General features: G+C 46.2%; 1 protein-coding gene and 1 long non-coding RNA gene across 2 annotated transcripts; both read right to left on the bottom strand.

Moving 5' to 3' along the window:
- Positions 1–14881: 14881 nt before the first annotated feature.
- On the bottom strand, positions 14882–97588 carry WNK2 (WNK lysine deficient protein kinase 2). Its single transcript, XM_029964657.1, is given in 29 exon segments — positions 14882–16047; positions 32869–33122; positions 34611–34655; positions 40104–40202; positions 41102–41317; positions 43561–43775; positions 45246–45931; positions 46012–46067; positions 47908–47950; positions 49513–50621; positions 51040–51156; positions 52341–52386; positions 52603–52770; positions 52926–53042; positions 53123–53288; positions 55270–55319; positions 58119–58433; positions 61265–61504; positions 61506–61811; positions 62845–63039; positions 67344–67490; positions 71324–71520; positions 74917–75205; positions 77678–77897; positions 78732–78820; positions 88572–88729; positions 93293–93513; positions 94489–94661; positions 97469–97588. Coding segments are annotated over 29 exon segments (6165 nt in total). The 3' UTR covers positions 14882–15939.
- Positions 21849–23811, bottom strand: LOC108641734. Its single transcript, XR_001922232.1, has 2 exons — positions 23317–23811; positions 21849–22540 (listed from the first exon to the last, which is right to left on the bottom strand). It is a non-coding gene; the product is annotated as an uncharacterized LOC108641734 (long non-coding RNA).
- Positions 97589–107733: the final 10145 nt, after the last annotated feature.

Genomic DNA, 107733 nt, shown 5'->3' with positions numbered 1-107733 from the left:
AGCAGCTCATCACCTGCAAAGGACTTGTCAGAGGACAGCTGATGTGTTGGTGGACCAAATTCCACAATTTCACTGCAGAAGAGCTTTAATTCTGACTGTAACATGAATATAGACAGATTCCTCAGCCTGCTCCAGTCTACAAACTGCAGATAAATATGTAGGTTGTTTGGTCCTGGTTACAAAACCCACCGCTGCCCTTTGCCTTTACCCTTCCCCTTCCCTGGAATTTGAGGAAGTTTGCTTGTAAAGGGCAATAAAATGTTCAGCTGCTGCAGGTCCCCCTAAGCCCACCAGCTTTTTTGCTTTTGTTTAATTTGCTACATGTGATTAATTCCAGTGAGTTTCTGCCAGGCAGAATCTGCAACTAAAAATACCCTGAGTACACGTAGTGTGCTGCAACACTGCCGGGAAGTAAACACAACCATAGTCCTCATAATCACTGTTTTCCCAAAGAACTGCTGCTCCCAGCAGACAGCCTATTTCAGGCTGTAAATAGAAATCAGAAAATGAGATTTTCTTTCCCTGGTAGTTCTTCTCCTGGGAATTTTAGTGCTTTCCTCTGTGCACCTGCTTTGGGTGTTGGTGGCAGCCTATTTGTAATACCTGTCTCTCAGAGGACTGGGCACTAGAGCCTGCTCTGAAACACTGAAACACCAGTGGACAAGGGACATCATTCCCACTAGTACCAACATGTTTTCTGATATAAAATCACGTGTAAGATCAAAACCAGATCAGGATAGCCTGATTTACTCCATGATTCCAGTGACAGTTCATTCCAAATTCAGATTTGCAAGGTAAGTAAAGGTATTTCCCAGCTCCTTGCACTTCCTGTTCCAATAGTGGCAATACATTTGCCACTCTCAGTTTTGCAGACTGCCTGTTACCTGCTGTGGATTATCCAAGTCCAGTCATGAGCACAGACACTCCTGTCAATACCAGGGATGTCTGGCCTTGCCTCCAGTTCACAGCTCAGACACTGTCATCTAAATCCATATCATGGATCTAATGCAAGATCTTTGCACAGCCTTTAAATCTGAGAAGTTCTAATTATCATTCTTCTATCATCAATTCTTCTATCATCAGTTTTATCATTCTTCATGTATTATACTTTTTTTTTTTTTCCTGGAAAAAGCTTTGCATTTTTAGGAATTCAAGAAATTGGGTTTTGGTACAGCAACATGCAGATCTCAGGACTTGGGAACAAATCTTTAATGTCAGATGCATTTTTCTGTTACTTCTAATGGTATTGAGAAGGATTTTTTGTGCTAGGAAATACCTTCATTATTTCATGGCATGGGTGATATTTAGGCCTGTATCCCCTCATTTGATTGAATGCTACTCACAGGCATCCTTTGACCTGCTGAGTAGCCAGTAGTTTATTTTAGTCAACTGTAGTAGTACTGAGAAGCACTCTCTTCCTGCCTATAGAAATAAAAAAAATTAACCTTGGAAAAACATGATTCATGCTGTTTTCTTCACTGAAGGAAAAGGAGTGGTTTTTTTTGGGTACAAACCTATTCAGTGAAAGATACCTTAGTCAAGAGGGGTCAGCTTGAGAGCAGCACTGCGAGCAGACAAAAGATTTTCAGAGAATATGTGAAAAAAACAGTTGGCTTTAACTGAATGAATAGTAACCCCACTTTGTGTTGTACCACCTTGTGTGGTAAACCTGACATTTCAGCTTGTTGTCATAGTCATCCTCTGTCATTCTCTCAGCTTTGTCATTTACAGCATTCATGTGCTTGACTTCAAGAAGCCTGATGCTGTTCACTTGTTGCTTGGTTTGACCTTAAAAATATCATTCAAATTGCAAAAGCATTTAGAAAGTTGGAGAACTATTATCCAGAAAAAATTCTCGGGGCACAATGAAAGATGTAAACTCTTGGATTTGCTTTGAAAAGGTAAAAGAAGCAGTCCCCCTCTGCCTCTCCTTGCCCACCACCAGCTGCAGTTGCCCTTGCTGACACTGCTTCCTCTGCACTTTTTCATGGAGGCTCCCTTCCTTTTACAGGATCTTCATCCTCATCCCTGTCTAGTCCTTCAGAAACAGCAGGAGACTCAGCTACTACCTGTGCCCACTTTCTTGCTTTGTCACCAACTGATAACATTTTTAACTATTAATGGTAATTACTTACCTGGGCATGTTTCGTCTCCGTCCTTTAATCCCACAGTTTTCTCTGTAAAGCTCCTTGTCCCAGCACTCCCTTCTCCTTGAATCACTATGGCTCCTCAAAATTAGAGGAGAAATTAGATGATGCAGCTCATTAGCAATGCAGCATACCCTGGAACATGGTTATCCATCACCAGAGCTGTGCTGACCTGGAAGCCTTTTCTCCAGAGACCCCTTGGTCTCTTCACGTGCTGAGAAGTGGGAAGTGGGGTGTTTCCCTTCCCTTTGCTTGTCACTTCATGCCATAGAGAACATTATAGTTGCAGTCCTAGGGATGTCTACGACCCTGTACTTGCATTTTCTAAGTCCTTATTACCCTCTCCTTACTTAGAGGGTGGGGAGGCCCTGGCACAGGTTGCCCAGAGAAGCTGTGGCTGCCCCATCCCTGGAAGTGTCCAAGGCCAGGTTGGACAGGACTTGGAGCAATCTGGGCTAGTGGAAGGTGTTCCTGCCCACCACAGGGGGTGGAACTGCATGAGCTTTGAGGTCCCTTCCAACCCAAACCATTCTGTGATTCTATGATTCCTCACCTCTGATGCTGCAGACTTAACCTGCTTTGCCTCCCCCAGTCACAGCCCTTCAGCTTCCAGTTCCACAACTTTCCCTGTGTCATTCCCCACCAGGAGCCTGGTCAGGAGAGCTGGGGCTGCTCCGGGCTTGGCTGCTCAATGCCTGCTGCTAAGCCATATCCCACAGCCAAGTTACCTGCTGATGGGATACTGAGCACACGGGCTCAGGGGTGCCTCAAAGAGAGGGCTTAACTCAGTAACTGGAAGGGCTTTTTATCCTGGAAGCTGAACTCACGCAATATTCACCTAATGTACATAAAGTGGAGGTTTTCCCCCATGAAAGGGGTCATTGAAGTCCTGAAAGGTAGAACTGAAAGCCAAAACACACAGCTTCATAGGCAGGTCAAATTGTTTGTAAACTAGCACTACTTTTTATCCCCAGCTCTGAAAAATCCATTGGAGGAAAGAGGAGTGGGGAGTACCATCCCTGCTTTGGTCAATTTATATAATTTCCATTGAAATAAAGGGAGAGACACAAAAGAAAACAGGAAATAATCCCTTTGCTAGAAAAATTGAGCAGTTCAATTGATCCAAAAGGCTTATTCTTACTGATGAAAATTGCATGAGGGAAAGAAAAAGCAGCATTTGAGAAAAACAGGTCTATAGGAAGCTACCAAGGTCAAGGGTGAGGAGTTTCATTTTCACATGAAGGACAAATATAAAACAGTTTCTTTGGGAGTAAAGTGCAGGCAACAGGCTGGGGCTTTGCAAAATCAAGCAGTGGCCTTGTGGGATCTGTCATGGTCAGAACTATAAAATCACAGTATTTCATAAAGGGATTGCCAAGAGGTTTTTAAGTGAAAGTGGTGGAGTTTTACAGGTACACAGAACACATTTGCCTTTGAATTCATATGAAACAGAAGCTCACCTGAGCACATGTTAGAGGAGCAGGACTTGTAGGAGAGCACAAGCTCAGCAAGCCTAAAGAGGTGAGCCAGGAGGAGGCTGAGCACCCCAAACCTTGGCTGGGCACAGCTGGACTGGTGTTGGGCCTGTGCTGTGCTGCTCCTGCCTGCCCTGTGCTTACAGCACCGAGCTCTGAGGACACACAGCTCTCAGCCAGCAACATCCTGACCTACAACAGAGTCCATGAGTCCAGTAACCACTGAAACTTGGCAAAGTTTGCCTAAAGGGCAGCAATTGCATGCCCATCTCTGTATTTACAGCAACCTTTGGGTGTTTGATTCCACTGACTACCCTATGGGCCACCAAGGAGAACTTCTATCAGGGTATGTATCAGAAAAGCAGCTTTTCTCAGCATAGAAGCCAGGATCAGTAGGCAGAAGCCCTCACTGCCTAAATAAGACCCACATCCAAATGACAAGTTGACTAATCTATCTGCCAGTCTTCTCCAGCCAGAGTTGTGCTGCTTGAACAAGGAATACTCTGGTTTTGCTAATAATGTTTACTCGTATTTCCCCATATGGAGGGTCCTGGTGCCTGGTACTGTGCAGGCACAAAGGAACAGGTTATTCTTGTCCAGGATATCCACAGCACTAAATCAGGTATCTTCATCTCCTGCTTTCCTAGCCTTCAACTAGAGGTTATTTTTCACCACTAACCTACAAGGTAGCAAAAGGACTTGGAAGAAAGCTCTGTCTTTGGTTTAAATAATTAACTACCTTGACCTGGATATTCTGAGAGGCCCCACTAATCTCAGCCTTCACAGCAGTTTCTAAAGTAAAATAAAACAGTAAAATAAGATGAAATAACATAGAATGAAATGAAATGAAATATAATAAATTAGTCAAAGTCACCATCAATTTTATGGCCAAGCTCCTCTGCCACATTCACAGCTCATACCTGGGATCACATGTGCTGCTGCTCTGTCCTGGTTGGTCTGTGCCCAAGGCATTGGCCAGACAGCAGTTTATTTCAGCTGAGAATTTGATGTCAGGCTATTTTGGGACTGAGTGAAACTTGTCCTTCATAACTACTTTAAAATGGGTGAAGAGGCTCTTTCTAGAGCATCCTGGTGTGATACAAAACATGTTTTAAATGTTCTGGGCCTGTACTGTGTAAGAGTACAGGAAGGACGAAGGACCTGGGGAATGCAGGGTGTTCACTTGAGAGGCCACAAAAGTGCTATGGCTGTGACAGAATGGGCAGAAGCAGCCATTTAACCAGCCCTGAGGTTGCTATCAAGGGACCAAGGGAATCCATAAACAAATGGGAGAGCTGGAAAGTTTATGATGTCTTGTCTCCTCTGTAGTGCCACGTGGAATTTTGTTTCTTAGGAAAATACACGTTCTATAACAAATGAAATATCAACCTGTGATTTTTATCTTCCGTGTTGCAGAAAGAAGGTGAATAGGTCATTTTTTGGGATCTCCTAGGTGTCCACACATGGCTCCCAGCGTGTTTAACCATCCCTTGGCAGGTGTGAATCCCTGTATGCTGGGGCAGTGAGGAGGACAACAGTGGTGTCACCTGGCACTGAGCACGTGTCCCAGCGCCTCCTTCAGCCACAGGTTAGGAAATCACCATTTACACAGCTGTTCTCCACGGAAAAAACAACAACCTAACCCCCACAAGTTAGATGATCTACCAACAGGAAGTTTTTCTTACTCCCACAGGTAACCATAGCAGAGGAAAAACCAGCAATCCCTTTCTTTCCAACTACAGCAGCCCACCAAATCCCTCAGGACTCACAACAAAAAGCCATTTTCTCTCTTCAGGAATTTCTACTCAGTTGTGCAGTCCTTCCATGAGCTTCTCAAATCACCTCTGCAATCTTAGGGTGCTCCAGAATTTTCATCCTCCCCTTACTATTAACTGCCTTCTAATTTCCAGCCTGCATTGCTGGAATAGGCAATGCTTTGCTCCCATGCTCACTCTTAGAATTGTAGAATCCTGGAATCATTAAGGTTGGAAAAGACCTCTGAGATCATTGAGTTCAGCCACCATCCTTCTCACATGCTGCAATACAACTCACCAGGCTGGGCTTGGACCGGGTGTCCTGCACTGACAACAAGTGGTGGGGTTAAAAATATTCCTGAAAAGCTGAAGGTCACACTTCAGAAGGAATGCCAACCAAGTCACTTTCCTTCTAAACATGCAAAATTGCAAAATTCCACGTAAATAGACTCCTCCAAAAGCAATCAGTACTGCAACTTAGGGAAACGTTTTAACAAAATCATTCAGAAACTCGACATATCTTCAAATTCCCTTTCTGTATTACAGAATTGCTTTTTAGATCACCATGCTGGAGGAACTGGTAGCATTTAAAAATATTTCTAGCTGTCCCTTAAAGAAAGGGAGTCCCTTTACTCTTGTTAAGACAGGGATTTAGTAAATTTAAAATGCTCTGTGCTAAACTTTGAAAAACTGACTTTAGGTGGCTGAGGTTACCCTGATCTTAGTTAAAGATAAGTAAAATTAAAGGCAGTAATATGCTGCTTAGTTAAATTAATTTTCAAAACAAAAGACAGCACTGGAAATTTCACACCTGAGGCATAAAATGTTTTCTATTTTCATGACAATGAACAGCCAGAAGTCAGCTCAGAGTCCAGAGACCCTGATGGCCCTTTAGGAGAGCATCTCCCAGCCCAGAATGTCTGATGGACAAAGCAGCAACCCCATGAATTCACAGCTGTGGCTGTGGCTGAGTTCCTGGTGTGAGAGAGGGAATCCATTTCTGCTGATAAACAGGAGAAGGCAGCATCTGCAGAATGAGGTGGCACTTCCCAGGTACAAGGAGTGCTGCAGGCTCTCAAAGCTGCTTTCCTAAACTAAAGTGGGAAACAGGATGGTTTTTCTTAACGTTTACCTACTACAGCCTATTTTGAAGAGCACTTCATTAAGGGCTGTCTAATTAAAGAGCTGTTGAAGGCAGCGACTGAGGCGCTCGGCGGTGGCTCGTGGCTCCCTGTGGCACAGGCACAAACACCTTGCTCTGGGCTAGACCTGGTGATTTGTGCATAATCCCCGTGCTTAGTCCAGGTCAATCCAGCTGTGCTCCTCCAGCTGCCAGCCTTGTCCTCCAGGAAAGCTGCCCTGGCACCACAATATGGACCCCTTCTCAGCTGTGCCACAGCAGAGGCCACAGCACTTCCCTGGGCATCCCAGTGGTCCCGCAGCCAATGTCAGTGTGACAGGCACCCAGCAGCTCCCAGTGTTCCCATCACCACATACTGGCCCTCCTAACAGCACCACACCTGACATCCCACCGGCAGCAGCCACTCCAGGGCCAGGGCACAGCCTTTGCTGATGGTCACAACCACACTGTGTCTCCCAGCAGAGGCTTTGGGGACCTTGTGCTCCCTCTGGTTGGGGCCACCTGCACCCAGCTCAGCTGGAGAGGGCCAGGGGAGGGGCAGGAAGCAGGGCACACCGCTGTGCAGCCAGATGTGCTGGCAGTGGCAGAGGGGTTGTGGTCACGGGGGTCCCCTCCACCAACCCCCGGGTGCACAAAAGAAATCCCTGCCTTCCAAAAGCCACGAGCACCAATGTGGAGACAGATTTTCCCTGTCCAGGTCAGCAGCCAGCACGGTTTCCTGGGCTAAGGGGGAAGGAGCCTCCATTGTTGCTGCAAACCATTGTCCTTCAAGTGCTGCCTAATTCCTTGGCAGCCTCCCAGTGCCTGCTCACACCAGCACCTCTTGGCCTCTACACCCACATGCAATGGCCCTGCTGGCCTTTTGCCCCCCAGGGGTGCAGGGTGAGCAGTTGGAGCTGTGCTGGGCTATCTTCAATTGATTCTGAAGACTGACAAGCATCACTGCAGATTCACCACCTCTCCAGGACCCACTGTCCTCAGAGTGACCCTTAGTTTTCTTTTCCAAATGTGAACAGTAATTCAAAATAAAAAAAAAACTCAAATCCTAACAGAGGAATAGGTAACAGTGCAAAATGCTGGGATAAGTCAGTTGGAGGGTGGCACAGCACGCTGCCTCTGAACCCTGAGCATCTCTACTGGGGTCCTGCTGCTCTCACACTGCAGAGAAGGTGAAGAAAAGGGATGGACCAATGGGAACAGAGGTCCATCTTTGCGAGTCCAGTTTGTCAGAAAACTGGGGAGTTTTCACCTTGTGTGGAAAAGAGAAGTTCCATGGTCCCCCGGAGGCCCCTCAGTCCCCTCATCTCAATGGGGTGTTCCCCAGGGGCCCACCACCCTCCCAGAGCAGCAGAGCCCCTTCAGCTGCCTGAGGGAAGGGGGGCAGTGGATGGACATCTGACAGTGTGGGATGCACTGGGACCCTGAGCACCCCCACTGCCCCCCCTGTGGTGGTACGGACACTGTGGTGGCCACTGCCAACAGCTCCACATGGGGCAAGGGTGCAAATTGCAGCTGCCTTTGTACCCCAAGGAGAGCCAATGGCCCTGCATCCCCAGGCTGGGATAATGGAGAGGAGGGAAGCAAATCCCACAGGAGGAGGGCGAAGGGCTGCCCTGCACATCCCTGTGCTCCCAGGACGGGGTGCCAGAGTGGGTGCATCCTCCTGGGGAGACACCACAGGAACACTCAGATGCAGATAACTGTAAGAGGACTTTTAGGGTCCCTGCCTGGTTTTACTTTGGGCTGAGCAGTGAGCAGGACACCAAGTGGGGACACCAAATCTCCCAAATCCTTTCCTGACAGAGGCCGATGCTGGCGCCGCTGTTCCCACCTCATGCAGACACAATGGGGTTCCTTTCATGGCTCCCAGGGCTCACACAGAGCCTCTGCTTATATTAAGTTTTAACAAAAAATGAGCCCGTGTGTCGCTGTGCAGCCAGCCTTCTCCTGGCCGGAGGAAACACTCTGTCCACTGGTTGCAGCTGGGCCTGTCCTTCTCCATCCTCCCGTGGTGGAGGCAGGAGTGAGGAGCTCTGCAGAAATCCTCCCCCAAGCATTTTGCCACCATTTTATTTTTTTTTTTAACCCAGCAATGAATAAACTCAGAAACTAAACACAGCGACAGAGTTCCTGCCCCGAGTAAAGCAGCAGTAAGGAATCCAGCATGGCTGCAACAGCCAGCTCCCAGCCTCATCTTAGCAGCTCAAAAGACATTTTCCAGAGACCTTTTCAATTTTGCAAGGAGGTTTCTGGGCAATTAAATAATCAGTGAACTTTGCTGGGTCTTAAGATACAAAACTCATCCCAGTCAGGTTGGATATTTTGGAGGATGGCAGGAATCAGGTCTATCTGATCTGCGTACTAGAAAAACGAGGCGCAGGGAACAGACTGCTGTTTTCAGTCGACTTAATTAGTTTATACACTGAAACTATGAATAAAGGGGCTGTGGAGCGCTTTGGCTTCAGTAGTAACCCCGCAGCCATGACAACAGGGAAGCATTGCTGATCACCATGACAAAGAGCCGAGAGGGCTGCTGCCAGGGGAAAGCCAACTCCGGCCCATCAGGAATTTGGTGTGTGTGGAAAAACCCACCCTGAAAACAGCCTGAAAAACCCACTCTGAGAAACCCACTCTGAGAAACCCACCCTGCCACCGCTGCTGTACTTAAAGCTCTGGATTTAGTCCTCTGTGAAAAGCAGTATTTGGGGACAGGTTCGGCAGCTCACACACGTCCACGTCATTTCATTAACTGTTGGGAACAGCAGTATCTCACAAAGCCAGGATGTAAGGCAGGGATTTCTTAAAAAACAGAGATTTGAACAGTTACAGGCCAGGGCTGTCTCTGCCTGTGCCCCTGCCTGCCCCATCCTGGCCTGGCACAGGGGGATGCTCCAGGCTACAGCCCTCACCCTGAGGATTTTGTCTGATCTGATTAGAAACAACATTGAAAAAATTAGATCTGATTAGATCTGATTAGATCTGATTAGATCTGATTAGAAACAACATTGAAAAAATTCCATGTTTGCTCCCAGCCCTTCCCTCTGGTTCACTTCCTGGTAAGAGACAGACCCAGCAAGGAGTTGCAGCCATGGGGATGAACCTCTCTCAGGGTGTGCAGACGTGCATCCACCACTCCAGAGCACGCTCTTCTCTGCCCTGGTGCCCCCACAGTGCAGCCCCAGCTCCCAGAGCTCCCTTGGGATGCTCTGAAGAGGGAGTGGAGGGAAGGAAAACGGAGGGGTTTTGCTTTTTCATCTGGAAAACATCATCTCAGGCTGTCCCCTGGCTATGGTCCAGCAGAGACTCCCTGGTCCAGCCGAGCCCCCAAACCCCCTCACCTCTTCCGTGGCCAGCACAGCCTCCACCTGCCCTGCATGGGGGCCATCATTCCTGGGGACATTTCATTTGTCACCAGGGCCTGAGCTCCTGACACTGAGCACAGCAAAAAGTTTACCCAGAGAGAGTAAATAAAGAAATACACGATGCTGTGGGAAAGACATGGAATTGAGGCATTTTCCCAACGGGAGCAACTCCGCACGCCTGTGAATGCGTAAAGTGCCCAGGTACAGGAGGTAACTAAAAGCTTCTCAGAGCTTATTAAAAAATTATGGAGAGCCAAGCCTGGCTCCAAGAGGGTCCCACATCTCCAGGGTGGGGGCATGGCCTCACTCCAGGCACTTCTAATTCAGTTGGAGCTGGACACAGGAAACCTGCTCATAGTGTAGGTTCCTGCTGAAATGGAGCATTTTGGGTTTGCTTTCCAGGAACTGCATTTTCCCATGGAGGAACCATCCAAGTAGGTGATATCTGAAAAGTTTTCCTTGTCTGCTTTCATAATAAGAGGCAGTAGGAAACAGCAAAAAATAATCACAGAATCACAGAATGATCTGTGTTGAAAGGGACCTTAAAGCTCTCGTTCCAACCCACTGCCATGGGCAGGGACACCTTCCCATAGGCTGAAGGAAATGGAAGGAAAATGACAAATGAAAGTCTCCAAGTGCTGAACTCTACAAGATGTGTGTCCCTTTACTTGTCTCTGCTTATCAGGAAACAGAAATATTTTTATTTCTGCATTGCTAATTGCCAGCTTCTGGAAATACCATCTCTTAACATTCAATATATATAAAATAAATACAGAAATATGCTCCTAGAATCCTACTGCAAGAACAAATGGGACACTGTCAGGGATTTTCAGGGTGTTCACCACTTCACACGTGTGAAATCAACAGGGACCATGTTGGGAGGGGGCTGTGACTTCTTCCAGCCACCTTCTCCCATCCCCTCTCCCCCTGCGTCACCAGCCAGTGCTGGGCACGAACAGAAGGTTCATTCTGCCACCAATAGGCAGCACAGCAATGCTGAGCTCCACCAATGCCAATTTATGGTTTTTTTTTAAAAAAAACAATGAATGCTCTGATTTAACAGGGATAAGAAACACGGGTTTCCTTCCAAAGTCCCCCCAGAATGAAAGGTTTAGGGCTGCAAAGCCCTGTGGAATCCCCACACCACCCCTCTCTCAAAGCACCCACAGCAGCTCACGTGCCATCAGCAAATATTGAGAGTTATTTTGTTATGTTTGACATTTTTAACTGAGTCCCTATTTTCATGACTTTGTTACCAGCCCCTGGAATCCTCATTAAACATCCAACAGCCTCAAACATCTCCCCAAGCATCAAATCAGCCTCTCATCAAATTTATTCCTCCTTTTACTTTCCAAAAATTCTACTGCTCAGAGCACTAAAACACTGAGAAACTGCACAGAGAATAAACCATTTAAACATTCTCCATAGTCTTACAGAAACTGTAGAAACCCAGAGGGGATTGGAAACCTTTCCAGTCTTTCCCCCTCCAAAATCAGCAGCCACTCAAACACGTCACTGCTTCAGCCCCTGTCACAGGGAACTAAGCTGTGTTTTCAACATTTGCAGGGATTTCCTTCTACTGCCACAAAAATTTTTTTTTTGTCAAATTAAAATGTATTTCTTTTCAAACACACATATATTTTCTAATATATCAAGTGATTTTACTTACTGCTTCTATAATAACAAGAACTCTCCTGTTCTGTGGGGAGAAAAGTAGAATTATTCCATGAACTTTAATGTTGTTTGTAATAGTTCTAGACCAGAAGAGCCCCTTTTTTCCCCATAATTTCCCCCCAATCTCCCTTTGCCAGCTGCCACAGATCCCCAGCACTCACATCCCTTCTTCTCCAGCAGGGAGGCTGGGATGCAACACTGGCATCACAGAATCCTAGAATAGTTTGGGTTGGAAGGGACCTTAAAGTTCATCTCATTCCATGCCCAGCCATGTGCAGGGACACCTTCCACTGAACCAGATTGCTCCAAATCCCATCCAACCTGGCCTTGAACACTTCCAGGGATGAGGCAGCCACAGCTCCTCTGGGATGCAGAGCCACAGCCCAGAGGGAGCACAGCTGTCCATGCACAGGGGCTCAGCCTGGCAGGAGCTGCCTCATCCTTCCACACACCAGGAGCTGTCCCAGTTCTTCCTTCAGCTCTTAAAAGTCCAAATTTTCCTAAGCATGTCCCAAACATCCCTTCTTGGCAGGGGGCTGTGGGCTGTGCTTGCAGAGCAGACACTCTGACAGACAACAGCAGCCTGAGAGCACAGAAAGGAGTTCAGGAAACTTCAGCCTGGTTCCTAAACTCCCATTAATGGTTCTAGAACAGTGCCCAGGCTGTGAAGAGTGACATCACTGTTCCAGCAGCCCCCTGTGTGCCAGGCACACCACCAACCACACCCTGGATCCGGGTAAAGCCATGTGCCTCTGCATCCAGCCTCACCTGCCTCTGGAATAACACGTTACAGAGTGACTGAGAATCCACTGAGTGGATCAGGATTCGATGGCACACAGACTAAAATCTCACCTTGCTCCGAACCCTGTCAGTGTTGGCACTGGGTCTGCGCTCAGTGGGTCCAAGCCCAAGTGTTCTATTCCCAAAAGATGGCATCCAGGGAACACTGAGTACTTGTTCTGCATTGTAGGAGAGGATCTGGGAAGGATCTGACAGATCAGCCTCATCACTGGTTTGGATTCCTCTGGCAGAGCACAGAGGTTGTTACCCATGCTTGGGCAGTCTTGGGGAAGCCTCAGTTTTCCAGTCATTCAGCCCCCAAAGCTGGGCTGTCAGGGGTTTGTGAGCCCCCAAAGCTGGGCTGTTGGAGGCTTCAGCAGCCCCCAAATCCATCTTTTGTCTCAGCTGAGAGCCAGGAAAGTGTCCTGGCAGTTACAACTGATCCTATACAGCAGGCTCACTGTGGCTTTACCAGCCATTACTGACGAGCTCTTCCTCTGGCTCCAGTAGAAGCTGGAGGGATTGATGATAATCCAAATTGTTTTTTCAGGAGGATGACACAGACTAATAGATCACAGAAAATCCTGAAGCTGAGGCCCAACCCTGAGGACATCCCCAAGGACACTTTGGAGGTATAAAGGTGCCCCAGAACAACCACCCAGAAAATCTCTATTGACAATTATCCCAAGAGTTCAGTTCCTTCACATCTACATCTTGGGGATGGAAACTTGGAAGAACCACCTCCAGGAGTCAGTCTCTAATTTAATTCTAAGCCTTGTAATCATGCTGCCAGTTTGCTGCAGGGGTTGGGATTAGATGACCTTTGAAAGGTCCCCTTCAACCCAATCCATTCTGTGACTCTTCTAAGATTATAATGTTTGTTTTTTCCCTTCAGCATTTGTTTTACATTCCAAGTAATTCCAGAATAACCAACCAACACCAAGGAGTCCCATTCCATGCCCACAGGCATGCTTGTTGCCAAACCAAATACACTGGAATTCGTAGCACCCAGCACCCAAACTGCAACGTTTTGGGTCTTTTTGAAGAGTTCTTCTCATGAGGTGGCACAGGCAGGTGTGGACCCCAGCAAGCATGTCCAGCCTCTGGGGAGAGAACTTTGATGGGAGCAGGGACCAAGCATCGCGTTTCCGAGCACGGTCAGAGCTCAGCTCTTCGCACTCCTCCTTTTCACTCCTCAGTGCTGTGTCAAACCTTGCCATGGCCACACTCTCCTGCTCAGGCTTCTGATCGTGGCCAGCAGAAAATACTCCTGATTAAACCCAAGCATGGCACCAGGCTGAGAAGAGAATATTCGTTACAGCACTGCAAGGAAGAGAGGAACTGGGGACAGCAGGGAGGGAGGAAAAGCCCCAAAGCTTGGTTCTTCCTCTGCAGAGAACCCTCAAAGCCTAAAATGGTTTGGGTTGGAAGGGACCTCAAAACTCATCTTGTTCCCATCCTGCCATGGGCAGGGACACCTTCCACTAGCCCAGGGTGCTCCAAGCCCTGTCCAACCTGGCCTTGGACACTTCCAGGGATCCAGAGGCAGCCACAGCTTCTCTGGGCAACCTGTGCCAGGGCCTCCCCACCCTCCCAGGAAAGAATTTCTTCCTCATAACCAATCTAAATCTAGTTTAAAACCATTCCCCCTCACAGAATCACAGGATGAATTAGAGGATCCCATTCAGTGGTTCACCCCAGAGGAGCTCAGGGACCCTTGGCAGCTCCAAACTGTTGAGCAAGCAGCAAACCCGTGTGTACCCCCAAAACAGAGTAGGTCTTCACAGGAGAAATTATCCAAAAACAGGTGGGGAGTGGCCCCAGCTTCCACTCCTGAGATTTAATCCTGATACTAAATCTTATATTTAACCTGAATATTAATAGAATATTTATAAAATGCTTATCTGGAGTCAGAGGCCCCTTGGCTCCCTGCAGCTGTGGAGGAGCCCGAGGATCTGCAGGAGCAGCAAAGAGGGTTGGAACAACTGATGAAGGAGGCCCACCTAGACCTCAGGAGACCCTGCAAGGGATTTCCCTGGAGAAAAATCACCTTTTGAACTTGGGAATAAAAGTCTCAGGTGAGGACAAAATGCTTTGTTTCTGTGATCACTGGAATAGTGGCTCATCCCCAGAGAAGTGACAACCCTGTCCCTGTACCCAGCATGTTGGATGTGGGACCAGATGGCAAGGAGGTGTGCAAGAGGAAAACAACCAAAAAAACAAAAAGAAAGGTACAGCACTTGGCTGGACTTCCCTTCGAGCAGAGAAGCCTGCAGCAATTCAGCCTTTACCACTTACCCAGTCCCTGCTCCTGTGCAGGTGATCCATTCCATTTCCTCAGACAAGGGCAGGGCAGGAGGCATCCCAGAGAAGCAAAAAATTAACATAAATACATATATTTTGGCCCTGGGGCTTCAAAACTCTGAATTAACCAAGTGTTTGAATGATCCTGGAGCTTCAGCAATACAAGTACCTCCACCTGCACTCTCCTCCCTCCCACTGGCGGGCAGAAGGGGCCGAGGTGGAAAGGAAATAGGGAACAACGGCATCAAAATAAGATTTATTACTCAGAACCAAGATTTGGAAGAGACAGACATGGCAGATAACAACGAAACAGAACACCAGGCTCCAGCTGTGAGGAAGGGGGGTGCCAAGGGGCTGATGGGCAGGTGGAAGTTCCTATGGCTCTGGGATCAAAAGCAAGAGTGAGAGGGTGAGAACAGCCTGGGCTGGGGCTGCCGAGGCAGCAGGGGAGGCCTGTGGGTGCACAGAGTTTGGGGCCCAGATGTAACCGCAGGAGCAGCACTTTCCCACTCCTTAGGACCGTGCTAACCCAGCTTTCTTAAAAAGAGGTGAGCAGTCCTTTGATAAATGATCACCTGTGAGATTATTGCTTCAAACTACTCTGTCCATCCCCTCGACCCAAAGTCAGTGAAACCCACCACCAGTGAACCCAGAGAAAGAAACCCCTACTGCTCATTTTAGCTCATTGAAGGCACTTTAGAGTCTTAAAAATGGCTCCAATTACCCACTGGTCTGTGGAAGGATTTTAGTCTTACAGTTAAAATCAGCAGTGACTCGAAACTGTATTTAAGTCCGGCAAGAAAAAGTGGCTGGTCTGTGAGAAAAAGAAAGAGGTAAAAAGGGAAGTGACGAGCACAGACTGACTCTCCAGTGCAGGATCTGGAGGGTTTTTTACTTGATTTAAGTGGATTTAAAATAGAGTCTCATCTCTACAAAAGAATGGTGAGACATTTAAATGGAACTGGAATTGCCTTCCTTGTATGTGTGCCTGGCTTATTGCTTGGAAAATTGCTTAAATGACAATTAATTGTGTGAAACAAAAAGCATTTGAAGGAGTGCCTCCTCCTCTTCCTCCTCCTCCCTCTTCTCCATCTGCTGCTCATGGAAACCTGGCTCACAACAGAAGGGAACAATTTGGAACAAAATCCTTTTCCCCCAAAATAATTCTCCTTTATTTTTTTTTTTTTTTGCATAACATTTTTTTTTGTATTTCCAACTATAAATAAAAAAAATGATTAGAAAGAAGTTACAAAATTGCGTCGAATGGACCAGAACAGCACAGAATTCCTCACACATGATAAATCACTTCCCATCTTCCTCTTCCTCCTCCTTAGCCGCGGCGGGGCCTCGCGCTTGGCACTGCAGCTGCGGGGGCCACGTGTCAGTCGCCGACGGTCTCATTTTCAGAATCTAAAAGAAAAAAATCCATATATGGATTTCACATCCAGGAAAACCCAAACCAAACCCAAAAAAGGGCCACGCAAGCTCATGGGCCCCAAGTGTGTGGAGGTGCTGCTGCCAGAGCACGCTACAGGTACCGCAAGGAAACAGAGAAACAGAGACCGAGATCTGTCATGCTGAGAGCTCAGAATGTGGGAATCGGGAAAAAAAAAAATTAAGTATCTCCAGGTAACCAGGAAAAAACACATGGCAGCAGCGGGTCAGCCACAACACCCTGAGCAGAGCCAGGCTCCCAGGAGGTAGAGATGGAAAGAGCCAGCAGAGACGCCCAGCACTGGGCTCAGTTTGTGGGACCCTGTCGCTGAGGGAGGAGGGGAGAGGGATGTGATGCTGTGTGGAGGTGCCAAAGGGATGGTGGGATTGCCAGGGCACGCCGTGGCACCAGCTCCCCACACCCGCAGGCTTGGCTCCCTTGTCCAACGGAAACGGAGCCAAACCTCGGATCACAGATCACAGAATGGCTTGGGTTGGAAGAGACCTCCTTCCACCTGGGCTGCAGGGATGCCATGTCCCACCCAGGCAGGGATGGGATCCATCAGCCTTCCACAGGAGGCAGACCACAGGGCAAGATGGTGGGACAGACGTGGAAGGGCACAGCAATGCCAAGGACTCGCAAGGACAGGACTGGGATAAGAGGCAGCGAGGGCGCCGAGGGCACAGCACGTGGCTGAAGAAGCAGCAGCACGAGGTGCCACCACGTGTCCCCCACCCTGCAGCACATGCCCACCACCACGCTGTGCTGGGGACATGCTCCCAGGGACATGCACCCCAGCCCCTTGCTCCACAGACACACATGCACACTGTGGGATCACAGCCACGGACAGGCCTGATGGAGCAGATGGCTTTGGGATGCCCTCAGAACACATGCAGGGTGTCCTTGGAGCAGCAGGGAGTCCTTGGAGCAGCAGGGAAGGCGGGGCATGGGTGGGGACAGCACGTGGTGCAGATGCCATCTGGGTCTGGCACAGCTCCTGCTGGGTCTCTGTGGTTTGGGCTCCGCTTTTGTTAAACGCAGCCCCAACTTTCCCGTGCTCCTTGCTCCGCCTGTTCATGGGAAGAATGGCTTTTTAGGGAAGGAAAATCAGGTCTTGATCATAATTCCTTCCTGAGCTTCTGACCAACGCCAGTTCTGAAGATCCACCTGGATCCACCCCAACACCTGCTCGCTATGGATAACCAGCATTTGGCAGAGTTCCATCCAGGAAAACAGGATAAGATGAACTATCTCCAGGTAACCAGGAAAAAAGGTCTGGCAGCCATGGGTCAGCCACAACACCCTGAGCAGAGCCAGGTCCCCAGTCACCTGGCTCCTCAAACAAACCCTCACGGGTGCCCAGCCCACAGAGAAACTCCTCACTTCTTACTACAAAGCCAAGTCTGAGCTTTCACAGGCTGGGGAGGCAACAGCGCCGGAGAGACCGGGGAATGTGACTGTACCCCACGTTTGCTCTGTGGTGGGGAAAAGGCAGTGATGGCACGTCCTGTAGCTGCTGCTGTCTAGTCTGATAGACAAACCCTGAGTGCTGAGGAAGTTTTTACTCTGCTTGCAAAGTAATTGAAAAAAAAAACAACAGAAGAGTAAATACTTTTTGGGGCAATTTTACGTCAGACCTGAAGAAGCCCCATTTGAGAATGATTATTTCTGGTTATTTCTTCTTAAACCTAATTTTTTACAAGGTGTCAGAGTCCTGAATACCCCATAAAAACTGCAACAGGCACAAAGAAGATCCCAGAAGAGTGGCTAGAGAGGCTCTCACCATGCTTGTCCTGTCACCCAAAGCTCCTTGAGAGCCACACTGCCATAGCTAGCACTCAGTGGCACCTCAATAATGAAAGACAAAGTGTGGGGATCTGCTCCTTTCTGAGGAGAAAAAACAATTCCAGCTTTTCCCTCTGCCTCACAACTACAACAACGTGACCAGTATTCACCATGCATCCATTCCGTTGCACTACATCCAAAGAAATTCATCCAAGCGCCCCTTACTCAACCAGACTTGGAAAAACCAAGACCTTGTCACAAGAATTTCACTGTTGTAACAGATACTTTATTGAATATAGGTTGTTGTGTATGAACAGCTCCTCCACAGTGACCAAGCGAGCCCTAAAGCTTCCCGAGGCTTTGCAGGTCAGACTGAAGGCTCAAACCACGCAGCCCCTAAACTCTTCATGAGAAACTTATAATCAAATATAGATCCAAGAGAATGCAGCACCAGCCTTGACAGCACACCACAACTATCCCTGGGAAGGGAGCAAAGAGCACATCACTCACAACAGCAGCCACCTCCTGCTCCAAGCCTGACTTCCAAATGAATCAAGTGTAAGTGATCTCTGTGCTGACACAGTCAACGTCAGCACTGCAGCACATCCAAACCCCTCTGAGCAACAAATTCCTTCATAAAGCAGAATTTGTAACCTGACAGCTCCTAAAATCCACCTCATTATGCTGCCCTTCTGGAGCTTGGCTGTGTTAATAAAAGCAGCAGCACGGTCAGGGCTGGAGCCTCCCTGTCCTGCTGCCTCTGCAGGGGCAGCTCCACAGCCAGACACTGCCCCTGCCAAGGGCACCAACCACACGTGTGAGTCACCACACAGCTCCCATCTGACCAACGGCTCCTTTCTGGGTACACAGACAGGAAAATGATTGTCAGGGGTAAAATAATAACAGGGATCAGCACATCAGACTCACTCCACTCGACCTGCACCGGCGCCGACTAGGACAGCCCGACCCTACAGATCCCTGAGATGGACTCAATCCATAATAAATAACTGTCCTCAAGTACTCAATCCATAATAAATAACTGTAGCCAGAAATAACACAAGATTATGGTTTTGCTGTGTTATATATTCAATCCTGTATCAGACACTCATCTATCCATGACAAGAGCGTGTGAGTTCCCTGCCCGTACACTCTGCACAGACCGTGCCCACACTTCCCCACAGACATCACCAGAAATCAGGGACAGAGGAGGGCACACGAGGAGCAGGAGAAGGCAAGGAAACCTTACTGGGACACTAGACACAGTCAGGAACTATTTCATGTGTGACTTCTGCCTCTGATACAACACCTTCAACAGCATCCATGGAAAACTTGGGGGGAACTTGCTGGCAGCAAGGCAGAAAACAAGGCAGGTTTTTGCATTAATAGCCAATATCTGATGAGTAACATCAATCTCACCCAAAAAGTCTTGAACTCTTTGCTTCATTGTGGGGGTGGGGATGACAGGGAAAGCAATGCTGAGGTCACACAATTTCAGAAGGGAGACTTCTGGTTACAACCCTCCAAAGCCAACTTCCAAGGAATGTTTGAGGACAGATGTTTTTCCTGCCCAAACATGTGCAAACTGAACGAATCCAACACGGACCTACGAAGTGTCCACGAGGCTTGTCTGGAAATATTCTGAATGTTCCCAGACCTGACAGTAATGCACTGGGATCATGAAAAATGCTTGAAGACATATCATTGACAGAGCCAAGTTAAACTAATGATTCAAAGTATTAGTGATTTCCTTCCACAAACACCAAACAGCAAAACCTGCCACTGGATGAAGAAGCTCATTTCAGGAATTACTGCCCCTGAGCACCAAGGCCCTGTTCCCCAACACGAGTATCTCTGTCTGAGCACAGTAATGGCCACGTCTCACCCTCGTCTTGCCTTTGATCTCAGCCAATGTCAAGTATTTCAGAGAAAAGTAAAGAAGTTATACAGCAGAGAGCAAGAACGGAGCACTTTGGAGACAGGTGTGAAGTGATGGTTAAGTAATCACAGAGTCACAGAATGGTTTGGGTTGGAAGGGACCTTAAAGACCATCTTGTTCCAATTCCCTGCCATGGGCAGGAACACCTTCCACTAGCCCAGGTTGCTCCAAGCCCTGTCCAACCTGGCCTGGGACACTTCCAGGGATGGGGCAGCCACAGCTGCTCTGGGCAACATTTCTTCCTTAAAGCAGCTTTTTAAATGATTTTTTTTTATTTTCTAATGGAATTCAAAAAATATTTCCTCTTTAAAGTTGTGAAACGGAGACCAGAGTTAAATACCCGAACAAACTGCGAGGGCCAATGTTACATCATTCTTTCGGGTGAAAGCTGTGCCAGGGAGGTTGAATCTGGATTTGCAAGAGAGCCTTAAAGCACTCCAGTGTTTCTCCCTGCCATCTCTAGTGCCCAGCTTTGCATCCCTGTGGCAGATGAGCAGCTCCTTCTCAGGATACCCAGTCCCACTCCAAGCAAGCCAAGGATGGGGGGGGAAAGCAGAATGTGATTATGCATTGAGATACTCCATCATGACACGAGGCAATCAGAAAGCTAAATGAATGGCACAGAGGAAAACTTCAACTACTTTCCCAACTTCCCAAATTGTGAAAACTTTGAAACTTTCCTACCAAAGTTTCAAAAACTTTCCTCCACTACTGGGTGCGTGACTCGGGGGGTTAAAACATTCCTTCGAGATTTGTATTAAGTTTCTGTAAATGAAGGATTGAAAATTGGGGGATCTGTGAGCTCCTCATCGAAACTTTGTATTTAAAGCATCTGTGCTGACTTCCCACGTGTCAGCACAGGGCTGGGAATGTTGGGTGATGGCACAGCTACAGGATATGGCAGCAGGTCAGGAACTAGGGAGGTCAGGAATTCTACCAGCAGGTTTGACCCATTTGCTGTCTATTGAAGCAATATTCAGTCAGGAATAAAATGATTTCAGCTCTGTGATCTGCAAGGGATCTTTTGTGGGCACAGATCCCTCTCTGATGGTGCAGCACAGATCCCTCAGGTCCCTCTCGCTCCTTGGCTCACCTTTTGCTCAAGGAGTCGCCCCATTTATTTAATCTCATGTCATTTGTTTAATTGCCGCTGAGGGTCAAAGCACCCCACGACACAGTTGTCACAACTCAGGGCGAAAGAACCAACAGCCAGAAGAGCTGCAGCCAAGAGGGCCCTCAGGAAGTTAAACACCACAAGTACCACAATGCCATCACCTTCTGAGCCGCTGCTTAGCCCCAGTGCTGGATAAAGGTGCAACAGGCAGGAGCTCCCCCCGGGGATGTGGAAGCTGCATCCCTGCCCTGCTGCCCCGGCCGCCCCTCGGGAGAGCAGCACATGCAAGGCAGCCACGGCGGGGACGGGCACCAGCGCGGGGCACAGAGCCCCCGACACACAGAGCACACACAGCACAGCCACGTGGGATGGGTGCACAGAGAGACAGAAGCAGGGGTGTCACCTGCACGCCCTTCCCTCATTCCTCCTGCAGCCTAACCCGATGACGGGGACTGCCAAGAGGGTGCTGGCAACGGGGCCAAGCTTCCTCACACTTAAACGATGCCAGGATCCTTTAGAGGGGCTTCCCTACTGCTTTGCAGCACAGGGGGGACGCAGTCCATGGGCTTCTTTCCCATCTGCCAAACTCAGCACCCTCACGTGCACCACCAGCAGCGCTGAGGGCACCATCTGCTCACAGGAACTCAGCCCGCTCTGCTCTGCAGCAGCCCCAACACCAGGAACACCTCCACAGGCAAGGACTCGGGGCACTGTGCCCTGCGGGGTGGCCCCACGCACCTCCTGGGGCACCGCTGCCTTTCTCCAGCTGCTGGAGGTGTTGGCTATGGGGAGAACCCAAGAACTGGCAGAGGCATCACATCTGCTCCTGCTACACAACCAAGGGACAAGAACGAGTCTGGAAAACAAAGGCAGTGTTACCCAGAGTAGCTGGGAATCGACACAGTTCTACGGTTTAGAAAAACATCGGGTTTTTCACACCATTTTCAAGCACAAAATGTTTATTTTTCTTTTTAATCTATACAATTTCTCGGGGCTTTTAGTGCCACTGACTTTGTCAGTATACAAGGGATGGACTATACAGGCAATAGCGACATAATCTGTAGGATTCAGTGCGAGCCGAAGGGAACCCGGTGTGAGAACATATTTTCCATGTTTGCTCATGAAGCATACATACATGAATCTAAAAAACTCAAACAAATTAAAGATACATGGTACAGAGAACAGAAATCTCTTACTACAGTAAGTATTTTTGCCCAGGCAGAAGACTCTGCATAATTGTCTATAAAATTCAATTCTAACTGAATTGATGGAATAATATATTCAAAGGGTACAAACAAAATAATTTAGACAGGTATAATAATGCTCGAGGTACAATAGAACTATACAATTCACAGCTTGGCAGCACAGGACATCTCTGCCCTTCAGCAGATGGTATAAAGCATCATCACCAGGGAGTGACAGTGCCTTTGGGCATGGCCACTGCTCCGGGTCCTGTGCCTGTAACGCTCCCGCAGCGCTTTCAGAGGGAAGGAGACTTACCATCGGCAAAACAGGTCTAGTGGTTACCTTGTGCCTTTAGACTGAGGTGCAGGTGGAGACTCTACGCACAGTAAAACGGGCAAAAAGCAACTTTCAAACAGGAGAGAGGTGTCCGTGCCACCTGGAGCGCAAACTTTGGTAAAAATAAAAGCAAATAAATAAATTAAAAAAAAAAAAAAAATTCCATATGAAAGGTGGTGAGACTCCAAACCTGAAGTGTCAGATATGAGAAAGAACAGCTTCATGTTCTGTTCTGTTTCAGCACGAACTCTGTCAGTGGCCAGACACCACCCCGAGCCTTGGTGGTCGAACCGGAGCCAGAGGACGTGCGAGTGCTGTACTTACACGGGTCTGACAGTCCCCTGGAGATACGTTCTCCTACGATCAAGAGTTCCACTAGTTTTCTTCACTTATGGAACATGCATGAACTTGTAATTCAACTGAATTATAAAAGCCCAGATAGGAAAAGGAAATTAAATCCAATGTGCTGCTGATCCAGAGGAAAACAGCATTTTTGCTGCCTGTTACTGCAGTAAGCCGCCGTTCACAACGACTTTACCACAGGCTGGGGAGGAGAACGGATTGCACTGCCTGAAGCTATTCCCTGTCCTTGTATGCACTTTCCTTGGATCACTCTGTAAATACTCCTACATTACAATGTGCACTTCACTACTCCTTGTACAAACACAAACAGTTTTATGATCAGTGCGTCAAACAAACGTGTCAAACAAACCTCACCTCACAATTCTTTTTTTTTTTTTTAAAAGCTTCAGAAATGAAAATTCAACCCGTGAATAAAAACGAAAGCATTTACAGCAAAATTAAGCCGATGAGGAACGTCAACTGTAAACCTGCAATATCTTTGCAAATAAAAAGAACTTCAACTGGCAAGCAGTAAATAAAATACACCTTTCAAATAATTGTACATCTCTTTCCAGCTGGGACTGGAAAGCTGAGATTCAAGGCACTGAAGTCCTGCAGGGTTAGTACAATTTGCAAGTCATCAATTCAAGTACATCAACATTAAGGATCGCAAGTGTGAAACAGAACACAAGGAATAAAGTGTCTTCAGCAATGGAACAGAAGCAGGTATTGCCATAAGCACAAAGGATCTGCTGTGACGCCGCCTCACAGTGATTGCTGACGCGGGGTATGGCTGTGCGCTCGCGGGCCCGCCCCGGCCCACACGGATCATCCACAGAGCAAACACTCCACGTGACGGCGTCAAAATCACCAGGACCCACGGCAGGATCACCCGTGGCACGGTCACCCACCGACAGGGTTACCCGTGGCAGGGTCACCCATGGCAGGGTCACCCATGTCAAGGTCACCCACGGCAAGGTCACCCCCCGGCAGGGTTACCCGTGACAGGGTGCCCATGGCGAGGTCACTCATTGCAGGGTTACCTGTGGCAGGGCCCCCACAGCCAGATCCCCCCGGCAGGATGCCCTGTGGCAGGGTCCCACGGCCAAGCGCCGGCCCGCTAGGTCATGCGCACCGCGGGCCGGGCGGCGGGCGGGCGGGCGCTGCAGCGGCACCGGGTACATCCGCAGGCAGCTCCGGCTGAGGGGCGAGAACCGCACGATGCCGGGACCCCCGACCAGCCCGGGCTGCGCCATCGGCCCCGGCCACGGCACCCCGTACACGGGGCTGGGGAAAACTCCTCCGTACTGACAGAGAGGCATCACATACGGTGTCACCGCGCCAGCAAGGGCGGGCCCTGGCACAGGCACTGGCAGGGATGGTGGAGCTCCAGGAGCTAATCCTGTGGGCATGGGGCAAGCCACCGGAACAGGGCACTTGCTCCCCAGTCCTGTCCTTACCGAATTTACCTACAAAAAGAGAAATACAAGAAGCGTCGCTACAGAGCTCCTCTTCCCCCCTGCCACGGGCAGTGACACCGAGCCCAGACACACATGTCCATGGTGGTACTGCTCCCCCACGGCATGGCACAGGCTGCCAGCTGGGGGCACAGGCACAAGGGTGTCACAGTGTCCTTGGGCCTTTATTTTGGGTTCATTTCTTTTTTTTCCTTTTATATTTTTGGTGGGGGATTGGGTTGGGTTTGTTTTGTTTTTTGAGTTTTTTTTTTTCTTTTTAAAGACATAAAATTTGGAAATTAATAGGAAAGATTGATATGGGGCAGAGGGGAAAGTTATCTGATTATAACCTCGCTCTTCAAGAAGGCAGGAAGCATCACTAAACAAGTGAGGATGAACACCATAAAAAGTCACAAACAATTTCGCATGTCCAAAGGAACTCAAGTATCTTTTATCTTGTGCATAGAAGTAAATGAACTGCACCAAGTGCAGAATTAACCCAAATCTCACACGCTTACGTGAGACAAGCCTCAGAAGAGGCTTTCTCACGCCTCAGAAGAGGCTTAAAAATCCTAGCCCATATTTCTGTACAAAACTGTTTCATCTGGCCCCAGAGAACTGAGGAAAGGAAGGAGACCTGCCAGGGTGGCAAAACCAGCGAGGGCACAGCGGGGCTGCTCTGCCTCAGGCGCTGCCACAACCAATTCCAGCCGGTTTTCTGGAATTCTATTAACACCCACTACAGTTATTCAGCTTTTGCATGCAAGGGGCAGAGAAAGAGCTCTCCCTCGACATGGGATGGCAGAGCTTTCCAGATGACACACTCCATCCTGCGCAATACCATGGGAACTGCCGTTATCCCAGACATTGACATTTCATTATGTTTTTAATGTCACAGAGTTTACAACTCCCCGTGGGGTTCCCAGCATGCCAGCACCTATTTGTGGCATAGGAAAAAGGGGTGTTACTTAATTCTGGGAATCTCCCACCAATGTGATATTTTACATTCAATTGATAAAATTGGTATGAAGGTGAAATTTCAACAGAAAAAATGAATATACGTATAAGGCTGTGTGTGGAACACTTACTCCATGCTTCTAATTTCTCAATTAACAATAAAAATGGCAATGTCCCCCTGGGATTTTCTGCTTTGGGGCATGAACCTCTGCTCCAAGAGCAATTTTAGAAAAATACAGAAGTATTTGATACCCTTCTTCACTTCCTTTCATCTGAAACCTAAATCTGATGGTGAACGTCGAACTGAAAGAGACGCCTCAGTGTGATGAATTTGACATCATTAAAGTGTAAAACCCCACCAAAATTAACAACAGACATCAAAGAACAAGAAACAGAGGAACCAGGGACATATTTTTAAGACCAGCACACTTCTTTAAGCTGTTATTAAACTCTTGTTTTAACATCCTCAAAATCATGGTTTCCACCAAGCTAAACACCTGTGAGTGATGTACCTAACCAAAATACAGATTTTGGACAATGCTCTCAGGCACGTGGTGGGATTGTTGGGGGGTGTCCTGTGCTGGGCCAGGAGTTGGACTTGATGATCTTTGATGGCCCCTTCCAACTCAGGACATTCTATGGTTCCAGGACAGCATTTCTTACACTAGCAACAGATTATTTATTCAGTGGCATTGAAAATGTGAGGTGACATTTTCAGTGGCCCTATTTAAAAATTAACTTGAAAAACATCATTTTCAGCTCTTTTAAAGTACTGAGAAATCTGACTCACCCCAATTCAAGCTTCTGAACTTTCTCCTTCTCAGCTGAATTCCTCAGCAAAGCAGCAGCTGGATTTAAGGCTGTGTATGTGCTACTGGGAACAAAATTGTGTCATGCTCCAAACCCACCATTACACATACTCATTAAACTTGATAATGTCATGACAAATGCATATTAATGACTTAAGTTTTCTTCCTCTACCTTCATCCCATGCTTCAAGGGAGCTAAATGCACACTTTAGGAGGCACAACATCTGGCTCTTGTGTCTTCCCCTGGGTAGGAGTCTCTTGGTCATGGCCTCTATTTAACCATCACCTTTTAACCAGTTCTGATGACTCAACACTGATGGAAGCCCACACAACCCATTGAGTCCTGCATGGAGATGCTGACTGAAACACCAAAATTAACATGTGCCAAAAGAGTCCTCAAAGCAGCACAAGGAGCTGTGGATTTCCCAGCTCCAGGGAAGCCAGGAGACTACAAGTCCCTTTGCTTGTACAGGTTGAAGGGACGAAGATGGACATTCAAAAGGTGATGAATGAGGTGCATTCGTCACCTACATGGGGTCAGATCTCAGCTGTGAACAGGACTAGCTCAGCATTTCAAGTCAGCCAGGTTGGTGTTTAACGAGATGCACCGAGGGAAGGCCCTGGGATTCCTGGCCAGAGCCCTGTCAGTGGTCAGAGTGGTCACCTGAGCACCAGCCTGAGAGCTGCTGGGGCTGGAGAGTCCCCAGTGCAGCTGTGAGCCTGTGGGTTCTCCCATCTCTCATCAGCTGGCCAGTTCTAGGCTGAAAGGACATGTCTGGTATCCCTGGCTCCCTGCTGGCCCAAGGCACCTCTCCCCTTGGCCACTCCCTTGTCAGTTCTGCAAGTTTGCTGGAGGCTGCCCAGGGTGGAGTCCCTGCCCCTGAAGGGATTAACAGATGTGTGGATGTGGCATTTGGGAACGTGGGTTAGTGGTGGCCTTGGCAGTGCTGGGGGAATGCCTGGACTCAGTGGTCTCAGAGGGCTTTTCCAGCCTCAGTGACTCTGTGGTTCTATGAAAGGTGCCAGTTCTGGCACAGGCTGTTGATTCTACAGGGTGCACCAGCTACACCCACTATATCCCAGGGAGCCAAGGCTTTGGCTTCCAGTGGGGCTGCTGGCTTTGGCATTCTCCCCACAGCTTGAAGACATGGCTGTGAATGGTTTCTGAAGTTATCTTGGCAATTGAAAACAAGCAGTACAATATCAGAGCACTTGAGCATCCAGCTCCAGCAACCCATGTTGAGAGACCACTGACATACAAAGATCCTTGGAGCTGTACCCACAGTCACACAGGACACAACTTTGGGGGTTATTTAGAATAAAACAACCCTCCTGAAGGAGTGGAAAGCAGAACTGGTCTTCTCCCTTTCTGATTCAACTTTAGACTCTATAACACCAGCAATGAGGAATGCCACAGATTACATGGCTTAGCCAACTATGGATGGCATGACTTCATTTTTCATGTTACAATATTCATGTCCTCCTGTTTGTTCTGCTGCGTGTTGAGGCCTAGCAGAGTCAGCTGCCCTGGCCTTAAGGAGGCTGATAAGGCCAACAGTCCCAAAACCAACAAATTTAACAACTGCTCTGCAAAATTTACACCTGACATCACCATGTAAAAAGTCTGTCTGCCAGAGATATTTAATAGGGATTTCTCTACTTTTTTTTTTTTTTTTTTAAGGAAGAAAGACTGGGTTGATGTCCTTTAGTCCTAGAATCAATCACAGAATGGTTTGGGTTGGAAGGGACCTTAAAGCTCATCTCATTCCAGACCTCCTGCCATGGGCAGGGACACCTTCCACTAGTCCAGGTTGCTCCAAGCCCCATCCAACCTGGCCTTGGACACTTCCAGGGATGGCGCAGCCACAGCTTCTCTGGGCAACCTGTGCCAGGGCTCCCCACCCTCACAGGGAAGAATCTCTTCCCAGTATCCCATCTATTCCTGCCCTCTGGCAGTGGGAAGTCATTCCCTGTGTCTTGTCCCTCCATCCCTTGTCCCCAGTCCCTCTCCAGCTCTCCTGGAGCCCCTTTAGGCACTGGAAGGGGCTCTCGGGTGTCCCTGGATCCTTCTCTTCTCCAGGTGAACCCCCCCAGCTCTCCCAGCCTGGCTCCAGAGCAGAGGGGTTCCAGCCCTTGGAGCATCTCCGTGACCTCCTCTGGACTTGCTCCAAGTCCCTCTCGTGCTGAGGCCCCAGCCCTGCACACACTCCTGGGGGATCTCAGGGGGGCAGAGTACCCTCTGTGACATGTGTAGGAAGGGAAGTTCCTCCCCTGCTCTCCCCCTCTACATATCCATTAACCTCCTCTGTAGAAGCAATAAACTTACTGAACCAACACCTAACAGGGGCACCTTTGCCCACTGCCCTCTCCCCTCTGCTCAGGCCACCTCCCCACCTGCCCTTCCCCAGCTCTGCCTGCACTGGCAAACCTCTGCCCTGTACACATCCCTGCAGGTACCAGCCACCTCTCCTTCCTGCTTCCCAACACCTGCCTTCTCCTGCCAGTCTTCCCTTTGCACCAAATAATCACACAGACTCATTTAGAAAACAAGAATAATACACACACAGAGGAGAACATACAGGAAAACACTGGCAAAAATGAAACAAACCCCACAGGACAAAGACTCAAGTAGTTTAAAAACCCCCAATCTGTTCTTTGGACTTGTTTTAATTCTCTGCCTTGTTCTTGTGCTTCACCAGGCAAGCTCCAAAGTGCCACCTCAGAGATACTCACAGCTCCTGTACTGTCAAATACACAGCCAAGATTGGGTATGACTCACGAACACCATAAATACTTCTGGGTTTATATTGGAATAGAGGAAACCAGGTAATTCTGCTGTGAAAGCTGACTGTAACTATCACAGCCCACCTAAAAAGTCAGGATTTAGAATATTTTTCTTTTGATGGCTACCCCATTAGTATTAGTGTTTTACTTCTGTATAGACCAGCTACCACTGAAACAAAACTGAGTGGCAGGGTAGAGTCACAGCTGGCTGCCAACATGAGCAGGCAAGAATGCCAATCCACCTCTTTTATCACTTTTGCCCAGTTTGCTGAAAACCTGAAGTTATTAGGTGCTCCTGAATATTTGTGTTTATGCTTTTCCAAGTTCCTGGAAAGTCATTCTGACATTCAGCCCAAGCTTCAAACACAGGTTCATTTTTCACTATTCTTCCAACCCAACAGAGACGGAGGATACAGTAAAGGTGGCACTAGTCCTCCTGCTTGGTTTTGGCACCCCTGCCCACCTCCAGCTCCCTGGCAGTCAGCCCATGGAGCCAGAGTTAGGAAATGCCAGCAGATGTGCAGATGTTACCGACGGTGTCCAAGCCCCCAGCACACGTCACCCACTGACACAGTTCTGTGTGTTCACAGAACAGCCTCACCATGCACTGGGAACATGTTTACACCTTTTTTGGGGGGGTAATATTTTTCCTTTTTAAAACCCATGGAGCTCCAGAACAGCATGAAGAATAGAAAACATTTTTGGCAAGCCCTTCATTCCCAGGTATCTTTAAATAGTGCCTGTAAGTACCCAATATTCAGTATACTTGCACAGAAGGCAGCTCACATTCCTAAGCATATTCCTTGACCAATGCCAACCAGAATTACCTGTAAAAAAGAATTATTACACCATATCTTCACACAGATGACAAAGACAGAAATCACCACTATCAGGCAGTTTGACTTCAATTCTTTCTAACATTTCCTATTACAATTCAAACTACTGCTGATGAGACTCTACCTGCATTTCCATGCTTCCTTAAAACATTTGGGAAGGAACATTTCAGTGCTCCTGTGACACAACTGGATGCCTGAAGTTCCCCCCGCCCCAAGAAAGCTTCTAACCAGGATTTGCAGCCAAACTTCCACAGAAACAAAGCAAAATATAAAGTTTTGCTTTGCATCCCAGTTATTTCATTGCTGCCTACACTTCTGATGACAAAAAATAAAATCACTTACTCTTATTAAGCACACCATCAGTCTCTCTTCTGAGCTATTTCCAGCCTTCACTTTGCTAAAAAAATCATATAAAATATTACATTCACAGCAAACAATTTGCTGCTTGTGGTAGAAGCATCTCAGGTAAATCAGAGACAACTCAGGAAAGAGAGTCTTCTGGTTCCAGGGGGAAAGAGAAGACTTGAAGACAGACACACAGCTGCCCTGCTTATTAATGACAGTGGGTGGACAGTAAAAGAAAATAATAAATTGAAAAATACATTTTTCTATTTAAATGTATAGTTAATATTTTATATATATAATTTTTTTTAAAATGTATTTTGCATCGTGGGACAACTCACTTCACTCCTACCCCTTATGAAAACCCTTCAAGGAGGCATCTCTCTGTCCAAAAACCCCCAGAGACAACGCAGAAGCAAAGGTACAAATACTGTTGCCCCCAGCCCCTCATTTCTGACCATCACACGGGACCAGCGACAGCTTTTCTCAAAACCAATCCCCCACATGAGGAGATGAGACAACCTGCCCTAACAGCTTCCTGCTATTTATTCCAGTTGAAAAAAAAAATCACAAAAGGCATAAGAATCCCCGTGTTTCCTATTTATCCAGCCTTTATTTCCAACATAAAACCTTACTATAACTTTCTCTAATGGGCTGGAAAACTGCTTAGTGCTCCTTATTCTTTTGTTGCAAAGGCATTTTTGATCAAAAGAAGTGACAAATGATGGTGTTACCAGATGGACTGAGGAAGTACAGCCTGAGCTTCCCTTTCTCCCTCTTGGAAAGCTATTTTTCCCCATCCTTTATGTTATTTCCCAAGTTCTTTTTGTCCTTGCAGTGGACACAGCTGTGATTCAGCAGAGGTGTAACATCTCATGGGGCTCATGCCTCCGACCACTGACACACAGGTCACTTGTCTGGTTGTGTCACACTATTCCCTTCCTCCTCTTTTGGCCACTTCTCTCCCAACACCACACAGCCCTCTCCTCCCTCAACTTCAATTTCCCCTTTAGGTTGGAATTCAAAGGGTACAAATAGCAGAACGATGCTCAACTCCCAAACCAACTCTTGTCAAAGCCCTTTATATCATCCTACTGCCCCATTTTCTGTCACTCACAGCATTCTGTGCCATCTTCATGGCCAAAACACCCAATAAAACCCACACCAGGAATGTTTGCCATCTGCCCTTGCATCTCTGTTGCAGCCACCCTGGTCCTTACGGGGACTTCATGCCCCAAACCATCCCAGGCATCACCCACACCAGGGCTCCAAGCAACTCCTCCAAGCAACAAGGAATGATGTGAAATGAAGAGCAGGGAATCCCAACCTCTCCATGCTCTTGGCAAATCACCTCCAAAAGACTTCAGTCAGCCCTGTGGATTCCCTGGAACAACTGCTGTGGTTGAGAAGGACATAAACCCTCTAAGATCAGTGTCCTGAGAGAGGGACGTTCCTGCTGCTCTCTCTGTGATATTCTGCCTTCCCCACAGGCTTTGAGACAGAGACACCAAGACTGCAGGAGGTAAAATTAACTCTAAATTGATACTAATGAGTGATTTAAATAAGAAAAACAACCACTCACTTTTCCACAGTTACAAGAGGGCAAAACACCCACATCGAATACTTCAAACTGCTGCAGGAGTCTCGGGGGAAAGACACCAAAACACCACGAAAAGCACATCAGAAGAAGGTAAGAAGTGACTTCACAGAGCAAAATCTGTGCCCTCACCATCACTCTCTATAAATCTTCAAGTATATGTAACTCTGGAGCCAGCTAAACCATTACTACGTAGAAGGATTATTTACTTTTCGCCCAGTTTGGCAACTAAGAATTGAAATTAAATTGCTTAATAAATTTGCACAAACGTTTTTCCCTGTGCAGTCAGTGACCCAGTCGACTCAGGAACGTGCAGGTCCCAAAGCAGAGGCACTGGAGCAGTTCCTCCTTGGCACATCTCACCTCACGAACAACTACAGAGCTACCAGTGCTACACGGGTTTTTTTCCTTCTACATGCCAAAAAAGACAATGGTTTACTACCCAGATCTAGTTCTCTTGCTTCTAAGGGATTACAAAGCAGCTCCTCACTGTTATTTTCCTCTACTTTGGCTCAATTTTTCATTTTTCAAAAAAAATGAAGCCAGCAAAACTTATTAGTCAAACAACCCCCAGTTGTGAGGAGAAGGAAGACATCTGGAAACCCAGGCCAGGGTGGGACAGAATGGTAAACTGGGGTTCTGGATGTGCACTCATCCCTTTTTTTGCCTCCCTCTGTATCACCCCTCAGCCATGAAAACCAGCACTGAACACACACACATTGCAATGGCTTTGTCCTGCTACTGAACATACAAGGGGAGGAAAAGGTGCCTGTTTGCTGTAGGATACTTTCACAGCATTTCTGAGGGTGGTATTGTCACGGTGCCCGGTACAACAAGCAAGGGTCAGCACACACATCCAGCTGGCCCCTCTCTCAGCCCAGTACTCACTCCAATTCCACTCAAACAACGGCTCACAATCCCCAAGCCACCAGCTACTGTTCTGTTGAAGGAAGGTTAATATTAAACATCGAAAAGAAGAAAACTTTTAGTAAGTTGAAACTGAAGTCGAGCAACAGGTGGTAATGATATGAGTATTGCTGTGTATCATTGTTAATAAGCAGTTTGGAATTAAAAAATATATATTTTATATATATATATGTATATATATATATATACTGCAGCCCACGTATCCCTTAAGATTATTCCAAAAGACGATTTTAAAAAAAAATCGGATTAGTACTGAATGAAAAGAGCTGGACATTTATAGGAAGCATCTATCTGGAGTAATTTTAGTCTATGTCCTCCTCCACATTTGAGTTCTGAAAAGGCTGTCAGACACATAGCAAAAGGTATGTCCTTCAAGGAGGGCCACTTACTCCACATGTCTCATTCTGTGTTTGCATGGGGTTAGCCTTTGGCTCCATGTCTTGCCTTTTTTGGTTCTGCTTCAGTTGGTTTAGAGAAGGTTTTGTCTGTGCAGCTCCAACAGTTTTGCTCGTCCACTGGTCCACCAGCTTGTGCAGGTCATCTGTGAACGTCCCTTTCTTGTTGTTACTGTTGTTGGCCTGAACCTGCAGCGTCGACTGCGGGAGGGGCTCAGGACACGTCACCAGGCTGTTGGTCGAGGATCCTGGAAAATCACACAGAGAGAACTGACAATGACATCTCTGCCTCAGCTCTGCAGCTCAAACACCTTCTCATCTACTGCCACTCCAATGGTGGCTTTTCAGACTTTTAACCCTCCCCCTCCTGGCTACAGAACTCCTTTGCTTAAAGAAATGGTCCAAGTCCAATGGGTCTGTATTTTCTATCACATCATGTTACCTTGGCCACTAACGTCTCTCTGGGGAAATTAAGGACAGGGAGAGAAGCCAGGAATGCAGCCCAGTAAAGCTGCCATCCTGAGGCAGACAACACCTTATCAGAGACTACCACGAGAAAGTGGGAGGTGGGATGTATTGCTAGAACTGCAGGCATTCATAAAATTGATTTACCATTTATTTTGCTTGCATAAGTTTACTGTCCTCCTGGAAAAATGTAATTGTTGCAGAGGTTACAGGTAGGACTGGCTCCTGTGCCTCAAAGGCTCTGGGAACCCACCATCTCTCTCGATGACGTCGGGACCATTTATTTGGCCACCTGCATATTTTTGGGGAAAAAAACCCCATCGGGACCACGAATGTATAGAAGACAAAGGAGAGAGAACATAGTGGGGGGTGAATTTTTGAGACAAAGATAAAGAACTTTTGGTATAGATAAAAGCAGTCAGGAAGAGTATTGACAGAGGTTTTAAGTTTATATGTTCACTAGGGAAGAAAATTTTCTGTGCTTGTCCTGTGTTGGTAACTACAACTCTGACACAGCAAGCTCAGCAGGGAACTGTGACTGAAGGAGCCTGATCTGACCTAAGCAGGAAATGTAAAGTAACTTTTCAGCTAACATATTTGAGATAGCTAAAGATTGGAAATAAAGACCATCTCTCCAAGCAAAAAGTTCACAGAACTGTAGTATAATGATTATATAAGCAAACATGAACATTCAGTCTTCTTTTCTCTGTTAATCAGTTACCAGCCAATGAAACCGAGTCCACTAATTAGTCCTACGCTTATATAGAATACGTTAATAACCTTTAAATGATCATGCATTCAACCTGCAACGTCACTTCTGAGTGAATACTGCTCAATCCCTTTTCCTTTACTTGGGGGAAAGTGAGAAAAATAAGGCTTTTGAGAGAAAAGCTCTTCAATTGGTGTTTAATATTTCATGCAGCTCAAGGGGGCCGGGATGGTTTTAAGCTATCAATTCCTCCAGCAGAGAACTGCAGTCATATAAAGGTGTGTATTTCAGAGACAAACACTGAACCCAGTTTCCTGGCCGCATGCGTGCACGTCTCACACACACACAGAACACCACGACTCTCTTGCAGCATGCGAGGTTCCCAAGACATCACAGCACATGCATTAGTCTCAAAAGTACCACAATTTAGATTTCTCGTATAAGTGCATCAGCTCTAGTTATTAAAAACAACTAGCTTTTAGTAAAAAATAATAATATAAAAAAAGCAAAGAACATCCCATGCCATGAAGGAAATACTGAGAAACAAAAATGGGATAGTTACTACTACTGTGATCTTTGCCTAGACATAGTCGTTTCAAGGTGGACCCTACAAGGTAAAACAATACAAGACACACAGAATTAGGTAAGACTAAACACAACGAATTGGACGGACAAGCTTCTGTACTTTTAAGCAATCAAAAAGTAGTTATTATGCAAGAAAGGACAGACAAAGTCAGCAGTTCAGGTGAGTAAAGGAAGCCTAAATAACTGGACAGCTCAAACCTTTCTTAATGTGCAGCCATTCAGAAGCTTTGGAAAGTACCACAGCATGCCAAAAGCAAGGGCTCGTGACTTAAAGATGCATTTGTTTGGGTTTTGGTTCTTTTTTTTTTTTTTTTGGTGTTTTGGTTGTTTGTTTGTTTTTTTCTTTTCCTTTTTTTTTTTTTTTTTCCAAATCACCTTGGCTTCCTAATAGGAGGTTTTGATTCGTTAGCTATTAATGCAGGAAATGATGTCAATTCAGTTTGTGATTGGAGGCCAAAAATGCTTTCAGGAACAAGTCAAGCTAGTCTGGCTGCAAAGACAAACCATAAAACAACCCTAAAACTGCTGTTTTACAAGTCCAAAAAGATACATTGTTCTGCAGGTCTGAGGCCAATTGTTTCCAAATATTTTATTCGGTAGGATTTGTGTCTAAATGTGAGATTCTGAACTTCAATTGAACGGAACTGTGAATGAGTTTCCCTTATGCCTTGTCCAAGTGCAGAAAAATAATCCAGCAGAGTAGCTGAGTTTTAATTTATCTTAACTATGTGTTTTTTTCATTATTATCTCGTTCCATCCTTCATTGTGATTTTACATAGTCTTTTGACAGATAGCAGAGTGCCAAAGTATGCCGAGACCCCGACTCGACTGTCAGATCTTGCCAGACATCGGCACCGTTGCTATTTGGGTGCCAAATTTCCTGAAAGGTATTTTGGACTTGGTAAGAAAAATATTGTTATGGCATGGGAGGAGATGAGTGTCTGACATGGGCTATGGAGAGTTCGTTGGGAAGAAGCACTTGAAAACATGAGCAAAATCAGAGTGGGGTAAAAAAGTAAGGTAGAGGATGGATGTGCTTTTTCTCTAGAGTAAACAGTGGAGGTATTTGATGTTACTGTGCCAGAAATAAAGATTTAAACTCAGAGATTGCAGGTCCAGGCTGACACAGGCCCTGAATGAGTCTTCAGAGGAGAAAGAAGAGATGTCAGTCAGAGACTGAGGAAGAGAAAGTAAAGAAACAACGGAGGAAGTAAGGAAGAAGAGATGTTTGTGCTTGGATATGGGTGGCATGAGGAGGAACAGAGGATTGCTTTGAAAGAATTTCTTATTATTTCATATAGTTCATATAGGTTTCTATCCTGGGAAAATCAGAAGGACAAGACTACAGCAATGCAAGCATGACCATGTTTAGTTCTCATCTCAAAGCCCAGATAACAAACACAGTCACATTCACAACTCAACCATCTGTGTTGTATTCTTAAATCTTTTCCCCTCTTTTCCCTCAGATATACCTTACCTTGCCTATCCCAAAGTTAGCTACCAACTCCCATTATGGAAAGAACTCCCATGATGGAACTGGCCGTGGCAGCAATCCTAGGAGGTTATTTCCTGCAGCAAAGGCAGTACTTACACAATATGAATGCGAATGGAAAGCAACTGCCTGCGAGAAATAAAAGCAGGCAGCTGACTGCAGAACGTGCTCAAATGCATGTAAAAATGTTTTAATCACCAGCCCCTCCACTTCCTGCACACCCAGGCACAGGTTTCCCTGCACCTCAGGTGCCAAATCTGCCCCAGGGCCTCCAGGCTTGCGGGGAAGTGACGGAGAGCGGCGACACTTGACAGACTCACAAAACACTGTGTGAGGAGAGTTGGCTTCAAGGAAAATATCACAGGAGAGTCGGTCACCAAAAAGAGAGCTGCTCCTTCCAAGCAGCATCACTCCAGCATGGGGCCTGAGACGGGAAACCTTCCCTAAGTGGTGATACAGCCTGAAGCAGGGACTGACAGTCATCAGCTACAGCAGGTTTTGAATTCAAACTCAATTAAAAATTCACTTTGTAGACCTAATTCACCAGATTAATTGTATTACTGCTAAAATCAAGGTGTTTAAGAACTGTAAAGTTAGGAGATGAATCATAATTAAGACTTAATGTAAGACTGTGAAAGTTCAACAGTGTTTTACCTCCAATTCCAGATTTCTTATGTGAGGAATTAAATAGCTATTATATCATAGAGGACAGAAAAAAATCCCCTGTCCCATATTTGCACTCTAACAGCTGCCAAAAAGCTGGAAAGCTACAAAAAAATGGAAATGGCAATAAACTGCTAGGCCATTTCCATAATTGCATATGCACATACAATATATGAATTGCTACAGACCTGACAAAAACTGCTTTACACAAGATTCCAAGCCTCAGCCAAATGGAGTTTTGAAAATTCCTCTCACAATCAGCAGAAACTCTTCCCTAGGACGCCCTTGCAATTTAACCCAGGAAAGGAATTCAGGCTAAAATTATGTTGGAGCCCATCGAAAATATTTTATTTCATGAAATGTATGAAGGAGAAATCAATATTGGGCATGGGGAACAGACCAAAAGGTCCTGGAGAACACTGTAAAAGTGTTCAAGTTTGATGGATCTTATAACCAGAGCAAGACACTTGTGATACTGCCTTTAATGCATCTGAACATTTATTTTTCAAGTTGCTGCTGACTTTTCTGCTAATGCAGCAAGAGGTCTCCTGATGGAATATCCCACCTCCCCAAAGGGCTGGTTTTCCGTGTTCAAACATACAGATTCAGAGCATTTCTGAAAATCCAGCACAATCTTTCCCAACAGCTCTCAAACAAAAAATTCCCAGGGAAACCTTGATTTGTGAATAGTCCCAGGACTGCCTGGACATGCCCCTGAGCTGCTGGTGCTGGATGGCCACGTCTCAGCCCTGCACACCTGGCACAGTCACCCAGATCATGGAACTCTACCTAGAATGGGTTGGGTTGGAAGAGACCTTAAAGATCATCCCATTCCAGACTTCCTGCCGTGGGCAGGGACACCTTCCACTAGCCCAGGTTGCTCCAAGCCCCGTCCAACCTGGCCTTGGACACTTCCAGGGCATGGATGCAAACATGCTTAGTGCCCAGTCCAAGTACTTGGTTTGCCTGCCTGCTGGGTCAGCTGACATCCCTTCCAGAGAAACATGAGCCAGCTGGCATTTCCATCATTTTCATCTTCAAATAATAGAATCAAAGGATGGTTTGGGTTGGAAGGGACCTTTAAAGGCCCACCTCATTCCAACCCTGACATGGGCAGAGACATCTTCCACTAGACCAGGCTGCTCCAAGCCCCTTCCATCCTGGCCTTCCTCAAGCACTAATTTTCCTGAGGCCCCTGATCACAGCTGCTCTGGATACCAGCTCAACAGAACCACCAGCTGCACGTCCTTCCAGCCCCATCCCCATTCCTGCACACAGACACATCACCAGCCTGTTGGGCTCACTGGGAAAATAGCTGGTATAACCTCCTGCCCCACCAGAACCTGCCCACAGCTCAGCCCCGGGCCCTGTCTGGCACCCCAGGTGAGAGGCAGCACTGGAAACCAGGCTGTGCTCTCAGGATTTGAATCTGCTCAGTGGTGACTCTGGATTGACGTGCCAGGGTTAGATGCCTGAAAGGTGGTCCATCTCCTGGTGTGATTCAGGAATGGGGGAGTGCAAACCTCCTCCTGAGCACGGCGCCCAGAAGAACCCAAGAGAGCAGATGGGCTGAGAACAGAAAGCAATTAGTCATGCTGAGTTGTTTAAGCACCAGGAAACTTCACCATTTGAAGGATTTACATATTCCCTTGGTTTCATTCACAATATCCATGCACCCAAACATTTTTAATACGTTATTTTTTAATTGCCCTCTCCCAGTCTTTTTAGATCCTACTGGATAGTAATTCCGTGGAAGACTCATGAAACGACTTCTGGCAATTACATGTGCAGAGGAAGAAATTACTGTGGCTGTTGTAACACCAAATGGGAACATTTGAGAACTGAGAATTCCCCTCAGGTTCTCAGAAAAAATCCCGGAATGCAAAATTGTCTCACGACTTCACGAGTTGTTAAAAACTTACATGACAATAAATTCAGTAAATGTCATTTTTCAAGAACCTGAGTGCTTGGGCTTTCAGGGAGCTCAAACAAACAAAAAAAAAAATCAAGATTATTTTTTAGAATACTGTTTACTCGTAAAATTAGGAGGAGTGTATTTGAGTGGTCTTGTGCCTTTGATCTGAACCATTTGGAGAGTGATGAGCGATGCAGAACTCCAATATTAATGCAAACCCACAGTTATTTAACCAAACACTTCCTCAAAAACGTTATCAGCCTTTCTAAGGTTATATGTAAGTGGCCTATAGTACCTGTTCAGCACAACATATCTTTATTGTACAAGCAAAATCCGTTTGCCTAAAAAGCAGCATCTACAATTGGGTAAAAAAGTCTTAATTTTTTTAATTAAATAGCTTGATAGCATTTGGTGGAATTGCCAATTACTTTAGAAGTCAGACGAATAGGGTACAAATAGAAGGTGCACAGTTATTTGAGACAGAACTCCTGGATCCTAACAATCCATTTCCAAGTATCTAAAAATCTGATATTGCTTTTTACTTATTTATGCTTTGATGAACTGCTAATTGACTTCATCTCTGAGGTCACATAAGGTCATAAGAAAATAAACTGAGTCAAGTGCTTCAGCCAGATCAGCTTACACAAAAAGGTGATGGGACTCTCCCTTGGAGTAACCAGATCTTCTTGCTGCTATGAGTACATCAAAAATTGCTCACTTAAAGTAATTAAAGTGACATGAGGAAAAGCCCACCTAGGATAGAGATTTGGAAAGAACTAGCTGGAGCACTGTTGTCTCAGCATTTCCACATGCAAAGAGCGGGGAAAAAAAATTAAAGAAAATAGAGTGGATATAAACAGTACTGTATATTGTGTTAATACAGCCCTTGTATGGAAGTTATACCCTCCAGTGACCTTCTAGAACTGTATCAGCTTGCTACATGCATGTCTTCAGAGTCCAAACATGTGTGAAAGAGACCATTCGTCTACAGAAGGATGGATTTCGTTTTGTTGTCGCTGGAACCGGGACAGCAGACATGTATATTTGCCACATTGCAAATAAAATTACTTCAACAGAAATCACATAAAGTACAAAAGCTTTGGTAAGTCCAGGGTAAAATTTACCATCAGGCTATATATAATAAATGATGAGATCTTCCACACATGCTTTTGGTGCCCAGGCACGAGCCAAAAGCAGTGCAAAAAAAGCTTTCATATGAAAAATTAATATAAATAAGGTGTGTTCATGATGATTACTTAAAAGAAAGCGAAAAAGAAAGAAAAGATGTTTCAGAAAAAGGGGCATCCTGCCAAACATATTAGAGATATAAACCATGGAATTGGAAAAAGGGAGTAAAAGAAAGATGGACCGTGATAAAATACAAAAGAACAAATACAAACAGATGGACAAAGACACAGGTCCACTGAGGAATCTGGTACGAGGTTTGCTACTAGATTTATAGGTCACTCTCTCAGACGTTTGGTGGAAAACCGTCCAGCCTGCAAATGAATATAAAGGGAAGAAAACAAAGACACTTATAAAGTACAAGTAGCTGTGATCAGATGTCCTAAACCATCAGTCAAATCAGCTTTGTTAGTTAAACCTCCACATCTCCCCCTTAACTTTGCCAAAGAGGAGCAAGTTCACTGACCATACACAAAGGATGCAATAACAGCAGAAGAGGACAGATAGATATTTTGCAGATTAGTTTGGCAGGATGTGCAATGAGAGGAAGGTATTTTAATCATCATTAGAACTTCCCATATGCATGGCAACAAGATCAGTCAAAGCCTACAACAGGGGCAATACACAGAGATCTGAGAGGACGGGGCTGGGGAGCACAGCCAATCTACAGTCCTGCAGCTGGGACTCCAAAATCATGCACAAAGTGAACCCCTTAGAGAAAGGAAACATAATTTGGTCCCCTGGGTTTGGTTTTCTTTTAATTTTGTTTTTATTTTCCCTTGCATCCAAGACAGTTTAGTAGTTTATAATGAGGAACTCAGGGTCTACCAGCATCAAGGGCCTAAAAAAATGAACCAAAGGAAACAGTCTTCTAGCCTTCTGTATCTTTTTTGTTTTCCTTTCATTTTCTTCTCAGGAATCTGTAAGGCAGACTCCAGAGAAGGTGCCAGTATAAAGCCACTGAAAGGTATTTCCTTCCTAAAAATCAGGAATGTCTTGGGCATGCCTTCTCGAGTGGTGGTAACACTCGGAAAGATACTTTAATTTTGCTCTTCTGACAATACTGCAATGATCTTTTTAAAGACAAGCTAGTAGTTTGGATTCTCAAAGGTTCACGTTCCTCTATCACTCCTAAAAAGTTCAAGCCTAAGGGAAGGGAACTAATTTTAGCACGTGCTGGAAGAGACACGAAACAGCCGGCAAGAAAAATCACCTTGGCCAGAGCTTGCGTTGGCGTCGGCTCCGTCGGGGCCCAGGCCGGAGCAGATGTCAGAGGACAGAGAGGCTTTGACAGAGCAGGGCTGCTGGGTCTGCACAGCCTTCCCGAAGGTGGGGGGTGTGGGGAGGGTCACCGCGGCTGCTTCAGGGGAGCCCGGCTGGGATTTACTTGTTTCTTTGTGGGGTGAGTCTTTAGAGTCTGAAAGATTACCTGAAAGAGCAAACAAACAGAACATATGCAACAGGAAACTCTAGGAAACCTCCAGACAAAAACCCCTGCCTAAAAATAATCTGTAGCTTGGCACCAAGAGGAACAGCAGTTCACCATCCTGGTGTACTGTACGGAGCACAGGCTTTGGGGACAGCCTGCCCCAGAAAATCACCTACACATCCCGTCGCTGAGCCCACTTCTCCACAGAGATCAGGGAGCAGGTGTGGGTTTTACAGTTTCTCTTCTGTGTTTCCAGGAGCCTCCCAAGGAGCACAGCTGGAATCAAGTGAGAGCTGCTGGGGTGCTGAGGAGGAGGAGGAGCGCAGGGAATGATGCAGTGGGACACAGAGGTTTGCTTTGGTGTTGCTTCTGACACCAAAGGTGAAATTAAGCAAATGGAGAGAAATAAAAAGTTGCTGCAGACATGTGGAAATTTTTATTTATAGCTCTCTGAGTACAACTGTCACTGCCACTGTTAGATGCTTCTGCTGATAAATCTACATAACACATTTATGGCATTTGTATTCTGGCATTTTTCTATGTTTTATATATTATATATTCTCTCTATATATATTTCATATGTTTTGTATATTTATATATTCTATATTTTATCCAAGGTATCTATGTGTAGATTCATATCTCTATGTAAATACTTGCATCTATACATCTATGTATTTATAATTTCACATATATCTATACATAAATATCTGTATCTATGCATCTATCTACATATTCATAGATAAATACATATCTATAGATATCTAGATAATGTTTGCATGTATACTTCTGTATCTATACTTCCATCTACAAAGATATCTTTTTAAAACCAAAATACTCTTGTAATCGTTGTTACATGGATTTATCAGCAAAAGCATCTAACAGTGGAAATTACAATAACATCAGTAATGTTATTAGAAATTGCCTGTCCTTGATCCATGAGGAAGGATTGAGGAAGGTCAAAAGAATGAGGAATCTACACTGTCCAGGGTGAGAAGACTTAGGCAGGAACACAGATTCTCAAAGGTGATGTGAACTTTAGACAGTGTCTCAAAACCTGGAAAATAACATGAAAGGAATGAACGAAGGAGAGCAAGCACCAGTGATCTGATTGAGCAGATTTCTGGGCTCTAACTCAAGGTGACAAGGATTAAAAAAAAAGAAAATTGGGACATTTAATGCAGAAATAAGCTTAAATTCTTTGGACTAGGGTAGCACACGGATATAAGCCAAGATCCAGAAGTGGAGAGAGATGTAGGTTTTTCAGACAGAGAGAGGGAAAACAGCTAGAGATAACCAAAGGACCAACTAGAAAATGAATGGCCCAAGGATAAAATTGCCATTCTGAGTATGTGACCACAGGGGAAGGAAGTGAAACCCATGGACATCAGGCAAACTGCAGCTCAAGGGCTAGAAAGCACTGAACACTGCTTCAGTCCCTGCGGGAAAGAACACTCAGACTCAAGATGGACCACAGAACTTACTGCCTCTGAATGCTATTTTTCCCTTCTCAGTTGAAATCCTTCCCTAAAAGCAAAAACCTCCTAAACACTCTATCTATAAAGATTTATGCAATGAAATTCGAAGGGGACTTTCAGTGACACTGAAAACAAAAGCCACCAGGTTTGAAACACCTGGAAATGCTCTGCTCCCCTAAAAACCAGTGTGAACTAAGCTGAAGAAAAATTATTCATACTTTAGTATGAATACATTTCACTGAAGAAATAGGTACTGGGGTATATTGACATTTCCCACCTAAATTATATTTTTATACTTTTCCAAGAGATAACAACTCAAGACTGTACTACTGTGTGAAAAATCTCACGCTACTTCAGATGGTCAAAACCTCATAGTTTTATAACTGCTTTTAACTCCCATCCTTTGGGGGAGCAAATGCAATCCCATCTCTTTTATATGGCATCTGGGAGGAAAAAGTAAACAAGAACAAGATACAGCACCTAATCAGTAGAGGATAACAGCACCTAAGAAGTGACTACAAACATCAATAAATAGCATTTGGACAAAGGAAGAGATGCAATCAGGCTGTTTTCCAAATTAAAGTGGAATATTGTTCTTCTGCCAAGTGCTGTAACTAATGCAGAGCAGGCAGGGATGGCTCAGCACTGGGAGCTGGGATAAATCTGTCCAAACCCAACAAAAATTCCATCCTTTCCTGCAGGCCATCACACAGCAGAGCCACAGCTGACACGAGCAACAGGCGTAGGGAAGCATCCCAGTGCACCTACTTGTGCTTGATGTTCCACTCCTGAGCTGCTGGACCAGAGGGTTTAAGAGTTTTCCAGCTTTCAATTTGTTTTTGCTGGTTCTTCGGCGCCGGCCGCTCGGCGGGGCAGAGTGAAGGAAGCCCAAGTTGGGAGGAAGGGGTTTCCCCAGCCGGATATAGAGTGCCTCTATCTCATTCTTCTGCTGGGTCTGGAGTTCAGCAATTTCCTTCATATGCCTACAAAAAAATAAAGAACTCTGCAAGCGATGTATTTGACAAAGCACCGTGTCTTGACAGTGTAATTGACTGTAAAACATGAAACAAAACAGTCCTTGGTTATAAGACAACCAACTGCAAGTATGTGAAGTTGTAACTGTCTACCTGTGATGACTCCCCAGCCCTGCAAATGTCCAAGGCCAGGCTGGACAGGGCTTGGAGCAACCTGGCTAGTGGAAGGTGTCCCTGCCCGTGGCAGGGAAGTGGAACAAGAGAAGCTTTAAGGTACCTTCCAACACAAATCATTCCATGATTCTATGACTGATGTCTCAAATATCCATTTATAAGACCAAATCCTAGACAACTAAAAAGACTTCCAGTATCCTCAGCCAAACCATCTGATTTTGACATTAGATCTGGCTGGAAGTTAAATAGCTCCAGAATTTCTCTCTTCAAACCAGTGACTTCAAAAAAGTGAACTCTCAGGGCAAGTACACCAGTGTGAAGAGTTCAAGATGAATTAAAACACAAGCATTTCCCATAAAAATGCCATTAGCACATGAATCACTACCTTATTTATACTGCAGATTTCATGATGCCATAATGTCAGTTTAAAGATTTGGAATAACTGTAGCTCTGCTTTAGAAAGATGCATCATCTGTATTCAGCAGAACCATTATACCCTAAGATAAAAATTAGTATTTTGGTAAAACTACCACCTAATGCTAGTTTTTACCCATCATCTGCCAGGAAAGGAAGAAAATGTTCAAATTTAAAGCAGTCAGCTTTCCGGGCTGGCAGCATGACAGTCTCCCCGGCAGAAGGAGCAGCAGCAAAAATGGTTTGGGGTTTAAAAAAGTTATTACTAAATCATTCAGTTATTATTGAGCTATTGTTGAATTACTAACTTATTACTGAAGGCCAGGTTGGACAGGGCTTGGAGTAACCTGGGTACTGGAAAGTGTTCCTCCCCATGGCAGGGGTTGGAACAAGATGATCTTTAAGGTCTTTTCCAACCTAAGTCATTCTGTGATTCTGTGATTCTATGAATTGTTCTTCTATATGGAACTGGTAAATAAGGTGATGCATAGAAGGACGCACTGTGACATTTAGGGGAAGGTCTCAGTGATGCCTAATTTCACAGAATCAAAGGATATGTTGAGTTGGAAGGAACCCACAAGGATCACTGAGTCCAACCCCTGGCTCTGCACAGGCCCATCCCCAAGAGTCACCCCCTGTGCCCCAGAGGATCAGCCAAACCCTCCTGGAGCTCTGGCAGCCTTGGGGCTGTGCCTACTGCCCTGGGGAGCCTGGTCAGTGCCCAACCAGCCTCTGGGGGAAGAACCTTTTCTCTATATCCAATCTAAGCTTCCCCTGAGAAAACTTCCCCCCAGAACTAGTTTACTATTACAGCTCTGCTCATCCTGAGCTGAGCTGCTGCCAAGCTGTGGTAACACAAGCTTCCCTCGCATTTATTGCGACCCAACATACTTTTCTCTCAGGTTCTGCAATTCTTTCTTCATATCGGCATCTTCAAACTCTGAGTCATTATCGCTGCTCATGTAGGACGACTGTGAGTGGAAGGACGTTATGTTGATGGTGGGAATCTTCGCCCCTTGCCCGTTGGGCGATTCCAGGCCCGGGGAGCCGCCTTTGCCAGACCTCTGCAGGAAAGCAGCAGCCTTTTTGATCAAGTCCGTGGCTGCACTGCTGCTGGGGGGGGAGAGCTGGGCAGCAGCAGCGGGCTGCCGAGGGAAGGGCTCCTCGGCGGAGTCGCTGGACGCCTGGTCGCAGAGCACGTCGACGGACGAGGCCGTCTGCACGCGCCGCACGGCCGCCTTCACGTCCGGGCTGGAGGGCAGCTCGTCCAGGTACACGTCCGGGGGCGCCGAGAACCTCAGGCAGTGCGGGGACGCCAAAGTCAACTCATCCTGTGTGCTGACAACCGAAAACCTGCCGATGGTTTTGGCTGGGGTGCCGCTCTCCTGAGCCTCAGCCTGTTTGCCATAGGAACCAGAGTCTAGGGAGCCATCCCTGTGAAGGTTACTCATCACCCCATCTGCTGTCGATCGCCGCGTTACGCTCTCCCTGCGCGCAGGCGAAGCCATCCTCTCTGCCTCCTCGCTCCTCTGGGAAGCTTCCAGCTGGGGAGTTATGCTTGATGATGTAGGTGCAACCTGCAGGAAATAAGAGAGATTAATTTTGAAAGCAACTGTAACAATCAAGCACAATCAAAACTGCTCCTTGTTCTGGTTACCTGAAGGAGACCTTCTGCTGGAGCAGCAGGAGCTGAAGCGATGCTTGCAGCTGGACCTGTTTTAAAGATGAAAAAAAATTCACGTCTCAAATCTTTAGTATAATAAAAGCCAATGTTTTTAATGTGATAAACTGAAATGTAGCACTGAAGAATAATTTACACACTCAATCTTTGTAATTGCAGGAGGCAATAGCAATGGCAATATAAAATATCTGCAGGTAGGCAGACCTATTGATTTGGGGAATTCAGATAATAATAGAAGTGTGGAATTTCATTGGTCAGTTGAAAATTTTTAAGGAGAAAACCAGAAGAAGGATGAAACCTGCATGGTACATTGGGCCTGACTCCTACAGTGTTCTTGGTGCCTCAGAGACACACAGTGACCACGGACAGGCCAATGTCTCACACCTTTACTGTGACATCAACACCTCAAACCTGAAATGAAAGTCAATGCACCCTGCCAAAAGTGGAAATTATAAGCCCAAAAGGTAGCCACTTGGACAACAATCACACCAGAAGCACAATATTAGTGGTAGGACTAATCAGTCAGTATTTCACCCCCCAGACACTGGTTTTAAAGTCAGACCAATGCACACAAGCTTTTGAGAATGCTGCATTTGTATGGCACACACTGCACAGAGCGAGGGCACAGCCAAATCTGTCACTTCAGAGCTCTGAAATGGTGACATATAGCAAGGCTGGATGGTTTCTAAGATACACTGATTTTACTACACAGCACCTGCAAACTCTTTCTGTTGCCTGTAGGGAAACAAATGGATGCCAGCTACCCAAAACCCTCTCACTCTGCCCTAAAAGCTTGGGACAATCAACATCCACCAGGACCAGAATGGTCTAGCTTGTCACACAGAACTGGCAGCTAGATCTGCCACGATCTCAAAAAACATATATATTATCAGCCCTCCCCAACCTCACCCATGACAGCAGGAGCAGTGTGGCATTCCTCAGTCTTTAAAACTTCCCATGAGTTTCAACAAAGCTAAATGGAGGTGAATTAATTGGTAAACTCGGGCAAATAGGTGAATGGAGGTAAATAAATAGGTAGACAGGTAAATAAATACCCATGTTCTTTCTGTGGCTCCTACTATGATCCTGTAGGAAGTGCTATTGTAGCTACAAGCACCTGAGGAGAAGTGATCCATGGGACTCCCTTGAGAATCCCCCATAATAAACATAATAAACTCCTACTGAATTCAGTTGTTTAAAATCTCCTGTTCTCATACAATATTCTTTCCAGAATTGGAACCTCCCTTTTTCATAAGTTACCAAGACTCCAGAATGAAATGTTTTGAACAGTGACAATATCTGCAGTGCCACCTTTGTTACAGTTCCCCAAAGACTGCAAGGGTGCAGGGAGATAAACTCTCATTCTGTTTTCTTCTGGAATCTCTGATGGAGAGGATCTGACTCCTGTAAAACTTCACCCCTGAGGTCTGTGAGAAGACAGGGACACAAGCCTCATGTGAAGCCAGCAGTGGCTCAGAGGGCAGAACCTGAGAGCACACACTCCCCCAGAGGGGCGACCCTTAATCATGCCACTTTTGTCAACACAATTTTCTGAAACCCAGGAATTCCGAGGGACTCTTTAAGGGCACTGGAATTGACCTTTGGGAATGCAGCCTTCCGTGTGAATACCCCACATCTACCCCAGAGACAGGAATTGTGCTGATGGGTTAAAAGAAATCCGAGTTTTCAGGAAGGTCAACAGAAATGAGATGTTTAATATGGGCTATATCAAAACCAGGATCCTAAACAGCAGTGCTGGGCAGTGCTCTGGAGTCAGGAAAAGGTGAGCAGGGAGGGGACCTGGAGCAGGGACTGTGCACAGGCAGAGCTGCCTCAGTGAAGGAGCATTACCTGTTCCGCTTGCTGACCCACCTCTTGCTTCCAGGGGATGTGCACTGACGCTGGTGACCTCCGACTGGTCAAAATTCCAGTAAAAGGAAAAAAGAAACACAGTTTCAGTTTCACTCACAAAGCAGAATGGCACTGCATTCTCCTTCCCTCACTCCCCCTCGCTGCCCTCGCACTGTTGGGGAATATTAAACTATTTCACAGTGCCTGTGGAGGTGGCCTTCGAGCTTTGCCTCCAACTCCTCCATTTTTTTCCTTCCTTGGAAGAAATAAAGCAGTGGCAGTGTCACACTGGGAACTGCAGCATAAGTTACTAAAACCCAGTATATTACATATATACATGCTTGGGGTGTTGTTCTGGTTTGATTTTCCAGCCAGACTGCATATTCTTCATCTGTATGTGTGCCTTCAGAAGTTCTATGTCTCTTTCCTTATTGGCACTGATTTTAACAGGACAAATTCCAGTTACTGGAGAGACCTAACGCCTTGTACGGAGAGAGAATTTTATCTGCTGCAGAAAGTCATTTATCATTAGAAAACAACACACTCTGAACAGTCACTCGAGTGCAGCCACTTTCATGTACCGTACAGTTCTCTCGAACAGCTGACACAGTCCATCTGGAACAGCCTCAGCCTTGCTAGTGGGGATGGAGTTATCTCCTGAAACGCTACTTTTAAAATAAGATAGAGAATCCCAGAATGGTTTGGGTTGGAAGAGACCTTAAAGGTCACCTCATTCTATCCCCCTGCCATGGGCAGGGACACCTTCCACTACACCAGGCTGCTCCAAGCTCTGTCCAACCTGACCTTGGGCACTTCTAGGGATAGGGCAGCCACAGTTTCTCTGGGCAACCTGTGCCAGGGCCTGGAATAGACACTGATCTTCTAGCACAAAGTTCTGCAAATCTGCTGATTTAATAAATTGGAGATTTTATCTGAAAGAATGTGACATGGGAGCTCAACCAAGACACTGAGTACCCACTGCCCCAGACCACCTGCTCCCACCTGCCTTAGAGGTTCTCGGGGCACTCTTGCTCTGACAAGCTTAGGAGGAGACAAAAGAAACCATTACAGGACATCTATGGAATATCTGCCTTTGGCTGCAGCATGTGGACAAGGCAAAGGCTCCTGAAGTGTTTGCTTTATCCAGACTGACTTGGAAGGCAGGAATCGTAACCACTGCCATCAATCTATATTTTTAAAAATTCCTATTAAAGCACAATTGTCTTCATCAGAACTAGAGCAACTATACCACTTGTGTTTTGCACTCTTAAACTACAAAGAAATGAATGCATTTCTGCCTGCTTTGGACACAGGACACAAGAGGAGATGAATTAAGGTATTACACCACTTTTAAATCCAAAAGAAAAGTCTGGCATTCACTAACAAGCATTTCTGTAAAATTAGTTAGGATGCATCCAACAGGAAAAATTCAAGAGAGCTTTCACACTGGAAAGCCAGTCAGCAGGCAAAGGTAACATACTCTGGAGCAGAGATATGAAAATGTTTAGGGAAGCAAGAGATATACACACGTCCTACTGTAGGCATGTGGGTGCTGAGCTCCGCCCCAGTGCTGGCCCTACAGGCTGGGTTTGGGGGCACAAAGGGCAGAACCACTGTGGGACTGACCGGTGGTGGGCAGGGCAAGAGCTCCGATGGCACAAGGGGCTTGGCAGCAGCTTTCACATCCTGGCTGGTGTCTGGGACATTATAGCCTGGTTCCCTGCCATCCGACACCAATGCAGGACCTTGTTCTTCAGGAAAAGGTGGCAAGGTAAATTCACTGTCACCCTGTTCGGGTGGCACAGAAGTGTCCGGCGTCCCAGCTGACGCAGAGGAAGTCGGAACATATTCCTGGTACAGCAAATTGCGCAGCTTCTCATCGAGGCTTTTAATCGTGTTGTCCACGAAGTCCACCCGAGGGGGTCCCTCCCCATCGGACTCGGTGGTGCCAGGGGGGTTCTGCTGCTGCAGGAGCCGCGACCCCCCGGCCGGGGCGGACACGGTTGTCCTGTCTCTGCTTGGTTCTACCTGCGGCCAGCGGCTGGCTGCAAGCCAGCGGGCGAGCGCGTGCGTGGCGCGTGCAGGCTGGGACCCCGCCATGCCGCGCAGCCCCTCGGGATGTGGGGCGCGGGGAAGGTGGCTTGCGATAGGGTGAGCGTCGCCGAGCGGGCTGGCGTGTTGTGCGTTCTCGGTCGGCAGCGCCGTCCCGGGTGTGGATACCTGTGCCACGCGGCAGTTGGGGGGGTACCTGTGCCACCGTGCTGCCCTCCCAGGAACCACGGTTGTCCGGGTAGCAGCGGGAGCGGGCCGGAGGCGGCTTAGGCACGGGCCTTGTGCGGCCCACGCTGCCCAGCAGGCGATCTCCACGTCGGGCACACACGCAGCCTCCTCTGCCGGCTGCAGCTGCCGCGCTGTGGGGGGCGGCTCGGGGGGCTCCTCCAGCCCCCCCGGGTGAGGGGGCACCGCTGCCACGGCTGGGGGGTACTCCGGCTGGGCCCCGCCAGCTGCCGCCTGCTCCGGGATGTTGGGGGCAGATCCCAGCAGTGCTGAGGCTGGTAACTCTGCCTGGCTCGGGACGCTGGTGGAAGCTGCTGCAGTGGGAGCTGGTGCCAAGGATGGAGCAGCTCCGAGGGGGCTGTCACAGACTCCTCCGGGCAGAGGAAGCTGCTGCCCAGCCCCGACCTCGGGCACCTCTGTCACTGCGGAGCTCACGGGCTGCTCATCCTGCTCCGGGTCTAGAGAGAACACAAACGAAAGGTGAATGTTTTAAGGAAAGAAAATCACTGCCACACCCCCCAGTCAGCTGCAGGGACAACCCCTTAGAGCTTCCCACCAGGAAATAGCTGTTATACATATCAAGTTAGAATTTGCAGATTATGCAAAAAATATTCCACTGAAAAGGCACTGCAGTGACCAAGGTTTCATCTACCTAATAGCATAAGGCAGAGCTAAAATACTGACACTTCTCTGAAGCTCAAATAGATTCCCAATTTGGCTCAATACCAGGATCACTCTGTAAATGCCCAACTTAAAATTCATCATTTTCTTCCTCCAACTAAATGAAGTGAAACCATCACAGCTAAGTCAGGTGAGGATAGAAGAGCGACAACACAGCAGCTCCAGAGCAGATATTTCTATGAAGTTTGGACATACCTGGCCCTTCTGCCTGCTGGGCACTGGGAGGTACTGGAGGGGAAAATTCGGGGGCATCCGTAGTTGGATTTTCCACCACAGGACATATAATAAACCACCTTTTTCCAGTATGCAAAACTAGGGATGAAAAGAAAATAACAAGTAAATAACACAAGGGTTTCCATTGTCTCCAGATCGTGTCCAAAACTGAATTTCCACGTTCAGAAAGAAAATCAGAACTTCTACAATTACAGCCAAGAGTAGACCAATGGCTTCGAATTTGATCCTCATCCCTTCTGGAAGGTAGACAGTGGTGCCTCCCAGTTCTGCCAAATATTTGAAGTTATTTGAAAATTTGTTTTCAGGCATTCACACTTTTAGAAGAGTGATAGTTACGTACATGAACATTTCATTAGTGGAACAGTGGATAGTTTTCTCACAGTGATAAATTTGTTAATTTTGTCAAGTTTATGCAGCTGAATTTTTCCATGTTGGAAGTTTTGTAGCTAATATTTCCTTCTACATCTTCTCTCAAAGCCGGTCACGTCTTATATGTAAATGGCAAACTTTCAGCAGAGAATCACAGACTCACAGAATGTGCTGAGTTGGAATGGACCCATCAGGATCAGAGTCTGACTCCTGGCCCTGCAGAGGGGCCCAAAAATCCCACTGTGTGCCTGAAAGCATTGTCCAAATGCTTCTTGAACTCAGACAGGCTTGATAGCCAGGTCCCTTTCATTTATCCCAACACCATGCACTTACAGACAGAACCATGGGCCAATTCCCTCCCCATCCCGTTTGTCTGTACGACCCCCGTGTTTAGAGGTCAAGATACTCCAGGAATGCCAACACAGTTTCCCCCTGGAATGCCAGAGTAGCTGGAAACTGAGGGGTTAGACACTTCAATTAAATTACCAATGCAAATGTAATCTTTCAGCTTCCTCTAGTAAATATTTTTATTGTTGTGTTCAGAGGATGCTTCCCTGCACCTTCTTGACTTTCCCACCAATTATCAGCTTGTGTCATTCAGGGCTTCCCTAAACATCCCCAAATGTCCCATCCATCCCAGTAAGCCCTGCAATATTCCAGTTTGCTAACAGCAGGGATCACTATTACACCCTTACTTCTAGATATATTCCAACCATCAGTGGTTGCAAACCTCTGCATGAACTCTTCACTGCCTCAAAGCTTGAGATTAAGTTCTATTCATAGAATCACAGAATCACAGAATGGTTTGGCTTGGAAGGGATCAAGACCACCTTGTTCCAACCCCATGCCATGGGCAGGCATACCTTCCACTAAAAATTTACAGGCACACTTACCATTTTGCTGATACACAGGTGTCTTCACTTGAGACTGACGCTTCTCCTGTTAAAGAAACAACAGAAGAATGAGCTCTACCAGTGCAAAAGGAGCATCATCCCAAGGAGCACTCATATTGTAAGGCTTAACAAAGTAAAAGCATTATTTTTCTAGCTAAGAAACTTCTTACTTTTTTTGAACACAGGATGCAAAACTAATTTACAGCATCTGGCTGTAAAGAGAAACGAATCAAACCAGAAAACTTTATTTAGCATTTCTTACCTCACTCATTTCCAGCCTATCAGCATCTTGCTGGGGACTCGTTCCCTGGTCAGAACTTCGCTCTCCTTCTGTATCCTCACTGAGCATATCTTCTGCTTTATCAATGATATCTTTCATTTGCTCAATGAAAGTCTCTTTTTCACTCTGCAAGATGAACTCGTTCTCTACCTGGAGGGCCACATCAAAATAAAGAGGAAAACAGTATTTTTTTGATTAATGGCTCATTCCACAGCTGTCAGACAGCTTGGGCAACAAGCACACGTGAGAAGAAGCTGCCTGAAGCAACCCGGTGCCCTGAGAGCCCGTGGGGAGCCACATCTCACCATGTAAGTAGCAATTTCCTCTGGCGCATCACCATCCAAATCAAACTTGAACGTCACCATTTTGTGGTTGTGGGTTTCAAGCTGGCACTCCACCATCTTATCCCCCGTGTTACACACCTGCACGCAGAGATTAACAACCTTTACTCCTGGCAAAGCCAAAGGGATCCCAAAGTTACCCTCCAGCAGGTTGTACTTGCATTTAATATGGTCAGTTTGGGTCTGTTGGACTTCTCCTGGCGCGAACGAGCGCGCGTGGACTTCTTATGCTTCTTCGAAGACTTTCCTTCTTGCTTTCCACTTCCCATTGCTCCTTCAAAGCTGTCACTCATCTCTTTACCCGAAGCAACATCTGGACTCATGTAGCTTCATAAGGGAAAGGAAGAACAACCCCAAAATAAACCCAGAGTCACACACAAGGGAGTCACACATGGGTAAGCTACACAACAACAGAGGTGGCAAAAAAAGGGCACATTTCCACCTGTTTTGGCCAAACTGAGTCAGCTGGAAGATACTCAGTGAGTGAAGGGCACTATTTCTCATCAGGTACATTCTCTGGCTACCATACCTACCAAGAAATGATCTATTAATGTTTCTGACAACACCATAGGGAAAATCTCATCACTCTGAATATATGCCCACATCACCTTATGCCTTCACTTCAGGGATCCTGACAGTCCCTCTCTGAACTGCGCCAGTTCCTACTTTTTCAAGGTGCAGTTTTTCTCAGCTCCTGCCCACCTGCACTCCCAGCAGAGGGGCAAACAGGGCCAGCTTAGGTTTGCTGGAGAGGGAGGAAAGAATGAGGTCAGTACAGCATCCCATAGCAGACTGCCTCTCCTCTCTCTGCAGCTCTCAAGGATCAGAAAGGTTTTGTGCCCCAATATCCCAGGTGACCACCTAGCAACAGTATAATATTTTTAGCAGCCAAGCCAGTAGCTGCTCCAACCTTACTGTAACATGGCCTACATAAAACATGCAATGAATTTGCAGGAAATTTCCTCAGGTTCATAAAAAACAAGTGAGGAATGAAAGCTGTGAGGCCATCTGGCCCATTTATTACCCCAAGGGCTGATCAGCTCTGGCTAAACCAGTCCTCACAGAGGTGTGTGTAAACTGATCTTATAAAGCTCCTGTGAGATTCCACAGCTCTCCTGGACAATTTACTCCTGTGTTCATTTTGCCACACAGGGAGAAAAGGATTGAAGTCTAACCTATGGATCCACTTCCTTTCCTAAACTCAAGGCTTTCCTTCTCATTCTGCACTAGCTGCACAGAACAACTTATTTCTCCTCCATTTGCAGCCACCTTGTCTGTGTAACTCCTGTGTTAGGAAAATGAACACATTTATTGCACAGGATATACTCCAGATCACACCTCTGGAGCAATTCCCAGCCACGTGATGCATATGCCATTACTGTCCACTCTACAAAAGCACAACCCAGCTCCCAGCTGTCCTTTATTTCACCTGGGAGAGTGAGCCCTCCCTCTGTGAGTACGAGGCGTGTGCTGGTGCTGTGTTTAACAGCCACCTTTAAACACAGCTCTGCAACAGGCGAGTTAGGACTCAAAAAGTGACTGAAAATTTGGTGTACCTTCCTACAAAGGGCACTCATTTTGTTCTATCATATCTCAGTTACTTACAGCCAGAACAAATCTATAGTCACAGAAGACTGGATCTCCCTTTCCACACAGTATTTAACAGCAGCAAATTCTTGGGAAAAAAGTTCCACTTTATGGTTGTGGGGTTGCACTGACTTGTGTCAGGTGAACTCTTGTGATGGGGTAGAATAAGGTCAGAAACAGGTGTCTTTAATGTTCATTCACTGAACTCATTTTGTCTATTCAGGAAAATAGAAAAGGGTCATGAAAATCCTAATCCCAAGGTTTAGCAATCAGTAAGGACAGAGTTGGTGCTGGCTCCTGCAGTGGGCAAGGCATCCAGCTCAACACACAACTCCCACCAATGCACTGCTCCCTCTAAGAGACCTGCGGAAGGATCTTTACAGGAGGTGATTTGGGAATACCCAGTTTATTCCCAAAGAGGGAACAAACTATATACCTAGCTATACTGGTTGTGGCATGTTTTCCCACAGTGTCAAAGCCAGGGGCTGTACCTCTTCAGTTATCCTAACAAAAAGACAGGTTCCATACTGCTGTACATACACCAAGCGAGGATGCTGCACCCAAACTAAGGAATTGAAAGAGCTGGAGGTGCCAGAATGGGCACACAGAACACTGCCAGCTTCTCCCTAGATGTGTCCCCATCCATCTCCTCCCAGTCAGGTCAGGACAAACAGCCTCCAGAAAGCAAACACTTCTTACGCCAAAGAGGTAATAACAATACCTTTCACAGCTCTGGGACAGAGTTTGCAGTTTGTCCTGTATTGCCTGCTCCTAAAATGCAAGAAAAAGTCATTTAAGCAAATGTGTATTGGCAGAGGAAACACACCTTTAAGAAAGGTTTTGCTGTTGATATCAGTAACCCTAAAACCATTCTGTTTAACCAGTTTTGGAACTTGCAAATAAAACAAATGTCCCACTTTACCCTCCCAACATCACTTCTGCCCAAGGCCTCAACCACTTTTTCAGACAGAGCCACCAACCCACCAGCTCCCTTCTGCTGCCTCTACAGCAGATGAGATGGTGAAAGGAACACAACAGTTCTCACCACCATGGCAAAACCTGATTGAGGGACAAATTCAGATCAGCACCCATTGTCTTTTATTTTTGAATGTATCTGCTAATTTGCTTAATTGCTTTATATAGCTTCCTGAAATATGCTCAGTATTTTCATTGTGTTTGGCTTAGTGGGAAAATTTCTGAGGAACTTACAATTGAAACATGGATATTCATCATTTAATAACACCACCTTCGCATTACATCCTCTTGTTCTCTACACAAATTTCCCCTAAAAGCCTCACTCTTCACTGGTTGCAGCTCTGGGACAGACATCACAGCACGGCGTTTGCACCAGGTAAACCCATTTCCACATAATTTGTGACGGTGCTACAGGCCCTGCTGTAACAAACTTACACAGTTTGTACACAGACACACACACTCGTGCATGTATATAATTGTGCATATACACACACCCCAAATATAGTCATAAATATATATAATTTTATATATATTTATACATATTTACAAACATGTGTCTATAAAATCCTTCTACAGATGCACAGCTAGAAACAAGCCCCTGGACTGCAACTGCTACACTTAACACTGAAGCAGTGGTGGGCTGGGGTTAAAAGCTCAGCAGTGAACCAGTCAGCCCCACTGGTTCTGTGGCAGTGAACCAGTGAGTCCCACTCCTTGTCTCCAACACCACACACAGGCCATGCCAAGCTTGACTGCAGTTTCGATAAAACCGCAAAATTAATGAACAATGAGAACACAGATATAATGTATCTACATTTTGGTGATGCACTTGACCAAGTGCCTTACAAAAATCTCATTTGCCTGAGGGGTTCAGGTCGGTTGGGATGCGAGGGCTGCCACGTCTGGACACAACGGGAGAGATAAAAACATTATGGCAGAGTAGCAACAAAATGCAGGGTCTGGATTATATAGACAAGTATGATGAAACTTCTCTTGCACCCAAGAAGACTTTACCAATGTATGTCCGAAAACCAGCACGGAGAGCACATGGATTGATACTGGCTTGATTTCTTAAACTGAAGAAGAGAAGGGGGTAACTTACAGATGGACACGAGACTGAGTTTAGCAAACCAGCGGTTAAATGTCCTGAGGGATATGGGACGTGAAGGACAGACATGTGCCTTGATGGCCGGGGTTTCTAAGGTAGTACAGGATGACTTGCATCCCCCATATCACACTGCACAACAAGGAGGTTTGTTCGTGTTTCCACAATGTCTAATGGGATTGACCCTGCACTGAAGGCACCAGCACTGACCCTGTCATGAGCTGTGCATTCAGAAAAAAGGCAGCTGGAGAAGGAATACCTTAAGTGATGGACATGCTTGACCCAGCCAGGCTTTTCTGGGGAGCCTGCAAGTGAAGTACTACAGACAGGGTCTACCATTCCTGCTCCATCTAAGATATAGAATGCAGACATTCACGAGGAAACGTCCTACATTACAGCAGGAATGTTGATTTGATAAGAATTAATCTGCCACTGATGGACAGGAAAAACGGGGAACTGGAATCCAGCTTTAGTGTCGGCATAACCCTTCCTGAGCATCTTCTGGAGGCAGTGTTGAGTTGTGCCTCCAATGGAATTCCAGGCTGCACTGTGGAGTCAAGGCATCTGAAAAGCCATGGAAGAACAGGCAGAACCAAAAGATTCAGTTTGAAAAGATGAAACACATACTTTGGGAGGAAAGGTAGCTCAGAACAGAGCCTCAAGAGGAACAACTCTGAATGCAGAATCACAGGGGGACATTTCCATCCACAAGTGGAGAACAAATCAGACTTATTTCCTGAAATTAGGTAGAAATGTCAAGGCTTTTGTTTTGCTTTGCTAACAGGGAGGTGAAGAGAAGGAAATGTTCTGTGATGTTCTGTCAAGACTGAAGATTAAGTAATTATGGGAGTGGAAAGAAAAGTCAAAATAGCAGACAGGAGAAGCTGACAGTTCTCCAAAGGAAATCACTAACATGTGTCCTGCTTATACGACCACTGAGAATTAGGAATGCCTATGAATATCTGAAGAAACAAAAATCCCAGGGCTAGAGAAGACTTCAGGCAATACAGGAGGATAAAATGCTTAATGCAATGGGAATAGTGCTCAAGCTGAGGAACATGAAGGGATTTAGCATAACGAAGGCTTAGATAATGGAGCAGTTTCTTAAGGCAAATGATGGTTGGTCACACAAGTGCTTGAGACATTTAAAACAGGACTGGACAAAACACAGGTGAAACTCTACAGAACAAATTCTCACTGACTCACAGTGAGAATTTCTTAATCTCTTAAATGTCTATCTCCGTGCTCGTGCTCAGCTACGGACAAGTGCTGCTGCCTCGAGGAGACATTTCCCAAGGTACAACATGAGGTTTCCAGCTTCACTTGGAATTGCCAATTATTTGCTGACCCAGAGTTGCCGGCATCCAGGACAAGCGGCTCAACAGAGTGAGGGGATAACCTCCCTTGTGCAATAAGCTCACTATCTCACGAAGGAGGAAGCAGGAAGTTAAGGCTGAGGCCTGTGGGTTACTTCAGAGGAAGGGCTCTACCTCTTGAGATGTCTCTGCGCCTGCCGGGACAGCCGAGCAGGGGGCTGGGAGCTGCTGGCCCAGTGGCTGGGAAAGATCAGGCTGGAGCTGCAGCAGAGCAGAGGGCTGGACAGGCAGGCTGGGGTCTATAGGTACGGGCGGGCTGGCTGTGGCCAGGCTGCCATGGACCTGGGGAGCGCCTTCGGGAGCGACGCAGGGCGGCACCAGTTCAGGCTGCAGCTGCAACGGCGGTGACATGACTATCGAAGGTTGCACCGGCAGCACGGGCACCTGGGCTCCAGCTTCCAAAGCAAACTGAGTGTGTCCAGGCATGGGCTGCAACACAATGAGAGCTGTTAGCACACACCTCTGCTCAGAGGGCTCGGGACTTACGTGACAAGGCATCAAAGTCACCCGTACCCATGGAGAAAGGACCCCAGCTCTGCAGTGAGACCGGGTTTGGGTGAGCTCAGTAACTACTAAAGAGACTAAACTTCCTTTGGAATGACTAAATAAAAAAACTAAAGATTCTCTCTATATGATTATGACACTGTGTGCATTGCTCAGGCACCAGTTAATTTGTAGGGACAAAGCCATATTTTGCTAAGTAATGAAAAATCACAGAATTCCAGAATGGAATTCCAAACCCTGTCCAACCTGGCCTTGGACACTTCCAGGGATAGGGAAGCCACAGCTTCTCTGGGCAATCTGTGCCAGGGCCTCAACCACACTCACAGGGAAGGGAAGGATTCCTTCCCAATATCCAATCTACCCTGCCCTCTGGCAGTTTGAAGCCATTCTCCCTTGTCCTGTCCCTCCAGGTCCTTGTCCCAAGTTCCTCTCCAGCTCTCTTGGAGCCCCTTTAGACACTGGAAGAGGTTCTAAGGTCTCCCTGGAGCCTTCTCTTCTCCAGGTTGAACACCCCCAGCTCTCCCAGGCTGGCTCCAGAGCAGAGGGGGCTCCACCTTTCAAAGCATCTCCGTGGCCTCCTCTGGACTCACTTCAAAATCTCTGGTGATGAATTCATTCTCCTGAATACTTCGCTCTGCTTTCAGTAGCCTACCACACTGTCCAAGCAGAGAAAAATACACTCTACCCATAAACTCAGATATTTTAAGGAATCTGCCATATATATGTAGAATCAGTAGCTGGGTTAAATGACACAGTTAACTGTTTTTCACTGGATATGCACCAGTGTCCTACTTTAGCTTAGTGTAGTTTACACACTGAAGTCACAACTTAACCCTTGACATGCCAAGCTCAAAGGCCCCGATCCTGCCAACACTCCCCTGTGGACAGAGGGATTTTCATTTATCTCACTGGATTTCTCCAGTGCTTTAAAATAACCCGGGCGCGTAAGCACTTGGTGGGAACTGGACTGAGGCGACAGGATTCCAACTACCTTAGTGACTGGGTTGTTATTCTGCATAACAGTCCTTTTGAGTTGTATATTTAAAACCAGAACATTCTCCTTTTAGGTACATCATGTGTTTTTTTCCAAAGGGACTGAGCTTGTGGGAAGAGAAAGAAGGAAAGAAAGGAGCATATGGAAGAAAAAAGACTTTTAGTACTAGGTAGAACTGTGCCTAATTTGTACTTTTTTTAAAGTATCATCACCTAGAGATTTAGGCTATTGGAAAATACATTAAAAAAAGTCAAGACTCAGATGGGAACTAGGCCACACTGTTTCTTTGCTGCATGCTCTCTGCAGGTTCTGGGTGTGAGCTGAAAACTATTATCCCAGGTTTTATTGTGGGTAAAAATAAAGACAGGATGTGCTTCACAGCACCTCACAGTTACACGGCTGCCCTAGGGGGGGTTTTCAGACTGACAACTGTGGTGTAACACCACAGAAGGGTGGTGACATTCTATTTTAAATGTTATATTACTAGAATAATTCACAAAATATTTCAATGTCTAATTTACCTGGGCGAAACAAAACTCAGAGGTGCTAAACATCAACTGCAACAACAGCACTGCATTATGTACAGAAATACCTGTCCATTAAAAGTGCTTCACATTAGAACAATGTATTTTAAAATATTTCTCTGCACTTTGTAATAACCATTTTTTATTCTAAATTCTTCCATATGCAACTCTTCCATACATATTTGATAAAGTGACGACTGTGTCAAGACGGTTTGGGAACATCAGCTCTCCAGTTCTGGTGTTTGCCATGCTCCCTGTGCCTAATGGGCTTGATTCCACCCCCTCTAAAGCCACTGGGAATACTGGGTAACATTCCCAGGCTCCATGCTACTGCAATTCTCACAGACAGTATTTCTGTACCAAACATACCGCCGAAGAGAGAGATTTAAAAATGATGTAGTGCTCTGAAGATGCCGGGCTATGGCAGGTTGGGATGGGATGTTATGAATTTTAATCAGTGTGTTATGGTGAAGGGATGTGGCAGAACACAGATTTTCCAAATGCCATTAATTAACAGATTTGAGTGCCCTCTCCTGCTCGGGTCAGACTGTGTTTCACGTTGTCGTATCACAGATGTGGTGAGAGAAGTATTTACAGACTCTGTCAACAAGTCCTGAGCCAGTTTCCTTGTAAATACTGCTGCTATTTGAGCTCCATTTATGCTTAATTTCTCTTAAGGAGGGAAGGGTCTGCAGTTCGAATCCATCCCTGCCCTGCAGGCCTGACAGTGCTCTTCCACGCAGTTTTCCGGAGCTGTTACCAGATGGACACTTCCCTTTGCTGTTTTAAAGATGTTCTGCATCAAAACAATTCTTCTGCTCCTGCCAACTCCCCCATGTGTATCCTCTGCATCCAACATGGACTAGGGTATGGGCACCAGCAAGGCTCGGCATGCCCTCCCGCCCCAGGAGAACCACAGTTCACACCTCCTCAAATTTGAGATGGAGAAGGAAGAGGGAATTCAGAAAGTGCTCCGTCCTCTCGCTGTCCAAAGCCTGTTGGGTTACACTCATGACACCCCCCTGTCCCTGGGCGAAGGCACCACCTGCTCCCCCCTGACCTCACAGCTCCAGCCGCCACCTCCCGGACCGAGGTCGAGAAGCCAACAGAACATCTCAAGAGTAAGGAACAAGCCTCCCCACTGAGTGCTGGTGAGGGAGAGAGCCCCGGGAATGCCCGTGCCCAGGGACTGTCCCATGGCCCAGCACTACTCGGCGCGGCCCCAGCCCGGCAGTTACCTGGTGAGCAGCCCCCGGCGCGGCCAGAGCCGGCTCGGCAGGGTGGATCACGCTCGGCTGCAGCGCCGGAGCAGCAGGAGGAGGCGGCTGCTGCGGCTGGGACACGGCCTGGGTGCCCTGCGCGTGGTGGGGAGAGGGCGCGTCGCTCGGCAGGATCTGCTGGAAGGCGGGCTGGAACATGGGCTGCTGGGGCAGCGGGGGCACCCCGGCGTGCGGCGCAGCGCTGGCCACTCCCGGCGGCGGCCACGGCGAGCAGCGGGACTGGTGGCAGCGACATGTTTGGCACTATGGTTTGGCAGGGCAGGACCAGGGAAGCCACGGTGGTGTGAGGCAGGTTGACGGCCTGCATGGGCAGGGCAGGGGAGTTGGGGGCCATGGGCAGGGTGGGGTTCATGGGCAGGCTGGGCAGGATCACGGCCGGAGCAAAGTACTGGGAAGGAGCAGGAATGGGGGGCACGTTTGCAGCAGGGATGTCAGAGAGGTTTGGAGGAAGGTTGTCAAGGCCTGCCAGAGGAGTAATTGCAGGAATGACAGGAAACTGAGGAATCTGAAAAACATACAATATCGCATAAATTGCCGGTGTTTCCACTGATGGTACAAAACAGTTTCATCTGCCACGCAAGTCCCTGAAAACCACCTGTGCCATGAGGATAATTATGTCTGCTCGTTAATCACTTCCATTCACTTCCTGAGGTTTACAAACAGTAATAAAAACTGATTTATGCTTAAATCATTAGTAAAAGCAAAAAAAAAATAAAAATTTTGGGGACGCATTTTTATACCTCAGAAGCTTAAAACCACTTCTAACACCATCTTGAAGCCTTCAAGCAACATCCTAATTAAAAGCTGCTTTTATTTTAACAGAAGTTAAAAGGAATTAAACCAGACATAACATGAAACTCTTTCATGCAAAATTCAGTAAGACTATTTAAACCCTTGTTTTTAAATGAGCTGCAACCCAAGCAGTGTGGAAGAACCCAGAAAAAAGGGTTTTTACAATTGAAACCTCCCGGTGATGGAACAAACCCCGGCATCATGGTGCCAGCTTGCTCCTGCCCTTTGGCACAAGCTGCTCCACATCACAGTGGTTGCTACCAGCAAACACAGTGACAGCACCAACCACCTCCCAGGCCAAGGGGAGGGTACATCTCTGCTTTGGAGACCAGAACCGGGGCAAAGAAAGAGACAGGGCTGGCAGGTGTAGGGGAAAGTGGTGAAGTCAGGAGGTCAGAAAATAGAAAAAAAAAGGGCAATTTCTCATGCTGTCAAGCCTGGGATGGGGAAGAGAGTGTTCCAGAGGGAACAGTGCGAAAAACCCAAACCAAAACAACATCAAAAAGCAGTTATTGCCAGTTTGGAACTGCCATTAACTGGATGCCACAGGGTTGGGTACAAGAGATTTCTTCTTCACCAAACAAATAGTAAATAATAAAGGAATACACGGGAACTGGGAAAAAGCAAACGTTCTCGTGGCCTAACTAAACTGGCATGCAGTCAAAACAGCCACACGAAAAACCGGAAATCACGTTAATTATTAGCTGGAGAGCTTTCCCCCAGTGGATGTGTTCACACGCCGTTACCTGGGAGGGGGCCACGGGCGGGAGCTGCGGCACAGTGGAGATCTGCAGGGGCTTCAGGGGGGCACTGCTGGCTGCCACGGGCGAGCCCTGGGCTGGGAACTGGGGCAGCAGGTGTGGCGCGGGCTGGAGCGGGCACACGGGCTGGCTGGCCAGGACCTGCGGCAGGGGGGCCGCCTGGGACATGGGCTGCTGCTGCTGCTGCTGTGGGAGACAACGGGGAAAAGGCTTATTGGCTCGTGGGCCACAGAAGGACCAGGTGGCAGAACACACTGCCTGCTTCTGTCCAGCTCGCTGTCAGGACAGACCCGCTGGCTGGACTGTGGAATCACAGAACCACTGTGGCTGGAAAAGACCTCTAAGATCCCCGAGTCCAATCGCCAACCCAGCACTGCCAGGTCCACCACTAAACCATGTCTCCATGTGCCACATCTGCATGTTTTTTGGACACTGGCAGTGAGCCCACCACTTCCAGTGACCCCTCCAATGCCTGACCACCTTTTCCATGAAGAAAATTTCCCTAATATCCAACCTGAACCTCCCCTGATGCAACTTGAGGCAGTTTCCGCTTGTCCTGTCACTTGTTCTCTGGGAGTAGAGCCCAGCTTGCCCCCCCTCCGGCTCCCCCCTCCTGTCAGGGAGTTGGAAAGAGTAAAAAGGTCCTGCCTGAGCCTTTTCTCCAGGCTGAGCCACCCACAGCTCCCTCAGCTGCTCCTCATCAGACTTGTGCTCCAAACCCTTCCCCAGCCCTGTTGTCCTTCTCTGGACACACTCCAGCCCCTCAGGAGATGTTCCAGCCCCTCAGGACATGCACCCAGCAAGGACAGCTTACAGAAGAGATGGACACTCCTAATTCAAACACTGCACAGCAGCCCGTGCTTAAAACATATTTAAATACAAGACACATTACCTAAAAAGACAAGTTCTAACTATCTTGGAGAGGTTATTTGTAACCACTCAGACTCTTTAAATCCCAGAGATTGTTCCAGTTGGTACTGTGAAATCCCACCCACTAACTTTCAAGATGCAGATAATACCCAGCACATCCTGGCATGCAGAAGCTGCTACCTAAAGAGGCAGGCACAGGAACCACAACACTTCTTATCTGAGACACAACAAACCACAATAATAACAGTAAAAGTTGGGTCCCAGTTATTTCTGAGGTGCTGTAGTGACAGTGTGGCAGCGAAAAAAGCAGTTTTACTTTTCCAGGGAAAGCAGGCTTTGGGCAGCAGAATAGTGAGAAAATGTTGCATTAAAGCTGGAAATAATAGAAACAAACTTCCACATTTTGCGTGCTACCAGTATCTCCTCCTTCAGTTCCTCTAATTAGTTCTGAAAGGCCTTTAAAAACCCTTCTAAACCAGAAAGATGGCACTGGAGACACAGGCTGGCTCATGGTGACCTATTTGGGACTGCAGGGCTGATGGCTCCACCAGGTTTTGCAGCACACACCACCTCACACAGTGCCTGTGGTCAGAAGGTAAACTTTAAAAGGGATAGCCAAGTGTTAGAATCCTTCATTTTTGCCACTTCCACCACAAATCTGTACAGGAATATGTTGCTCAGCACTTTTTTAATAGCAGGACTCCTCAACCAGTTTGGTATTAATGCAATAAAACTGTAGCAGATGTACTATAGAATCACAGAAACGTTTCAATCGGAAGGGACCTCAAAGATCACCTCATTGCACCCCCTGCCATGGGCAGGGACACCTTCCACTAGCCCAGCTTGTTCCAAGCCCTGTCCAACCTGGCCTTGGACACTTCCAGGGATGGGGTAGCCACAGCTTCTCTGGGCAACCTGTGCCAGGGCCTCCCCACCCTCACAGGGAAGAATTTCTTTCTCATATCTTAGCTGGACCTACCCTCCTTCAGCTTAAAGCCATTCCCTTTTGTCCTGTCCCTCCATCCCTTGTCCCAAGTCCCTGTCCAGCTCTCTTGGAACCCCTTTAGGCACTGGAAAGGCCCTCCTGGAGCCTTCTCTTCTCCAGGTTGAACACCCCCAGCTCTCTCAGCCTGTCTCTGCATTGATGAAGCAAGATGCCATCCACCCTTAAACAGCTAAACTTCAGCCATGACTGGTAAGTTCCCAATACAGGATCGGGGAACAAAAGAGAATTTGGTGCTTGGTGTCACATATCCAGGGCTGACAACACTGAGTGCCAGAGTGAGCACATCACACTGGAGGTGGCACTGAAGAACTCCCTGCAGCCTCAGCGTGGCTCCTGCAGCATAAGGTGGTCATGCCTGAGCATTACTCTGCCACATGACATCAAAATCCAGCAACATGGATCTGTGCTGCAGTTTCTGCCATCCCAGGTTTTGGGAAAAGAGGCAGCATCTACCCAGTTACAGTCCCAAACCCAAGGGAACGGCAGCGTGGGAGCTGGCCTGGCACTGCTGATGGGACAAACTGGCCAAGGTGGAGGCACCTGGGGAGTGCCTGAGGGACTGGGGGGGCCCACTCACCCCACAGAGGAACTCCTGCCAGACCCAGCCCGAGCTCCAGAGCAGAACAGCCGCACACCCACTGGGCTGGAGCAAATAAACCTGCCAGTTCCCACAGCCAGCTCAGCTCTCACACCCAGCCGGGTTAATCTGCAGCTCAGACGGCTGCCCACGGGTCACCACGGACAGGGGGCACGGGCACAGGTGGCTCAGCCACCTCCCACTCGAGGAGAGACCACGTTAGCAGCAGGAAAACAGCATTCAGGGAACAGAGAGGCTTCCTAAAACCTCTGCTTCAAATTCAGCTCGTGTCTTAAAGTGCTTGTGAACGGGATGAGGCACAAGGAGGGGAAAATATCCAGGTGGATTAGTAACTCTGCCTCATAACTTTAACAGTATAAATGCACAGACACTCAAATTGGAAAAAAACCCAAAACAATCACAAGATGCAACATTGATCCCACGTCTGAGCCACCAGTGTATAATGATACAAGAACATCCTGTAGGCAGGTGAATTTCTCACCCCCATTTCCTCTTCTGCTGCCCCCCCCCCCAGCATGGACATTCCCAAAGTCCCCACACACCTGGGGACTCCAGGACCTACTGCTATCTCTGAGACACAGGTGCACTCTGGGAAGTTCTGCAGAAAAACTTGACCATTTTACCTATTTTTGTAATAATAATAAAACTGTAAAAAGCCAGTTTTTTATTAGGCTTCCTAGTAAGATTAGGAAGCAAAGACAGATCAGTAATTAAATCCTTCTGCTGTCAGGGATAGAACTATTCCAAGAGACAGCAATGCTGTGAGGAAAGGGCACGATAAAGGAATTAAGTTGGGCAAATATCCTATTCCAAACCAGAATCTGCTCATGGGAGAAAATAAACAACAGATTTGGAACTGTCAGCATAAAGCTCCAGAGGCCACCAGCAAGACCTGTGCAAATGGTGAGGTCCTAAACCTGCCTGAGTATAAAATTTTTGTCTGAGACAACCACGAGATTATCTCTGCCCATTAGAAAAAAACCTGTTATGTGACAAAACCTTGCACAAAGGTATGTTTTTCAAGGAGACCAAACGACACATCTCCATTATTGATGCTTTGAGAAGAACGGGGCATGTTAAAAAAACCCCTAAATGGCAACCAGTGAGATAAATGTTGATAATTCAAAAGGTTTGGAGAGGTATGATTCATGCCAGTCACAAAGTACAGACACTCTCCAGCACCAGCAACAGTTTCTACAGAAGGAAGTCAAGTTTTTGTATAATCACCAAAATAAGCCATGAACTACCAGATCATACCAGGCTGTGGCTGCATCCCTCATGAGAGCACCCCCTCCACTGCTGGGAAGAGTTGCTTTGGAAATAGCTTTAGGAAATGCAGGGTTTGGAGTGAGATTTGATCCCTGAAAATGCACAAGAGTTACTGTTTGGAGGCAACTCAGAGACAGGCTTTGCTGCTGAAGGTGGACCTCCTGGCTGGGTGCCTGCACTGAACTGTATTAACATCTCATTGAGCAGCACCACTGAGGATTCAGAGACAAGTGGCACCAGGCTAAGGGGTCTCTTTCTAACCTTTTAGAAAGGAGGTGCTGAATAATAACACAAAATTATTAACAAACTGTTGGATTTTTACAGATCAAGACAGCACACTGATATCAATGCAAGGCTTCAGGCTGATGCTGCGAAGCCACAATGGAAGACTTAAACTCAACCAAGACATGCCAATGTGTGTTCCACGACTGTCCTCAAGGCTGTTAGGCCAAATACCCATTGTCCCACTCCTAAATCTCTCAAGCTGCAGTTTAACAGTTTCAAACAGCTCAAACTCGCTACAGGTATCCCAGAACCACAGGAGTGGTTTGGGTTGCAAGGGACCTTAAAGCTTATCTTGTCCCACTAGCCCAGGTTGCTCCAAGTCCCGCCCAACCTGGCCTTGGACACTTCCAGGGATGGCACAGCCACAGCTTCTCTGGGCAACCTGTACAAGCTGGAGCAGAGCACAGGGAAGGGGCGGGATGAGGCAGGGGCTTTTTGGTAGAGCCCAACTCTCACCTGCTGGCCGGCCAGCACTGGCGGCGGCGGCTGCCCCAGCGGGAGGGAGGCGACCGTGGTGGGCTGGACAACCGGGAACGGCATCGCCGGCTCCTGGTAGTGCTGGGGCACCACGGCGGGCGCCGCCGGCACCGCGGGGAGGACGGGCTGTGGAGAGAGAGAGCACGGCATCAGGGAGGGCACCGCCACCTCAGGGGCTCTGCGACCGCTCGGCACCAACGCAGCCGCGCACAGCTCGTCCGCTCGGTACTTGGGTCAAAACAGAGGGGAGAAAACTCCTCTGCAAGGAATGGAAACCTAAAAACGTGGAAAAAAGTCAGCAAATGCCAAATAAATTAATGAAACCACGCTGCATTTCTTTCTGGAAGCAAGAGTGCAGACCAGTAAAACCAGTGGAAGCACAGTGAGTGGGAACAGACCAGCAACAACAACCGGGTAACGGTTTTATCTTTACAAATTTATCTACAAATTTATCTTCAAATTTATCTTCACAAAGTGTTTTTTAATTTTATAATCTTCATCTTCCAAAAAAGCAGGCAATTTACTGGAAACGGATGCCAGGAAAATAAATGGAGAAATGAGAAACAAATTAAAACCATAGTTGGAGTGGAAAAAAATTAAAATAGAAATTCAGATCAGGTTTTAACAACATCAGGTCTCTACAACTTCAGCTCAAACAAAACAGATAAATTACACATAAACAGTATGTCAGACTGAGGCTCATAGGCCTAAAAAACCCCTACTGCAGCTCCAGTTATGTGCTTGTCAACTTGGTCAATAATACCCAGTTAAATACAGCAATTCTTTTTTTTTTTTAATTGGAAAACAGAAGGTTTTTCATCAGACTTTGTTTCCTGTGTTTTTTTAGATTTACCAGACTCTTAACCTAAATTATCACAGGAAGAAAAAAACCATGGCAGACCCATCAGAAAATAAAAAGTAGAAGAAATATTTTGCTTGTGAATGAAGGATGTTGTCTTTTCAAACCCTCAATCAACAAGTTTAGGTTAAAGTTACTAGAACCTATCAACAAAAAGAATGACAGAATGTGCTGCACAGCTTGATTTGATAATAAATTCTGCTCAAGGTGTGCTTTCGGAGTGTTACATTTAGAAGGGTTCATTTGGTGCTTCGGGTGAAGAAGAAATGAGGAAGGATTCATCCCATCCATTCCAGGAGATGTGTGCCCATAGGAAAAGTGCTTTCCACAGTAGAGGGAGCTGGCTACAGATGCCAAGGATGAATTTTTTACCTTCAAGTGAACAGAGTTGATGCATTTCCAAAATACAGTTTGGAATTTTTTGGCAACGTTTTGGAAAAATATATGGTAAAATCAGGGGAAATGAGGCACTTCCCAAGTGCGTAGGGTAAATCTGGAAAAAAACACTGTTCCTGGATTTAATTTTTTCTTCTCTTGATGCCTCTGGATTTTTTAGATTTTTAGCTTTTTGTAGATTTTAGAAGTAGTTGTGTAATGAATGTAGGTTTTAATGTACCTGTATAATTTGTCACCCTTTAGCACAGTAGTTTACACATAACCCTTTTACCCCATTTCATATCAAACTTTCTAAATTCCTTTAGTTTGTTTAGACTTCTCTCAAGGCAGGCCTTCATTCTGTTTAACAATGTTGCACCCCAGGCCTCTACAACAAGGTACACCATAGTCAAAGCAACCTTCAAATCCTTAACCTGGGAGGAGCTCCAAGAGACTGTACGTGCTGTGATGAAGAGGAAGATGAGGAAGAAGGGGTCCTGAGGGACCCCTGACTCAAGTTCTGGAGGGGTATGCTGGGGGCAGAACTGGGAAGGATCTGGGGGGTGGATAGATCTGGGATTGGATGGACAACACCATAAATTGTGGAACCCCTGGACACATGGGACAAACGTCTCTGTACTCCTGGTGGTTGAAGGCCTTCATTAAAGAACCAGCTTTATATCTTATCTCTACTAATAATTGCCTGGGGAGTCTATTTTTTTGCTCCCGTGATCTTTAAGGCATTGCTCTTAAGACCAAGAGGATGCAACCAACAAAAAAATGAAGTACCATGTCATCACTGTCATTTTTACTGCTTGGGGTGCTCCAGTCCCCAGTGTGCACTGCTAGCTGGGATGGGACCGTGGAGGCTTCTCACAGAGGAGTCACAGGATGGTTCAGGTTGGGAGGGACCACTGAGGTCATCCAGTCCAATCTCCCTGCTCAAGCAGGTTTCCCATGAGCATGTTACTCAGGATTCTGCTCAGACAGGCTTTGAGTATCTCCAGGGAAGGAGACTCCACCACTTCCCTGGGCAGCCGGTGCCAGTGCTCCTTGCTTCCTGGCCATCAGAGGATTCAGAAGGCAGAATGTTTTCTGCAACCCCTGCAGGGTTGCAGAACCCCTGGGGGAAGAACTGGTCTTTTGGCCAATTCTGACTTGTAAAGATTCCCATAACAGAGCAGGTCTGAACACCTGCCACAGGGCCCCCTGCTCTGGGGAAGGGGTTGGAACACAGCATTTTCTGGGAGTCAGTTAACTGGGGAGTGAGAACTTCCAGCAGGCATTGAGGTGTCTGACGTGTTCTGGTCTTGGCCAGTCCAAAATGAGTGGTCTGGGCATGCCTGAGGAGAGCGGTGAGGACACATGAGCTCTGCAGAGCCTGCAGGACCCCAGAGCCACTGGAGGCCACGTGCCCCCTTCCTCTTCTCTCCCCCGCAGATCTGCGTCTTCCTCTCCGGGTTCCAGGGGAAGGGACATGGGAATCACAGCCAGGATGGGGTCACTGAGGCAGCAAGACGCAGTGTAAGGGTGGCCTGTCACATGTGAGGGGCACAGAGGCTGGATTGGGACACAGTCCTCCACAGCTCCCCAGGGACACAACGTGCTGGAAGCACTCAGAGATCTCTGTTCACTTGCCTATGTTTGTCCTTGCACCAGCAATTCCATGAAGCACTTTTGGCCGAGGTCATAATGGGAGCAAGTGGGAACAGCTGACAGGGCTGCCAGTGCCTGGTGTTGGAGCCCCAGTAAGGGACATACATCACTGAATCCACACGAGGTCAAACCCACACCAAGAGCCCCAAAGGCAGGGACTGGATGACCCTGTAACCCTTGTCAGAGCTGGAGGGAACACCGGAGCCAGGGGGCTCTTGGAGCAGAAACACAGGACTACACCAACAGTGAGCAAAACAAAACAGTTGCAACCACGGGCAGCAGATTAAAAGTAAACACAGAATCAGGGAATCACCGGAGTGTTTGGGTGGGAAGGGACCTTACAAACAACCTCATCCCACCCCCTGCCATGGGCAGAGACACCTTCCACTAGCTCAGGTTGCTCCAAGCCCCGTCCAACCTGGCCTTGGACACTTCCAGGGATGGGGCAGCCACAGCTTCTCTGGGCAACCTGTGCTAGGGCCTCATCACCCTCACAGAGAAGAATTCCTTCCCAATATCCCATCTAACCCTGCCCTCTGGCAGTTTAAAACCATTTTCCCTTGTTCTGTCATTCCAGGCCCTTGTCCAAAGTACCTCCACAGCTCTCTTGGAGCCCCTTTAGGCACCAGAAGGGGCTCTAGGGCTTCCCTAAAGAATTCTCTCCTCCAGGCTGAACACCTCCAGTCCTCCCAGCTTGTCTCCAGAGCAGAGGGGTGCCAGCCCTTGGAGCATCTTCATGGCCTCCTCTGGAACTGCTCCAACAGGTCCATGTCCTTCTTATGCTTTGTGGCAAAGCCACTAACAGATTTCAGCATCAACGGATTGATAAGGAACTTTTTTACTGAAAGTATGACAGCTGCCAGTGAAGCAGGATGGCAAATACCACGACTCAGGCACCATCCCCCATTTCACATCCACCAGGAATGTATCACTGAGCAGGTCACCACCCACAGCGACGAGCGAGGAACACATAAAGAGGGTCCCGGAATCTGCACCCTCCAGAAACAAGAATATCAATGGTAATACTGAATACAAAATGATCCGAAAAAAAAAAAAGCTTTAGACTTACTGCTGAGGGCTGCTGGTAGTGCCCGAGCTGGGGCAGGCTGTGGGGCACGGGCTGGCTCTCACTCAGGGGGGGGCTGTACACCCGCTGGATGGCCGGGGGCACTGCATCGGGCAGGGACGAGTAGATGACACTTTGCTGGCTGCTCTGGGAGTCAGAATAAACAGTGGAGCCCTGGCCGCTGTCAAACGTGCTGTCAGCTGAAAGAACAGTTAATTTTTATTAAAAGCCCAACAACCCCAAACGTTCGAGCGACGACTTTAGAGCAAGGTCACCGTGGTTTATGCAATTAGCGTTTTTACTACCCTGGCCCTTTTGTTATATAAATAAATTATACAACACAAATGTTATTTTCTGCAAAAGGCACATACTGCTTCTCTTAAGCCAAAAGGCATCCCCATGGATTTCTGTGCACAGTGATATTTTAGGCACATTAATATTTCCTTTAAAGGGCATAAGGTTGACATTAAGAATTGCAGACGTCTATAGATTCTGTAGGATGAAAGGAGAGGTAATCCCAATTGTCATGTTCAGAGCAGATCATGGGCTCTTTTAGAGTTCCACCTCCCAGGGATGCACTGACTTTAACACCTTTTTTTACTAGCAACACTGAAAATCACAAAATTCTTTATGCTGTATGACTTATTAGTCCAGCAAGTCACACCCTGCTTGCATGTAGAGCAGCACCTCAAGCTGCAGGTCAGACACAAAACCATATGCAGGTTTCAGTGAGTTAAGAGTACACTCTGTGGGAGTTTCTCATGGAGCATTTGCCCAGTGAACCTGTGGAATTGCACAGCTACGGGCACTGGGAGAGCACCAGGTCCTTTGTCCAGGGGAAATATTGGTATTACTGATTTAAAAATGTTTCTTCACGACTTTTAAAGCCTGTAAAGTACAGGTTCCCAGCTCTTCTTGAGCATAAGCTACTGCTTTCTTCACTTGAGAAAGGAAATGAGATAATCAGACTGCAGTTGGATGTATACAAAGGACAAACAGCTTCTAAGAGATTAAAAATTAAAAAATGAAAGAAAACTGCAATGCAGTTTAAAAAAATGGCTTAAGTTACAGCTAAGCTTAAACACCATTTCTTTTTCCAACACTTTCCATCGTCTCTTTTTTCCATATTCTAAATGAGGTTTTAGTTATTTGGCTTTAAATAAAAAATTATTTTTTAATAGCACCAGAGATGACATTTCTCTTCAGTACTTACAAACTATTCTCCCAGCTGTTTGGGTTTTTTTCCAAAATTAAACTCCCCTCTCTATTTATTCAGTTCATTTCTGAAGAGCCAACACAGCTCTCTCTCACGATGGGAATTCTGCTGCATAAACACTTCCATTTTATTACAAACAATTATTCAGGACCTCAAAGGGGAAAAAAAAAAGTATGACAGTCAAGTGCTAAGGTAAAAGCTGTGAGTCAGCCCCAGGATTTTATAGAACAACACACATTAAGTTATTAGTTTCCATTTTTACGTTTGACCTCAGATTACATGAACAGGTGGCACTCTAATTTACAGAGGTCTTATGCTAAGAAAATGTTCAAATACTCTGATAGCAAATTGTCAAATAACACCAAGTGTTGGTGAAAAGTTGAGGAGGAATAGGAAATAAATTGGGGGGCTTATATTTAGTATAAAATTCTGCCAACTCATGTCCAGCAGAATCATGGGAAGCACAAATTGCCTTGTTGCACCACTGGAAACAAAAAGAGTAATAATTGCAGTGTTCCTCAAAGGAATTAGCATGAAATAAATATGTGATCCAAAAAAATAAAATGAGCTCAATTTAGATTCAAATAAAAAGCTTTGTGAATACAGCAATATTGTGAGTGTTATGCAAATGTGGCCAAATATCTTGTAGAGACATTTTTCCTGCAGAGGCATGGATGGATATTTCAGAATTCAAAGCAGACCTCTTTGTAGCCCTTTATACGATACCTGAATTAAAGCAGCAGCTGTGTCTTTGCTAAAGCTAATGCATCTTTAACTCAAATGTGCTTAAATACAAGTCCAGAACAGCAAAACAGAAACATTATGATAATTGTTTTGTAGGAAAATATGCATATCGGATTTTATCAGAAAAATTGGCTAGGAAAAAGGAAAAGAACTCTCATAAAATTTCAGATCTTCCAAGCAAAAAATCACAGAATCACAGAATGGTTTGGGCTGGAAGGGACTTTAAAGCTCATCTTGTTCCACCTCCTGCCATGGGCAGGGACACCTTCCACTAGCCCAGGGTGCTCCAAGCCCCGTCCAAGCTGGCCTTGGACACTTCCAGGGATGAATATCTGGCAATGTTTCCTTCAAGATGGTTAAAAGTACAAACAGATTTAGATTTCAGTACCAGAGCTCGAGTCAGTAACAAAGGTTAATTTTAGAGGCCAGAGTCAGGGCAGAGTTACTTTAGGAAAATAAAAGCACTCCCCCTTCCTTGTGCTGTGCTGTTTGCTGGGGGTAAATCCGACACTCAGAATCCAAACGAAGAGACAACAAGCTCTGCAAGCCAAACCAGGGAGTTTCTTAGCCAGAGATAGACCAGAATCAGTGCTTGGAATTAAACCAGGAGGTGTCCTTGAAATAGCCCCGGGATCAGCCCCAGCTGCATGTCAAGGGCTGGCACATCAGTGACTCCCTACTCTGATCTGCCACAGGGGAGCTCAAACAGGCCCTGGCTTCAGGGCCATGAGCTCAGGGCAAAAGAGAGCATGATCCAAAGACCCAACAGCAATTACAATGTCAGCCCACAGCCCTGGTGCTCCCAAGACCCCTGACCAAAACACAGCTGGCATTTCTCATAAAACAGGGAAATCTTAAATTACATCACGTAACATCCAGAGATGGATTTTTCTTCCTACCACAGACCTTTGCACAGCATCACAAAAAACTGCAAGACATCAGGAGTCACTTGAAAACACAAGAGCCTGCTGTGCCTTGGTTTCAGTAAGGTCTGGTTTGCAATGAACATCTCCACAAGGCCAACATCATTTGAAAGAGCCACCAGTTGCTCTGACCAGTTTGAATCATACACATTCACAGAATCCCAAGTTGGAAGGAACCCACAAGGATCAGCAATCAGTTTGGTGCCAATTCGACTTCTGCAGGCTCTGAAATCATGTTTTGCATGAACTTGATCCCACCACCTAGCACAGAAAACACGTAGCTTTTGTGTCAAGCAGCAGGTTTCCTTGCCTTTCCACTTAAAAATATGTTATGGTTTTGGTATTTATTGCTACTGAAGGAATGTATATAGAGATATCTGTATTATATAGTTTTCTTGAAACTTTAACAGAACACGCTGAGTTGGAAAGGACCCACAAGGATCATCCAGTCCAGCTCCTGGCCCTGCACAGGTCTATCCCTGAGAGCCACACCACATGCCTGAGAGGATCATCCAAACGCTCCTTGAGCTCTGGCAGCCTTGGGGCTGTGCCCACTGCCCTGGGGAGCCTCTTTCAAAATTGTGATGTGTCGCGTTTTTTGAGCTACTGTTCAAACCCACACTCATCAGTTCCTCTCTCCCCCGAGCTGGGATCACTGTGGCTTTTTCCCCTTGGAGATTCACCACCGTGTGCCCACAGACCACGAGACTTACAGGCGACGGAGGTGACGCTGGTGGGCAGGTTCTGCTGGAAGGGGTGCTGGTCCGCCTCCGGCTCCTCCGGCTCCGACAGGACGTGGTGCCCCGTGTGGGACAGGTACGTGACCTGCACCTGCTGCGCCTGCGGCGCCTTCAGCTTCTCCAGGCACTCCGAGTCCCGCCGCTCCTCCGACTGCATCCTCGGCCAGATCCGCTCTCTCCTCCACAGGATCAGCGCTACTCTGTCCCGGATGGACTTGGCAACTATCTTGAGATCGTTTTCATGGAAAAATCCCGAGTCAATCTGCAGAGGAGGCACAGACTTAGCAAGGTCACGCGCGCATGGACGTGCACACACGTGTCACACACCTGTGCCACTGAAATCTCTTCCTAACAGAGAAAACATCAGTTTGAAACAATATGAATTTAAATAAATTTATTTCTCATGAGAACAGGAACTCGAGAGCTTGATGGGGTCTTTTTTTAATAAAGCTTCTATCCCAAATGCATTAAAAAACCCAGTATGTAATTTCTAAGATATGAATAGGTATTGGCTCAATTTATTCACCACTTAACATCCATTGTGGAGAGCAAGTTTAATGGCAGATGGGTTCCCCTCTTTTTTTCTTGTTAACACTAAAAGAATAGTCAAAACAGGAAAAAGAATCTTTGAACAACGCAACTGGAGTGAATCAAACTACCCCTAAATCTGAATTTATTGCCTTAACCTTTCCAGCACACACAGTTTCCCAAATTACTCTGCCCGGCAGCACAGCAATCTCTGAGGGACAAGATGTTAACAGAATTATGTCTCAAATTAACTTCTCTTAAATAGTGAAGTCAGTCAGTATTGATTGACTTTTATAAACAAAAAGCCCATCAGTGAGTTCGATGCAGACTGTTCCCATTTGAAGGAAAAGGGGACGAGGTTTCTCAGAACTCAACCACTTGACAGATGAAATGGAAATTCATCTTTGTGCTATTTGTTCATATAATCTCCTCCAGCACAGGGTATGAATTTTCATTTAATAATAACCTACCAGAGCTTTGTCTGCTCTCCCTACATTCTTAACATACATATTCAATGGATCTGGAAGCACTTGTATCCATGGGGGAGATCTAGAGGCTTTCCTGCTTTGCTCTTGCCCAAACGTGAGGCAGTTTCACAGCTTAAATTTTCACTGTTTAAAATTAATGGGGGTAAAGTAGCCTAAAACACAGGTTCATTTTAATGAAGATGTGCCACTTTACAGTCCCTACTGATTAGGAGAGCTGACTTCAGGCTCCAAACCCACCAGAACACTTCAAGCTCCTTTTAGCCACATCCTTTGGACAGGTGGGATTGCCCAACTACCAAAACCACACCAGTAATGATAAATAATTGCCTGTACTCAGGAGGTCTCCTGCATTCTTCTCTTCTACAGCACATAAAACAACAAACTGATGAAAGCACATGGCTTTGGTGTTCCACAACTGATAAGGACTAGAAAAAGACATTTAAGAATAAATGTCCCTCTTTTCTGCCCCTGCAACAGCCTGAAGTTTGAAAGCATTTCAGGACAGTCACTTAGGTAACTATTAATGCAGAACACAGGTTTTAAAATTATTTGGGAAAGGGTATAGTGTCACTGTAGTTTGGGCATGATACTTTTTACTAGAATCATTTCCTCTTCAAAACAAAACATCACAGCTGTGGACCAAGCAACTTACAGAACTTCAAAATGCCAGATATTTCCACCAATATTTAAATGCAAAATATAACAGTAGGTAACTGTAGCAGAGCCACTTTTAAACTAAATAGTTCTGTAACAATACACTGCTGGAAAAATACTGGACCTACTGCAAACTAATGACAAGAAGACAGAGGAGCCTGAATTCCTCCCACTAAATTTGGAGCAGAAGGTGACGATTCCCAGCAGAGCAAGGCAGCATTACCAAAAAGAGTGCCTCCTGAGCAGAACAGGAGTGGTGATGACAACACTGTTAAATGGGAACCCTTGGGATTTAGATGATAATAGCATTTCTGCAAGCACAGGAAAGTTCAGACCTCGGCTCAGAGCTTACTGACTCTGAGCCTCCATGACGCTGGAACGGTGCAGTAAAGGCACCACTGAAACATGAGTTCAAGAACAATGTAGTGAAATTGGAACACAGATTCTCTAACAAAACTCCACAAGTTAACGAAGACACAGAAACTCACCAAGTTAAACTTATCTGTTAAAAAATCCAAAGCTTATTCCTAACTGGGTGAATCTAGTTTCCTATCAATGTCTGGCGGTAGAGTGGCTGACCACAGACCTTCCTCATCTACACTCCTCCTAAGGAACACCATAGAAAAGATGGGAAAAGGAGTTTTGGAGAATTCAGTGCAGAAAGTTTTGTGACTGAACTTCTGAGCTCTTCTAATTTGTTTCAAGCTGCTGCCTGGAACTAAACAGATTCCAAACACATTCGAAGACATTCAACGGCCGACAGAAACTGGCAAAAGAGTTTGCAAAACATAAAAGTGGACCAGACCTTTATGGTCCCTAAGCTATTTGAAATGTTATTTCAGGCATCTGCTTTCATACATGGCAAACAATATGTTTCAGTTATTAGTTCTTCCCCGTTTACCCCTTTCTTGCAGCATTCACTCCAAAATCAATGCAAAGTGCCTAAACTGGACACCTGGAATGGTTCAAGTGGAGTTACTTCACCAGACTTGTTCCTGCTGTCTTTTGAGACTTATGCACTACTTTATATATACACATTTTTTGTCAGGAGAAGTTTATTTTACCATTTCTTGTGCAACATCATCAGGAGTTTCCTTCTCCAGATCAAAAGTAAACTCAATGGCTCCATTATCTTTGGGTTTTCCTTTCAGTTTCTTAGGATCTTCTACCCAGAGTCTTAAGGCAATAGAGGATTTCCTACCATGGTCTTCTTCTGCAAGTTCCACTCTTACCCCAGTATCTTCAGCAAAAAAGGCATGGCTTAATAAATCTTTAATTTCATATCTGCAAAGGATATAAAGAAGATTCAAATACAGCAAGTCAAGCAATTTCAGAAAGGTTTGTGACAAGAAATTGCTGTTAAAGGTGGAAACATTTACAGTATGTTTGGTGTCCACCCATAACAAATTTGTGTTCTTTTTGAAAAGACATGGGATTTCCCATGTTACTGAAAATGAAATGAAAGTGAAAAAAATGACATTTCCATTTCTCAGAGCTTTAGAAACATTCATACACCACAAGCACATACAGAAATGCAGACTATAGCTTTGCTCAACTTTTCTTGAGTACCTGAGCCTAAGGAGTACTAAAGAAGAGGTTCCCTCTAGGGAGTCAGTTGAGGTCCCTAAAAACTGTATTTAGGAAAGACAGGAAGCACTGAGCACTGGAGAAACTGGCAGAGACCAGCCAAAGATCAGGTTTTAAACCTGAAGCTTGAAACAATGCACAACATGTCTCCATATCCAGAGGCCACTGAGGCCAACAGGATCTGCTACAACAGCTTGTGATGAATCTACATCGACCCTCACCACACTTGGTGCTCCAGGCAGAACCTTCCAAGGGAAATGTTATGGACTGTGGAGCCAGAAATTGCTACTGGAACACCCAGGCTCAGGTCCACAGCAATGCCTCCTGACCTTATCCTTTGGAGCTGAGAGACACCACAGCACTTGTCCTGATGTTGTGTGCCAGGGAAGCAGGAAATAACTCATATTTGCATTCCCATTCTGTGCTTTCTCCTGCCCCAGAGAAAATCCACAAAGAACAAAACTCCACAGACAGTTCTGAAATCCCTGCACACACATTACTTAACACAAAACTTGATCACTTGAAACAAACCTTTCTTCCTTATTTTTGCAGATGCACTCCCCAATTATCTCTTTAATTTCAGGATCAGTAACTTTCTCAAAGCTCGCTGGCTTTATACCCTAAAAGGATAGAGAAAAACAATTTAGTTTGAAAAAGAATTGCATTATATCTCTTAATTAAGCATATTTTTCCTACATTGTACAGTTAATTCAACCCTTGGAGTAACTAATGCTTTAAAGTTGTTAGTCTTAATGCAAAACTGAGTTTAAGATTTAGGGCTACCATATTTCTAAGTACCACTGCACTTCAAAAGTAGTGCACTAGTTTGCACGAGCTCAGCAACACACAGGGCAAGTATCCCTTTTTCTTTACCACCTTTTGCAAATTTTACCTTTATATCCTGTGGACTCTGAAGTGAATATTCAAGAAACAGCCAGTTTTAAATTTCAAAAATAACCATTTTCTGAAATGATTCCTTTTATGTTTTTGCCTTAACTCTTAAAACACTAAATGAATAAAGACAAATAATCATGTTTTTTCTTCAGTTAACCAGTGCTGAGAATTAACCAAAATACCTTGGAATAGTCCATATTCCTGTTTCCCACAAACCTTTTGCTTTTCTATGACCCAAACACTCTCCAACACCCCAGTTCCCATAAAAAATTAAAAATCAACCCTAATAACAAAGCTGGAAAGCAGGAGAATATACCCAACAGCTCTGTGGTGCTCTTGAATTTCCCAGGATATTGTTAGAATCCCATTGGGAATGTGTGGTAGAGCAGGTGCAGCCTATAAATCAAGTTAAATCTCTGCCAAATGTTAACATTTTCCTGGGAATAGTTCTAGATTTGGAACAGCAACCTATGAGTGTGGCCTTTCAAGGAGAAAACTCGAATGCTCATTGCAAAAGAAAACCTGGAGAGGCAGAATCCATGTCCCCACATTGGGAGCTCAGCTCTGTAGGTGCAACAGGGATACTTTGCATTTCTTTAAGGTTAGCTGGGATTGTGTTAAGAAGATGGAGAGGATTTAAAAGGGATACACAAATGCATTCCTAGGACAGTCACAGGTCAGCTCTCCCCAATGTCTAGTATTTCAGGACCAAGACCTTAACTCAGCATGATCCACCTCAGGGTACAGAGCCTGGATAAAATAACATATAATATAAAAATAACGTAGATCTTACCAACATAAGGACAGAGTGTAGGAGAAGAGGTATGTGAGCTCTCAGCTAAGTAACAGTTCATACACTGTGTCATCATTCCGTACAGATATCCAAAATATACCAAAAAAACACCAATGGGGAACACCTGGGCAGTCAGCACAGATGTGGGGCTGGGTGTTCTCAGAACCCAGAGTGATAGTTTGTTCTGATTGCAGGCTGTGGACAGGGAGGAAGGGATGCTCCCCTAGGAACAGCCGTGGTTTCCAGCGATGCCACCTCAGCACTCTCCTGTCAAAGGATGTCAGAGCAACTGCCAGCCCCAGAGCTGGGACACTGGTAACTCCTCCCATCCACAGAAAGTCTCCTGTGGATGCCTTCCACATTTCTATTCAGCTACAGATGACACATGGCAACACAAGAAGTTATCCTTTATTTGTGATGTCCAGCTTTAAATCACAAGAGAATTGATTCCCTTTTAGAAACACATCAACATCTCCACCTACTAAACCAAGATGTGTATATGGACGAAAATTTGACAAAATTAGTTTGAGAAGAGATTATGCAATTAGATCCTACCACTTAAGGACCCAAGTATTTCCAATGAAGTCGATAAGCAGAACAAAAAGGAAACACAGTTTCCTTTATCTAAAAAACCCAGAATGTGATTAAGCACATAACTGAATGGGAATTGGACATTTAACTCCATTCAAATCCTTTTAAAGTTTCACCCTGGAATAACAGTAAATAATAGCTCATGCAGTGGCAGATAAGGAGCCCTGCAGCATTGACTTCTAGCTCATCCAATGCTGCCTTGAATTAAAAAAAAAAAAAAGTATTTCAAAGATTTTCTGCAAGTAATTCACTGAATTAAGTCTTGAATAAAATCTATGTGTGAATTTCAGTGAGGGGCTGGCAGCTCTCTGAAAATTTCTGAATATTCTGGCATCAGATTATACTTTTATGTTTTTATGAACATTCTGTTGCCATTCAAACCTCAGATTCTACTCGAAACTTTATTTAATTAATTAATTTCAGGTCAACCACCACTCCCTTTTTGTCTTAAAACTCTAGAGTGAAATATGTAATTCATAAATTTTGAAAAAAAAAAGTAATAAAAATACAGAATAGTCACACAAGACTCAGCTCCCCAATTTTGCCTCAGCAGAAAGTTGTGGGGAACCAAAAACCCCCATTCTTGTGGGAACAAACCAAACTAATCTGTACACATGGCTGACTGCCTGTGACCCACTAAAAAGAATTATTTGCTTAAGCAAACCTAAATCTTACTTATGAGATGAGGGCTCAAATTTTGTGTATTAGAAAAACCTGTCAAAAGGCATGGGAGTGCCCAGCCTGCAAAACCAAGACTGACTCCAGTGTGCCAAGGGGAGCACTTAAGAGAGCTCTGATACCTGAGTTAGAAACAAAAAAAACCAAAGCACCACCAAAAGTCAGTTCTAGCAGGACTCCTCCGTGTCCTAATTCACCCTAAAGCTACAGGAGCACAGTGTGTTCTCCAAGGAGGAGCTGGAAGAAGTTCTTGGTAATTCAAAACAGAAAGCAGGATAAATCTCTACTTGCAGCTACCCAGACAAATATATTGCTCTCATGTTTACACACCCAAGGGAACCTGCCAGCTGCTTTTTACAATTTTTATAAGCACTTCATGGGTATCTCAACACAAAGTGAACATATGAGAGGCACAAATACCATGAGGCATATCACAGTTTCTCCCAACTTAATTTCCTTACATGGTTCAGCTTGAACTTTGACATGACTGGGATGGGGCAGGGAGGGAGGGACACGCTGAGCATCTAGAAATTAGCTTTGCCTGAAAACAGCCCTTTTAGCAAATCCCTAATGACTGATTTCCAATACTGACCTTACAAACTGCTTTCACAAAAAAAAAAAAAACAAAACAACTCTTCCAACAGCACTTTACTTTCACCATCGTTTGAAGGAACACTCCTCCTCAAACATCCATTGTGTTCATGAGCCGAACAGCTAAGCTATGAATAGATGAGTAAAACAAACAAGGAGAGTGAAGTACTGAAAAAAGCTGCTTTGCCAAAGTGTTTTCACCCTGCCCATATGGTTTAGGATGCTTTTGTTCCTTACTCTTCATTAAACTCTCCAAGGCCATCTCACTGGGATGCTGCAAACCCTCCTCGCGGCACGGTGCCTCCCAGCAATGAAGGGGCTTCTATTTGCCACCAAAGGACTCATCTCATTCATTTAAACAAAAGCCATCTGTCTTCTCCGAGCATTCCCAAGGAATAATGGCACCACAACTCAAAGTATATTAGCTAAGAAATTATCCATGACAGTTTGAAAGCTGTACAGCCTCTTGTAAACTAAAGTGAACTTAACCCTACCACATGTGAAACGCAGGGCTGGCTGGGGGGCACAAGGGGAATAAGAATAATGTCATACAAATCCTTCAAATGTTAAAATATACATACACATACATAATCCAAGAGTAAAATGAGAGATCAAATAATTTCCCTTTTTAGAATTTCTCTGTCTCAAACAGGATAACTTATTCTAAATCCCTCACCACCACTTAACTCCTGTCCCCTTCTTTCTGAAGCACTTGGATTTGCAATCCATTGCCCCCCAGTATAAGGTAGCTGAGTCTACAGCCAGGCACTATACAGGACACTAAAGCTGCAACCTCCATGCTGGGGGAAAAAATGTGCTGCTTGTTTTCCAGAGGTCTAAAAACAGCCACGTGCCATTTTCCATCAGCAGAGCACACTTTGGGACAGCAACACATGATGCTTTGCAAGGTACACAGCAAACACCAGTCAAGTCAATGGTATGACTGACCCATGTCAGTCAGGAATTTCTCCAGGGGCTTTCCTGTCCCCCAGAAGGTGCCCTTTCACCCTAGAGACAGCCTGCTCTGGGCTAACACTCCACCTTCTACCTGAAGGGAAATCTCTAGTCTCACGTCATTCCTAAAAAAAGGAGAAAAAACCTTCTACCAAAAAGGTTGAAGACATGTTTCCAACTGAAACTGCACCCTGAAGTCACTGAAATGAAGGTAAAGCTCTCAATTTTACCGGGATTTTGTTCCATGACGTTAACCGTGTGCAATTATAAACTCATCTGTTTCACTCCATCTTAAAGTGAACCTAAGAGGATTACCTGCAGACCTAAGAAGATCTCCAAACCCCACAAGAAGTCCATGCAGTGGCACTCACAGCATTATCTGCCTGTTGTCGCTGTGCCACAGCCACAGCGTTTATCCCGTCTGTGTGAGCAATATGGCATTACAGCCTGAGAGTGCTGAGGAAACCTCCAGTACATGGACAAAATCAAACAATGTGAAACCTTTACAAGCAAACCAGAACACTATATAACCGTGTGGGTTGTTTTGAAGCACAGGTTTGTGCTGCTAAATCCAAGGAGGTGGCCGGAAACTCGTGGGAGATGCAGCTGCTCTGCTGTGCATTCTGCAGCACATCCCTAAGAAAACACTGGGCTGGGAAGGTCACGGACGCTGGTGTTTCATCACTGTTGTCTACATCAGAATCACTTGGCAGAATGATTAAACACAAAAAAAACCTGAGTAAGAAAAACCATCAAGTTATGCATGAAAAATGAGATTATGGCATCAGAACGAAGGGCGCAGCAAATATGCTGACCAGGAAATCACTTCAAAGTGAACTGTGGTAAATGTGGCTTGGCTCCGCTGCTTGAGAAAGATGTATTTTCTATTTATGGTACATATCCATTTTTTGTAATGTTTATACTCCATCATTCAGGCTGAAAGGGCACAGGGAGGTGACAAGTCAGAACAAGCATGTCTCGTCTGGCAGAGAAAGAAGCCCCTCTACACAGTTCCAAACATGACCACCACTGCCGTGGACATTTACATACATACAGCCACACACAGGGGAAAACAGGAGTGCAAAACCTACAACAGCAATTAAGCCATGACAATATGGTCAGGTAGAATAGGTCACTGAAATAAATTAAGCATAATAATTTTACACTACAGACATGTGAATGTGGCGTATCCTGAAATAACAATGTCTCAGAAAGGTACGGTTGGTATTTTCTACAACAATAAGGACTGCCAACATGTGTGACTTGGACAGCCAGGACTTCAGGTGTATCTTACATGCCAGTAGCAGGTAAGGGTTTGGTAGAGTGTTAGGACACAGAGTAGGAACTATTAAAAAAAAAATTATAGTGGCAAAACTCAAATCATCCCTGGCCTGTGCTGGGCAGCGGAGGGAACAGCCCAGTGGGACACAACAGGAGGCTGGAGGTAGTCTAAAGATTCTGTTGGTTATTGCTCCTTGATACAAACTCTAGCCAGCAATTCCAACCCCTTTCAATTCTATCAGCACCTCCAGGGGCTGGCACTGCCACACTGAGCCCAACACAGGAAAGGAGAGTTATTTTATTTTATACTTTTTTTAAAAAAGCATCAGGCAGCCAGACACAGTAATCAAATTTTTACAATGCATTAACCCTCAATTTAAAACACTAAAAATAGTGTTTACCTTTCTGGTACAAAAAAACCCCCAGCGTCACAAAAAAGTAAGGAAATTTCTCCCTGAGAAGCTGCAGCAGTCAGGGGTCTCTGCATCCTCTCCATTCAAGAAGGTCGGAGCCACCTTCTGCTCCAGTGAGAGCCCCAAACCTAAACTAATACTGGAAGAAAACAGCCTAACTCAGCCTCTTGGGTTTAGTCTACACTCCTTTCCTAGACTATATTTCAGCCTATAAACCCCAGGGCTCACACGAGCTGCTGCACGACCAACCCTAACTCTTCACCCAAGTGATTTTAGAATTATTGTCTGTATATGGGCACTGCCCTCACTCAGGGCAGACCCCACTGCATGGTGCTAGCTCAAGACCCCACACCCCAGACCTCTACACCTCCTCCTCCACATCCCTCGTCCCCCAGCCCCTGCGGCGCCGGGGCGACTCACGGGGTTGAAGTAGGGTCCCTTGCTGTCACCAGCTCTCCTGCGGATGCAGCTCCTCCAGAGAAGCTGTTGAGCCCACCAGAAGGTTCCTCCTGGGACAGAGGATCTCCCCCAGGACACGAGGCTCCTCCTGCACCCTCACCCCAGAGGTCCACCCCCTGCTCCTCCTTCCTGGCTGACAGTTTGTGCAGCCCATGGCATTTGACAGGGCTTTCTCCACTCCACAGGGAGCTGGTTAACCCTTTCCTTGGAACACCAGTCATGCCAATTTTGCCATCTAAGGAATCCTAGTGCCTTCGCTCCCACTGCTACTGCCCCAAATTCAGCTGAAAACCACAGTAAATGCACCCTCCATGCCAGAACCTCACATTTTTGGCTTCAGTGTTTCCTGTCAGACAGTTCTGCTTCAAAGATACCCACTGCAGTGACCTTTCAACAGCTTCTCTGCAATCACTTGTTCTTCAGACAACCATCATCTCCCATCTCTCTAAAGTTGCCATTACAAGGCCAGTTTTTCAAAGTTGTAATAATTTACCATCTAATCCTCAGCTGTGCAAAGGTTACTGTCACAGAAATCGAGCTGGCTCAGGCTTCCATCAGTGTTTAAAAAAAATGCTACTTAAGTCTGCAAATTGAAATATAACATCTAATTAGGAATCCTCTGATTAATCATTATTCTTCGCCATCTTGGATATTGTTTTGATAAGTAAGGCTTAGGAGCCTTGCAAAGCCTTAATTACCCATATTCCAGATGCCTAAGAGGTGTACACATTGCTTCTCTGGGTGCACAGAGCAGTGAGAGATTGATGTTCTCCGTGGCTCCAGATGCACAAATACATTCCCAGTAACAACAGCTAAGCATGGCTGATATCAGGTACCAGACTGGTATCACATGCAGGAGACAAGGCTCCAGAGCCTAAAATTAGAAGAGCCTCCTGCAGCCACCCTGTGAAGCTCTAGAGTCCAAGGAGGTGTCCCCTAAGCTGCACACACAGGTGGCATTTAGAGCACATCTGAAGGACCACACACCAAAACAGAGACAAAATCCCTTGTGCCAAAGGCAGTAACACTGCAATAAAGCACCACAACGTGGAACAATTGGCTATAGAATCATGGAATGGTTTGGGTTGGAAGGGACCTTAAAGATCAGCTCGTTCCAACCTCCCTGCCATGGGCAGAGACATCTTCCACTACAGCAGGTTGCTCCAAGCCCTGTCCAATCTGACCTCGAATAACAGGGACTTAGGCAAGAAGCTGCCTTGAGCCATCAAACCTCTCCCATGTCTCTGAGAAGCTGGAGCCCATGGTGTGGTGCAGAGTGCAGTCAGCAGCCAGCAACCCATGGCTGCAAATACTCACCTCCCTGCAGAGCCACAGGGAGCTGCTCCAGCCACAGGGACGAACTGAGCACTTTCTGAGGCCTTCCATGGTTTCAAAAATGATTTCTGAGTAGCTCTGTGTTGAAAGCAACACTCTTAAGAAGAGCTAAACTACCAGGCATCAGTTAATTGGAAAGATTCAGCTTTATCAAGCTACAAATGTCAGCTTGCACAGTTTACACAAAAATGGGATAAAGCTGCTTCCCTTCTTTGGATGTGGCTTCCTGCTCTCAGAAAGTCACAACAGGGACATTCCCCTGTGTCTGATGATACTGATTTCAACTTTTAAATTCCCTCTTGAGCAGCCTGAATTCTCCCTCTCCCTCCAGGTCAGCATCATCCCAGCTGGCCAGTACAGCAAGCTACAAGAGTACCAACTTCCCAGTATCCTGGTCTTCAGTGGTGGGAAAAGACAGATACTGAACAATACAAACTATACCTATAAAAATTACATTGCACATAAACCCCTCATCTGGCACAGGTGAGTGTTTGGTATCTGGTGACACCATCTCTATACCCAGTGTGAGGGATCAGCACACAGCACACCAGAAGATGCAATTCCCACCTGGAGCAGTGTTTGCTGCCAGCAGGATTTCACAGCACCACATCTCAGAGATTCACAGAATGGTTTGGATTGGAAAGGACCTTTAAAGGCCATCCAGTCCAGTCCAACCCCCTGCAATGAGCAAGGACACCTTCCACTATGCCAGGTTGCTCAGAGTCCAATCCAACCTGGCCTTCAACATTTCCAGGGATGGCACATCCACCACCTCTCTGGGCAACCTGTGCCCGTGTTTCACCACCCTCAGCACAAAAAATTTATTCTAGCCTGATTCCCTAAACCTCTTGGAGAAGGCAAGTGGTCTCAAATACCTTTCAAAATCAATCAGTTATTACTAAATCTCATTTGGGGAGATTTTTGCTCATAACAAGCAGTCAGATAAAAGGAATAGAAACTAATTCTGAGACCATGCTTTTGGAGACTGAGAGATGGATCTGTTCAATGTATCTCCTATGTAAGCCTAACTACTCTTTCTACAATATAGATGCAAGAAATGAATCTGTAGCTAATTTTTGACAGTTTTAGTGCAGCTTTTTTTCAAGGATTACCCTTGTCCTGTGCCAAATGTGCAGACTGCATGTTCTGGTGATGCACCAGGGCCAAACCACACAGCTCACCTTCTTCTTTGGTAGCAATTAGATGGAAAGAAGTGCTTGGGAAAATCTTTGCCAAACCAGTCAGTGTGATTTAATCCACCTTGAAGAAAACCTCCTGCACCTCTTGGTTTCACTCAACCAAGTAGAAGATAGGAAAACCACCACTGCCAAAGCCTTTGGCAAGTCCCATTTCTCTGCAGTCAGTGATTTGTAATCCAAGAGCATCTTACAGACTCAGGAGTTTTCTCAGGCATTTGCAGCCTAGCTCATGTAGACAAACACATTTATCATCTGGAGTGAGGGTGTTGGAGAGAGGATTTTAGCCAGTGCAGACATTACTTTAAACTGACTAGTCCTCCAGTCTAACTCACTGAAAATGCAGCAAACCCATTACCCTGGTTCCTGCCTGGGGATACCAGACCTTGCTGAGTTCCCAAATGCACATCTAAAGCTCCCCTGGCTGACTCCAAAACTAGATATTGCTATCTTTGCCCTTTTGTACCTTCAGAGAATTTGCTACACATACCAACAGAGAGAATCTGGGCTGGAAATCCAAATCAAACACCCTCCACTGCATAAAAAACCATTTAAACTGTAACCTAAAAGTTAGTCCTTTTAGCTTTGTGGGAAACTTCATAGATCACAGAATCACAGCATGGTTTGGGTTGGAAGGGAACTTAAAGTCCATCTCATTCCAACCCCTACCATGGGCAGGGACACCTTCCACTAGCCCAGGTTGCTCCAAGTCCCCTCCAACCTGGTCTTGGACCAGTTTGTCTGGGGACTTGGGTGACAGCTTCCAACTGGAGGAGGGGAGATTTAAATCAGGTATTAGTAAGAAATGCATTTCTGTGAGGGTAGTGAGGTGCTAGAGCAGGTTGTTCACAGAAGCTGTGAATGCCAACCTTATCCAGTCTGAGAAGTCCTCATTTAGAGGGCAAGACTAGAGCAAAGGTTTTTCCCTGCTCATTCTTCCAAGTTTTATGTATTTGTGGCTGCTGGAGATAAAATCAATCACAAAGGTCACTGAAAATATTTGATGCAGCTGCATCACAGTCAAACACAACTATTCCAACTGTGGAATTACAAGCCTACACATAAACCTGCAACAGGTTTGTGTCCCCCAGACCTCAGATACCTCAACAACACAGCACTCGCATCAAAACAAGCTTTGAAACCTTCAGGTGCCACAATCCAGTAGAAATTAAGGAGATGTACTCACACAGGTTACTTTTCGGTAGATTTGAGCAGCATTCTGGCATTCTGAGTAAGGGTATTCTGAGGTAGCCATTTCCAACATGCACATTCCAAACGCATAGACATCCACGGATTCATCGTAGTGTTCCTCATACATTTCTGGGGCCATGAATTCTGGTGTACCTACACAGACACACACAAAGAGCATGTCCATTTTTAATAGGAGTCTGAATGGCTTGAACCACAAGCTTTTTCACCTGTAAGAAATGTACCCAGTACAACTGTGCGTGGGCCCGTGCCAGGTTATTTCAAAGGAGCTCAAGCATCCTCCAGGGAAGAAATCCAAAGTCAACACACGGATTTACATGCCCGTGGCTTGCTGGTAATAATCCAAAGGGGGAAGGGGAGAGTGAGGGGGAAAGAAAAATTAAGAAAAAATATCAAAATTTTAAAAATGAACAAGAAAATGAGCTATGACCTACTGCCTGCCCACACTGCAAGTGATGGAATGGTTCCTGCCTGGGTGGAGAGAGGGATGTGTACAGGCTTGGGGATGTGAAAAGGGGAGAAGGAACAAGAACTTCTGCTCATTTTTATCAATGCAAATTTGCATTTTTTTGTTTCCTCCAGATATGCAGTGCAACCCCCGGCAGACAGACAGCACTTTGAAAGCCAGTAGTACCACAAATCACCTACAGAGTCACGCACAAAACATCAAACCTAATTCTGTCACTGGTTTAGTGGGACAAATCAATGAGGCTACTCACAGAATAAGGTCCTACTCAACAGGGATTAGGATGTCAGAAATCTGATGCAACTGGGTAAATACAAAGTGAGGCTCTGTACTCATGGCTTCCTAACAGGGAGCTGCAGCTTTGGGACAAGCAGCAACTTACAGCACCTGTAGCATTTGCTCAGCAAACTACTCTGAAAAGGGTGAGCTTATAAAGCAAAAAGGGAAACTATTAACACTTGGATCATTTATTCCAGGAATTGTATCTCATACTGCAATTCATGCTTAGGAGTCATGCCTAGTTTATTCCCTTTTTTACATGTAGAAAGGACAAAGGAAGAGAGATCAGTGCAGTTGTGTGCTGTGGGAGAGGAGCAGCAAGCTGTCAGGATGCCAAAAGGAGCATGAGAGGTCTCGGGCCATGAGAAAGACCCAGATAAACTCTGCCTGTCCAACCTCAGCACCCAAACTGCCCCCAGCCCTGGCAGATACCATCAGTAATACGGGTATTGTGAATAATTCCAGTAGTAATGCTTGTTATTACTTTGTTATGACATCTCTGCATCAGTAGCAAAAGCACAACTGTAATTAAAGTAACATGTAATGAGAGGAAATAGTTCTTGCATATAGAATCACAGAATGTTTTGGATTGGAAGGAACCTTAAAGACCATCTTGTTTCAAATGCCTTGCCATGGGCAGGGACACCTTCCACTAGCCCAGCTTGCTCCAAGCCCTGTCCAACCTGGCCTTCCACATTTCCAGGGATGGGCAGCCACAGCTTCTCTGGGCAACCTGTGCCAGGGCCTCCCACCCTCACAGTAATGTGTTTCTTCCTAATATTTAATCTAAATCTCCCCTCCTCCAGCTGGAAGCCATCATCCAAGACCCCAAACAAGTTGTGGAAGTCTCATCCCTGGAAGTGTCCAAGACTAGGTTGGAGAGGACTTGGGAGGAACCTGGTCTAGTGGAAAGTGTCCCTGCCCATGGAAGAGATTGGAACGAGGTGATCTTTAAGGTCCCTTCCAAACCAAAGCATTCTGTGGCTCCAGGACTCCATGACTTGTCCTAAACTTCTTTTATGGCAACATAAAAGATGACTCCCAAAATTAGGGTCTGTCAGTTAAAAACTGCTTCTGCACATTTTCTGCAGGAGACTCAGCCTAACTCACAAAACAAGCCTCAGCACATGCATTGCTGTAAAATTCATTTTGCAAAATGTAGGACTGATCCCTTCCCTCGTTTATGTCCCTTCCACCTAAAAGACACTCGTTCCTCTAGTCTTGGTCAGTCAGCTGGACTTGTGTCACAGAAGCTCAGCCCAGTGCCTGCTCCCTGGGTGTCTCTCCCAGCTGTCACCCAGGCAGAGGCTGCTGCTCAGAACGGGTTAACAGCTGCCACAGGGAAGGGTTCTGGAGCTGCTGCCTTGTTTTAGAAGGAACACTACTTAGCAGCAGGAGCAAATCTCATGAATTACAGAGCATTTAAAGGAAATCTGAAAATGTGACAGCAACAGTCTAAGAAGCAAATGGAATTCTTGACACCGTTCCAAAACAGCACAAAAACGACATTTCCCCCCATTCCTTGGGGTGGGGAAGGAATACATACAAGTATCCTTCAACAAAACAGAGCACCTAAACGTAAAGCTGTTCAGCATCCCCTCAGCTCCTCTTGGCAGGACGAGGTTTGCCCTGGCTCAGCTCCCACAGAGACACTGCAAGGTCAGGGTAGCACCAGCAATGGCACGGGCACAGCAAGGGAGGAACTGGACCCCAGCCATGCTGATTTCATCCCTCCAAGCCAATGTAAAATTGCAGCTACTAATATGCCTTTAAAGCTGCTACCTCTGCAGAGCAGGCAGAATTACTCATCACCAGTGTTCCCAAGCCTTCCTAATTCTCTCCCTGGAGCAGCACTACTCATGAAAATGATAAGCTCGGTTTTATTGCCAAAATGAATGCAGCCACATTGCCAGCATCCTGCAGCCCTTTCAGCATCCAATTCCTTTTTGACACGAGTATATATTGATGGTGTTGTGTTCACAACTAATTTTACAAAAACCTGTATTGGTATTACTAATATTCTTCCCAATATTGGTATTACTGATATTACTCCTTGTATTGGTGCTACTGATACTATACCCAGTATTGGTATTACTGGAATTATTCACAGTACTGGTATTACCAATACCCAATATTGGTATTACTTACATTATTCCCACTATTGCTATTACTGATATTATTCCATTATGTCCAATGGACAATTGTTATCCTGCAAAACAATTATCTGAAGAATTACTGACCTTCAACAGAAAAAAGACCATCAATTATTAGAAGTTAAAAACCAGAGAAACTTAACAAATATAAACCAACATGACTTCACTAAAAACCATGAGGTTAAGCAGACCTAGAGCAGCCAAGCATATATCCAAAATTTCTATCTTTTTGACTTCAATGATACTGGGCTCCCTAAGCATTAAGGACAATATTTTTGTGCAAGTGATTGCAAATAATTATACAAGAATAATAATATCTGAAAATTTGAGATGCCAAAACAATTATTTAAGGAACTAGTGCTGGAAAGATAAGGTGCTATTTTCATAGCTAGTCAGGGACCAGTGGCTGTCACTATCAGTTTGCCAACTCTTACTGACTAGAATCTAATTTTCATTTATATTGTAAGCTGAAATACATGCATGGTATCTCCTCTTCCCCTTCCAGCAGCATTACTCAGGAACTTGCAGCTTCCCAGAAACATCACCTGCAGGTCTGAACTAGGGAGACTGGATACAGAAGCTTCTCTGGGTGAAAAAGACAAACTGAGAATTTAGGAAAACATGACATTTGCACCCAAAACACTCACTGTAACTTTTGCAAGGGAATGATGTCCTTCCACAGTCATTTGGAAAATCTTCTCCCAGTTCAAGCAAACCCCAGTTCTAACACTTCTCACATGGGCACCAACCCAGGGCATTGGATACAGCATATCACATGGTTTGGGTGGGAAGGAACCTGAAAGCTCATCTCATTCCACCCCCTGCCATGGACAGGAACACCTTCCACCAGCCCAGGTTGCTCCAAGCCCTTTCCAACCTGGCCTTGGACACTTCCAGGGATGGGGCAGCCACAGCTTCTCTGGGCAACCTGCACCAGGGCCACCCCACCCTCACAAGGAAGAATGTGTTCCTAACATCTAATGTAAACCCACCTTCCTTGGGTTTAAGGCCATAACCCCCTGTCCTATCACTGCAGGGCCCTGCAAAATGTTGCTCTCCTGCCTTCTTGTAGGTCCCTGAAGGCACTGAAAGGAATTCAAGTGAAAATTTCTTTACATTTTGTAGCTGCTTATTATTTTTTTAATAACTTGCAGACTTAGTTTCAGCAGACCCTGCCAGGGTGTGGGCAGGACGAGAGCTGCAGCCTGTCCTGTGGCTGGCCCCAGCACTGGGCTATGATGTTCCAGCCAGCCCAGCTCCCCACAGTCTCCCTGGAAAGGAGAGAGGCACCACAGCCTCTCCTTTCAGCAGCAGCAGCAACCAGCCCCATCCCAGCACCACTGGAGGCAGAAGAATTCCCAGGGCTTTCCCAGGTTTCTGCTGTGCTCCCTTGCTAGGGAGAGCACAGGGTATCCTTCCATCCTTCCTCTTCCCCATCCTTCTGATTCTCCCTCTAAGCAGGCACGGAGCCTGTTTTCAAAGGGGGACACACAAGCTGCTGAACACTTGCTGCTCCTTTTGAGGGAGAGAGAAGGATTTGTGGATCCCAAGTAATACTCCATTTAACGAGCCAAGGAAAAAGTGCTTTACCACTATGACACAGGAGGAAAGAGAAGAGGAAGTTAGGATATCATTATCTACTGACTCCTATTTTTATAGTAGTATAAAGGCAACAGTCCTAAACATACTCTAACCTCTACTGTCAACTTAAAAACCAACTAATGCAAAATGGGAAAGAAAGATATTAAATAGACAACCACGATACCGCCCGAGGGAAGCCAAGGAGGACAGGAGCATTACCTATTACACTTTTGGCAAATGAAGCTCTCTTGAGGGTTGCCAGACCCAAGTCTCCTATTTTCACAGATCCAGTTGGTCCAGTAATAAAAATATTGTCACATTTCAAGTCTCTGTGAATTATTGGTGGAGTTCTTGTGTGCAAGAAAAGAAGACCCTTCAGGATCTGCCGGCACCAACTCCGCAGGACTTTTGGTTTCATCACTTTGAATCTCTTCAGATACCTAGAGCACAAACATACACACAAGTGGGAAATGAAAAGGAAATGAAAACATTTTATTAGAGATTCCAGGGGCTTTAACAGCTGAAACTCCACTATGGATAAAAGCCCCTTATTAGATGCCATAATAGCAGCACAGAAGTATCCCAAAATTGAAAGAAATAGATCTTTTCAAAGCAGGAATTAGAGCATTCAATTTTAGGGAGGAAGATAATAAGCATTTTTTCTGCAAATACAACCAAATATTTGCAAGTTTAATAGTTCAGCAATTTATTTCATGCAGAGAACAGCTTTAGAATATGTTCATATACTCAAATCAGAACCATACTGCAGTTTAATTTTAATCACAAGACTTTGACCTCTGTACCATACATCTGCATTTCTTTCCATTTACCTGAGGCACTGATTGGGAGGGGACTTTTGGGGAAGATGTAGGACCTGCTAATGCACTGGCAGAGGAGCACACTGGCTGAGTACTGCTCCCATTGGGGCTGAAAATCTGTTCCAGAATTCATGCCAACTGCTTTATATCAACCTTAACAAGATTGCCAGTACCAGAAGCTATTAATTAATATTGTTTAGGAGATAACCTAGAGCACCTTCTGCTTCTAAAAGCGATTCTACCATTCAAGTGCTATTCCGCTTGAATTTCCTGACAAAACATGCAAACACAAGCACAAAAAGCAGGCACAAAACACACCCCGACAAATCCAAACGTCGCAGGCGGAAAATGAAACAAGCCAGAGAATAGCTTCGAGTTGCATAACCGAGACAGAGGAGCAGGAAAGGGAGATGGGGGCCAAAATCCTGCCTGTCAAACCGCTGCGGTTCAAACGCAGGGACAAATGACAGGCACCAGAGAACAGCTCCATTTTTTGCTTTTATCTGGAGGTGGCTTTTTTCAGCACATGAAAGTAGGATTTTGCTATAAATTCCCAGTGCTATTCTTAGCCCCCCTCGCCGGGAGCACAGTACTTACGTCTTCAGCGTTCCAGAGGTCATCAGCTCGGTAACCAGCACGATGCATCTCTTGCCTTTCGCACACGATTCCCAGAAGTCGTAAAACCTCACAATGTTTGGGTGCTGTAGACCTTTCAGCATTTCTGCTTCCTCTTTAAACCTCTGCCTCTCCACTTTTGTGAGCTTTCTGTCCTATAAGCCAAAAAGGGAGACATTATTAGTAGTGACGGGCAAAAATAAAGGCACTGCGTTGCCAGGGTATTCAGAATTTTAGATTTGTTTTATGCTTGTGTCAAGAGCAATTATAAAATCTTTTATGTAAGAGACGAGCAGCATGGATGAACTAGGGCACTTGCCCTAAATCCAGTGTCAAGAAGACAAAGAGATGCCTGTGCTACGCCATGCTCATGACAGCACCAATATTTCAGGCACCGTGAACACACCCACGGATTGATGGATCAACCCTCAGCTATTTCTTCATGTTTGGGTTTTGTGAGGCTCATTATCCAAGGGATTATTACCCACAGGATTTCATTTCCAGGTATGAATGTTCTCCCAGCTGGGATGGCTCCCTCCACCCACAGCTGCTCCTGGATGCTCCAGCAGGGACCACCAGCTGAGGTCCCCGCTCACCACACAGGCTCTATAGCCCAGCCTGTTTATCTTGGGGTAAATTAAAACCATACCACCCTCTAAAAATACTCAAACACATCCATTTTCCTAGGTGTTTGCTGTTCTGCCTAATTTTACAGACTTTTCCCTTTTTTTGGCAAAGGAAGTGTTTCTTCAGTCTCTTCCATAGGCTGCTCACACAGGGAAACACTTTAGATTAGAAACGTGAAAATGTCATGTTCTACTACTCTGGTTTTCCTATGGAATTTCAGGGCACTTCCCATAAGCTCCTGGCTGTGACATGACCCTGCCCAGCCCATGCAGAGCCTCTCTCCCCCTCCCACAGCCCAGCAGAAGCTCCTGGGCTGCCTGGACCCCACCAGTACAAGGAGAACGCCAACAGGCAGCTTGGATACTCACTCTGACCTCTTTAGACCATGAAACAGAGCAAAAGGGGAGATCCACCCCAGACCCCACCACCACGCCTGCCTGGTTTGCCCCCTGGCCAAAGAACTGCTCTCCCCTGCCCAAGAAATGGAGATTTTGGGGTCTTAAGAAAGCCCAGTCGTGTAACTGCTCTTACTCAAAGAGCCAAAGGCTCACCAATCACCAGGATTAATGAGTTCATGTTTTAACCTCAGACATCTTTCCTTTCTTGGGTCATTCAGGCATGTGTACATGAGCTGTGCTCTCATACACATGGACTGAATTTAATGGGAACCCAGCTGATCTGTAGCCAAGCTGCACAGGGATCAGTTCCTGTCCATTTCCACAGCCTGCCCTCACCCACAATCCCAAACAATGCAAGATGGGAACAAGAATTCCCACGGCTACAAACAAGTCAGCTTCAGGCAGAGACTTCCCAAGAGGAAACCCAGGGCTGGAGCCACGATTTGGCTCTTCTTGGATGACAGAAACCCTGCCCCTAGTGCTGTGTGTGCATGGGGGGAGCGTTTCCATTTACACCAGGGCTGCTGAGGGAGTTCTCAGTTCTCTCCAAGATTCAGGGAGCAGCATGAGGGCTGACACTGTCCCGAAGCAGCAGCAGCCGTCGGGGTGGGCAGGGCAGGGCGCCTGTGGGTTCCACTGCCTGGGTCCCCCAGAGCAGCCAGGAGCACCCCCTGCCCTCCACGGGGACAGCAGGCAGCAGCAGCAGAGAGCCCACAGCTGAGAGCCAGGCAGCAGCTCTGCTGCTCTGGATCAGCTGACTTTTTTATAAGGTACAGAAAAAGAAAAGGGAGGGGGGAAAAAAAGGCAGGCTGTCTAAATGAGCCAGGCCAGAAGAGACCCGGAATTGCTCTCAAATCCATCACTTCTTCCCTGCTGCTGAGTTTCCTCCTAATTTAAACCCTGTAGAATAAATCACACACTGCTATTAGGGAGGAGAAGGAGCAAGACCCTGTGAAGGCAAGAAGAGCAGAGTGGGAGCTAGCAGAGAAAGGGAAAGGCAGTCACACAGATCCAGCAGATTTGCAAAAACTTTCCAATTTAAAAAAAATAAAAAAAGTAATACCATAGCCTTTTACTCTTATTTCCAGATTTCTGAGCACTGTGAGAACTTTTCCACCGCTACTTTAATTGTAACTTTTAAATATATCCTTCAGTAGACAATCATATTCTGTATATTCTACATATTATGAGCGCACATCATTTGGGCAACTGCAACAAAGTGATGGTGGAAGACAAATGTGTGCTTTATCTGTTAACTACAATAGAAAGAATCTGGATTTTTTGCATCAGAATGACAGCTAAGCATCATCCTCTAGCTGGAGAGGCAAGGTGAGGGCCAGGGCAGAGCAGCCACTCCTGCTGGCTGCAGCCTGCACCACGGGAGGAGTCCCTGCTGCCATAAGGGCTCAACCACCCTCCTCTAAATCCCTCCAGGCTGAACCTGACACATGAGTCGCTGGTGAAAGCATAAGCTGACTGACAGGGCTTAACAGTTGAAGTGTTTTCTACTCTGAAGAAGCAAAACCACCTGTTTAACTGCGTGACTCAGGGTTTAATCCAAACCCGAGAAACCTTTACTGAGGTCACAGACACTTATTCCCCACCATACAATCCACACAAGGTGAAATGTCCTCATCCCAAAGCTAAGGGTATAAACCTGAAACAACCTTTGGGCATTACACATTTAAGCTGGAGAACAGGATTCTTTGGAAAGGTCATGCCAAGGAAAGGTAATCACAGACTCATGGAATGGTTTGGGTTGGAAGCGACCCTAAAGATCATCAGGTTCCAATCCCCCTGCCATGGGCAGGGACACCACCAGGTTGCTCCAAGTCTCATCCAACCTGGCTTAAATCCACTCAACAAGACTTAAGGCATCTTTTGCATAACTCAGATTTATCAAAATTTGGGTGAATAAAGCGTGTTTCCAGACTCACCCAAGGAGTCAAAACCTCTGTGCTCTCTGCAGCAGCAGATGTGTCCAACCTCTGGACAGGACACTCAGGGATGCCGAGATACACACGACAGCCCTGGTCCTCCAAGTGCAACAGCAGCATCCCACTGAGTGACAAACCAGCTCCACTGCAGTCATGGCACTGCTGCTACCCTGGGCTTCTTCAAGGCATGAGCCTTGAGACTCACAATGCATTCTTCTCAATGTGACCCAGGTGATATCAGTATCAGTTTGCAGGTATTGACACATCTGCCCGCATTTTAAGGCATTCACACCCCTTGGCTCTCTCCCTCCTTGCTGGGACACAAAGTCCAGGCTCAGGAGGCAACACTGTAATTCCATTTCAAAGAACTGGAAGCTGCCCAAGTCCACTACTCAGCACCAAGGTAAAATAAAATCCAACCCTCCAAAGCCCACAGCAATCACACTGAGCTGGCTCAGCTTTGCCAGGCAAACTGGAGATAAACAGAACCGAGCAAGATGCAAGACAGGGACTCATTTTGAGTTACTGCTAGGAGAGAATCTGCACATTTAACTGGTTTCCCTGTCTTAATAAACTGTGAGGAATACTCTTGCCCCTCTGCTGAGACTTTGACATTTTCTGATCACAGCTCCTGGGCTCCTGTGCCTCTCTGCTTACAGAGCTCTCCTGTGGGCACAGCCCACATGAGCTGCTGCTCACAGTGGACCTTGGGCACAGCACCCCTGTCACAGACACTGTCCTGTCACACAGACAGTCCACAGGGCTTGGGCTCCCTCATTTCACCTCTCCTACAGGTAAATACCATTAATGGGGCTGGGGTTATACAATGGATGCTGCATCATGACATGCAATCTGGCAGGCAGGTGTTAAACCAGTGGTCAGAAGTGGTTCTACATTGTGAACTGCCTTTTCTTCACTCCTTCTCCTGGTTTTCCTGTTTCAAATCAGATTATAAATGCCCACTTAGTCTTAAGCATCAAACCACTCAAAGCTATGCATTTGTTTTTTTCAAAGAATAAACAATTCTGAAGGAGCTGAAGGAGGGTAGATTTAGATTGAATATGAGGAAGAGATTCTTCCCTGTGAGGGTGGGGAGGCCCTGGCACAGGTTGCCCAGAGAAGCTGTGGCTGCCCCATCCCTGGAAGTGTCCAAGGCCAGGTTGGACAGGGCTTGGAGCAACCTGGGCTAGTGGAAGGTGTCCCTGCCCATGGCAGGGGGTGGGATGAGATGAGCTTTAAGGTCCCTTCCAATCCAAACCATTCTGGGATTTCATGAACTCCCAATCAGCACTTTACAGCCTCAGTCTTGGTAAATCCCACACCCATTCAAACTGGAGTAGCATGATGTTTGCAGCAGAAAGCTACAATAAAGTGAATCCATAACCAAATTTCTGCTAATCCAACACATGTTTGCTCTCTGCTTCTTCCTGCTCATCACAGACAGGGTGAAAAAATGCCTCTCTCTGTTCATATAAAATTTATCCCTTCATTCAGTTCCTTAGTAGGGAACAACAGCAGAAAAGGGAATTAGTAAGTAAACGTGTTAACAAAAGGAAAAGGGAAAGCTACGAATTAAATTTCTGGAATGGCACCCAAATTAACAGCAGGAGCATGTTCTGTTAGTCATCCCCAAGCATCATTTCCTCCAGGTTGTAACATATGGGTTCTGATTAAGGCTCTGAAAGTTATACAAGCAGGAGACTGGCTTTCACCTGAGCCTTCAGAAGATTTCCAAGATTAAAAAATGAGGTCAAGTTTCTTCCCTAATTCTTTGTGAGGGGCAAACAGACTTGGGAATCAACTCCATCCTCCCATCATGAAGAAAGGGACTCTTACAAATAAGACCACACAAATTTTTCACATTCAGTGCCTAGGACTGTGCAGGAGCAGGGTCTGGAGCACAGCCGTTGCCAACCAGAAAGTTGTGCTGCTTTGCAGTTCCACAGTTGTTTCTTTAATTTCCTCCTTTTTAAGTCTTGAATTTTCACTAGCAATAAAAAAAAAAAAAGCAACTTTAAACACTTGGATATTTTACCTATACTTCTTGACCTAAGGACTAGTGCCCAGCTAGCCTATAAATACTGTTTTCTTTGGAGGAGTTGTGTTTGTTGGGTTTTTTTCCTTTAATGCTTAAATTGACATAGCTGCATTTACTGATGGCTATTTAATTTTGCCTCATTTTGGACAGATCAAGATCTGTCTGGTGAGACAAGTAGGAGCAGTAGGTCAGCAAAGGAGGGCAGGGCTCAGTTCTGTCACGCAGAAGCTGTAACATCCCTGACCCATATTAGTGATGAAGAAAGGAAAACCAAAGAGGTGCTTCTGACCCAGGAACAGAAATCAAATACCCACATCAGCAGAATGAACATCTGCTCAGATCATTAAATTTTCACATCTGTGTGCCAAATATGTCCTTTTGCTCATGTACCACAGCTACTCTTCTAATCAGAGATGGCCTCGAGACATGAATCAGCCATGGGACCCACTGCCAGCTGTCTCCTCTGGAGCTGCCTGTTGGTTTCCTGTGGATTTATGAGCAGGTTCTGGTCTGCCCTACAGTCAGGAGTTCGGTAGTGACAGGCACTGCTCTGGGGGAACAGCCAGCAGACCCCAGACAGGGTAAGTCAGGGACTTGCTCTGCTCAACAGTGAACTTCAGACATGTCAGCTGGTACCTGCACCTGATTATTGTTTCATAGAATCACAGAAGGGTTTGGGCTGGGAGGGACCTTAAAGCCCATCTTGTTCCACCTCCTGCCCTGGGCAGGGACACCCTCCACTAGCCCAGGGTGCTCCAAGCCCTGTCCAACCTGGCCTTGGACACTTCCAGGGATGGGGCAGCCACAGCTTCTCTGGGCAACCTGTGCCAGGGCCTCACCACCCTCACAGAGAAGAATTTCTTTCTAGCTAAATCTACCCTCATTCAGCTTAAAGCTATTCCCCTTTGTCCTGTCCCTCCACCCCTTGTCCCAAGTCCCTCTCCAGCTCTCTTGGAGCTCCTTTAGGCACTGGAAGGGGCTCTGAGGTCTCCCCAGAGCCTTCTCTTCTTCAGGCTGATCAGCCCAGCTCTCTCAGCGTGCTCAGTAAATTTTGTACTGTCAGCATTGCCTCCGTAGGGAAATGGCACCACATTACAAAAGTTTCCAAATTTTAAATATTCAAAGGCCTTTAGAAATAAAGATGAATGGTAACACATTTTAGAAGAAAAAAAACCCCAAAACTATTTTTTGTCTTTAAACTGAAAACTTCATTTATTTAGCGCAATCACGTTTTGCATTTCACATTAAGACTTGTCTAATCCACTCAGAGGAATCAAGGATTTCTCCCAGAGACATAACTGGGAGCCAAAGCAGGCTCAGACAGGCAGCAACTGGGACTGTGAAGGACTCAAGGTATCACTGAAGTGGCTGCTCTCATGTACCAGCTCTGTCTTCAGTATTATCCTGCCTATGCTATAAATTTTTAAAAGCATCCATGACCTTTCATTCCCACACCCTGTGCACTCAGTTATAAGCACGTAGCCCTTAGAGCAAACCTCAAGGATAAACCCCCCTCGCTGTGAACAAACAGCACATGCCATCAGACAACTTGCAAATCAGGAAAAAAAAAAATTTTACAGCTTCATTCCCTATCAGCATCCAGCCAACATTCTTCTTCACTAAGTCACCCTCGGTGAAGCTACAGCCTGCCATTTGTCAGCAGCGTTAGTGAAGCGCAGGGAGGGTTCCCAGGGGGAGCTCGTTTTCCAAAGGCATAAAAAGCAGTCCTTGTCCCCATGGATACTCACAATTCAGTGAACAGGAGCTATGGAACAGGATGAGGGACTTATTTGCCTGAGTCATTGCTAGAAATCTATAGAAAATTAGGAGTTGAATTTGTGGCTAAATTTGGCACGGCAGAAAAGGCTGAGCGTGCTTTTTTTGCTGGATGCAATCATAGCTTGCTGCTTTTTAAATTGATTAAGGCACGTGTCAAAGTCTAATGGCAGAGGAATGATGGGATTCACATATTCTACTGAACCTCAGAGCTTCAGAGGCTCGTCCTGCAAGGGCAGGAGGAAGGGGAGTCACCTCAAATCACCAGTCTCAACTCGAGAGCCACAAAAACACCCAAGAAACCCAACACCGTGGGCAGAGCCTGTGTTTTCCAGGTGAAAACCTCCCAACACAACTGCACCATGACAACCAATGCTTTAAAAAAAAAGTTCTTGTCATAAGCAATTGAATTAATTGCAGGTAGCACCTCATTAACTTCCTTAATTACCAGTGCTTGACAGGCTCCACATAAGCTTGTGATTGCTGATGAAATACCAAAACAGTTCCGGATTGCCTCGCTAAACGCCTTTTTCAAAGGAATCTCTGAGATCAATGTGTGAAAAAAGCTGGATAAATCCCACTACACCAGATCCCCTCTGAAAGGAAAAAACCCAAACCACCACAAAACCACTTTAGACATGCCATGAGAAGCTGGTATTTCAGTATTTTCTGGAATCCCTTCTGAGCCCAGCATTCATCAAAGTTTATGCAACAACTGGTAGTGTTTTTAAAAACCATTTTGCTTCACCTACTTCCTGTCACCCGTAAACACCGTGTTTTGGTATGTAAATTATCCTCGTTTTAGCGCTGGATTTGTCAGCACCGCGCACCAGTGGAGCAGGGATGCTCCAGCCATGCCTGGGAGGCTCAGCCGTGGGCTGGCCCTCAGTAGGGGTGGAGAGAGAGATTTCAGTGCTGCTGCCTAAAAAAATCACCTTCAGAGAGGTGGAATGGGGATGGGGAGCAGAGAGGTGCCACTGCCCCGGCACCAGTCCAGAGGCAGGACACTCAGCATGCTGAGAGAAGCCATCCTGTTTTTCCTTCTTCCAGCTTATCTCCTTACTCTAGGATAGTATTAAAATTAACTTGTTTTATAGGTATGAAATCCCCCTCCATTTTTTGGTCCAGTGGAAGGTCATGGGAGTTGGAACAAGATGACTTCTAAGGTCCCTTCCAACCCAAACCATTCTAGGATTCTGATTCTCTTTGCTACGTAGACATGGTATTTTTCCTAAAGAAGAGGGATGCCACCCCTTGCCTGCTGGAGAACCTGCCAGAGAAGCCCTACCACCCTCTGCACCCTGCCAAGATGTACCAAAACCACTGCTATTTACCCCATGCCACAATTCAGTGTCCAAGTGTTAATGCTCACTTGGCCAATGAGCTTCTCCAGCCAAAATCAACCCAGCATGAAGAATTACCAGAACAAGCAAACTTTAGTTAGTTTTGCTCTGGCAAATTTAATCTGAGGGCAGAATTCAATCCTGCCTTTCAAACAGGCGAACAGCATTTTCATTTCCCACCCTGTTATAACCTAGCAATTGCATACTCTCAGTCTGTAAAACGCTCTTAAAGTGAAATATTCTCACCAGTGGATTAATTATAATCCACCAGGAACAGAAAGCAGCTCACCCAGGGATGGGGATCGGGTGATTGTCTCTGGCTCTGCCTCTTCCTCCTGTTGTGAGGGCCCTGCTTCCCCTTCATCCCTCACTGGGAGAACTGATTTGGTCTTGGATTTCTTCTTCTGTATAGGGGTGACTGCTCCTGGCACAGGTTGTTCCTCTGGTTCAGTTGCAGTTTGAGTGGCCACAGTGCCTCTTGCTCTGCTTTCCTCCTCCTCCCCCAGGGGTGCTGTCTAGTGACAAGCAGTGTCTGATAAATAATACCCAGGGCCCAGCACACTGCAGTAAGTTGCTCCTCTCTGGAGTTGCCACAGCATTCTCCTTGTAATTATTCTATCATTTTATCAGCGTCTTGTAGTTGTTCAGGGGTGAACTTCCAAACCACTGGAGCAGAGAATTTCTCCAAAAGCTGGCCCATTTTTTCCTACACTCCATGCCACTCATGATAATCCACCTTTGGGGCAGATCTCTGAATAAACTCCCTAAAAATCTCTTTTGTAACTCACCATGGTGTGGACCACACACTGAGGAGACTTGGCAGGCCTAGCAACAAGAACATGCTTTCCTTTACATCCAAAGGGAATTCAAAATTCTCAAAAGCTGTGGTAACAGGCCTGAAGGGGGAAAAGGGGGTAAAAAGCTGGGAAAAATCTCCCTCCCCATTTCCCCCGCAGGCTGGGTGTGATTATAAATGGACTCCCAAAGGTAGCTCCCAAGAACAGGGCAGGAGAGGAGCACTGACCACACATCCCAAATGACCCTCAATTGCCCTTGATGTCACCATGTCATAAACTGACATCCCACAGTACAGCAGCAAAGCAATCCTGATCCCTCTCCCTGCTCTGAGAAAGAGTATCACGAGGAGCACCTATGGGAATACCTACAGGTCAGGTACCACACCCATTTAATTCCAGGTTAGGCAGCCCTACCAATCCTAGAAGATACCCACTGAGTAGCCCTTCAGACTTTGTCTCTGTGACAACTCCTCTTAAAGGTGGGTCATCACAGTCTCCAATTACAGACTAAGTTACATTTATTTTAGGAAACTACCTCAAAAAATTTCAAATCAGTAAAAAATCACCACAAACCCACAAAACACCTCAAGATTCCCCAACAAAACCAGACAGCCAGAGTAAACTGTAGAAGGAGAGATTTTCAGAGTTCTTCAAATTATGGTTCCTACAAAGCAGTGAATACACCTTTAATGTGATTACTCTTCTCACAGAATCACCTCATGTCATGTAAAAGCAGAGCTAAAAAGCCATTTCACACTTGCTTCTGTCCATCCAATGCATCATAACACTGGAAGACCTTAAAACACACCAGCAAAGCAGGGAGAGCCCAGGAGAGCACTGAGACCAGGAGGTCCCCTCATAGACCCACAGAATCTCCCAAGTTGGAAGGGACCCACAAGGATCATTGAGTCCAACTCCTGCCCCTGCACAATCCCACCCTGTCCCTGCGAGCGTTGTCCAAACCCTCCTGGAGCTCTGGCAGCCTTGGGGCTGTGCCCACTGCCCTGGGGAGCCTGGGCAGTGCCCAACCAGCCTCTGGGGGAAGAACCTTTTTCTAATATCCAACCTAAACCTCCTCTGACACAGGTTCATGCCATTCCCTCAGGTCCTGTTGTTGGCCACCACAGAGAAGAGATCAGTGCCTGCCCCTCTACTGTCCTTCACAGCTGCAGACCACAATGAGGTCTCTCATCATCATCATCACCATCATCAGTCTCACTGGCCAGGCCTGCAGCAGCTGCCTCAAGCTCTCTGTGCATCTTGTACCATCCACCTCCTTTATAATCCCAATGACTGCAGCCTTACTGAGCTGGACATATTTTATCTTGTCCCCACTGAAGAGCTGTCCTAGTATCAGGCAAGCACAGAAAACTTGCCCACGCAGCCTTCAGAGTGAAGTTCAGCAACTCAGAACTTTTCATGCCTTTGTTTTCACAAAACGTGTGAGACTGACCAAGTGCACGTGTGCCTGTGTACAGACATGCTGTGCTTAATTATACTGAGGGAATGTCAAATAGCCAGACAACAGAGAAGTGATGGGTCTTTGGACAGACCTTAATTTAAACTCTAAGTGGCCTAACAAATCCTGGAGAAAAACTTCCTCAGTTCTTCCCGCCCATTGTAGCCTGCTGAGCTTCCTACACAAAGTCATTTAATGTTTCTGTGCCCACCTTTAGCATTTCTAAGACACACAGCAAAATGATGTGGAGTTCCTGGGTGCACCCTGGAGATCTCTGGATGAGCAGCACCCTAGCCAGCAGTATGGAGAGCTCTTCTCACCCCCAACCTACTTCTGGTTTTAGCTAGGGACCTTTGGGGGAAAAATATAGGAAATATTCCTTTAAGACAACGTGCTCTTTCTGTTTTGAAAAAAACATCCTTCCAGAGGGCCATATAATTGCAAATAGCAACCTCCCTGGAAGTTTTAAAGGACAGGGTGTCCAGGTTGGACGGGGCTTGGAGCAACCTGGTCTAGTGGAAGGTGTCCCTGCCCATGGCAGGAGGTGGAACGAAATGATCTTTAAGGTGCCTTCCAACCCAAACCATTCTGTGATTCTATGAACTCCTGCACCTGGAAAATCATGAGCCTCAGAGGTCCTGGAGCTGCTCCAGGAATGCTCTGCTCCCATTCCAGCCCTGCTCCATGGCACGCAGCACCCAAGAAAGCACCAACTGCTCGCTGCTGCTGGAAGTAAAATCCAAAAGAAAAGCTGTGTGAAAAGAATACAGTGTGGAGACAAAGGAAAAAGCCAGTAGCCTATTCTTTCTGCTGCAACAACTCAAGAGACTGGACAAGCATTCCCTGTAGCAGTGCTCGCAAAGCTCTGAGAAAGTGGGGACAGGGACCTTTCACCACCACAAAAAACAGTCTGTAGATTGGGGTATCCCAGCTCCCGAATGTTTAACAGAGTCATTCATCTGGAGTTTGGAAATGTCTTCCTTGGGAACCTTTTTAAGTGCTGAAAGAAGCTGTCACTTCTCATGCATTCCTAACACCACTTGACAACGTGTTAGAAAACACTCCAAGGCAAAGCTGCATTCCCGGACAGGATACATTCATCAAAGTCTCCCATAATGGTTAGGAATTATGCTGAAAGCATCCCATTTGTAACAAAATAGTTCCTTTTTCTTTCTTTTCCCTCCTGCAAAGCTTGACATTCTATAGCCCTGACCAAAAGAATAACAGGAGCTTGTCAGCTAAAACATACTAATGGTTAAAAATTGAACTCTCCATCCCTTGAACAGCAAGGCATGAAAGGGTAACATCAGCATGGGTGTGTGAGAAACAGATCTTGGCCACTTTCCAAGGAGATTATATGTTTGGGTTGATAAAGATAATAGCATTGACATAGTAAACTCAGACTGCTGCAACGCACTTGCTTCACATTAAGAATTATAACGAAACACAAAATATTCTTAAACATAATGTAAATTGATTAAAAATTGGGTAAGCAACCAGTCACAACATGTAAGTTACACCTATAAAAATACATGTCCCTGAGGATTTTCATGAGGTTTTGCAGGGCTCAGGTTTTGTTCTATCGAAGTGATTTACATTTTTTACAAAGAACTGGGAAAAAAAGCTCATCGTTACTAACAAATGCTATTTTGGAAAGGATTAGGAGAGTGTTGCAGCAAGAAGGTGACAGGTCACAGAGACTGAGCTGCTTGTGTAAGCTGGGTGTGAGCAACCCAACAATGCTGTACCCTCCTGCTGAGAAGAGCATGTCCCAGAGCAGAGAGCACCGTGCCCCAGCTTTCAGGACGGGCTGTGAGAACCAGTGAAGGATTGGGCCATACTGGCCATGCCTGAGGAGTTCAGCTGCACAGTTTACCCAAAAGAATGTCAGGTTATCAGATTCATCAAAGAAACCAAGGTACACAGAGGATGCTCAGTTAGACAACCACAGTGGTACTTTGTGACTTGAAGCCTCTTCCACCATTCTGTTACAGCCACAGTTGTAAGACACATGGCCTTGGCTATGGTCCCAAAATATTGATTCATATGGCCATTATCAAATGCAAACAAGATAGTTCAAATACTGGCTAGACAGGACCTAAGAAAACATGAAGTCAGCACCCCCAAATCTAAACAAATGTGAGTAATGCTCAGAGACAGGAGTCCCTGCAGCCCATCAGGACAAGGGTCTGAAAACTGGATAAGCAAAAAAACCCCAACCTAAACAACCCCCCTGTCTTGCACTGGCACATTCCCAGCTGGTGGGCACAGACACATTCCTTATGAGTCAGTATATTCAGACCCCTTGATCACAGCTGTTTAATAAGTTAAAATGTGTGGCCTACAGCAGCGTGGATTTTATAATGTGGTGTAAGAAGCATGGACTATATTTAACAAACAACATTGGACAGACTCTACATTAATCAGAAAACACTACATATATACATGTTAAACACTATATACAATTTTGAAAGATTTCAAGAACAGAATCACAGAATTGTTTGGGTTGGAAGGAACCTTAAAGCTCATCTCATCCCACCCCCTGCCATGGGCAGGGACACCTTCCACCAGCCCAGGTTGCTCCAAGCCCTGTCCAACTTGGCCTTGGACATTTCCAGGGATGGGGCAGCCACAGCTTCTCTGGGAAACCTGTGCCAAGGCCTCACCACCCTCACAGAGAATTTCTTCCCAATATCCATCTAACCCTCCTCTCTGGCAGTGGGAAGTCATTCCTCCTTGTTCTCCCCCTCCATCTCCTGTCCCCAGTCCCTCTCCAGCTCTCCTGGAGCCCCTTTAGGCCCTGGAAGGGGCTCTCAGGTCTCCCTGGAGCCTTCTCTTCTCCAGGTGAACCC

This window comes from Manacus vitellinus, unplaced genomic scaffold (assembly GCF_001715985.3).
Source record: "Manacus vitellinus isolate BGI_N305 unplaced genomic scaffold, ASM171598v3 scaffold_77_pilon, whole genome shotgun sequence".
In the NCBI taxonomy this organism is placed as follows: domain Eukaryota; kingdom Metazoa; phylum Chordata; class Aves; order Passeriformes; family Pipridae; genus Manacus; species Manacus vitellinus.
Note: the sequence above shows the minus strand (reverse complement) of the source record. Positions and strands in the feature narration are given on the sequence as shown.